Source organism: Phyllopteryx taeniolatus, chromosome 16, assembly GCF_024500385.1.
Source record: "Phyllopteryx taeniolatus isolate TA_2022b chromosome 16, UOR_Ptae_1.2, whole genome shotgun sequence".
NCBI classification, from domain to species: domain Eukaryota; kingdom Metazoa; phylum Chordata; class Actinopteri; order Syngnathiformes; family Syngnathidae; genus Phyllopteryx; species Phyllopteryx taeniolatus.
This window is the reverse complement of record NC_084517.1, coordinates 13,232,661-13,373,549: the sequence shown is the minus strand read 5'-3', so window position 1 is coordinate 13,373,549 and position 140,889 is coordinate 13,232,661. Positions and strand designations below refer to the sequence as shown.

Genomic DNA, 140,889 nt, shown 5'->3' with positions numbered 1-140,889 from the left:
CACGTCTTCATGTTTTTTGGGGGTTTTTTTTCCCCACATGGCAGGTGATGGGTGGGAAGCAAGAGCTCCACACACGTGATGCTGCGATAACCAAACACAAGCCTTCTGCTCTATTCCTTTGCCCTGAAATGAGTTTAGCATCTGACGGACTGTTAAACTAATACACTTGAATGTGTTATTCTGTATTAAACGTCTTGCCAACTGTGTTAAAGTAAAGCCCCGTTTATTGCGGGCATATGTTCCAAACAAAATAGGTGAAAATCTGCGATATAGAAAGTCCATATAAAAAACGTTTTTTGATATACATTTACCCATCCCACACACTTTAAACACAGTTCAATTCATTAAAACACAGTGTTTAAACATATTGTAAATATATTTGAAATAACACAAACTAAATTTGGTAATTTTACTGTTCTGTCAATAAATACAATTCTGAAAAGTGCATAAGCAGCTGTGGCTCTCTTCTGACACATGCAAGGGATTACAGTAAGTAAAAACCATCCATCCATCTATTTTCTGAGCCGCTTCTCCTCACGAGGGTCGGGGGCGTGCTGGAGCCTATCCCAGCTGTCATCGGGCAGGAGGCGGGGTTCACCCTGAACTGGTTGCCAGCCAATCGCAGGGCACATACGAACAAACAACCATTCGCACTCACATTCACACCTACGGGCAATTTAGAGTTGTCAATTAACCTACCACGCATGTTTTTGGGATGTGGGAGGAAACCAGAGTGCCCAGAGAAAACCCACGCAGGCACGGGGAGAACATGCAAACTCCACACAGGCGGGGCCGGGGATTGAACCCCGCTCCTCAGAACTGTGAGGCAGATGCTCTAACCAGTCAATCACCGTGACGCCTAGGTAATAACCCATTTAAAAATCCATCCATCCATCCATTTTCTGAGCCGCTTCTCCTCACTAGGGTCGCGGGCGTGCTGGAGCCTATCCCAGCTGTCATTGGGCAGGAGGCGGGGTACACCCTGAACTGGTTGCCAGCCAATCGCAGGGCACATAGGAACAAACAACCATTCGCACTCACAGTCATGCCTACGGGCAATTTAGAGTCTCCAATTCATGCATGTTTTTTGGGATGTGGGAGGAAACCGGAGTGCCCGGAGAAAACCCACGCAGGCACGGGGAGAACATGCAAACTCCACACAGGCGGGGCCGGGGATTGAACCCGGGTCCTCAGAACTGTGAGGCAGATGCTCTAACCAGTCAATCACCGTGACGCCTAGGTAATAACCCATTTAAAAATAATAATAATAATAATAATAATCGCTTAGAAAATCCACAATAAAATGGTGACGCAAATGATGAACTCCGATTAGCGGTGAACACTGCACTCCTTTACTTGAGTGGCTTCGAGCCATTGTGTACACTGTTGTTTATCAAATTTTCTGCTATGAGTCAGAAATACTGTATTTAATATTGTATATTATTATTATTAATTTGCTGTTCTTTATTCCAAGACAGAGAAACCCTCACTGAATGGCGGCGAGGACGGTACATGGCCGACTGAGAGTCGGTCTCAATCTCAGATCGCACTCAATTCTGATGCAAACGAAGCCAACGATGGGGACCGGCCGGCCTGGGATTCCAAGATCCAGTATGTGTTGGCTCAGGTGGGCTTCAGTGTGGGCTTGGGGAACGTGTGGAGGTTTCCATACCTTTGCCACCAGAATGGAGGAGGTGAGTGTTAATGAACAGATAATGGTTTTATTTTGAAATTATAGTGGTGCCTTGAGCTGTAATGGTGGCAGTGTCAGATAGAATAAGAAAATATTCTTCAAAAAAAAAAAAAAAAGAAGAGGCTTCAAGCTGTTCATTGCCCCTCTCAGTTTAAGGGTGGTCATGTAGGGTTGCCATTAGAATGAAAAAGATGTTAATTCTACTTTTTACAATCCAATGTACCAGCAATGTGATTTTGAATCTGTTATTCATAAGATTACATATATTGGCTATAATTTGACTGATTTGTCACTTGTGTAATTTTGCTTGTATTTTAATTCTTTTTTTTATTTTTTAGATTAAAATGGATTTTCCAGCTCTGCCAATCGTCCATATTTGATAACAGACATACTGTGGTAGCACTAAAAGTAATCTGCACTTATTTTCCTTTCCTTCCTTGCAGGGGCCTTCATGCTGTTGTATGTTTTTCTTCTGGTGGTTGTTGGCGTTCCCCTCTTCTTCATGGAATTGGCCGCTGGCCAGAGCATTCGGCAGGGCAGCATTGGCGTCTGGAAACATATTTCCCCCAAACTGGCCGGTATCGGCTATTCTAGCTGCTTGGTAAGGATTTCTAGGAGCCGTAGATTGTGTTGCTGTGCACGCTGTGTCGCCACCGTGGGCCTCTTTCCAAAGGCTGCGTCGTGCAAAGTATGTTGGGTTTGAAGCGATTGAGGAGTTTGACTTATTCTCCTGCCTTTTTCCCAACTAGCCTCCACACGAGGCCATTTATCCTGTGCGTAAGCAAGTTTATCTCGTAGCCTCTCTGTGTGTAAAACTGAGCAAGGACGATGTGGGGCTGTAACATGAGAGGTGTTGCGTAACAGTTTCTCATGCTGACACTGAGCGTGAACATAAATGTCTTTGTTCATTCAGCATAAATGTTTAGTTTCCAGCAAGTCTATTTTGTCTTTTTTTTTTACACCTAAACTACTCAAATGTCAGTGTTTACCATTTGACTGTGCAAGAACATATGTACAGTGGATATGAAAGGTCTACACACCCCTGTTCAAATGCAAGTTTTTTTACATTAAAAAAATGAGACCAAGATATACAGTATAATTTAGATATACAAACTCATGTTAAATGCGAGTGATCACACACCTGCCACCATTTCTAGTGCTTTTGATTAAACCCAAGTAAAGTGAAGCACTTTGAGCAGCGTATTCCAGACATTTTTTCTTTGCTTTCTAGCAGTAACCTTAAGGTTTTGTACTCATTTGGACTGCTACTTTGAACTGTTCATAATTGTTTCCAACTTGACTAAGGCCCCAGTTCATGTTGAAGTTGTTTATTTTTGCTTCCTCTCTCGAAAAGATTAGGTTTTTTTTCAGTTGAGCTGTACACGTCTACGTCGAATTAATGGTGGAAATTTATTTCAAAATGACTTATCTTGGTCTCCTTTTTTATTTCACAAAAACTTGGCATTTGAACAGGGGTGTGTAGACTTTTTATATCCACCGTAAGTAATAGTTTTGTACATATACTATGTCATCTATGAAGTCGTTTTCTCCTCAGGTTTGTTTTTATGTGGCTCTGTACTACAACGTGATTATTGCATGGAGCCTTTTCTACATGGGCAACTCCTTCCAGTATCCTCTGCCATGGGAGAACTGTCCCATTGATGTGGCCACCAATGACACAGGTAGAGTGTGCCTGTCCAGACAAATAGTCTAATTTCATATTCAGTAAATGCCTTTTTTTCATATTCAGTAAATGCCTTTTCTGCTACAGTGAGAGAATGTGCACAAAGTTCTGCAACATCGTATTTCTGGTTTCGGAAAGCTCTGAACATCTCTAATTCCATTGAGGAGTCAGGAGAGTTTAATTCCATCATGACGGGCTGCTTATTGGCTGCATGGACTATTGTCTCCTTGGCGATGATTAAGGGTATCAAGTCCTCTGCAAAGGTGAACAAGAAGAGCATTCGCAAACCACATTTCCTTTCAATCACGCTTTCTAATCCCTGTATGTAAAACTGGAAATTTAGAGTCCTTTTCTTGGTCCCCTGTGCCAAAAATCATCTGACAAGTTTCCTTTGGCTTTAACTGAGAAACATATCAACTATAATAGCAGACAACGCTAAGCAATCCTTTGCTGCTTCAGCATTATAGAATATTTTTACACCTCTCTGTGAGTATAGAAAACGTGGTCAATCAGCAAGTTCTTTGGAAAATAAATAGCATCTGTGCAAAAAGAAAGTTCGTATTTACCATTTTGACCCTTCTTTAGAACTTCAGTTTAAACATAGTTTGCTGAAATTTCTAAAAATAATAATAACTTCCAATCCCAACAACTTTACTTGAATGACAAGCATGAAGTGAAGTACAAGTTTGAGTCAGTCACACGACGGGACACTTTCGTAGTGAAAATGTTGCAACGTTAACAATAATGAAAAAAAACACAATCCTTGCTCCACCGCTACAAAAAGTTTCACTTAAGTTGCGGAATAATTTTCTGAGAACAAGAATGTAAAAATATAGTCTGATCTTTGCCCATACTCACTGCCAAGTCTTGGACAGAGAAACTCAGTGTGTGGGAGGTGATACGTAAACTAGCTGTTACGTAAGTGTTAAACCACAATTTTCTGTAATTCAGAACATCTTGCTTCCAAGCACATTTTCGGAAATAGGCAGCTCACAAAATATTTTGTTGTTTAATTTGACACTTGGTGGGTGGGCAAGCCTGCCAGAGACCCAACTGTGTGTATACAAGCCATTAAACAGGCAATTTTCTATATGTCCCCTTTAATGTTTGTTCAGGGCAGTCATTTTTACATATAGTTAAAAAAATAGTGGGACAGATGCAGCCATTTACGATGATATTCTTATTTTGTTCCAATTATATTTTACAATATTATGCAGCATTGGCTTTAATTGTTTCTGCCTTACTTTAAATGTTTGTCTTGGTTGTGTGTGTTGTAAACTGTTGCTATCCATATTCCCATCAGTGTTATTACAATGATCTCTCTCTCTCTCACTGTCTCTCTCTCTCACACTCTCACTCTCTCTTTTGCTTCCAGGTGATGTACTTCTCCTCAGTCTTTCCCTATGTGGTGCTCTTCATTTTCCTCATCAGAGGCTTGACGTTGGATGGAGCAAAAGAAGGAATCATGTATATGTTTTATCCCAGAGTAAGCACACGTTTTATAATATGTTTGATTTTTGTTTTTGTTTTTGTTTGAATGCAAAAAGACTCCCTTAGTGCCCTTTAAGTTAAATGAGACTGAGCTTCTCTTGTGTTTTTTTTCAGCTTGAGATTTGGGGGAACATGCAGGTGTGGCGGCAGGCTGCCACTCAAGTGTTTTTTGCCCTGGGACTGGGATACGGTTCTGTCATCGCGTATTCTTCCTACAATCCGGTCCAAAACAACTGTCACAGGGACGCTCTTCTGGTCTCGGGCATCAACTTCATGACGTCTGTCCTGGCCTCGCTTGTTGTTTTTGTCATCCTGGGTTTCCGGGCCAAAAACATTGCAAAGGGCTGCGTGGCTGAGTATGTATCAAAGTCCATAAGTTTGATTGCATCGTTGTGAGAGAAAAAAACGCTACCAAGTTCTGAAGTTTATATATATTTGAAGATAATTGCTAAAAAGGTGCAAAGATAGAATTACAGTTATGTAGTCCTAAATTGTGAAATGTTCAGCGGCATACCTAAAAACAACGTTCAGTGATGCACTTCGGCATCCGACACTTGTTCTCATCAGCGGTTATCCAGCACAATTTCAACGCACAGTTAATTAGCTACCTATGCCTACATTGTGAAAAAGCATTTTCCCTTCAGGTAGTCCGCTGGCGTGGCCACTTTAGAGCGCCTCGTTGTCAGACATGAGAGTGCGTGCACATCACAGTGAGAAAGGCGGAAGTCTGAAAGAAAAAAATAATGGGAGATGGGAGGAAAAAAGTCCAACTCGACAGCCAACGTGTAGACCAGAGCTTCCCTCTGTTGTGGCCGCTTTAGAGTGCCTCATTGTCTGCCGTGAGTACGCATACGAACCAGGGAGGAAGGCAGGGTGTGAAAACTTAGGCAACCAGCTTTTTGTATTTTTAATAGACTAGTTTAATCTTGATTTTAATTTGACAGGTTCCATTGTTTTGTGTGTGTTCACCGTACTCCCATTCATATCCTTGAATATGTCATAAAAATTCAAAGGAATATCTAAAAAAAAACAAAAAAAACCTTCACTGCATTAACAAAAGGGCAGTAGAAGTAACAAGGCATGTGCTAAATGTTCACTAATAACCATAATATCAGAGATTGTACAACTCCATACCATTTCCATCTATATATATTCTTATGTCAGGTGTGTTTATTTGCAGAAATGTTCGCCTTCTAAGCAACGTGTGGATCCAGGAACAGGACCATCATTGGTGGCCAAGTTTCAACATGACCGAGCCAACCTCCGTGTCTGTGTCGGACTACAGAGAGTGGTACAGGCACTATGGTGCCACGCTGCGTCTCAACATCACCGACTGTAATCCGGAGGAGGAGATGAACAAAGTGAGTGTGTCTGGTAGGAAGAGGAAAATGGGTAGTCTTGAAGCCTAATATAGAAGTTGGTATCCACTAGAAAGCGGTAAATATTTTCAGATGTCGTTTGAAGAAGTGCAGCATTGAGACAGCACAGTTAAGTAATCAAACATGCAGTACTGCTAAATACCAGATAAACTCAATGTCTTCCGAATCACAATTGTTCTTTTCTTTAAATTTAAAAAACAATAAGTCAATAGGATTTACAGTAATATGAAGACCTAAGAGTGTCTTTTACAAATCCCAACAAGATCTGATTTTTTAGAGCCATTTAAAGTTTTAGCTTTAGTTTCCATTTAGCTTTACTTTGTACGCTTAGATTTAGTACTAATCTTAATTAGTTCAGCTTTAGTTTGGATTTATTTTATTTGAAGTTAATTTACTTTACTTACAGTTTGGTTTTAGTTTAGTTTGTTAGCCTACTTTTAGTTTAGGTTCAGTTAGTTTGGATGTATTCTTAGTTAATTTTTATTTTGTTATTAAGTATTATTTTCAGATTAAGTCTATATTTAGTTTAAGTTAGATTTGTTAGTTTGTACTTATTTCAGTTTGTTTAATGTAGGTTAGCTTGGTGTAAAGTTATTTAAGTTTAGCAAAATTTCTAATACCTCTGCAAGCTTTTCATGATATGCAGTGCACCTGACCACATATTAACATTTACATGACATATATAACAACATCGAACATTTTACCTTTACAAAAATAATAATGCTCAGTTTTTACATTCTGGTAACCTTATTCAACTACACAACAGGGCCAAAACCCTAGAAACAGCTGTATGACCCTAGAAACAGCTGTATGACGTTCTACAACACTACAAACTACAACTCCAATATTAAACATATTGTTAAAGTAACATCTCTCTGACACTGAGCATTGTTATCTTTGTAAAGAACTAAACTTTTGAATGCAGATGTCCAACTGTTCAATGTTTCAGTTCTTTGTCCACAACTTTCTGTTCTCTAACAAAGACATTCACATTGTTTAGTAAAGGTTGCGGCGGCATGGTGACACGGTGGATGAGTCATAGTTCTGAGGACCGGGGTTCAATACTCGGCCCCGCCTGTGTGGAATTTGCATGTTCTCCCCGTGCCTGCGTGGGTTTTCTGAGGGCACTCTGGTTTCCCAAAAACATGCATGCTAGGTTGATTAACGACTCTAAATTGCCCGTAGGTGTGAATGTGGGTGCGAATGGTTGTTTCTTTGTATGTGCCCTGCGATTGGCTGGCGACCAGTTCAGGGTGTGCCCCGCCTCCTGCCCCATGATAGCTGGGATAGGTTCCAGCATGCCTGTGACCCTAGTGAGGAGAAGCGGCTCAGAAAATGGATGGATGGATGGATAGTAAAGGTTGCAATGGATTTTCGGTTCTTCCTGAAATTTCACCTGAAAGCCGAATATCCCGACCTTTTTGTGAGTTGCATTACTTGTGTATATACAATGTTGTCATGTTGTATCTGTTTGTTTCTGTCGGCGCTCAGGGAGTGGAAGGGACAGGACTGGCTTTCATAGCGTTCACTGAGGTGATGGCTCTCTTCCCAGCCAGCCCCTTCTGGTCCACTCTCTTTTTCCTCATGCTGCTCAACCTGGGCATGAGCACCATGTTTGGGACCATGCAGGGAATACTCACACCTCTCATGGACAATTTTAAGATGCTAGGACGCCACCGCACCTTACTCACTGGTACACCACCCAAATTGAATGCAACATTTGCATATTTTCATAGCTCTCAGTAATTATCTTTTATTATTATTATTGTTTTTTTTTTGGTTTGTTTGTTTTTCTTTCAGTGTGCAGCTGTGCTTTGGGCTTCCTGCTAGGACTTCTGTTCACTCAGCGCTCAGGCAACTACTTTGTGGCCATGTTTGACGACTACTCGGCCACACTGCCCTTAGTCATTGTTGTCATCTTTGAAACCATCAGTGTTTCCTGGGTTTACGGTACTGATCGGTAAGTGATGTATAACTTTTTGTCCTTGTTTTTTGTCATCATACACTGATTGAATGTATCAACAGTACGTCATCATTGTAGAATTGGAGGACAAATTAGGCACCGGCATTTTTGAAAAACGGACCATTTATTTTTAAGAAATGTTTTCAATATAAACAGGTAATAAAACATCATATAATTTGATTCATCCAGCTCAACTATCAGTCGCACACTTTGAGATATTTAATTCTCATACCATATATTTTAATGTGTTTAGCGTGACCCTATTAGAGATATTTAGGCACATGAAAAACATTTATTTCAATAATATTGCTGAATAAATTATATAAAATTAATCGAGGAAAGTACATTTATTATTTGAACACTGATTTAAAGTTGTATTATTAGTTTAAGTAATTACAGTAACAAACATTAGCAAATCAATGCTAATGTTTTTGCTCAAAAATACACGCTAGCTGCATTAGTTGCTATGCTAACTAAGAATAAACTTACCTATATAATTAAAAAACATTAATTTATTCATCTTCTGTTCCGCTTCTCCTCAGCTGGAGCCTATCCCAGCTAACTTCAGGCGAGAGGCGGGGTACACCCTGAACCGGTCGCCAGCCAATCGGAGGGCACATAGAAACAAACAACCATTCGCACTCACATTCACACCTACGGGCAATTTAAAGTCTTCAATTAACCTACCATGCATGTTTTTGGGATGTGGGAGGAAACCGCAGTGCCCGGAGAAAACCCACGCAGGCACGGGGAGAACATGCAAACTCCACACAGGCGGGGCCTGGATTTGAATCCCAGTCCCCAGAACTGTGAGGCAGATGTGCTAACCAGTCTTCCACCGTGCCGCAATTAAAAAACAAAGGAATATAGGGAACAGGTGGATTTGGCGGAAAGGAAGAAAGGAAAAAAGGAGCCAAAAAAAAGTTCCCAGGCAGGACGGCCGGAGCCCGGGTGTCTCGGCTCGCAAGACGTTAGGAACGGGAGCGCTTCCGTCCCCCGGGGTGAGCTCAGGCCCGCAAAAAGGTTAGCTCGGAGCGCTTGCAGTCAGTCTGGGATGCGCCGATGTGTCCTCGTCACCTCGTGGTGAGGTGGGCGTCCTGCCTGGGCCAGTCGTCGGCAAGTTGGTCGGGTGAGACAAAAGCCACCGCAGAGTGCATAGCTCCGGCCTTTTTATGCTGAAGCGAGCCAAAAGGGGGTGGTTTACCTCCTCCCCCGCCTCCTTCCTTTTCCACCACCTTCGGGACCAAAGAGGGAGGTGGACCGCCTCTGAGTGTTAAATTCCCATTTTTGGATTATTTTGTGGTTTAAAACCAGTGGAATAAAATATTAATTATTGGATTTAAGATAATGAGACAATATTCCTGCTTTGCATTGTCCCACTCCCGTCCTCTTTAATACCAGTACCGAATGTTTCAAATGTTATGTGATTGTTATGTGATTGTTGAGACCACTACATTTCTTTTGCTTCAGTTGTCAACAGATTCGACATCAGACATTCAAGTTTGCAGAAATACAGTCACTAGTGGCGTTCATGTAAACTTCTTAAAATATTAACTCCAAGTCCGGTACAGACTGTTTCATGAACCCGCGTCTGTAGTGCCGTTCCGTCGCCTGTGGGTGTCGCTGTTGCCCTGGTCTAACGCCCAGCTTTACTGGCCAAGTGGCGCGGTACCCATCAGGATGGAGACGCCGTTATTGGGCTGGCTGGTGGTGGAAGTTAATTAATTGAGCGTTCTAGTGCGAACTCTGTATCTTTGGTCTCCGTTTTGATGCTCCAGGTGCTGCTGATTCACTTAGCGTCTGTATGTGAAGTTGAGTCTCGCCGCGCCCTGGTTGTCTATCTCGGCGGGACGAGCGAGTCTCGCCGGAGACTTGGGTGCTGGGTGTCATCTTTCCATGGCGTGTACGCTACACAGGCCAACTATAATTTACACAACAAGTGTGTTTCTTTAATTTGTGCATGGATTAATTGACATTTTCCTCCAGGTCTGGATGAGCTGTACTGTATGTTTTTTTGTTTTGTTTTGTTTTTCTCCACTGCAGCTTCCTGGATGATATTGAAGACATGCTCAAATGGCGTCCCCCCGTGGTGTACAAGTATCTTTGGAAATATGTGTGCTTGCTGGCCATGATAGGACTCCTGGCTGCAAGTTTGTTAAGAATGGTCCTTAAAGGGCCCACCTACACCGCCTGGAATGAAAGCACGGTAAGAGAGTGTTTTATTTGATAGCGGACACAGTTTCACCCTTACATGGAAGGGGTCACAGACATTCACACCTTGAAGACCCAGTGTGGATCAAAGTATTACCACATCAGAATCAGATAAATGTATTGTCATTATTTGTGTCTGGTAGAATAAGTTGATTATTGATAGTATGGAAAATTGGAATGGTTTAATGAAGCGATGCCCATTGTGTTTGCGGAGTAATACCAAGGTTCCCCTGAGGAAGTTAGGCAAGCACCCCTTTATTGAGCAAGGAAACATCCATCCATCCATTTTCTATGGTGCTTGTCCTCATCAAGGTCGTGGGCAGTCGGAGCCTATCCCTGCTGACTTTGGGTGAGAGGAGAGTTACACCTTAGACTGGTTGCCAGTCAAGTGCTGGGCACATATAGACAACCATTCCAACTCACTGGCGATCAGTTCAGGGTGTAGTCCGCCTTTCACCCAAAGTTAGCTGGAGTAGGCTCCAGCACTCCCGCAACCCGTGCGAGGATAAGCGGGTCAGAAAATGGATGGATGGATGGATTTTATTCCCTCGTTGTAGTTGTCATATTTCTATGTATGTAAGTTTCTTGGGTATGTGATATTACTTTAATGGCCACTTTCCTTTTTTAGTTCTTTCTTTCTATTCTATTCTAAAAAGAAAATCTGCACTTTGCACCCTTTATAGATGTTTTGATACAATTGCATACACCTGCATAATCCAATATACAAAATAATTGCAAAAATGATTGTTACTGCCGGCACGGTGGTCCGACTGGTTAGCACATATGCCCCACAGTTCTGGGGACCCGGGCTGATATCCCGGCCCCGCCTGTGTGGAGTTTGCATGTTCTCCCCGAGCCTGAGTGGGTTTTCTCTGGGGACCCCGATTTCCTCCCACATCCCAAAAACATGCCTGGTAGGTTGATTGAAGACTCTAAATTGCCCGTAGGTGTGAATGTGAGTGCGAATGGTTGTTTGTTTCTATGTGCCCTGCGATTGGCTGGCGATCGGGTCAGGGTGTACCCCGCCTCCCGCCCGAAGATAGCTGGGATAGGCTCCAGCAGCCCGCGACCCTGGTGAGGATGAGCGGTAAAGAAAATGGATGGATGGATGATTGTTACTGAAACTTAAAAAAAATAAGTAAGGAAGGACTATCAAGAATTTCCAGAAATCAAAATGGTGAATTTTCCTATAAACCTTCATTATACAACTTTCATTTTTGACTGACAACAGCTGTATGTTACACATACTGTATAAGGATATTGCTTATGTCTCCTCTGCACAGGCCTCTGAGATGACTTTGGAGTATCCCGGTTGGGCTCTGGTAATGATCGTCTTACTCATAGTCTTTGCCAGCCTGCCGGTACCCGTCAGTTACGTCCATTCAACACTGCAGCACCTCAGGCTGCTTAACAGCGACTCCATGGAGGGCGCGGGCAAAGAGGTCAACCGCGACTTGTACACCAAGTGCAGCTCTGTCGAACAGCTGGATTTCAACTCCCAACAAGCTACCACCGAGGAAGAAGGCGTCCGTCCCAGGACGACCTTCCTTCCGGTGGGCAGCGAACACTACCGCCTCTTGCCCCAGAAAGAGGACCTCGACGAAGAGGACCAGGACACGGGGGTGTGAGGGTGTGGTTGCCCATCAGGGTGGAGGTTGTTTGCAAAGTGTTTCAAGTGTAGGTCCTCGGAGTGTGAATAAGCAACACCGTGCGGGAGAAATGGGACAATGGAGGACAGCATTAGTCAAAATAGTTGTTTAGCTCAGGAAGCTACATTATTAGCAAGCCAAAGCTAGTTTCTTCAATAAATACAGGGAACCCCTTGTATTTGCAGCAGGACAAGGACCGAACCCTGCTGCAAATAGTGAAAATCAGCAAGTAAAGGCTGACCCCCTAAAAAGGTTTGTAATTGCCTATAGATGCCATTAAATGGCAGCAAAGGACTACTTTTTTAAATGAAGCGCCTCAAAGCAATGCTGTTATTGCTTTGGCCTTAACACAAAAACAGAGGATACAATAGGTGAGTTTTTCAGCAAATAATGGCGGATAAGTTCACCCCCCCCCCCCCCCCCCCAAAAAAAAAAAACTGCAAATTTACAAATGCTGAACTGCGAATATCAGGGAGTTCACTTCACAACACTTTCAGGCTTAGCCACCAAAGGACACAGTGTGTTTCAAATGAGCATTAAGTGTCAGAGAAGCCAGTCAAAAGGACAGCTGTTACGTAGATGAGTGTTTCCCAACCTTTACTGAGCCAAGGCACATATTTTGCATGGGAAAAACCTCACGGTTCACCTCCAAACAAAGCATGTCACAAAAAGTATGAAGACTGATGTAACGATTGCGTCTCAATTAAATCATAAGTTTACTTAGTGTTAAATCTGGGCCTTTTTAGTTGTATGAATGGCAACTGTTGGCTAAACATGTTAATTGTACCATCTGTCATCCAGTGGAAGAGCAGTTACCGTAATGGTTCTGCCTGTCACGATAAGTCACGGGCATAGATAGAAGAACAAAGAAATTGTCATTCTTGGTCCAATTAAGTTGAATTGGATCATTTCCTGTGGCACACCTGATGATTTCTCACGGCACAAAAATGTGCCGCAGTGCAGTAGTTGAGAATGACTGTTACATTCATAAATACATTATTAGGCCGGGGAGCGGGGGGACATTATGACGACTTCTTTTGGCTTGCATGAGCATTTCCTCCATGTTTGCATGCGAGTGTGTTTGTGAGGATAAGAGACGTATAGTAAGTGACACTTTCAAGAAAGTTAATGACTATTTGATGGATCCTCGTGTGTAAGTTTTCGTTAACGTTTTAAGTTTGGTAGGATTCAGTTCTGGATAATGTCAGTGAAGATCCTCACAAAGAATATGCATGTGACAATTTATAGATGTATTAACTGTACTGCAAACAGGAAAATATTTGTCAGCATATTTGTTGCATTTTCACTATTATGTTGATTCTGCCTATTGTATAGATTTGATTAAACATCAACAAATCTTAATGGCAGAAACTTGACCTAACTTACTGGTCTACTGGAATCGAAGTGATCATGTGTAATCGATTTACTGTGTATTTGTGACAACTTTTTTAGTTTTACAAATGGCGATCTGTACTTCAGACTTTACCTTGGTAAGTAACTTGGGTTACTTTATTCGACCTCCATGACTGGCGACACAATGATGGACTGATCGATTGAGATCATGGGTCCTTAAAAAGCGGAGGTGGGGGGGGGGGAACAGAAACACGAGCGACATGGAGGAACGTGAATTCGGGAGCATTAACGATGACAACAGAAAACATAACACACCTTCTTCTTTTCGTTGTTGTCGGCCACAAGAATGATTGGTGGCGAATGCGTTTTGTTTTGTGCCAGCTTAAAAACCACCATTCTCGAATCTGGACAAACATATACAGGTATTATCATTAGTTAATTTAGCATTTTATTGTTTTGTTTTTCTCATTCAGGACCTGTTGGCAGTACAGTCCTGATTATCCTGTCAGAATTCAGCTTGCGGCAAACCTGTGCCCAGTGTTTTTGTATTGTAGAGTAACATTAAAAAAAAAAAAACTGTAAACAGTAAAAACTCATTAAAACTCATTTTTACTTTTGTGCTTACACTTCCAAGTCTGTACTTTTTTTTTTTTTACTTCTACTTTAAAGAAGTAAAAGAGTTGAATCAGTAGTTCTGCTTTTACTCGTCTTTATTTTCCACAAGTGTGTGGACCGCTACTGAAGTAATGTGCGTACTTTTGCCACATCTAAATAAACCCAATAACATCATTGTGCCTCCTCACCTCTCAGTGAGAGCGTGCGCGCGCGCGTGCTTGCGTGCGTGCGCTCGCGCGCTTGTACTGTGCGCGTTCACGCGGGAGAGGAGCACACGGGCCGGCTGAGCAGCAAGAAGGATGGAGGTCCGACCTGACAGGTTCAAGGCGGTCGCGGCCAAAACTCTGGGCAGAATTAACAGGTATTTTTCTTTTCTTTTTCTTTTTTTGCAAATCACTACTTTGGACTTCAACACGCCTGCATGTTTTCCCGAGAGAGAGAGATCGTTTCGTGCAGTCCATATATTATTTTTAAGGGTGGAAAAGTTTGTTTCTTATCAACTTTAGCCCAGAAAAGGGAACAGTGGTTAAGTTTAAGGCGCATACTTGTTTTTTGGTTTGTTTGTTTTTTTTGCGAGGGGGGAAGGTGCACATAACGTGAAAAAGTCCGAAGTGACTCAGTGTAGTAGTAATATGACGTACGAGTGAGAGTGAAAGTGGGTGAAAACGCTGAGAAATCATTGTGCAGAACTTCTTTGGTTGTGTTTGTGCAAAAAAAAAATATATATATATATATATATATATGCACAATTTACTGTTGTCAGGAAATAGTCATGCAAAACCACTTTTTGTAGTGTTGGGTTGTTAAATAAATTTTCCTCCCTCGGTTTTATGTATTTATATTTGCTGCCTTCTGTCTATCTATCTATCTCTGAGACGTCCTTGGTCAAAAATATTTTTTTCTTTGATCAGTGAAAAAGCCATAATACAAAACACTGAATGTTATGAAAGTTACACATAAAATTGGTTAAAACAAAAATTGTATTTCATATTCATAGCAAACATTGCTGCCAATATTTTTGTAAATAAAAGATTAAAATCTCAGATAATCATCCCATATTCATAAATACATTGTTTCACATGAAATTGTGTTACTAAAATAATAATGCAGACAGGTGTGTGGACAATATTTTAGTACACAACAGAAATATAAGTCACGAATATAGATAACATTAAAAATTGCTCCACGACACATATTGAAAGATGTAATATTTTCATGACATTGCAATGCAGACTGTTGTATGGGTAATATTTGAATATAAAAAAAATAGAGATTAAAATCAGTGATCGGGGCTCGTGCAATAACCTTTGCTTTAAGCTTCCGTTCTCTTCGGATTTGAGGTAGCGAGCAAACGTATAAATCCCGTCCTGAAATAGCCTGTTTTTCAGTCCAGATGTCGAGCCACGCAAATCCCTAAACTCTCCCCTCCCACTCCCTCCATCCTAGCCCATGTCACTTCCTCCGGCCGCTCCCTCCGCATCCATCCATCCATCCATCCTGCCGTCCATCCTTCATCCATCTATCCATCGAGACGACTTTCACTCTATCATGCTTGCAGATTAACAGACAGGCACATTTAAGGCATTCCTTTTGGTCCAAACGGCCGACATGCAAAGCAAATATTTGTATGTATGTATGCACTCTCTGACACACATCTGTGTGTGTGTGTTGTGAGGAGGGCCTCCCCCTGACTACCTATGCATGCACGAGTTGGACCAATCCCACTAGCTCACAGACAAAAGCGTGATCCCTCCATGATGAAAGCAGCCAGAAGTTCATTTATTATTTAAAGATTTTCTCCATCAGAATGCATCTCCTGTTTCTATATTAAACTCCACTAGGTAAGCACAAACAGAAGTGCTGTAAGGTCAAATGCACTCTTTCCGCTTCTAGTTCACCCTTTCGACATTAATAACACCATCACCGGTGCGTGGAGCCAACTAGAATTTACTTTGAAATAAACTACAACAATCGTTGTGGCTGCATCCAAATTTCTGAAGTTTCCAGCAGCGCCCTGTGGACTGGCTCCACAAGCAGAAGTTAGTTGCGGCTACACACAAGGCAACGCAGAAAGTAGAAGGTAATCCATTTTTAATCCATTTTACATCCGCCAGAGTGCTACATTTTCATTTATGATGCACAGTGGCTCGGTGCCATCGTGGCTTTGATAAAATATTCAAATTATGGTGGGATGCGCAAATGATAGTTTTTGATCATTTTTGCTGCTCTTTAAGCTTGACAATACTTTCATCTAATCACGTTTCTTTAATGTCTATACAATAAACTATTTTTAAGCAATAAAACTTTGTTAAATTAGTAGACATGCAGTGCAATGTCTGTCTATCTATCTATCAATCGATCTATCACACTTACACGAAAACATTTACACAAAAGGCCTATTTTTCCCTACTTTGCATTGGTAATCCATCCACCTCACAAGTGTTGTATATCAAGATGCTGATTACACAGCATGATTGTTGCACAGGTGTGCCTTAGGCTGCCCACAATAGAAGGCCAGTCTAAAATGTGCAGTTTTATCAGACAGCACATTGCCACAGATGTCGCAGGTTTCGAGGGAGTGAAAAGTTGGCATGTTGATTGCATCTCTCCAAAGACATTTCAGAGAATTTGAATGTACCGTACATCCAACCGCAGACCAAATGTAACCACACCAGCATCTTCAACTTCAAGATCGACTGAGACCAGCCACCTGAACAGCGGCTGCAACATCGATTTGCATAACGCATTTTGCATTTTCGTCACAAACTGTTCCGTGGAAACTCATCTGCATGCTCCTCATCCTCACCGGGGTCTGGTCTTGACTGCAGTTGGTGGTCGGAACTGACTTGAGTGGAAAAATCCTTGCTTTGAGTGGCGTCTGGCGCTTTGTAGAGGTGTTATATCCATGGATCAATTCCAGTTTTGCCTGTTTACAGCGGATGGCAGACCGTGTGTATGGCGTTGTGTGCGGTTTGCTGATGTCAACGTTGTCGATCGAGGGCCCGTGGCGGCGGTGGGGTCATGGTATGGGCAGGCGTATGTTATGGTCAGCGAACACAGGTGCAATTTGTTGATGGCATTTTCAATGCACAGAGATGCCATGCCGAGATCCAGAGGCCCATTGTTGAGCCGTTCATCCTTGACTGTCTCCTCATGTTGGATCTGTTTGCAAAACATCCCACCTCTTACGTGGCCCGCATACTCAACGAACATGTCACCCATTAAGCCTGTTTGTGATGCTCTGGATTGGCGTATACGATGACGTGGTCCACTTGCTGCCAGTACTCGGCAAGTTTGCAGAGCCTTTGGCGAGGTGTGGACCAACATTACACAGGCCGCAAAAAGACCTGGTCAACACCCTCACCCCCAGATGCCACAAATAATGTAAAACTGCACATTTTATAATGACCTTTTATTGTGAGAAGCCTAAGGCACACCTGAGCAATAACCATGCTGTCTAATAAGCATTTTAATATGCCACACCCGTGAGGTTGATGGATTGTCTAGGCAAAGGAGAGTATAATATGAATAATATTTGACAGAAATCGTCCTTTTGTATACATAGGAAGTCTTAAATCTTTGAGTTCAGCTCTAACCATCGGATCATCATCCATCCATCCATCATTGTTGCTATCACTTTCTATCCATCAATATCTATCCCTCAAGTTTTGGATTGACACATTAGAGAAGTATTCATTTAACAATAGCTTTATTATTGTGGTTGTAGTTTGCAGTGATGTAGAACCTCACTGCATCATTCTGTTTATGAGCTATTTGTAATATGTTGGGTTCTTATTTAGCTCAGTGACCAGGGCAAAATAATGAATTTGTTTGCGATTTCCTGACCTTCTGTCCGTACTTAAGGCTGTTATGGGAGGCATTATCAAATTCTAGCGGTTCATATACGTAATGTCCATCCTGTATGTGGAGATTAAAAACACTGTGACACGCAACAGAAGTGGGAAGCAAGTGCACACGAAGATTAGAAGTCGTTCAATGCGAGAGCTTTATTCAAATGTGGTGTTTATGATGATTATGTCACATTATTTAGGTACATCACTGTGGCATAATGAATAAATTGTTAAAATAGTCTGTCCCTAACTGCATGAATCAAAACATTATTGGCCTTATTATCTTCTAGCTTAAAATCTGTACATATTTTTTCGTTGTATTAGATTGTGCAGGTGTACCTAATGACATGCCTTGTGGGTGCTTAATTAAGGATTAAGATTTAGATTTGTAATATCAGACTATCCAGATAATAGAGTGTATGAAAGAATACATGTCACAGTTGCATGTCACGTATGTGTGCTGATGGGCTAGAGAGGGGTGGGGGGAGTGGTGTGACAGGATGAGGAAGGGGAGGGTGTCTCCCAGGGTGACACATTCCCGCCGAGACCCAATCTGTTCACTTCAGGGAGAGCGCGTGGCTCACGGGAGGAGCACCAGAGATACCACAGAAATTGCAAAATGCAGAAATTTTGCTCGAACAATTATTCGACCCGCCCAAACGAACGAAACGAAATCGTGTTTGACGCATGATCTTACATTGAGAACAACAAACAATCCATTGTGGCACATGGCAACTAGCGAGGAAGGCGTCTGCTGTTATATAATATATTTGCTGTCAGCCTCCCTGGCTGTCTCTCTCCCTCCATCATCCTCTTATGAGAGGATTACAGAGAACACTCAGTGAATTCATGATTTAATATACAGGAGAACAAAGGTCGTAGGTCACTGGCCAACATGTGAGTCATGGTCGATGTTGTAAACTTATCTTTAGGTATACAAACGCAACAATATGGAACAATTTTACATTAAAATTGCAGGCTTCTCAATCATTTTGATGGTATTCTGACAATAGTAGCATGGAGAATAGTCTTTTTTAATTTTTATTTTTTAATTGTCATTGCAACCTTGGATGGAATTTAGTAGTGGTCGATGATATTTGTGGACCAGCCAGGACCAAACTTTGTGCACAGTGTTTCTACAGTTTGTAAAATGATCAGTCAATCTTTATTTTACTTCAAGATGTTATAATGTAGGCGGCACGGTGGAGACTGGTTAGAGCGTCAGCCTCACAGTTCTGAGGACCCGGGTTCAATCCCCGGCCCCGCCTGTGTGGAGTTTGCATGTTCTCCCCGTGCCTGCGTGGGTTTTCTCCGGGCACTCCGGTTTCCTCCCACATCCCAAAAACATGCATTAATTGGAGACTCTAAATTGCCCGTAGGCATGAATGTGAGTGCGAATGGTTTGTTTGTATGTGCCCTGCGATTGGCTGGCAACCAGTTCAGGGTGTACCCCGCCTCCTGCCCGATGACAGCTGGGATAGGCTCCAGCACGCCCGCGACCCTAGTGAGGAGAAGCGGCTCAGAAAATGGATGGATGTTATAATGTAAGACTTTTACTAGTCTTTAACCCATTTGTTATCTTCTGACCTTGTCTTTGTTGATTAACAAATGCACATTTGCTGTATGTTTACCACATTGGCTTCAAAGTACATAAGGGTACATTACAGTATTTTTCTCAACATCTGCTGCTTTTTTTACAACAGCATTTTGCCATTTATAGTAAGGAAAGTACTCGTTGTTCCTTGTCTAACCAGAAGGGGCCTCAGTAGAGTGCAGACCTTTACCAAGGCGAAACAATTACACCAGAAAATTTTTCGTTCCGTGGGGATTGCGCTCTCCTTGCTTTGTCCGCTAATGTCATGGTGTATGTAAGAAAAAGAAAAAAAAGTTGGGTGATCTGTCGTAAATTTGAGCGGTCAGAGTTTGATGTTTCCAATACAGAATCTCGTGTGGGTGGCAATAAAGTGCATTACAATGCAAGTGTGCTGTCTTCCTATATAATCGAGAGTTTTCAATAGACTGCAACTGAACACCTGACTGAGATGATATGATCTATCTAACCATCTATCTAACCATTCGACCTATCATATCTATCTTTGGGGGAAAAAACAATACATGGGTGATGGTTAGAAGGTAATGGTTCTGCAAACTCAGGTGAAAATATTTTCTGATGTTTTAACAGTGGTAAGATGTCGTGACCTGGGTTCGGGTGACCTACATTTACAGCCTAAATTGTAATCCCATAAAAGTCTGTTCTCTTCATTTTGTAGCCTTTCTCTTGGCTGCTTTGCTTCCAGTATTGAATGTTAGATTATTTATTTTTTTTGTCCAATCAGATTTCATCCTCTATGTGCTGCCATGTCAATTTCAGAATTGGTAGTGTGGGCCCATGTAAATTAAACTCTATTAGCCATGGGACTGTTTCTTTAACAAATCACATTTAAAAATTCATCCACACAGGGCCAACGTGCTGGCGCTCGATGAAATCAGCATTTTCACGTCCTCTGATTGGATGGTCAGAGCAAATATTGTTACAGCCAACTTAACTAGCAAAACATGTCTGTAGCGATCCATACATGTCAACACATTTAATAATCAGCATCCATCGTGAATATGATATATATTTCATTATTATTATTATTATTTTTTTTTTAAGTTTTAAAATTTTGGTCAAGTCATTGAATAAATATTGATTCTGAACTGCTCCAGATGATGTACATGGCATAGTAGTGTGCTGTTACCGGACAGGTGTCAAAATCGTGGCCCGGGGGCCAGATCCGGCCCGCCACATCATTTTATGTGGCCCGCAAAAGCAAATCATGTCGACGGACTTCATGTTCCTTGTGAAAATACGAAACTGCAAATTGTCTTCACTTGTAATAACTTTGGGGTATTGCAAGCATTTTTTTGTAACCAATTCCCCTTTTAAAAGAAATGTAATAATAGTTGAACACTTTTTGGGCTTCTGATTTCAAAACAAGTTATCCATCAATTTGTTGCGTATATGTAATTATATGAGGTGATAATTCATTTATATGGGTTCACAGTCATAACAGCCCTCTGAGGGAAGCTAAAACTACAATGTGGCCCGCGACAAAAATGAGTTTGACACCCCCGTGTTACTGTATACAGCATTTTTTAACTTGTAATGCTTTCTAAAATTGCAACGTGATAGTGGTGGTATTGACAGTTGGATTAAGTCAGATAAGTCCCCATTGAAGGCCCAGGTATCAAATGCATGGCCCAGTGTATTTTAGTCTCTCACATGAAGGCATCTTCAGAAGTTGAATCCAAGTTTAAAAGTGAGCGTGCATTGGAGAGCAGAGTCCCTCCAGGGCTCTTACTGTAATTATGATATTCAAAAGGGCCCGAGGTCAGGGGCCTCCTACCTTGCTCATTAGTTGTTACCAGCTGAGAGCTGGTAATAGCAGCTCCTGTCTCTTTGCTAACGTAAGGATATGGGCTAGAATGGTTGTCTTGATACTGCTTTTGTAAACTTGATCTTAAAATCTTAGGAACATACTTGTGTCTTTTGGCCTTGGAACAAAGTACATGAAGTGCAATGTTTAGTCCTACAGCGTCCATTAGTGTAATACACACTTTCATGTGCAACTGTTCCGACGTTGTGGCAACTGCACAAATGTGACAAATCCTCCCATTCACACTTCTATACAGTAAACAAGTAAGTAAGCTGTTTTGGGACATTTGAAGACCACACTTCACCACGATAATCCTTAAGTGTGAAGCTAGCAGCTGTAATTAAGAGTCGTTTTGGCTGTGGGCTAGCATCGTTAGCTGGTAGCATATGTGTGAGTGTCAGGCTGCAATCTGTCTCCACCTCTAATGAGGATGCTTCCGCTGCGCTGCAGTCGGATTTCAGGAGGCCAGTCGGCACGTTGTTTGCACAGGAGAAGGCAGCAGGGTGATTCATCACTTGTTAATAATAATATACACTATTAACACCTTCTTGTAACAGTACTGCATGAGCTGCTCCATGTTTTTTTTTCCTCCTCTGTCTTTTGTGTGGGTCTGATTGTTTGCATGTATAAAAAGGATTATGTAGTAATAATTTTAATTCTATTTTAAAACCACAATAATTATTTAAATATAATTGATCTATAAAATTATATATATATATATATATGTTATTATCTTGCAAAGTAGTACAGTTTATATTAAATTATACATGTACAGTAAATTGAATAAATGATTGTGTGATCTAATGTGTAATTATGTACATAACAGAGAAAACATTAAATGAAAATGGTAATTATTTATACATAAATACATATTTTGGAAAGCTAAAAAAATCTGCAAAAAACTTTTTACATTTGTAGATGATGAGGAACATAATTGTTTGTGTGTGTATTTTGGAGGGGGTGGTGCATCGTCCAAGGAGGAAGCTATTATATTTTGATATGGAATTACTGTTTTCCAAAATGATCTTTTTAGTGAATATACCAGGAGTTTTAACAACAGGCATAGCAGTGTAAAGTATTTGCTGCTATTTGTTTTTCAGACCTTGGCAGAGGTTTGCAAAAACCTTTGTACCATTCTATGTATGATACTATCTTTATATATTACCCACTCACAAAATATGTTGATTTGGAGTGAAATTCACAAGGCGTTAATGCTCAAGTGACAATTGAACCCACAACACCTGGTTTACAAGGCCAATGCCGTAAGCATTGAGTTTAAAAAAAATAAAAAAGGGATTCAAATTGCTATAGTGGAGTCGTACATTGATTTTGTAATTGGAAAGCAATTGCTTATGCCAAAATATGAATAAATGATTAAATTGAGGCAATAATTCAGCAATATGACGTCATAGGGAAACCACGCCCTGCACTACTTTGTTACTCCATATTCATTTCCGGAAGTAAATCATTTTTATAATCCTAATCTCAATGTTGTGACAGATTAAGGGAAAGAGAGAGCGAGTAGGAGGGAGGATGCAGATGTAGATAATCTCTTACAAATTCCAAAATGCTGCTTTTACAAAGTATAATTTTGTTTGCACTCGTTTTCGTTTGTTAATTTACTGTATATAGTATAATATATAAAAGGTGATGCTGAGCCTGGAGTAAGGGAGCTGGAGGGGAGGGAACGAACTGTGGATGTGAGTTAGAAATACGTGGACAGACAGTCATGCAGGCAGATAGATGCATAGTGACACATTACAGTATTAAAAGCTATGGTGAATAATTTATCTCATCCCAAAACTCATCAATAATGAACCAGTCAGAATGTGACGTGCCCCATGTTGTGTGTGTGTGTGAGTGAGAATAACGCGGTAGTGCTGAGCGCACGAGAGAAATGATTCTTTTTTTCTTTTACCATTTAATCAAATCTCTGATACATGAACACATCCTTGTGATGATTGCACTTGTTTCTATACATCATTGTCACTGACTAAGTGGATCGAGCTCAATGGAAAGAGTGCATGTGGCACACAAGTGTGCTCAATGTGGATGCACTCATACACAAAAACACGCAGTCATGATAAAACCGATAGTATATGCTGCGTGTGTGTGTTGTCAGACACAGATGTCTATTGGCTGTTGACTTGAGTGGGAAAAACATTGATGACACCGGCCTAGCACAGTGGCTTTCTGTGGGGGTTTCTTCTTGAGACCACAATCACTTTAGTCATGTGATTCTTGAGAGACACTAAAGACTGAAAAAGAATTGTGTTGTGTGTTGCAACTGCGAGGAAGAAGTCCAACATTTCCAAATCACCCAACGTTAACAAAATCACAATCTTTTCTGGGTTCTTCCTGAAAAAGGTTCATGGAAGTCGGATTCACCATAATCTTGCTATGCACACAAACTGCAGTAAGAACTCAATTTGCTTGGGAGAGGTACTACTTAAGATCCACAGTGGAACCTAAACACTGGAAGACAAACTATTCCCAGATGCTGGTCGACTTGCAAGGTTTTTCCAAAAGGAAATGATACAAATGGAAATAATCTAATCCAGTGTCTATTGGCTTCATAAAACCTTCATTAACTTTGATCACACTTATTTAAGTAACATTTTAACATTCTTAACTCTCATACAAGTGTAAAAATAAGTTAACCTGTATTGTCTAAAACACTCAGCATTAACTTCAATGATGAATGTCGGAGGAGTAATGCCCAGGTGATGTGCTGCATAATCTTTTTATTTAAAACAACTTTTTTTAATTGTCGGACAAGTGTAAAAAGAAAAACCCACTTAACCATAGTAAAACACTCTACCTTAACATTGATTACCTTAACTTTGATAAAAAGTGACGATGCATATGGTGACGGTGGGGATTTACCGATTTGAACGTGAAGCTTCTTAATTCACGCTTCATCTTTGACGCTCCAATGCAGTTTCTTCACTCAACGAAAATAGAGCCCTATCGCTCAACAATTCAGTACTACATTGTTCTCAGTCTTGTCACGTTTTCAGTAATTATCTTCAAGTGTATTTGTAATATATTTAGAAACAAATCTCTGAATTCCCGTCACAGGGTCTTTAACATATCTTTTTGAGCCTCGTCCTTTTGTAATAAGTGTTTAAAAAAAAAAAAGCAAATATTTGAGAATGGTCTCCTGTCCTGCCAGGTTGATTGACAAGCAGCAGCCCAATGGAGAAACCATCGAGCTGTCCGCGGAGGGCCGTCCTGAGCTGGTGCAGGAGAAGGAGCTGCCCGTGGTGGACTGTACCTGCTTTGGTTTGCCCAGGCGCTACATCATTGCCATCCTGTCTGGCCTGGGCTTCTGCATCTCCTTTGGCATCCGCTGCAATCTGGGTGTGGCCATTGTAAGCATGGTCAACGACCACACTGTCTACAAAGGCAACAAGGAAGTGCTGGTGGTAAGTGTGCAGTCAGGCTGGATCTTATTTATTTGAAGTTTGTGTGGTTCAAAATGAGCTCAGATGACATGCAACTACTAAATGTATACTTTCACTTCACTATCTGTATGGAGAACTGCGTCAGAAAGAAAAATATAATATGCCTTTACAAAGATAATGATCTCCATAAACGTAGTGTTAAGTGAATACCAGTTTTTCATCATGGAAAAACTGCAAGCCACTACCAAGTTTTATCAAGTGTAATGTGGCAGCACGGTAGAGTATGGTTAGCACATTTGCCTCACAGTTCGGAGGTTTGGGGTTCGAATCACGGCTTTCACGGCTTTAATGTTCTCCCCTGTGCTCACATGCGTTTTCTCCATTTATTCCAGCTTCCTCACACATTCCACAAACATGCATATTGCGTTCACTGAAGACTTTAAATTATTCATTGGTGTGAATGCGAATGGTTGCTTGTCTAAATATGCCCTGCGATTGTCTGGCGACCATTCCAGGGTGTACTCCGCCACTCATCCAAATTCAGACGGGATAGGCTCCAGCTCACCCGCAACCCTAATGAGGAGAAATGCTATAAAAATGGATGGATGGATGGATGGATACTTGAATTACATCTAAGTTTATCTACGAATGAATTTTTTTTATGCTTTTGCATTGAAATATTCAATGTTGCACTGGTGTGAAATCCCGATGGCACTTTTTTCAGACTCAGTACAAGTACTTTGAGTAATCATTGATACCGAGTACTGAGACTTGATAATGCCATTACGGCTCACAATTGTGCATTTTATTGTTATTACATTATTATTTTTTTATAACAACAGACTGAATTTGGAATCAAATGCCATGGAAAATAGTAACAACCAAATATTTAAGAATACAATTATTGTTCAATTTATGTCAAGAAAGGATTTGTTTAAAAATATATGTATGGTGAAAAGTGAGGGAAAACTGCAATTTTGGTACAGATTTCCTGTCAAAAAATGACATGAACATGAATTTTGCAAGAAACGGGAAGTAGACACTATTTACTTCAGTGAGACACAAAACAATTACGTGGTGGCAGGATTTGGCACCTGGGCCTTGAGTTTGATACCTGTACCTTAAGGGTGAGTAGTATTAGAGTATTTTCAATCGTACTGAGTACTATACAGACATACAATATCAGCACTGATACTGGTCTCGGTATTGGTGCATCCCTATTGTAAATAAAATAGTTACATATTTGAACTAGGGAGAACAAGTGTTGTCTCTCGTTGTTTGCGAGTGTCCAACGTCATCTTGACTTCTCCTCAGGCTGCACAATTCACTTGGGACCCAGAAACAGTGGGCATGATCCATGGCTCCTTCTTCTGGGGCTACATCGTCACACAGATCCCTGGAGGTTTTATATGTCAGAAATTTGCAGCCAACAGGTGATCTATCTCATGTTAAGCATTTGAACTACTGTACTAAGGACTGGTTGAAATGAAACAGTTTATTGTGGTGACTATGAAATGAAAAGTCGGGTCTCAGTTGTGCAACCAATAGTTTTGTGTAATGTTTTATTAATCGATCATATTCATTATTATTGAATAAACAATTAACGTAGATTAAACTGTGTATTTTTTAGTTAACATGAAAGGAAATCAGATGGAATTGTGTGAAACATTGTCCAGTTCTGTGAACTGTTTTCATTCTCTTTATAATAGAGACATTATGGTGTGTCGTACTTAAAGTGCAAAAGATACGTGTAAATATAAGCGCCGCCGTAGCCTTGAGTCAGCATGTCAATGTTGTGCTTTTTTTTTTTTTTTGTCTCATTCTGTTCAACTGCTGTTATTGTTCACAGTACCTTCTGAGGCAGCTTTGTTTTGTCCTTGTGTGTTCAAGAGTGTTTGGCTTTGCCATCGTGGCCACGTCCACCCTCAACATGCTGATCCCATCTGCCGCTCGCTGCCATTACAGCTGCGTCATACTGGTCAGAATATGTCAAGGCCTTGTTGAGGTACCCCGTGTGTCTGTGGAGGATTCTGTGTTTTTGTGCAGATTGCATGAAACGTTGAGTCTCGTCACTGCAGGGTGTGTCGTACCCGGCCTGCCATGGCATTTGGGCAAAGTGGGCTCCTCCGCTGGAGAGAAGTCGATTAGCCACCACAGCCTTTTGTGGTAAGTTTGACCTTCTAGCACCTAGATTCTACCTGATGGCCCCAGGAATTTAGTATATTAATACATATGAGTTCTGTTTTGATGGCCGTTTGATTAAAGAATAACACACCTGTTTAGTGGCGCTGTTAGGTTTTAAAGGGGGAGGAATTTTCAAGTTGATTTCTAGAAACTTTCTGATATATGAACGCATCGACCTGGATGTAAAAAAAAAAAAAAAAAGGAAGTTCATTTTAGAAAAGTGGATCGTACAATACATTTAAATGGTGAACAGAAATGTTATCAACTTGATGACGAAATAAATACATTCACGTTAATGCACACCTAGGTGTGGCGAGAAAAAAAACTGCTTATTTCACCAAAATTCCAGGGCTGTTCTCTAATTTTGTTGCTGTAAATTCCCATAAAACAGTACCTGTTAATTTCCATTATGGAATTTCGAAGCAACTTCTGCAACTTTGAAACAATTGAAGTCCATGAGGCAACTCCCATATACAGGCGTATCTTTAACATTAGGGGTGTTAATGTCGAGTATGTGCGGAAATAATATGTAGAGTTAAATAAACAACAGAATTCATGCTCCACTTTTTTTCTACCACGTTGAATATACTTCAAGTATGAAAGAGTGAAAGGATGGTGGCAAGTATAAGTGAATTACCTTAACATAGCTTGACAGGAGTTATTCATTAAACATGCATTACATTTAATGACAATGTTTGTCTTTAATAATCACGAGCTATGCACAATCATGTAACTTAGTTAATTTTCTTCCAGTACCAATGCATTTTTAACTACAGAAGTGGAGTCGAAAGAAAAATGACTGAATTGTCCACCATAATAACATGTACTCTACTGTATTTACTAGTGTTGTGGCTTAAAAATATATATATATTTAATCTAAGTAACTTGTTTCAATTGTAGGATCCTATGCAGGGGCTGTGGTGGCCATGCCTTTAGCAGGGATACTGGTGCAATACACTGGGTGGTCTTCTGTTTTCTACGTCTATGGTGAGCATCCCCATAGCCATGTGCACTGTAGTTACAACCAACCTGTACTACATGAAAGTATGTAAACAGAATGTCTTAAGAATTCTATGCTAACGGCTATCGAACAGGACCTGGCTGAGATTATTAATCTATGTCAATTTATTCCTTAACTACTGAACTCCCCCAGGCAGTTTTGGGATATTCTGGTACTTATTCTGGATATTGGTGTCCTACGAGAGTCCAGCTGCCCATCCCACTATCACACCAGAGGAGAGGAAGTACATTGAAGATGCGATCGGCGAGTCAGCGACGTTTCTCAACCCTCTCCAGGTACGTCTTTTATCAGTGTTACATTTGCAGACACATTGGTACACAAGTACAGTATGTGTAGGCAGCCATATGTGTTGAAAACATGTGTACACACACATACACGCGCAATCTCACGGCAAGTGCCATGGGTGGATCCTGATCACGTTATATTTTACTGGTGACAGAAATTCAAGACGCCGTGGAGGCAGTTCTTCACCTCTATGCCTGTCTACGCCATCATTGTGGCCAACTTCTGCAGGAGCTGGACCTTCTACCTGCTGCTCATCAGTCAGCCGGCCTATTTCGAAGAAGTCTTTGGCTTTGAGATCAGCAAGGTGCGTGGCACGACAGAACATGTGACTCGCAGTCTCGCTCACAGTCAAGAGTTTCTGGGTTTGAATCTCAGCTTCTGCCTTTCTGTGTAGAGTTAGCATGCTTGGGTTTTCTCTGGGTACTATGCCTTCCTTCCACTTTTGCAAAACATGGATGGTCAGTTAAAAGGCGACTACAAATTGCCCATAGGTGTGAATGGGAGTCTGAATGTGTACAGTTTACAGTATGTATGTGTAGTGTACTGTATGTGCCTTATGATTGACTAGCTGGCGACGGATGGATGATGATGATTTATGATCACTATCGCTTACAGATTGTGGATGAAAGTTGAGATATAGTCCTACTTTTCCTTTACCAGGTGGGCATGGTGTCAGCTTTGCCCCATTTAGTGATGACCATCATCGTTCCTGTGGGAGGCCAGTTGGCGGACTACCTTCGAATCCACAACCTGATGACCACCACCAATGTCAGGAAGCTCATGAACTGTGGAGGTGAGTTTCACACATTTAAAATACAATTTCATAAAAATAAAGGGGTTTCCACACTGCATACTGCCCCTACTTATCAAGGTTTATTGTTTCTGGCCACACTTAATAACACAGTTTGTGTAGTATAATATCAAAACACTGCCAGCCACAAATTTGGGGAGGCTACACCTGCAAACTGTAGCACAATAACACATTTTTACAAAGATAATGATGATTGTGATGATTGCCATGAATTTTTGTGGTTGCAGTTTGTAGTGTTGTAGAAGGCCACTGCATTGTACTCAGAGAGATGAGTCTAATGTATTGACTCTGTCAATCTCATGTAAATGAATCAAGGTTAAGGTACCTGATTTGATATAATGTGGGTGGCAAAATACTAGCGGTAGATCGTAGTGGGATGCACCACTTCATATGACACCTACATTAATAATGTTGTATGGATATTTCTTTTTACATAAATGTTACCGAATAGCCATATTTCTACACACCATTTTCACATCAAGTTACAAAGCACTTTACCTGAATTCTGGAAATTTTCACTTTTCAATGCAACATAAGCATGTTAAAATATTATTTCTCTGAACAATATTCTATTTGTTGGGGCATCATTTTTGATACAGCGCTTGTATTGGATCATATTCATGCAACTGTACCTAATAAAGTGTCTGGCGGGTGTACACAAACACTATTCCAAAAGCAAATTAGGATGGAATAAACCACAGGGTGGATAGTTTTTAATATTTTTTCCAGCTTGTGTTTTAAATGTTAATGTTTTCAGGTTTTGGCATGGAGGCCACCCTGCTACTAGTGGTGGGATATTCTCACACAAAAGGTGTCGCCATCTCCTTCCTGGTCCTTGCCGTTGGCTTTAGCGGCTTCGCTATCTCAGGTACGAGAAATTACTATATGCTCAGTGTAAATGGTCGTATCCGTAAATGTTTTTCGTACATTTGTTTGTTGCACTCAGGTTTTAATGTCAATCACTTGGATATTGCGCCTCGATACGCCAGCATACTGATGGGCATCTCAAACGGAGTGGGAACCTTGTCTGGAATGGTGTGTCCTCTTATAGTGGGAGCCATGACCAAACATAAGGTAAATAATACTGCATTGCTCAGTCGCAAACGGCACGGTTGTATTGTGACTTTCACCATCATTTCAGACGCGTGAGGAGTGGCAGTACGTTTTCCTTATAGCATCCCTGGTTCACTATGGAGGAGTCATTTTCTATGGTAAGGCTTCACAATGATTTCATTCTCGTGCCACAACAGGATTGTACATTTCACTGTGAAGTCACACGTACTTCGGGGTGGCAAAAGCCCAAGCAATCTCTGATGGCACCAATTGTAAACAAATCCTTCTATGTCATGTATGACCAAATAAGAGTGATTGAAAAAATAACGTTTAAATTGCTCTTCTCAATCTCTACCACTCTGGTTTGAGTATGTGAAATGTCAGTCAAAAAGTGAGGTAAACTGCTTGAAAAGGAGACCCAGTGCCGCCGTAATTTGTATTTAAGGTAAATTAATTCAAAATAGACGGGGTGGAAATTCAGACCGAGCTAACATGTTCATTTAGGGAACCACTAATTAATTCAATAGATAGCAATACACAAAATGCCTTAATGTAGGTCATGGTAGATGTAGCCTAAAGGCTAGCATACTACCATAATCTGTAAATGAGCCTAGCCTAAAATTGAGTGGTTCTTTTGGTGACTGATGCTGTTTGATTTACAATCTATTAGGCTACGGTAGCTGGTCTATTTCTCTATTCTTCTTTACTCTTCTGCTAGAAGGCAAAAGCAATGTCAGGAAAATCCTACTAGAACATCTGAGATTTCTTTGGGGTTAATCATGAGTTTGAATGTGATTGGTTAATTCTGAACACAGCCAATCCCAGTTATAAGAGGGTGTGCACACTTGTGGAGCGTCATTATTTTAATTTTTTTTTTTTTTACTTGCTATAAAAGATTTTTTTTCAATTAAGTTATACAGGTTAGGTCCCAATAATGATGGATTTTTTTAAAAATCATTTATCTTGATCTCATTTTTTCTATCACGAAAACCTTGTATTTGAACAAGGGTGTGTAGACTTTTCTATCCCCTGTACCTGTGGAAAAAATGCCCCACAAACCCGATGGTGGAGGTTTGGTTGTTGCTACTTTGCTACCAGGCAGTCTTGTGTTGTGATTTTCGCAGTACCTTGGCAACTGTCATCCATCCATCCATTTTCTGAGCCGCTTCTCCTCACAAGGGTCGCGGGCGTGCTGGAGCCTATCGCAGCTATCATCGGGCAGGAGGCGGGGTACACCCTGAACTGGTTGCCAGCCAATCGCAGGGCACATACAAACAAACAACCATTCGCACTCACAGTCACACCTACGGGCAATTTAGAGTCTCCAATTTATGCATGTTTTTGGGATGTGGGAGGAAACCGGAGTGCCCGGAGAAAACCCACGCAGGCACGGGGAGAACATGCAAACTCCACACAGGCAGGGCCGGGATTTGAACCCCGGTCCTCAGAACTGTGAGGCTGACGCTCTAACCAGTCGCTCACCGTGCCGCCACCTATCATTTACAAATATTCTGAAACATCCCAAAAGACATACCCTTTTTCTTCCTTTTAGGACTCTTTGCATCGGGAGAAAAGCAGCCGTGGGCCGACATCGAGGACACCAGCCAGGAGAAGTGCGGCATCATCGATGAGGACGAGCTGGCCAACGAGACGGAGGATCTCTACCGCACCGGCGGCGGCGGCCAATACGGGGCCATGAGCCAACAGCTGGTCGGTTCAAACGGCGGAGGGTCCGGAGGAGGCGGGGCCGGATGGGTGAAGGACTGGGATAAATCTGAGGAGTACGTGCAGCCACCTGGATACAACTCATACAAGTGCAGCGGAGTAGAGGAGATGAAGCTGACGTAGAAGAGTGACTGAACTGATACAAGTGTGCACAAAACAAGAAGAAAAAAAACAGGAAGGAAAGAACTTGCTCTGTGCTTCTGTACAATTACAAAAGTGTGTTGATTATTGTGTGTGTGTGTGTGTGTGCGTGCGTGTGTGTGTGTGTGTGTGTGTGTGTGCGTGTGTGTGTGTGTGCGTGTGTGCGTGTATGTATGTGTGGATTTATGTGTTTGGAAGGGTGAGTGGCAACACGCGTGCATGTCAGTGTTAGATTTTACAATGTACAACACATACAGTATTTTTATGCTCAGCTCATCCCTGATGCACGGTTCGCTGTGATTGGTCCATTTCCATCATGTGGAGGAAGTGCAGCAAGCGTCTCCCTTATGTTGTATTTAAAATCTAATGTTTAAGCTGCAGTAATTTTTTTTTTCCAGGAAATGCATGTCTGCGGTTTTAGATAAGAATAATGTACATGATGAAGAGTGATTAATTCCATGCACACACATACACAAGCACAAGCACAAACACACAGTGTTTTATCAGTCACATCCTTGCAAATATTCTCAACATTGTTTCCATGCTTGATACCATGCAACTTTGAAACATCTAAAACAAAGACGAAAAAAGGTGCTTAATAGTTGCATAGTGGCAGGCTTAACATGGGTGCAAATTTGACACATGCTCGAGATGCATGTGGTGTCTAGATAAAGCTCACCTGTGTCTGATCTAACACGGTCATGCCTATCTCGGTTCATGGGTCACAAGGTACATATGATGAGTAATCATCTGACACTCAGGACTCTTCATTTGGTGTGGAGAGTTAACTGTTTTGCCATCGAACTGCTGCAAAATAGTCAAAATATGGTGTGTTGTGTTTGTCTTTTTTCTGTCACTTCCTGCTTTCTCTTGTCTCATTCAGTGCAGTTTTTTTTCCTAGTTCCTAAAAGGCAGCCATATGAAATCAGTGGGTCAGTAGTAGTGTTGAGTATGTTGTTCTGTCGGTTGGGTCCAGGTGCTTAAACGTTGTGCAGTGAGCATGTAATAATGAGCACAACAGTGCACTCCCCCCTAATCCCTCTACTCCTTTAACACACTTATACACAAGGTGGTTGTCTCATGCTGTGAGCGCACTCAAACCCACCATGCAGTGGGCATAGAGAGCATTAGCACACAATTTGGCACCCATGTCTTGCTCTCAACACCCACTTGACGCAACAACATTATGTATTGTATTATAAGAGAGTGACTTTTCTTCTTTTTTTAACTTCAAAACAACTGTTTCTGCCCTTTAAAAGCAATCTTGATGCAATGGCAGCTGGGTAATGGAGTCACGGGGAAGGGGATTTACCAAGGGTTTATTTTATTTTACAGGTGAAATGCTGCAAAAATATGAATGATGATTCCTCTGAACATTTTCAGTTGTCAGTGTTGTATCAGTGGATTTTAAATCAACTTTTCTTGTTTCAGTTCATGGCTACTCCAATGTTGTTTTCCTCCCTCTCAATGAAATGTGTTGAAACGTGATGGGGATTAGTGTATAAACAATTAAATCCTAAATATTTGAAGAAAAAATTAAAAAATGTGGAAAATACTCAGTGTACAAAGGATGTATAATGTGAAATATCCTTGTGTATAATAAAAGATAAGCAGCAATTTCACATGTGCCACTGTGTCAGCAGTCTGTTTTATTTCAATTTTTCTTTTCTTATGAGTCAATCTTTTTTTTAAATAGGTATAGGGAAGTGTTAGTTTCCTCTGTTTCAATCTTTCTCTCAGGACAGATGGAAACTGGATTATCGCTGTGATTTTAGGCAATGATTAGATAAGAGAGCAGATGCACTCAGTGGGAGAGGGCGGCAGCAGCATGAACGTCACAATGCGGGATGGCGAACCAGCGTCTGTGTGTGTGTGTGTGTGCGTGTGTGTGTGCGTGTGTGTGTGCGTGTGCGTGTGTGTGTGCGTGTGTGTGTGTGTGTCATTTTTTTATGGGGCGGAGGGGTGGGGTGGTGGGGGCTACCTGTTCTTCACTATCATCACAAGAGGGCAGTAGACAACACTAGTTCGTTTTTTTTTTATCAATTCCTTAAGTAAAATTACAATTTTAAAAAAGTGCAGACTGAAATATACTTATGAACAAAAGTTTTAAAAAAGTTATGTTGTTACTGTCAATTATGTAAAATACCCATTTTGATAACTTGGCACAACGGATAAAAAAGAAACATCTATGCACACAAAGCAGTTTTTCAGTGTGATGTTGTCAGGGGGGAAAAAATCATACAGTAGTTCTTTTAAACTATATTGAGCTCGAAACAAAAGTTGATTTTATCGCTCTCTATTCATCTTTTTACGTCAATTTTATTTTATTTAGCCTTTACTTATCCAGGTAAAGCAATTGAGAACAGATTCTTATTTGCAATGCCGACCTGGCTGCAAACAGCAGAGTAAAACAAAATTAAAAAAATTTAAAACAAAGTAACAAAATGAGTAGTCTATTTTTACAAATTAGATATGCATCTGTTTTGGGAGTAAAAGTAAAAAGTCGTCAGAGAGAGAAATACTGAAGTACAGATATCTTCAAAATCTACTTAAATGTGATAACGAAGTACTTCGTTACTTCCCACCACAACTAACATATACTAAATACTACAAATACATACAAATACTATTGACAAATATAAGTACTGTACGTACAGTTTTGGTATATTCAGGTGACTGTCGATCGGATCCCCAGAGACCACGCCCAACTGTGATTAGTCCTATGTATGATTGGATGTTCTGTTTGTCAAGGGCGGAACCAAAATTTTATTTTCCACTATGATTGGATATCATTCAAGTCTGTTTTAGAGTACTCTTCCCATTGGTCGTTTAGTGTGGGGATTAACGCAATAAATTTGACTCGTTGCAACGGATTCACAATGGAGGTTTAATGAGAGTGGCGTTTATTTATTTACGACTTTGATGTAGATAACTAGCAGTTAGTCGTTATAAATCTCGGCTTCGCGTTTTGATGCTCAACTTTTGTAGGCGAGAAGAAGGTTCGAGGGCTTATCCCAAAGTCTTTTTCTACGTGCGGAAATAGTCTTCAGGGCTAACGCTATGTAGCAAGCTAATAGCATCCATTTACGCGTCAACTCTGAACTTGTGAACTTGCACGCTATTGTAAATCATATACGAAGGTAAGGCTATTTATTTAATTATTTTTTTTATTTTATTTTAACATACCACGGGCTTTAGTCCCATTTGGCAACAACGGCAGTGACGTAAGTTTTGAGACGATATGCGTTGGACGAGTGTTCAAGTTAAATCTGGGTCGCCATGTCACGGCGCTGTATCAGATGTTACGAGCTCGTCTGCCACAGCAAGCGGTCGTATAGCGTGCGTGCGTGCGTGCGTGCGTGTGTGCGTGTGTGTGTGTGTTTGCTGTCAACTGTTTTGCTTTCGCGTCAGTTTGCAGGCATGACCGAGTACAAGCTGGTGGTGGTCGGTGCGGGAGGCGTAGGGAAGAGCGCTCTCACCATCCAGCTCATCCAGAATCACTTTGTGGATGAATATGATCCAACCATCGAGGTGGGACTCACGTTTGCTGTGAATGTGTCAAGTGTGTACCTTCTATTTTTGGGCCGTTACATGTGAGATCACTCTTGACATCTCTCCCTGCACTGCTGCATGAGTGTCATTTGGTTCGTGTGTGGTGTGCAACACAAAAATATACAGTGTATGCAGCAGTCTAAATTGAATTTCCTCCTAAGGGATTATTATCAGTATAATAAATAAATCTAAAAAAATAATCAAAAAAATTCCCGTCACCTCTCCAATTTTCTTCAACTTCTGAGATGTGGCTGGAAATGGAAAGACCAGAACACAAAACATTTTTATTTTAAACCTCTTAATCAGAATCATCTTTATTTGCCAAGTATGTCCAAAACTTACAGTGAGGCGGCACGACGACTGGTTAGCACATCTGCCTCGCAGTTCAGAGGACCTGGGTTAAAATCCTGCCTTTGCCAGTGTGGAGTTTGCATGTTCTCCCTGTGCCTGCGTGGGTTTTCTCCCGGTACTCCGGTTTCCTCCCACATCCCAAAAACATGCATGGTAGGTTAATTGAATAGTCTAAATTGCCCATCGGTGTGAATGTGAGTGCAAGTGGTTGTTTGTTGATATGACCAGTTCAGGTTGTACCCCGCCTCTCGGCCGCTGTCAACTGGGATAGGCTGCAGTACGCCGCGACCCTAGTGAGATTAACCTGTATGGAAAAAATGAATGAATGAATAATTACAGTCATTAGGGTAACTATCTCTCAATGTTAAACATCTATAGTTTTTTAAAACTTACACCACTTGGGGAGCTGATTTTGGTTTCATTTTAAAACTCTATGAAAGGCGATAGATTTTATGCATGGATTGATGATTGGTTGGTTGAATTTTTCTGTCATAATAATTTCTCCAAAACTTTTACAGCACCCATCACAATATTTACATTGTGTGTGTGTGTGTGTGTGTGTGTGTGTGTGTATATATATATATATATATATATATATATATATATATATATATATATATATATAGTCTACAAGTTTGAACAGCATGTAAATTATACTATTAAAAACACAATTAAGTTGCATTTGGATGCTACTTTTTTGTCCCCTTGCTGCACTGCCATTCACATGATGCCGTTTCAACTGAGAAAAAAAACTTTGATGTTCTGCAAATATAGCCAGAAGCTGAGCTGCAATGTTTGTTTATAGACTAGGTGTGTGGCCAGAGCATGTGGCAGGTATACAGTATTTCTTATCGTTTACCTTATATGTTCTGTGTGGGGAACCCTAGTAGTCGCTGTATCGTATTGCATAATTGACAATGCATTTGATTATTATTTAATATACTCGGTGTGAATTCTAGAATTCTACGCCTATTTATTTAAACACAAAGCTATTAATCTGTTGTATGAATAACAACAGGTGATACACAGGTTCAGTCTACCTTCTGTCACTATTTCATAGATCATTTTACACTTGAGACTATCTGAGCCCCAGGATGCACGTGTCATGGAAACAATGATTCCCAACCCGAGAACAATGAGTCCCTGCATCTTATCATCACGGGATACAGATATCGTCATCCTCCGCCATATCACGCACAGTTCTTGCTTCACATTCCTGCTACATTGCAGATTTTTATTACAGTTGTTAATCAATTTGTTATTCTGTTTGTACAATATTTTTGTGTTATCCATTGCTCTTGCTCTCTCTCTCTGTATATTATGTGTTTAGGCCTGTCACCATAAATTTTTTTAGGAAGATATGTTTTCCCAAAAACTATCATGGCAAACGATAGTATCATTGATGATTTTATGCCACTGATATGATATTAGAGCGTTATAATTCAAGTACATCCTTTTAAAGAACAATTCACTTTTAATTCTAAGAATAATGAACATTGACATTGGAATGTAGAACAAATATCTTAGATAAAAAATATGAATAAAACAGACTCGGGCTCTTGTGTGATTAGGGAGATTTCATTAATTCCATTAACCGTGCAGCTACCGGCTCGCCGTCGCAAAACTTTGCGTCATGTACGTGAGCACCCGCATTTCAAAAGCATGCGTATGCCGCCCCCCCCCCCCCCCCCCCCCCACACACACACACACACACACACGGCCAATCAGACGGAGGGTCCCAGCCCCTCACTATCTCTGATTGTTTTAGAGACTACGATGAGTTTCATGTTTCTGCTTTCAAGTGGCAGAAATTATTTATTTTTATTCTTCCCCTGTATGCACCCTCTTTTTTGTGTTTTGTTGTTTTTTGCCGCACCATTCACAAATTAGTGCGCACATACAACCAAATAGTCCTGTCTTTTAAAAAAATAAATAAAAAAATCATATGCTGAATTTCCAGCACCACAATGAAGTACTAAGCCCAAGCCCTGCGTACTAAAACACAGATTGATCGTACTTTATGGGTCCCTGCTCATTTTCTCAGACGCACATCAAACAAGATCTCTGCTATGTAATTGTTCTGCCTGTCACGATATGCCACAGGCATAGATAGATGAACAAAGGTACATTATTTGTAGTACCAAAATGAATAATTGGATAATTTCTCACAGCACACTAATGTGCTGGTGTACAGTGGTTGAGAATCACTTCTGTAAGTTAGGGAATCACAATGGCTGAAGCGTGCACCCTCGCATCCTTCTGTGCTGCAGGACTCGTACAGGAAGCAGGTGGTGATCGACGGAGAGACGTGTCTGTTGGACATCCTGGACACTGCGGGTCAGGAGGAGTACAGCGCCATGAGGGACCAATACATGAGGACCGGGGAGGGCTTCCTCTGCGTGTACGCCATCAACAACACCAAGTCCTTCGAGGATGTTCACCTGTACAGGTAAGATGCTTTTCAAATGATATTGGACTGTTTTGGGATCATAGTTTGAGATCTATGAACAGTATTAATATAGGCAATCATAAAAAAATTAATTGGGGGAGGGTCAAGTACTCTGTTTTTCGCTATTCGTGGGAGTAGTTGCTCTTAAAACTGTAAAAATAAAACTACTGATGCATGGTATGATGTCAGCTACGTCATGTATGCAAGTGTGTAAAAGAAACGAGTGTTTGAAAGTTCCTCTGGCAGATTTGCTCAGAACTCTTTTTGAACTAGCGTTTGATATTATGGGTGTGTTGTTTTTTGGACCTAAACCAAAGACACGAAAATAGAACAAAACCTTCACACCTTTGGAGCGTTGCAGTCTTGTGATCCTTGAAATGAAACTAATATAGTGTATCTGAACTGACATGGATGAGGCTTAGATTTTTTTGGCTTATATTTGTGCTTGTGATGCCTTTATTTAATTATTAAACATCCTGGGAAATCTTACAAAAGGTTCTGACAGTATCACGTGCTGTTCGATGCTTGTGACTTTACGTACCTCAATGTGGGTCATCTGACCACACATGCAGAAATAAGAGTTGACTACCTCCTCCTGTATGTTTCTTAGCCTAGATGGCTCAAAAATATGGTCCGAGGAAAAGCCTGTTCAATTGTGGTGGGGATGTGACTTTGAGATAGTCAGAATAATCCAATGATCCTAAATGACCTAAAAAGGGGGGGGGGGGGGGGGATCTTGATGGTGTGGAATTTAAGAAGTACAGTTACTAGATCTATGCAGACTTGATGTAACTCCCGCCGACATAATTTCCTTGACACCAGCAATGAAAACGGAGTGCAGAACCTTCACAGAGATTCTACAACAATTTTTTTTTACAGCGCTTGTCCTCTTTTGGGTCGCGGGTTAGCTGACATTGGACAAGAGGCAGGGGACACCCTGGACTGGTCGCCAACCTGTCACAGAGGACATAGTCTCCTCCAAAAGTATTGGAACGGCAAGGTCAATTCAGGGCAGGGCTGAACAGCAAATGCAGTTTTCACAGGTGAAACCCCAAGCCAAAAACAAACACTATCTAATGTTTAAGCAATCAATCTAAAAGACAACCCCTGAGCAACTAGAAACACCCATCCATGTTCCAATACTTTTGCTCACTTGAAAAGTGGGTGGCTTCAAACAAAGTGTGCTCTGTCCTGAGTGGTTTAACACATCTTCATTTAATACCATGAAATAAAAGCTGGAATTCTGAACTTTTGTCTCATCATGTTTTGATATGAAACCCAAATGTCTTCAGTATACAACAAAAACAAAGGAATTGACCTTGCCGTTCCAATACTTTTGGAGGGGACTCTGTCCTCTGCGACAGGTTGGCGACCAGTCCAGGGTGTCCCCCGCCTTTCACGTTCACACCTGAACAATTAGGAGCAGGGGTGTCAAACATACGACCCATGGGCCAAACGAGGATACAAATTTGACCCACAGGATGGATTTGTGAAAATTATATAAAAGATATTAACTGCTTTTTTTTTTTTTTGGATAAAAGTAACTATTTCTTATTCTAATGATCAATAATTTATACATCCTAATGATAATGGGCAATCCTGCTCCAGTTTGTTGTGACTACATTTTTCCAAAATTAACAAATTGCCAAAATCAATAAGTAATAAATAACAAACAAAATCCATCCATCCATCTATTTTCTACCACTTATTCGAGGTCGGGTCGCGAGGGCAGCAGTTTAGCAGGGACGCCCAGACTTCCCTCTCCCCAGCCACTTCATCCAGTTCTTCCCAGGGAATCCCGAGGCGTTTCCAGGCCAGCCGAGAGACGTAGTCTCTCCAGCGTGTCCTGGGTCGTCCCCGGGGTCTCCTCCCAGTGGGACGTCCCCAAAACACCTCACCAGGGAGGTGTCCGGGAGGCATCCGAATCAGATGTCCCAACCACCTCACCCACACATGTAGACTGGTTGGGCGAACTCCCATGCACCCTCGAGGACCCTGCCGAGGGTGTAGAGCTGGTCCACTGTTCCATGGCCAGGACGAAAACTACACTGCTCCTCCTGAATCTGAGATTTGACTTCCCGACGGACCCTTCTCTGCAGCACCCCTGAATAGACCTTACCTGGGAGGCTGAGGAGTGTGATTTTCCCCCCCCCCCGTAGTTGGAACACACCCTCCGGTCCCCCTTCTTAAAAAGGGGGACCACCGCCTCAGTGTGCCAATCCAGAGGCACTGTCCCCGATCACCACGCGATGTTGCAGACGTGTGTCAACCAGGACAGTCCCACAACATCCAGAGCCTTTAGGAACTCCGGGCGAATCTCATTCACCCCCGGGGCCTTGCCACCGAGGAGCTTTTTAACCACCTCGGTGACCTCAACCCCAGAGGTAGGAGAGCCCGCCTCAAAGAACCCAAACTCTGCTTCCTAATGGGAAGGCGTGTTGGTGGAGTTGAGAAGGTCTTCAAAGTATTCTCCCCACCGACTCACAACGTCCCGAGTCGAGGTCAGCAGCGCCCCATCCCCACTATACACAGTATTGGTGGTGCACTGCTTTCCCTTCCTGAGACGCCGGATGGTGGACCAGAATTTCCTCAATTTCCTTCTCCATGGCCTCACCGAACTCCTCCCATACCCGAGTTTTTGCTTCAGTGACCACCAAAGCTGCATTCCGCTTGGCCAGCCGGTACCCATCAGCTGCCTCAGGAGTGCCACAGGCCAAAAAGGCCCAATAGACTCTTTCTTCAGCTTGACTGCATTCCTCACCGTTGGTGTCCACCAACGGGTTCGGGGATTGCCGCCACGACGGGGACAGACTACCTTACGGCCACATCTCCAGTCGGCCACCTTGGCAATAGAGGCGCGGAGCATGGTCCACTCAGACTCAATGTCCCCCCGCATCCCCCTAGACGTGGGTGAAATTCTGCCAGAGGTGGCAGTTGAAACTTCTGCTGACAGGGGATTCTCCCAGACCCTCACAATACATTTGGGACTACCACGTCGGACCGGCATCTTCCCCCACGTCGGAGCCAACTCACCAACAGGTGGTGATCAGTTGACAGCTCCGCCCCTCTCTTCACCCAAGTGTCCAAGACATGCGGCCGCAAGTCCGATGACACGACCACAAAGTCGATCATCGAACTGCGACCTAGCGTGTCCTGGTGCCAAGTGCACATGTGGACACCCTTATGCTTGAACATGGTGTTTATGGACAATCCATGATGAGCACAAAAGTCCAATAACCGAACACTGCTCGGGTTCTGATCAGGGGGGCCGTTCCTCGCAATCACGCCCTTCCAGGTCTCACTGTCTTTGCCCACGTGCGCATTGAAGTACCCCACCAGAATGATGGAGTCCCCAGAGGGACCGCTCTCCAGCACCCCTTCCAAGGACTCCAAAAAAGGGGGGGGGGGGGGTACTCTGAACTGCTGTTTGGTGCATAGGCACAAACAATAGTCAGGACCCCTCCCCCCCACCTGAAGGCGGAGGGAGGCTACCCTCTCGTCCACCGGGCTGAACCCCAACGTACAGGCTCAGAGTCGGGGGGGCAATAAGTATACCCACACCTGCTCGGCGCCTCTCACCGTGGGCAACTCCAGAGTGGAAGAGAGTCCAACCCCTCTCAAGAGGACTGGTACCAGAGCCCAAGCTGTGTGTGGAGGCGAGCCCGACTATATCTAGTTGGAACTTCTCAACCTAACACACCAGCTCGGCTCCTTCCCTGCCAGAGAGGTGACATTCCACGTCCCTAGAGCCAGCTTCTGTAGCCGGGGATCGGATCGCCAAGGTCCCCGCCTTCGGCCACCGCCCAGCTCACACTTCACCCGACCCGTATGTCCCCTCCCAAAGGTGGTGAGCCCATGGGAAGGGGGACCCACGTTACCCTTTCGGGCTTTGCCCGGCCGGGCCCCATCGGTGCAGGCCCAGCCGCCAGGTGCTCGCCTTCGAGCCCCACCTCCAGGTCTGGCTCCAGAGGGGGGCCCCGGTGACCCGCGTCCATGCAAGAGAAAACGTCTTCCTGTATTGTTTGTCATCATAGGAGTTTTTGGAGCTGTGTTTTGTCAGGTCCCTCCCCTAGGACCTGTTTGCCATGGGTGACCCTGCCAGGGGCATAAAACCCCAGACAACTTGGCTCCTAGGATCATTGAGAAACACAAACTCCTCCACCACGATAAGGTGACAGCTCAAGGAGGGGAACAAACAAAATGAACTGAGTAATCAATAAAATTGATAAAATTTACAGTAAACAGAATCAATAAAATGAAAAAAAATAATAATAAATGATGCAGTTCTTCTCCTGGGATGTCCCACTTGAGTTTGATGTCGTCTTCAATTAACCTAACTCAAATATTTTTGGAATGTTCAAGGAAACCAGAGTACCTGGAGGGAGCCCAAGGGAGGTCATGTAAACTCCACATAGGGAGGCCGCAACAGAATTTCAAACCCAGAACATCACAACTATGAGGCAGACATGCTAACCACCTGAGAGAAATCCCTCCATCCAAAATACGATCTATAAAAACGATTGACAAAAGTGATTTGTTCCCCTAGTTTATCAAGGAAATTGCCTCATCTTGTAATGTCAGCGGGCTCGGCCTCTAATCTCTTCCTCGTGTGTTCTTCCCCCCTCCCCCCACCAGAGAGCAGATCAACCGGGTGAAGGACAGTGACGGCGTTCCCATGGTGCTGGTGGGCAACAAGAGTGACTTGAGCTCACGCTCAGTGGAGACGCGACAGGCACAGGAACTGGCCCGAAGTTATGGCGTGCCCTTTGTCGAGACCTCGGCCAAAACCAGACAGGTGCGCAGTCGTGACGCCGTTGAATGTGTTTGGTGTCTTTTGTAACATGTTTTTCAAATCAAAGTGAGCTTTATTGTCAATTCTTCACATATACAAGGAATCAAAATCATGTTTCTCACTATCTCACAGTTGAGGACATGACATAACACTAAGATAAACAGTAAAAACACAGGTACAACAAGTACATACACATCTTAAAACTAAACAAGTTGCAAAGTAAATGAGACATTTAATGATACTAATATAACAATAAAAGGTGTTCAGTGTAATTGTAAACAAAAGATGGCAGCAAAAAAAAGAAAAAAAAGTTTTATTTAGTAGTGCAAAGACAATCATGATGTGGTTCAGATGGTTCAGAGTCCATAGTGTTTTCTTTGGGGGGGCTTTTGCGCACATCTACATTAAACGTCACCCCCGTTTGCATTTGCCTTCCTGGTAGGGTGTGGAGGAAGCGTTCTACTCGCTCGTAAGGGAGATCAGAAGATACAAGGAGACCAACCGCAGCAACAAGAAGAGCAAGAAGAACACTCAGAGACGTTGCATGATACTATAGCGATACACACTCCTCCTGTAAAGCTCTTGTCTCTCGCACACACGCACACACACTAGCCCCTCCTATATGTCAGGTAGACCACAAGATAGTCAACATATTTGTCCATTTAATGCTGTGACTGTCCAGATCAAACTATGGTTGGTTAGGTTTTTAACAGCAGCATTAATTAATATATATATTTTTTTTTAGAAAATAAACTTTTCTCTTAGTGATTTGTTGCTAATATGTGCTGCAGTGTCACTGCACTTTGCACTAATGACTCATTTGGGTCAAATTGTGATAGGCTGAAGCCTTGTGTTGTCTGCTGACATTTCAATGATTTTTGACATATAGTAAAGCTATTTCCTACTGACTTAATCTCTTGTTTGTTGAAATTGGTGCTTTGCTATGTTGCATTAAGTTTGGTGATGTATATAGAAAGAAAAAGCATAACACACTTAAGTCATCACACGAACAGTCTGGTATCCCAAATACTCACAGGTTTCAGGAGTCAGTGGGGGTTTCTGGTATGTACATGTGACTGCACAGGATGGCTTTTCTGGAGGCAACGCACGACCAAAAAATGCTACGTAAAATGATTTTTCTTCGGTGTCCTGACATGTAAATAATTGGCATTTTAGTGGGGAATTAGCACCCCTTTGTTGAGCCGCCCTCTGTAGAAGAGATGGTGGGGGGGACACCAAAGGGGTCTCACACAGTTTACCATTCAAGCTAGGACCACCTCTACTTGTACGAGCTGTAGGTTTTTGTGTGAATGAGCACAGTTGGGTTGAACAGAAGAGTCAAGGGAACATAAATGTTTATTTATTTTTTAAAAACTGCTTTGCAGTGTCAACCACCTTCCATGACTTTTCTTTTCTGCTTTTCAAGTCTTGACTATTGACACACAAGCGGTGTCTGTAGCTGTATTTCTAAGTAGAGCATCTTGAAAGTGAAAGTTGCCACATTATTATGTCAGCTGTCTCAGATCCTGTTTAGTAAGAAACATGAAATCATGCTCATATGACAAAGATTAGATGCAACAAATTAAATTGAATTCAAATTCAACCCTTAAATAACTTACTGACTGAAATACAATTTATTTTAGTTTAGAATGATCTATTGAGAACTCTGTCGGACAGACTCTCTAAGCAAAGCGATCACAAAATGTGGAGCAGGAACCCAAACAGTAACCTTGTACACTACTTAGTTGTAGTATTAATCCTGGTTTAATCCTTTTGACTGAGATCCACTGACAGTGTTGTCACCTGCTCTTAAGTGGTAACTACTTGCGGATAAAGTTGTGTAAATCAAACTGATCTCTTCATTAAGAGGCCATTGACATGTAGTCAATGAAGTGCAGTCATTTGGCAGAATTTTTTATTTTTTTTTAAAGAACAAACCGCCCTCTAGTGGAGATGTAAAATTCTACAACGTCAACCCTGTAATAGTTTTGACTTGTTAAAGCGACTCCTCCATGTTTCTTTATGGTGATTGTGATTACTGACAGACCCAAATTAAAATGTATTATGTTCAACATCAAGATTTTTATGAAATATTCTCAAACCAGCTTTAAATGCTATAGCTACTTTTCTTGGCTACGCCCAAGCGTTTTTTTGTTTTTTTAATTGAGTGTACTGGTTATGTAAAAATGTTATTTACAATAAAGTATTAGATTTAAAAAAAAAAAAAATAGATTAAACTGCAAACTCCCCTTTTAACATGTTTTTGAGAATGTGAGGGGAAGCCATTATACCCTAAAAGGGGGAAAAGAAAAGAAAAAAACATGCAATCACTGAGAATATGCAAACTCCACACAGGAAGACTGGAGATTTGAATCAGGACCTCAGAACTGTTATGCAGATGTGCTAACCATTAATCTACCATACTGCCCTAATATTAAATATACTTACCAATGAGTTTATGGTTTATTGCACAAATCGAGCAGGGATAAATAAATATATGTGCTGTAAAAGGTCATCATTTTACTTCCTATTTATTGGAAATGCAGTCAAAAAAAACTTTTTTTTTTCCCCCCCCAAGAAAAGACATTCAGACTCATACAGTAAGTTAGTTTAGCTTATACACGTGACATGCAATAAATAACAAATGCTCTCTATTGTCTGATCTAATGTACGTCTTGTTGTACAGTATATTATTGTACAAAGTGTAACAGCAGCAGTGTAAAATCATATCTCTTCCTTTGAAAACCACAAAGGCTAGCAGTGTAAAGAGTGGGCTATTGACTGGTAATACAAAAATAGAACAAAGTAGCATTTATAGTACTTTAAACAGACTGCAAACGCAACAGTACTTTTTTTTTTTTTTTTGTGCATCCCTCTTCCTTCATATGAGCAGCAGTCGTTACTTCACTTTGTTTTATTTCTGTTGAGACAGAAATAAACTTGGATCTGGTCTGGCAATGTCCTTACCAAACACATTTTTAAGAGGGGCTTATGGAATGAGACACCTATAAGAACATATGGTATCTGAGCACTGGAAAGCACTCAGGACATTTTAGTAAAAAGTAGCTGCATGGAAGAAGTGAGCTGGTTTGACCTGTGTCTCACTCGCTGATTCTCCGGAATTCCTATCAAAAGAAACCTCAATAACAACAATCATAAGTAGCTGCATGGAAGAAGTGAGTTGGTTTGACCGCTGTCTCACGATTTGTTTCTCTCAAATTCCTAATAAAATAACCTCAATAATAATAATCACCACTTGTTTGTTAATTTCAAAGCGATAATGTCTTTTCAGCAGGAAAGGAGTGTATCTTTGTAAACATGTTACGTACACGACATTTTACATGTTCCAAAATGAGTCGCAAGTCTGATTATTGTTGTTGAATGGATGTGCCTTCGTCTACCAGCCCTTAAAGAAACCCTCTGCCTCAGCGGCCTCTTTAAAAGTCACTGTCATCGAATTGATGGTCACCTCGGTCATGATCACCTTCCCGGGGTGCTCTGATTGAGCGGTTGTCGTGGTTGTCGTGGTAACCTTCTGATTGTGGACCGGCGCATCACCTTCACCCGCTATCGCTGACGTCGTATCATTTCTCAAGCAAACACCAGGAGTCTCGGGCCTTGACTTCATCTCCTCCTCGCCCGCATCACCGTCTGACCTGTTGCCCGCGGTAACCGCATCCGCTGCTCTGTCGTCAAGCACTGAGGCGCCGTCCTTTGAATTGTCACATGCAACGGTTGAGGCGCCTCCGTCTGGCGGATCTGACCACATTTTGGTGGCGTTCTCCTCCTCCACGTCCATCTCGAAGTCTTGCCGCTCCAGGACGGCAGGCGAGCTGCACTCAGAATGACCTTGAAGGCAGAAGGTTCAGTCGATTAGACCAGTGGTTCTCAAAAGTTACACCAAGTACCACATACAAAAATACTTAGTTCTCCAAGGACCACCATCATGCTGAACAGCTGTAACTGGTCCAGAATGCTACTATTAGAGTTCTTACTATAACCTGGAAACTGTACCACATCACGCCATTCTTAAAATCTCTCAGATTTTAAAATCTTACTTCTGGTTTTTAAAGCTGTGAACGTCTCGAGCCTAAATATAGTCACTGTCAAGTGGAAACCTCCTAGTGTATGTCCAAATTTGAACAATTTATATATTAAATATATATTTACAAATTGATACTATCGGCCAGTCAACATGTGGGTCTAAAGTGTTAAAAATGGCTTGCTCTTGTTTTCGTTCTTGTTTATAAGCATTGCAGTGAACCTCCATTTATTGCGAAGAATACAGTCCGGAGCCACCCACAATAAATTTGCCATGGATAGAAACGCAACATTTCTTTATGTAGTTTAATCGCTTCCACACGCTATAAACACATTTAAACTCATTGAAACACACTCAAACTTAATAAAAGTTTTTAAACGCGTTGCAAATGTATTTGAATGCAACAAAACTTTATGAAAGCAGAAAAAGGATAGAAATACTGTACAGATTGTGCTGTAGTGTCTGTAGGTGTGGATGCATTTGAGAGGCGGGGCCTGCTGGGGTGGCGTGTGAGGGTCTGAACGTGAGCTGTGGCTGACAGCAGCTTCTGCGCTCTGGTTAGTTAGCGTTTTATTGTTCTCCTGAAATGCAATATAAACTGCTCTAAAAATGTATTAGCAACTGTGGCTCTCCTTTCCCACATTCAACGACACTGAGGTTAGTAATTATTCTGTTAATCCCGCATATTCACGGATCGGTATTCGTAAATTCACCTATTCGTGGGTTTTTACGGGTATCTTTTCTTCGATATACACTGAAAATGTCCCTATTGTGGGACTAATAATGGTGATCTTAAATTTTAAATAAAAACTTGGTGCTAAAGGACTATGTTGAAGTGAAGTGAGGAGCTTCAATTAGACAATAGTGCTTTGCTTACATCTTTTGCCATCTTGGTGCCGAGGAACTATGCTGAAGTGAGTTGAGGAGTTTAATTTTCACAAAACTACTGCTTTGCTGCCATCTTATGGCATCTGTAGGCAATTACAAACCTTTCCCAATTGCTCACAGATCTAATTGATGCCACTCCCTAAAAAGGTTTGCACTGTACTGCAATTTCCAAAGATGACACAAGATGGTTGCAAAGTACTACTTTTGTCGAAAGGAAGCTCCTCAGCTCACTTTAGCACTAAGTTGCCACCAGATGGCATCAAAGCGATACCGTTGAAAAAACTCGAATTTGCGAATGCCGACTTCTTTGTCTCTTCGTGTGACGAGGAATTTGCCTTGGGCATGAATGCGGATATAAAAAAATAACTTTTCTTGCCTTGCCTATAGAGAAGTTTAAGATCACAAAGAGGTCAAAGCTCACACTTCCAGGTCACGGATAAACAGACAACAAACCATATAAACTGTCTGCCCGTCGCTCCTCCGAGGTGCTTCCGGACTCATGTTTCTCTTCTTCGCTGGAGTCTTCCCAGTCCTCCACTTTCTTCCCGCGGGGTCCGACAGCTCCGTTTGAGCGGTCGCGCGCCCTGCGCTTGGTTGCCAGCTGCTTGCTCCTCCTCCTCGCAGGGCGACAGTACGCGCCTCCCCGCTCGCTATGGTCCACATCCGTGCTCATGGCGCGGGTGAGCGACAGGCGCAGACGGGGCGGAGGTTTCTCCGGGGGCTTGTGGGCGCTCCGGAGGTCCATGGCGAAAATGTTCTAGAAGGACACACATAAGGAGATTGATTATATGACATTATGCCTTTATGAGGCGGGACAGCACATGGGTCTGGCCCGCTTCCTTTTAGACCAGTTTTCACTGGATAGCCACAAAATTCGGTATACCTGCACCAGTGCTGAGGTGTCAGGACCTAAACACTATCAAAAGCACTAACCAACATTTACAACCTAAAGTCAAAGATGAATTCCATGAAGTTGTATGAATTTATTACCAGCAGTCTATTCTGTTCATTACATAGCATTTCTCTTGGCTGCACTGCTTCCAACATGTGGATGTTAGATTGTTTTGTTCCATCAGAGTTCAGCCTCTACGTGCTGCCATTTCAGTCTAATCTAATTCCACAGCCTTCATAATCTGTAGTGTTGGCCAATGTCATTTAAATTATATTAGCAATGTCTTTAACCAATCAGATATTAAATTCGTCTCACAGGGCCCCACTATAACGTCGTTTTTTTTTCTTCTTCTGATTGGTTGGTCAGAGCAACCCAAGATCGACGAGCAAAAACAGTCTCTTGATCTGTACACATTAATACATTTAATAATCAGCATCTCTAGTGAGTATGTATTTGAAATAAATATTTTATTATTGCCATGTCGTTAGATAAATATTGATTTGGAACTGGTCCAGACGATGTACACGGCACCGTTTGCATGCTGTTATATATTTTTTCTTGTTTAGTATTGACCGTTTCTATAAATAACAGACAAAGAGTTGGATTAAGCCGAAGTAGTAGTAGTAAGTAGTTTGGAATTTGGATTTGAAATACAGTATATCATTTGTGACACCAGTTTGGGAACTTTTCTGACACACCTCCGACCCCTAAATGTAAATGCAAGCCAGCCATGGCTTGAAATAGTGTAAGAAAATATGGAGATGCATATATTACTTTACCCGCAGGACGAGGCTTCTGGGTCTGAGACCTTTCTTGCGATAGGCCAGAGCTCTGATCTTCTGTTGACTGGGAACACCACCGAAGCACAAGCAAAGACAAAGAGATGGGCGAGAGAACAAATCAACAAAAATATTAAATCCCTCTGCCTTTCACAAAACCGACTCCACTCACTTCTCCTCGTAGGCCAGGACAAGGCGAGGGTCCAAAATGTTGTCCTCTGGCTCCCAAGTGCTGTACCTGCCAACGCCCACACAAGCACACGTTAACGTTCGTCATGCCCGCCCAACCTCATATGGAAGCGCAGGTCAGTCATCAAGCTGGATGTGAGCGTATATTAAAGGGATGATGTCACAGGATGATGACTCAGTGATTACTCACTTTGGGGGCCATCCCTGCCACTTTAGCAGGTACTCCACATTACCCTGCAGACAAGAGAGTCAGAGAGTGAAAATGGCACTTAGAGGAGATGCCACAAAGTTGGACAAGGAAACATGCATGGGTTTTTTTTAGCTTCCTTTCATCTCCACCGCACACTGAAAGAGGCCTCAACAGTTTATTGCCACTCCCAGTTGATGTTTACTGTCAAACTAAACATAAGACAAAGACAATTACACATTGAGCATTTAAAAACATCAACATAACTTTGCCTTACCTAAACTGCTAACTACCATCTAACTAACAATGCAAAACACCGTAGTTGGGCTAGCAAATAGCATCGGTGCCACATTGTTATAACCCTTTAAGCAATGACTATTTGAACATCAAACTATGGAGAAACACATGAAGACAGACAATCCAACAATACCGAGAGCATATATTCTTTTGTGTGTGTGTGTGTGTGTGTGTGTGTGTGTGTGTGTGTGTGTTAAATCCGTCAGTATTTATACTGCCCCAAGCTGGCCAATGCAAACACACCAGAAGGACCAGCACAATGTCCAATGAATTGAAGCAAAAAGCGTGGGAAAAAAAAGGTTCACATTCTATTTAATTATGTCATTACTGTACCTTTTTGTAAATTACAACATTATAAATTGTTTTTTTTTCCTCATTAAAAAGTATTTCACTTTTTTTTTTACTATTTTGTTTGGAGGGGGTGGGGGGGGGGGCAGGAACCGATGAATGACATTTCCATTCATTTCATTGGGGAAAGATGATTTGGGAAACGTGTGTTTTGCATTACGAGCGAGGTCACCAAATGATTTCATCTTGTTTCTCAAGGCACCACTGGAGTTGAAAGTGCAAATATTTAACACTAATTCAAGCTCTGATCCTTTCATAGGTAAGCCGGTAGGTAAGATCATTATTTCCCATTACTATTCACAAATAAATGACCATCAATACTATCATTCTTAAAGTATACCTATAATGGTATGTGTACATACAGCAACTGCTTATCTTATTGCATCATTATGTTTGGATATGATACAGTATTTAAATCTTTTCCAAAAACACCTCATCTAAACACCCTATGGAAATTTCCAGAAAGTTTCTGGAAAATGACCTGCAAACAACTTGCACTTCGCCATGAGTTGTAAAGCTATTTAGTAACCGAGGAGTAACACACAATTTCACCAGTCTTCCTTCACGTTGCCATTGTTGTAGTTTTCTGAGCATGACATTCTTCAGGCTTCTAATTGGTTTAAATGGATTAAGAGTTCTGGGAAATGGAGTTTCATGCAGAAAGTTTGGATAGAGGTGTTTGCATGCTTGTGTGAATTTTCTCCAGGTACTCCGGTTTCCTCCCGCATTCCAAGAATATGCAAAATTGAAGACTCCAAATTATCCATCGGTGCAAATGTGAATGTGAATGGTTGTTTTGTCTGTGCCCTGCGATTGGCTGGTGACCAGTCTAGGGTGTACTCTGGTTCAAAGGTCAGCGGGAGAGAAAATGGATGGATGGACATTTTAGGTAAAAAGCCATGTGATGTTTTTGAGGTTATGTACATAATGTGCACATTAGCTTAATCGAGTCAACATCTGAGATCCACAGCAAAGCAGCTGCCAACGCTCGGTCGACAATAGGAGTCCATTCCTGTCCGTTAAAGCACGATTTACACCAGAAGTGGAGAACTATCCTGTATGCATTTGATCCCAGCTGACGTCTGCCAATCGCAGGACACATAAAGACAAACAACCACTCACACTTCTTTAATTAAACTAACATGCATGCTTTTGGAATGTGGAAGATAAGATTCGAACCGGGGACGTTTTGACCGTGACGCAGCCGCGCCATCCACTATCCCGCCGTGATCGACACTGATACAAAGTTTAATTGTACCTTTTTCTGAGTTGTGTGACTAGGATACCCTCAAAAGTACAACGTGTACGAGTGTGCGTGTGACGATGTCTGTCACTTTAAAGTGTGTGTGTATGGGGGGGGGCGGGGGTATTATTCTTGTCAAATGGTGTTCTTCTGAGGAATGACGTCAGTAGACGGCCCCTTTTCTCTCTCTGGAGCCGCGCGTGACGTGACGGTGCACGGTCCCACGAAGCGACTCTTCTAGAACCCCCAGACCGCGCGGGGCTCGGATAGGTGGGGTCCACGGGAACATGTAAACAACGTGCTGTTGCGCAACCTTGACGTCACTACTCCAACAATTGCTGCGTACTGCGATTAGGACGCAACTTTATGTAAACAACAAGTCAGGGTTTTTTTGGGGGGTTTGTTTTTTTTTTTTTTTTTTAATAAAGGCGTATTAATTCCTTGAAAGATGCGCTGCGTGGGAACAAAACCAAAATAATGTGACCGCCTTTGGTCAGCCACCTTGCACACTGTACACACCCCCCTTCTCGCTGTGTACTACATCTGCGTGGGCTCCTGCACAAAAACACGCTGCAGCATCCCTGCACGGCACAACTTCCACAAATGCAAATAAAGAGCGCGTATGTACTCCAGAAAATGAAAGTCAAGGAGTTGGGAAAATGTGTGGCCTAGTTTTGACGTTTCAACACCTTTTTTTCACGGGAGCACAGCACGCTCCACTGTGGCGGAAAAGCACACGGAAAATAAGTTATGTAAGTTGAGTGGAGTGCATTAAAAGAGTCGGAGCTCACCTTTCGGACTCTTTTCTTCGTGATGGACTCCACTGCGAACACTTGGTCTCCGATGGATGACAGCTCCATCCCCGCTCCGAACGAACAGCCTCCGTCCAGGCAAAATTGGAAGAAGAAGGAGCGAAGAGGAAGGCGTTCAAAAGGAAAAGATGTTCGTCCGGGCCAGCAAAACGCCTCCGAGGCTTCTCGTTGTTCGCTTCACCGCCGCGCAAAGTGTTCTCCTGGCTCACTTTTCAAATCTGCGACACATCAACACGGGACGACGCGTTGCTTTAAGTCGCGCGCGCGCCCCCGACGCCGTTACGTAGGGCCGAGCCCCCAAGTGCGTGGCCGCGCACGCAAAAGAGAGAGAGGGAGGGAGGGAGAGAGAGAGAGAGAGAGAGAAAGAGAGACTACAAGGTCACTGTGGAAATTAATTTACCATAGAATTTTTTTTTTCAACTGCATATTACAGAGTGTTTATAGAAAATACCTTGATTTACTAGTAAACTGAGGTCACTGAGCTCATACTCTATTAAATCAATCTTCCCGGTATCAAAATTAATTCAAATGCCATTAATCCGCTCTACCCCCCCCCCCCCGAAAAGCACCCACATTCTTTTGTTACATGGTTTTAATAATGAGAATTAGCACTGCAATTATAACCAAAACAGTACAAAACATCATGAAATATCATTAAAGAGAATGTAAAGAAATAAACTGGTTTTAGAAAGTGTAACATAGCCAGATATCACGCACACTGCAGTATTGATGTGTTGATGTGTGCCTTTAAGGGGCGTGGCCGAGTGACGTCAGGAACTGGATTGCCACAGGGTTATTTTGGTGTGAGTGTCTACACTATGCTCCTTGTGAGTTTTCTCATTTTTTATTTGTGTGTTTGACTTACAGGTGCAGCAATTAATCCATTAATCGACAACCAATCGATTACTAATCGACAACTATATTGATAATGGATTAATCGTTTAGAGACATTGTTTAACATGAAATTGTCTAAATCATCAGCATTTCAGGCACTCAACAGTAATGTTCAAATTTTTGTAGTCCTTTATGAAAGCAGACTGATTATCTTTTGTGTTTAATCAAAATAAGACATAATAAATATATTTTTATATTTGGAAAAATATGTCATGTTTGAGACTACAGCAGGATGGCATGTGACCAGGGAGCCAATCACAAGCGTTGGTTTTCGAAGGAGGAAGTGAGATGAAAAAAAATCTGAGGTTCTGTAGTTATGTTATTTTTCATCCATCCATCCATTTTCTGAGCCGCTTCTCCTCACTGGGGTCGCGGGCGTGCTGGAGCCTATCCCAGCTATCATCCGGCAGGAGGCGGGGTACACCCTGAACTGGTTGCCAGCCAATTGCAGGGCACATACAAACAAACAACCATTCGCACTCACATTCACACCTACGGGCAATTTAGAGTCTCCAATTAATGCATGTTTTTGGGATGTGGGAGGAAACCGGAGTGCCGGTAGAAAACCCACGTAGGCACGGGGAGAACATGCAAACTCCACACAGGGGGGACCGGGGATTGAACCCGGGTCCTCAGAACTGTGAGGCTGACGGTCTAACCAGTCGTCCACCGTGCCGCCTGTTATTTTTTTTCAAACATAACTCAAACTATTTACACATTTTCTCACAGTAATGGGTTAGAATTACATACATTTTGTAGTTACATTTTGTAATCCTGTTCTGCGTAACCCCCTAAAATGGGACATTCGTAAGTCAAGGTACCAATGTAGTTCAGAATGGGCTTATATCTCTCGTAGATCAGGTCCCATTTTGTCATTCTTGCACTGGCTCACTGTTGATTTCAAAATTCAGTACAAAATTCTAACAGTTACAGAGTTATTTGGGCTCCTCCATACTTGGTAGATTTGTTCTCATTTTATTGTCCTGTTAGGTCACTGCAGTCTGCTGACTCCCTTTTATGTACTGTCCATCTCAAAGGATTAAGACCTAAAAGTGAAAGCCTTTGAAGCCCCTTGTCCCTAAATTGTGGAATGCGCTTCCATTTCAGCTAAGACCTGCATCTTTTCTGAAGAAAAACACATTTGTTTAGGCAGGCATTCTAATAAGACTTAATTGTTGATGGATTCATAATTGTTAAAAAAAATTTATTATATTAACTGTATGATGTTTGTGACTTTGCATTTTATTTTGTATTTTAACCATGTGGCGCATTTGGTGAGTCCTCTGCGAGAAGTGCTATACAAATGAAGTGTACTTACATGCTCCTCTTTCATTACAAATTGTAGAATATCTTCTTCTTCTTCTTTTCCTTTCGGCTTGTCCCGTTAGGGGTCGCCACAGCGCGTCATCCTTTTCCATGAGAGCCTATCTCCTGCATCCTCCTCTCGAACACCAACTGCCATCATGTCTTCCCTCACGACATCCATCAACCTTCTCTTTGGTCTTCCTCTAGCTCTCTTGCCTGGCAGCTCCATCCTCATCATCCTTCTACCAATATACTCACTCTCTCTCCTCTGGACGTGTCCAAACCATTGAAGTCTGCTCTCTCTAACTTTGTCTCCAAAACATCGAACCTTGGCTGTCCCTCTGATGAGCTCATTTCTAATTTTATCCAACCTGGTCACTCCGAGAGCGAACCTCAACATCTTCATTTCCGCCACCTCCAGCTCTGCTTCCTGTTTTCTCTTCAGTGCCACTGTCTCTAATCCATACATCATGGCTGGCCTCACCACTGTTTTATAAACTTTGCCCTTCATCCTAGCAGAGACTCTTCTGTCACATAACACACCTGACAGCTTCCTCCACCCGTTCCAACCTGCTTGGACCCGTTTCTTCACTTCCTGACCACACTCACCATTGCTCTGGACGGTTGACCCCAAGTATTTAAAGTCCTCTACCCTTGCCATCTCTTCTCCCTGTAGCCTCATTCTTCCCCCACCACCCCTCTCATTCATGCACATATATTCTGTTTTACTTCGGCTAATCTTCATTCCTCTTCTTTCCAGTGCATGCCTCCATCTTTCTAACTGTTCCTCCAGCTGCTCCCTGCTTTCACTGCAGATCACAATGTCATCTGCAAACATCATGGTCCACGGGGATTCCAGTCTAACCTCATCTGTCAGCCTATCCATCACCACTGCAAAAAGGAAGGGGCTCAGGGCTGATCCCTGATGCAGTCCCACGTCCACCTTAAATTCTTCTGTCACACCGACAGCACACCTCACCGCTGTTCTGCTGCCCTCGTACATGTCCTGTATTATTCTAACATACTTCTCTGTCACTCCAGACTTCCGCATGCAGTACCACAGTTCCTCTCTGGGTACTCTGTCATAGGCTTTCTCTAGATCTACAAAGACACAATGTAGCTCCTTCTGACCTTCTCTGTACTTTTCCATCAACATCCTCAAGGCAAATAATGCATCTGTGGTACTCTTTCTAGGCATGAAACCATACTGTTGCTCGCAAATACTCACTTCTGTCCTGAGTCTAGCCTCCACTACTCTTTCCCATAACTTCATTGTGTGGCTCATCAACTTTATTCCTCTATAGTTGCCACAGCTCTGCACATCACCTTTGTTCTTAAAAATGGGCACCAGTACACTTTTCCTCCATTCCTCAGGCATCTTCTCACGCACTAGAATTCTATTGAACAAGCTGGTCAAAAACTCCACAGCCACCTCTCCTAGATGCTTCCATACCTCCACAGGAATGTCATCAGGACCAACTGTCTTTCCATTTTTCATTCTCTTGAATGCCTTTCTAACTTCCCCCTTATTAATCATTGCCACTTCCTGGTCCACCACACTTGCCTCTTCTACTCTCCCTTCTCTATCATTTTCCTCATTCATCAACTCCTCGAAGTATTCTTTCCATCTACCTAGCACACTGCTGGCACCAGTCAACATATTTCCATCTCTATCCTTAATCACCCTAACCTGCTGCACATCCTTCCCATCTATATCCCTCTGTCTGGCCAGCCTGTATAGATCCTTTTCTCCTTCTTTAGTGTCCAACCTGCCATACATGTCATCATATGCCTCTTGTTTTGCCTTTGCCACCTCTACCTTTGCCCTGTGTCGCATCTCAATGTATTCCTTTCGCCTCTCCTCGGTCCTCTCAGTGTCCCACTTCTTCTTAGCTAACCGTTTTCCTTGTATGATTTCCTGTACTGTGAGGTTCCACCACCAAGTCTCCTTCTCTCCTTTCCTGCCAGAAGATACACCAAGTACTCGCCTGCCTGCTTCTCTGATCACCTTGGCTGCAGTGGTCCAGTCTTCTGGAAGCTCTTCCCGTCCACCGAGAGCCTGTATCACCTCTTCCCGAAAAGCTGCACAACACTCGTCCTGTCTCAGCTTCCACCACATGGTTCTCTTCTCTGCCTTTGTCTTCCTCATTTTCCTCCCCACCACCAGAGTCATCTTACACACCACCATCCTATGCTGTCTAGCCACACTCTCCCCTACCACTACCTTACAGTTGGTAACCTCCTTCAGATTACATCGTCTGCACAAGATGTAATCCACCTGTGTGCTTCTACCTCCGCTCTTGTAGGTCACCCTATGTTCGTGCCTCTTCTGGAAAAAAGTGTTCACTACAGCCATTTGCATCCTTGTTGCAAAGTCTACCACCATCTGTCCCTCCAAGTTCCTTTCCTGGATACCGTACTTACCCATCACTTCTTCATCACCCTTATTACCTTCACCAACATGTCCATTACAATCTGCACCAATTACGACTCTCTCTCTGTCTGGGATGCTCAGAACTACATCATCTAGCTCCTTCCAGAATTTCTCTTTCACCTCTAGGTCACATCCTACCTGTGGGGCATAGCCACTAATCACATTACACATAACACCCTCAATTTCAAATTTCAGCCTCATCACTCGATCTGATACTCTTTTCACCTCCAAGACATTCTTAGCCAACTCTTCTTTTAAAATAACCCCGACTCCATTTCTCTTCCCATCTACACCATGGTAAAATAATTTAAACCCTCCCCCTAAACTTCTAGCCTTACTGCCTTACCACCTGGTCTCCTGGACACACAATATATCAACCTTTCTCCTAATCATCATGTCAACCAACTCCCGAGATTTTCCTGTCATAGTCCCAACATTCAAAGTCCCCACATTCAGTTCTAGGCTCTGTGTTTTCCTCTTCTCTTTCTGCCGAAGAACCCGCTTTCCACCTCTTCTTCTTCTTCTTCTTTGACTTCGACTTCGAAAAATTGTAGAATATATGAATCGCAAATATTGTTTCAGCCAGTTAAATTGAACCTGTTTCCTGCATCAAACTGGTTGACATTCCTCTTGCTCTAATTACAAAATGAACACCTTCCTATAAGAAATAATTATAAGAATTAGTTACAGCCTGAAACCGTCATCATGATCCAAACTGAATTAACTGTACCGTAAATTTTTTTAAAGTAGCATTTTAACATTCCCAAAAACACAAAACACAACCAAAATAAAAGTGCTCACCCTTTGAAGATGCTGGACAGACTTAATTGTGAGAGAACAGAAAGGTCCTACTGTCAGTGCCATCTTGTAAGAACACCATAAAAACAAATCTTTAGCTTTGTGGTTTATGTAGTGTTATAGTTACATAGTTGTAGTAATTGATACTCAACATGATTGATCAGGATGGATTTTTTAAAATTATTTTTAGCACCGATAAAAAGTGCTGTTTGTTTGCTAGCTTCTCATTCCATGCTATTTATGAGCCGTTTACTAGCCGTCATTTGGCATTGGTGTAGTCTACCTTTTGCCCAAGTCAGCTGTTGTGACCCTAAACAGGATTAGTGGTATAGAAAATGGGGTGAATGGCCTACTTCTGTGCAAAGGCAACAAAATCATCTTTCAGTCAATACATTAATCATCAAGTTTTTTGTCTACTCTACAGAACTACTGTTTACATGAGAACATCCTCTAATTAGGCTTTCCAGCATCAATCAAGACGTAAACGTTTGTGGCCCTAAGCTGTCAACCGGCCTGAGCATGAAAACATGGAGGGAGTCACACTCCTCCTAGTTTTGTTGCCATGAAAGATCACAATCTGCAATTGAAAGGAAAGCCTCGCTGCACTCACTCTTGTGAAAACGTTCACCCCTCTGGCCATGTTTGATCCAAATATAGAACTAAAGTGCTAGATAATCTTACTTCTTCGTACAACATTGCGAAACAACATGTCTACAAGAAAATAGGCTGCCGTTAAACACTGCTCATTTTGATGTTAAACGACAGATTCTTCAGTTCAGTGTGGACCAACTTGAACTTTATACTTGAACCCCCCCCGCCAGGAGTAGCCTGACATGATGAATGAACGGACGGTTGCTAAAGACCCCGCTAGATACACGGCCTGTTCCCCGTTAGGGAGCTGGATCATTTACAGTAAAAGTAAGGCCGTACACACACAGGGTCTACAGTCATGGTCTGCATGCACCTGGAATGCTTGCATCACTTACGGGCACTGGTCGCCATGGCAACTGTTTCTACAGCAACGACTGAAAAGCTGGGTGATGATGATGATGAGCCAGCAGGAAGAGTTGATAAAAAGCTCGCGGGGATGAACAGTGATCCATGTTTACTCCAACCGTTGACCTCGAAGTGCAGCAACATAGATCCCAAAATACAAGTGACCTTGCACAGAGATCCGGAAAAACTGCTGCATCAGAACCGTAACAGAAGAACCGGAATTTATTCTTCTTTGCCTCTTATACAGAACCCAATGAAGTCAAGATATTGCCGCAAATGTATGCACTCATATTGCAATCAGATAATTAGATGCGTGACGACATCAACGTCTATTGTGACGTGTAAAATATTTGTCGGACAGCTACTATTGCTTTCAACGCAGCGGGGCAGGAGAAATGAGTTTAACTTCACACCTCTGTCTGACCTTTTTCAGCATTCCCTCACACCAGTGATTCCCAACAATTGTGCCACGGCACATTATCCAATTTTCACTATTGGTCCAAAAATAATTATTTACAACCCCAATTCCAATGAAGTTGTGACGTTGTGTTAAACATAAATAAAAACAGAATACAATGATTTTAAAATCATGTTCAACATATATTTAATTGAATACACTACAAAGACAAGCTATTTAATGTTAGAACGGATAAACTTTATTGTTTTTAGCAAATAATCATTAACTTAGAATTCTATGGCTGCAACAAGTTCCAAAAAAGCTGGGACAGGGTCATGTTTACTACTGTTACATCACTTTTTCTTTTAACAACATTCAATAAACGTTTGGGAACTGAGGACACTAAGTGTTGAAGCTTTGTAGGTGGAATTCTTTCCCATTCTTGCTTGATGTACAGCTTCAGCTGTTCAACAGTCCGGGGTCTCCGTTGTCGTATTTTACGCTTCATAATGTTCCACACATTTTCAATGGGAGACAGGTCTGGACTGCAGGCAGGCCACTCTAGTACCCGCACCCTTTTACTACGAAGCCACGCTGTTGTAACACGTGCAGAATGTGGTTTGGCATTGTCTTGCTGAAATAAGCAGGGGCGTCCATTAAAAAGACGTTGCTTGGATGGCAACATATGTTTCTCCAAAACCTGTATGTACCTTTCAGCATTAATGGTGCCTTCACAGATGTGTAAGTTACTCATGCCATTGGCACTAACACAGCCGTATACCATCATGGCTTTTGAACTTTGCGTCCATAACAGTCCGGATGGTTATTTTCCTCTTTGGCCCAGAGGACACGACGTCCACAATTTCCAAAAACAATTTGAAATGTGGACTTGTCGGACCACAGAACACTTTTCCACTTTGCATCAAACCATCTTCGCTGAGCTCGGACCCAGAGAAGCCGGCGGCGTTTCTGGGTGTTGTTGATAAATGGCTTTTGCTTTGCATAGTAGAGTTTCAAGTTGCACTTACGGATGTAGCGCCAAACTGTATTTACTGACATTGGTTTTCTGAAGTGTTTCCGAGCCCATGTGGTAATATCCTTGACAAATTGATGTCGGTTTTTGATGCAGTGCCGCCTAAGGGATCGAAGGTCACGGGCATTCAATGTCGGTTTTCGGCCTTGTCGCTTACATGCAGTGATTTCTCCAGATTCTCTGAACCTTTTGATGATATTATGGACCGTAGATGATGAAATCCCTAAATTCCTTGCAATTGTACGTTGAGGAACATTGTCCTTAAACTGTTCAACTATTTTCTCACGCACTTGTTCACAAAGAGGTGAACCTCGCCCCATCTTGTGAATGACTGAGCAATTAAGGGAAGCTCCTTTTATACCCAATCATGGCACCCACCTGTTCCCAATTAGCCTGTTCACCTGTGGGATATTCCAAACAGGTGTTTGATGAGCATTCCTCAACTTTGTCAGTCTTTTTTGCCACCTGTCCAGCTTTTTTGGAACTTGTTGCAGCCATAAAATTATAAGTTAATGATTATTTGCTAAAAACAATCAAGTTGATCAGTTTGAACATTAAATATCTTGTCTTTGTAGTGTATTCAATTAAATATAGGTTGAACATGGTTTGCAAATCATTGTATTCTGTTTTTATTTATGTTTAACACAACGTCCCAACTTCATTGGAATTGGGGTTGTATTTTCTACAAATAATCTCTGCTTATCCATCAATGCCAGCAACGTAGAGTGACAAGCAGAATAATGAAATGTTTTTCCTGTAGATAGCAGAAGGTACAAGTAACTTGTGTATCCACCGGTTGCCATTCATACAACTGAATAATAACTTTGTGTTCAACTATACAGGCCCAGATTTCACACTGCAAGTACATTTGTAAGTAAATTGAGATCAGATCTTCATTACAGTATTTCAGTATATAAACTTCTTGTGAAATTTTTGTTTGGTCGTGCGACATGAGATTTTTTTAAATGTCAAATACTTACCATGTCTCAATAAGGACAGATATTGTAGACCAGGGGTGTCCAAACTATGGCCCGGGTGCCATTTGCAGCCCACCATCTGTGTTTTAGCGGCTCGCAGCATATACTAAAAATAACACTTGACATGGCCTGCAAGAGTGGGCGGGAGCAGCATTAAAAAAATATGGGTGTCAGAAAAGTGCGTCACTTATATCCCCCATGGGTGCAATACCCATGACAACTAATACAACTACTACTATGACAACTACTACTGCTAATACTACTACTACTAATAATAATAATGATGATAGTAATAAATTGGTTTTCTATAAGAGATTTTCTAGTTATACAGACCCAAGTGAACTATTTGCAACTAAAACTGTGACAACATTTCTCTTCATGATGGTGAATAAAGATTGTTCTGTTTCAGAACCAAAAATGTTTTGCCCCACTCTCTGCTCTGTATGAAGGTCCAAATTGTGAACATATCACATTAATGATCCTGAAGTAACTGCTTTTAAAAAAATAAAAAAAATAAAAAAGAAAAAGAAAGTCAGCTTACTGCAGATTGCTCTTGTTTTGGTTCTGAATGTGGAGATGTGATTTGGCTGTTGCTCAGTGCAGGGGTGGATCTATTCTGGTAGGTAACAGGGCTGCGGACCACCCCAAAATAGTTAATAATCTTAAACGATTTGCCTTATCAAAAGAAAACTGTGATTTAGCATATTTTCAAAATAACAACAAAATATATCAACAAAACATATAATTGCTTGATGGATTGGTTTTAATGTGTTTAATACATAAAATTAAAGTTGAAGAATTTAAAAGTGGCCTTTACATCCTAGTGTAGACAGACAGATAGATGGACAGACAGACAGGCAGACAGATGGTGACATCAGCAACAACCTCCAGAGGGCAGGAGTGAAGATATCACATTCTGCAATGAATGCAGAAGCAGGGGCACCGCCAGAGATTTGTGGTCCCATGCAAAAAATAGCACTTTGGGCCCTACCACATAAATGCTGCAAATTGAAAATACTATTTTACAGGACTCCTGTCAGTCACGGGCCTCTGGAATTGTCATCATTTTTCTCCCCCTTACAGCACCCCTGCTCAGAGGTCTACAGAAACATTCTCAGAATCAGAATCATCTTTATTTGCCAAGTATGTCCAAAAAACACACAAGGAATTTGTCTCCGGTAGTTGGAGCCGCTCTAGTACGACAACAGACAGTCAATTGACAGAGAACACTTTTGAGACATAAAGACATTGAGAAAAACAGTCACTGAGCAATAAAGGGTTGCTTGTTATCTGGTAATGCCGGTACAAATTTTATTTTATTTTTTTTTGGGACAATTGTGCAAAAAGATCCAGAGTCATCTAGCACTTAGAGCAGTTTGAATGACTAATATAGCAATAGTCCGGTGCAATGACCATTGTGCAAAGAGCAATGGTCCTTCTGTCTGCCAATTTAAAGACAAATCATGCTACCAAAACAATAAAGGTTCAAAAGTTCATCAGAGTAAAGAAGTCAAAGGTTTTAGACCAGCCAAATCAATCTCTAGACATAAAACCGAAAAAACATGCAGTTTACTTGCTAAAGAGAAGACTGCAGGGAGTAACTAACGTAAATGAGCGGTAGTAGCTCATCTGTAAGGACTTGGGCTATGGAACGGAGGGTCACGGTTTAGACATAAAATGTAAAATAGCAACTAGCTGTTGGAGAGATGCTGGAGATGTGCCCTTGAGCAAGGCACCACCCCCCATGCCACCTCAAAAGCTTTAAGAGTTACAGGCACTGTTTGCATGACCCTTCCACGCTGCCAACTTTCTTTGAAAGCCTGCCATGTTTGAGCTGGCTGTGCAACGCAAGTACTGTATAAAACAGCGTGTGAGTTGAACCCTAACCTGGAGTAATTATAATGAGTACAATAAGCATCACAAAAGAAGAATGCAAAGGTTTGGTGATGTCAATGAGTCATGCCTTTATTGCAAACAAAGGATTTACAACTAAACATGATTCACTTTAGTCTATTTTAAGTCTGTTCTAATACTTCTGTCAACTTAAAAATGTGGTGTGGGTCAATGATGCTGTACTCACTTGACTTGGGTGGAGCAGCATGGGTTCTGTTCCCCCTCAGTGATGGTGTACTGCGAATGTAAGTGTGAAGGATTGTCTGTCTGAATTTGTGACCAGTACAGGGTGTGGTCTGCCTTTCGCCCAGTCGACCGGGAGAGGTTCTAGCTCTCCGTGACGCTCCGCACGATAAGCACCTTGGGATTTTTAGTAAGGCTTGCCCTCAGGTTATAATGGTGAAATGAATAATCACTAGTGGTGTAAAGACCAAAAAACACAGTTAGGTATTTACCTTGGTTTTAAGTTCACAGTTCGGTTTACATTGGGTTCAGTAAGGGAACAAAATGCAAAACAAACGGCTTTTGTATGAAAGAGAACAAAATTAATGACATTTAGCATGGAACATCAGTCGCGTACATATTTTTTCGGGACGTGCAACATCAATCTTCTCCTTAGGAAATGAATGATGGAGACAAGTGGAAAACTAACGGTTTAAACAGTCTGAATTATTATGCCGTCCGCTAGCCAGCTGTACTGCACTGGGTTTGTTTATGGACTAGGCGTGTGGCTAGAGCACGAGGCAGTTACATTTCTTGTCCCTTACCTAATACACTACTCACAAAAAGTGTGAGATATTCGGCTTTCACATGAAATTTCAGTAAAAAAAAAAAAAAGCACTATAAAATGCACTATAAAGTTCTCTCTATGTATTTTTTGCTCAAGAAAATGAAACTGGCAGTCATCTCCAAAAAAAATAACTAGTTGCCTTGAGAATGCTCTTTTTACATCACCAAAAACGCAACCATTTCTTGGTCTGACATCATCAACAGAACTGGAGACCATTTCACCGCATAGCCAGTGTGGACAAAGGAATGTACTATACTATAAAGGGGCAGTATTTACGTATTTTTTATACATCGTTGCTGTTGGGTGGAAATATACAAAGAAAAAAATCTTGAAAATATTCCAAAAAACGGAAATAAAATCTTGCTCGAGTTTCCAAACACTGCTTTGTTCAAGTTGGCATTGTACCTGCTATCATATACCTTTGCACACTCACATCAACACCACATCACCCCAAAATGATGTTCAATTGATAATTTAACATGCTAACAAACAAAACAAAAAAATCGCTTATTTATTACGGTGTCATTAATAAAAATGGTACGAACACAGCGCGAGCTAGCAGTGCCCGTGACGCCAACGACCGTACAAAAAGCCTTTAACTGCACAAAAGCAAACGCCTGTGTTACGTCATGTTACCTAACTATTTTTCAAAGGTCTTAGAGCCAACATACCTCCATATGGCTCATGCGGATACCCTCTACAACAAAGCATTACAGCTAAAGCCAAGTCAAATGTATCTCATCTCACCATCCAGAGATGGTTATGCCAATTATGCCACACTGCTTTGCAGAACAAGGAAGTAGGCGGAGTTTTACAACATTTCCCAAAATTTTAAGCATTTACAGATTTGTTCTCAAGCTATTTTCACTTGAAATTGGTTGATATTGCGTAAAAATAACAGACGAATATTGTCGATTTATAAAGCAAGAGCACGTGCAAGTATAAGGCTATGTGCTAGTCGTTCAGCAGGCTAATGTGTCAATCACGCAGGTTCAAGACCTAAATGTGGTTGGGCCAAAATCTGGCGGAAAAGCACTTCTGAGTCTGTTTTTTTCTGCAGACATCGTTTTTAAGTCCATAACTATGGAATAAGTGCCAATGTTTGTAGTATTAGATACTGTAGGTCCTTTAATTTGACCTTGTTTAAATTTATGAATGCCCGTCTAACTGTTCAATTATTTCAGCACTACTTTTTGCACAACTGCTTTTCTCCACCAAGGAGTTGAACGGCAAAATTTAAAACAGGCATTTGATCCATAAATAAGCCAATGTACATTTCCTTGTTCAATTAGAATTGGCATTTAAAGAGTCCTCTTCATGCTGTTCACATTTTGACATGTTGAGACCAAGACAACACCCAACAATTGACTCATAGAATGTCATCCAAAAAGTTGCAACTGAGATACAAACTGGGTCACAGAAAGACATAGAAGCGGAAGATATACTGGAAATGTTGTGAATGTTGCCGCTCATTTCCTTTAGAAAACAGCAAGTTGTGCAAAAAGTACTGAAACGTTGGATTCCACAAATTACGACCGATCTCGGAAACTAAGCAGGTTCAGTCCTGGTTAGTACTTGGAAGGGAGACTTCCTAGGAATACCAGGTGCTGAGGTTAGACAGAAGGCCAATCACCTGCTCCCTTAAAAAACACTACAGAAAACGCAATTGTGGCTTAATGTGCTTCATTGCATTGAGAGCTATAACTAACTATATAGTACATATTCAATCCAGAATCTGAATAACCTAACTTTTTGGGAGTATATTGTACGTTCTGTGTTGGAAACCTAATAATCACCTGATTACATAATTGGAACCTTATTAGGGCTTATTATGAACAGAAACCTTTGCAAGTTTTTTTTTTTCTTTTTTCTTCATTTAAGAGCAACTACAGTGAAGTGCTCTTCTTTAAGCGTTGAATGAAGTTTATGGTACGGTATAGAGACTTTTATGGGGACGGGGTGACGTTATCACGCTTCTGTAGCGTTCCTCCTGCAGGGAACGTTTACAAGGTAGCGGCGTGACACTTCCCGTAAGAAGGAATTTATTACTGCTATTGAGGAAAAAATAAAAACACTCGCGTATCACATGACTTGTTATCTGCCCGGATACCGACACTGTGTGTGTGCGTGTGCAGAAAAACAACACTGCAGGACTATTAGCGCCCACTCGTGATGAGTCACGCGTGACTCACCGAACGTGCCAGTAAGATCAGCGCTGCTTCCTTGGAAGATCAGCAAAATAAAGCACATCAGTTTCCATGTTTCTCGTTAAATTACCCCTATGAGTACGAGCGGGACCGAACGGCATCGCGTGTGGGAATACGGAAGAGGGGGTCCTGCAGCTCGCTGCACAAGCTTCGTGTGACACGACCACTGAGTCACCCTTGACTCCACTGACATCGCAATGCCTGGTGTGCTTTGTCATTTCTACGTTCAAATGGCAGCACGATGCACGTCATACGAGAAGCCGCACTCATGTCGCTACTTTCACTCAGTGAATCCGAGATCATTTGCCAAATGAGATGCAAAGCATTGTACAACTGTTTTTTGCAATACATATAAACATGGAATGAACTTTATGAAATATCTATCTATATCTATAGTGTACATATATATATAAAACAGAAATATGAGGCCAAAAAATAACGCTTTCATCTCCCACTCAGACCAAAATAACCTCCACTCACCAAAAAAACCTGACTTACACAAAAAACATTCACTCACCAGCAACCTCTCTCATGCAGAAAATACCTCTCACTCATAGTAAAAAAAAAACACACACACAGCAGAAAATCTCACACACATCAAAAAGTTTTCTTATTCACCCCAAAACCTCCTACTAAAACAAAAAAACTCACATAGAGAGATTTAAAAAAATGTTTTACAAGGGTGTCCCTGAATTATGAGGTGGTGTATAGACCAAAAAGTAACATTGACCTCTTACTGTACATGCACTCAAAAATAACTCTCACAAAAATCTCACTCACAACTCTAAAACGTTCTTTTATTCACCCAAAACAGTCTTCCTAAAACAAACAAAACTCACAGAGAGAGAAAACATCTTTTGTCTGTGTAAGACCTTTTATTTTGTCAGAGTGGGAGTAAAAAATGTCTTCTAAATTTGACACACCACAGAAGAGTGTTGTTAACAACCATGTCCAATTTGAATGGTAAAAAAAGAAAAAAGCCAAGTACATAAAAATGAAGCTTAAATATTATGCTAAATCAAGCAAGCCGTTGTCTCCGCTGTCAAATGGTGTGGGCATGTCTGCTGAATGCAAGAAACCACACCCCTTCAAAAAAATGAATGCTACTTTGTTTAGCAACTTCTTATGCCTACACATCCCTACATGATTGAGCCGTGAAAATATATCCACTGAAAGCCTCCAGTGGTGGTCATTGCAGGGCTTTCCACACTGCGACAATAGGTGCTAGCCCCGAGCCAGCTTGCGAGCTAACAGGCTTCCGGGGCTCCTCTAGGACGGCAAACGGGTAGCAGCCTCGTGCACATCATCAACTTCTCACTTGGGAATTTAAATGACAGCAAGCTGTTTTGCAAATTGTGGCGTCCAGATGCATTATTTACTGTGTAGGCATAGCTAGCTAGCTAACTGCATGGTAGAAATTATATAGTGGGGGAGAGGTGACTCATGCTATGTCCCTGGTCAGCTCAAGTCCTTATACAGTGAGGGAGGGGAGACTCATACCGGACGCCCACGTGCATCACTAGGTTCCGTTTTTGCCACGCCCAAAAGCATTTGTAAAACTGAAATGGTTGAAAACAATTTAACGCTATATGACTGCGTGGTTCTCCGTTTTTTCACGTTTTCAGTAATTATCTTCAAACATGTACAATGTACAAAGAAACAAATCTATGAATTCACTTTACAGCGTCTTGAAGGTTTAATCAGTATCGTATTTTATCAGGGGATAAAAAGTCATTTGCCAAGTACTCTAAGTCCACCTGCTTAGCTGTGAGCTTGTGGTTGAAGAAAAATGAGTCAGGATGAAACCAAACTTGAGCTGAATCATTTCCAGAGAAAAGTGCAAAGAAATAAAACCAAAACCAAACTAAGTCTCAGAAAAGATGTCTGTAACAATGGAATGTAGAAAAACATTCATATTTATTATCAGTCATTCATAATAAAATGGAATAGAATTTGAATTAAAAAAACAGACATAAAAGAAAAGATTGCAGCTGAAACTGCTCTCAGTCAAGATGCACGCAGAATGACGAATAAAAAGAAACGCAATGAATGGATGTTTCATTCCAGCCAAGGGCAGCTGCTACCTCTTCTGAATCTTACAGCTCCAGCGGCTACATGCAGAAGTGTTTCATCCTCTAAAAGGACTCCTTCTCGGACCTCACTTTAATATGGGCAGCGTGCTAAATGTTGAAAATGTTACGTTTAGTTGCTGCCTTTCGGGCATCAGATGATCATTACAACTGTTATCATTTCATCCAAATCCCTTAACTTCACTTGACTTTGTCCTCTTGGCACAATTCCCAAACGCAAAGTCACAAGAGGGTTTTTAGGAGATTTTGTATTGTGTGTAAAAGATGCCAACAGTCGAGTCACAGAGTGCAAAACCTCCGCATGCTGCTGTCACCGCTGAGGACAAGTGACCCGTGTGTGGCCTGGCATGTGGCAGATTCCGCAGGAACGAGGTTTCTTGGCAGCGGGTGGTTTGTCCCCCGTTATCTTCCTTCGCTTCTTTTCGCCGTTTCTGTTGCTATTAAACCCGCCGCCTCTGAATGCACCTGACGGAGAGGAAAAGGAAAAGAGGTCAAAACACTGAAGATTCTTTGTGTGCTGCCTTTAATTCTCAGCAGGAAGATGTGTGTCGTGACAGCTTTTCTTTATGGTTAAGTAAGGATGTGTATCACATAAAATAGATGGTGAGCTGACTGCTGCCTCAAGGTAAAAATTCATTGTATGCAAGCAAGTAAGTAAATGTAAAAGAAACACAATGCCCCCTCCAAGATCATGTATGATGCTGGTGGACTTGACAATGTTGTTCACAATTTTTTTTTAATGAAGAAAAATACATTTGCATTGCCTAAAAACATAATGAAACATAACTATATAAATAAATGTGTTTTAAAAAGTGTAATTATACTGTAGTATTCGTATGTTCGATGTTTGCCTTTAATGGGTGTGGTCAAGTGACTGAAGCCATCTGCGTGTGAGCGTCTGGGTGTAAGTTGTGGCCTACAGCAGCACCTTGCAAGACTGTTTGTCCCATTCAATAAACAGATGAAAGTCCATCAGCGACTGTGGCTCTCCTTGCCTACAACCCCAATTCCAATGAAGTTGGGACGTTGTGTTAAACATAAATAAAAACAGAATACAATGATTTGCAAATCTTAGAATTTTATGGCTGCAACACATTCCAAAGAAGCTGGGACAGGTGGCAAAAAAGACTGAGAAAGTTGAGGAATGCTCATCAAACACCTGTTTGGAGCATCCCACAGGTGAACAGGCTAATTGGGAACAGGTGGGTGCCATGATGGGGTATAAACCACATCATCTGCAAAAAGCAGAGATGCAATACTGAGGCCACCAAACCGGACCCCCTCTATGCCTCGGCTGCGCCTAGAAATTCTGTCCATAAAAGTTATGAACAGAATTGGTGACAAAGGGCAGCCTTGGCGGAGTCCAATCCTCACCGGAAACGAGTCCGACTTACTGGGGAATATGCGGACCAAACTCTGACTCCGGTTGTACAGGGACCGAAAAGCCCGTATCAGGGGGTTCGGTACCCCATACTCCCGAAGCACCCCCCACAGGACCTCCCGAGGGACACGGTCGAACGCCTTCTCCAAGTCCACAAAACACATGTAGACTGTTTGGGCGAACTCCCGTGCACCCTCGAGGACCCTGCCAAGGGTGTAGAACTGGTCCACTGTTCCACGGCCAGGACGAAAACAACACTGCTCCACCTGAATCTGAGATTCGACTTCCCGACGGACCCTCCTCTCCAGCACCCCTGAATATACCTTACCAGGGAGGCTGAGGAGTGTGATCCCCCTGTAGTTGGAACACACTCTCCGGTCCCCCTTCTTAAAAAGGGGGACCACCACCCCAGTCTGCCAATCCAGAGGCACTGTCCCCGATGTCCACGCGATTTTGCAGAGTCGTGTCAACCAGGACAGCCCTACAACATCCAGAGCCTTGAGGAACTCCGGGCGAATCTCATCCACCCCCGGGGCCTTGCCACCGAGGAGCTTTTTGACCACCTCGGTGACCTCAACAATAGAGATAGGAGAGGAATGTTCCTCAGCGTACAATTGCAAGGAATTTAGGGATTTCATCATCTACAGTCCATATCATCATCAAAAGGTTCAGAGACTCTGGGGAAATCACTGTATGTAAGCGGCAAGTCCGACAGTTCTGGACTGCAGGCAGGCCAGTCTAGTACGCGCACACTTTTACTACGAAACATAACATAACATAAAAACATAAAAAGCCAAAGAAAATGAAAAATCAATAAAGTCACTCCATAAGCATCTGCCTGGCGTTTTCAAAGAGTGGAACGTTTCTCTTTTAGTTTTATAGTGAACCCCCATCTATCGTAGATACGCTCCAGACTTTCTTGCGATAAGTGAAAATCTGCAATAGAGAGAGACCATATTTAAAAAAAAACTTTTTTATATGTAGTTTTACCGCTCCCACATACTTTAAGCACATTTTAACTTACTAAAACACAATTTTTAAACGCATTGTAAAGAATCGTATTTGAACACAAAAAAATAACATAACACTCTAGTGTCTGTGTACATGCATGTGCCTTTGAGAGGCAGGGCCTGGTGAGGTGGGGTGTGATGTCCACAAGTTTGCGTGTTAAGTGTCTGGGCGGCAGCTGTGGTCAACAGCTGATGAGTGTTGACTTTATATGTTTTATTATTCTTCCGGCATGCAATAAATGGCTGAAAAGTGCATCGGCAACTGTGGCTCTCCTTTCCCACATGCATGGGCATTACATTAAGTACAGTATATTGCAAACGGCCATAAAAATGGGTAAAAGGTTGGGATAAGAGTTCCAGTGCATTCCATATATAAAGGGGCTGGGAGCACTTTCACATAAAAATCTTTTGAAATAGACCCCAAACAAAACGTGTGCCTTGCCTTGTGGTGAGACGTTTTCGTCATCCCACTGGAAGAAGTTACACTGTTGGTCTCTCGGTTTCCCGCACGTGTGAAACAGCCGTCCCTTGTTCGGTCCGTCCTTCTGCACAATGCGTGTCACTGTGGCCTCGTTACAGTTACACATCGTACCTTCTGTGCCTCCCTGAGGCCCACTGCCACCTCCTCCGGCGGTGTTCCTAAACCCAAGAGATTGCCGGGGAAGCTGGGAGATTCTCGGTGGCGCGGCTGGTGGTGGTGGTGGAGGCCAATGACTCTGCAGCGCCCCCTGCTGGATCGGCTGATCCGCCCACAGAAAAAAATTACAAGCCCCTGAATTGCATTTGTAGAATTGCCGTCCTTGGTTGGGCCCTTCTTTGCGCACAGTCAGCAGGATTGCATCCTGACCACAGTTACACACAATGACATCACTGTTGTTGTGTGCACTGATACTATTGCCCCCTGGTGGTGGACGAGGTTGTGGGTTCCAAGAGGGAGCAGAGGGTGGAGCAGACAGCCTTGGGTTTGAATTTGATGCTCGTGGTTGTGCTGGTCTGCGGGCATTTTGATGGGGGTCCTCTCTTCCTGCCACTCCTCCTCGTCCTGCTCCTCTGAGATATTTAAGGTCTAGCACCTCTCGGAGAGTCTCGTCACATCCACCGATGCAGCCGACAAACTCTAAAGGTAAAATGGCGGGAAGGCTGCCCCGACGGAACTTGAACTTTAACCTGCAGGACACAACAGGAAGCAAATGTCAGTGAAGATTAATACTTGCCACAAGTTACATCCACATTTAATGAAATTCCCACTGCAAACTACAACCACAATAATACACGTAAAATCTTTTTTTTTTCTTTCTTATTTTTTAAATCTTTGTAAAGCATATTGCGCAGGTGCATCTAATGTCAAAGTTGATTGGAGTACATACAGCGTCTACCTGCTATACCACTTTTCTAATGGGCTTTTACAGTGTACAGGCAGGTCTCTATTTTGAGTTGCGTCTTGGGTGTAGTACCAAGCTTTGCCACAAGATGCCGTTTAGCAGAGGTCTACTGGAAAAGATGCAGCATAACAGAAGAGGCAAAACAAGAAGAAGATGCAGAGGTCTCCAACTGAAATCCAGTAATAGTTGTTGTAATTACCGTGACATCTATGCTAATTAATCACATTTACGTTGTACATTTGCATGAAGCTAGCAGACTTCTGTCAGATGAAATTATATGGTTTGTTTGAGCATTTTAGCATTGAAATATACTTGTGCTTGAATTTTTTATTCTCTATAGTTTAACCAGTCAGTTTTTTAACCTTCAACCGGGAGTGACAAATAAAGAGTTCGATGCAAAAATGCTATGCCTCTTATTCGGGGAACGGTGCGAGCAACAGCGCAAGACCTGGCACTAAAGAATACTTAAAAAAGTGGGTTTTAATAAGTTTACATGTGTGGGAGAGGTAACACCATTTTATTTTATTTTTTTATCATCACATATTTTCCCCTTTTGCGGGTGGGTTTGGAACATATCCCCCACGATAAACGGTTCACTTTACCAGCAAAAGCAGAAAGAACTGAGCTTGCTTGGTTTAAACAGCAATAGTACTATTACTGTCACATAAATGTGAATTTAAAAAAATCAGTTTTTATACACAAGTGTTGTGGTTCAGCTTTTAGGTCTGTACATCCGAAGAGTTGCTGTGGCAACAGATACCGGTGTGAAGCACTATGGCTTGCTGCTTGCCAAATGCACCCTATATTTGGACTGCACTGGCATGTGGTCACAGGGTTAATACCCACTGATGCAAGGACTTTTGTCAGGTTTCCTCACAATTTACCTCACACTTACAACGAACAACTAAAACGAGCCTTGCTTTTACAAAGAGAATAATGTTCAGTTTTCATTGAGGGGGTATTAATTGAACAGTATGTTTCTTATTGTTGTGTTGCAGTGGTGTAGAAATGTGCTGAATCATCCTGGCAGGTGTTTTTTTTCCATGTGATAAAATACAAGCTAACCAAAATAAATAATAATATAATAAACATATAAACCAATCTCTCTCTAACAGTGTCAGTCATAATTATATTTGTAAAGACAGACATTTTGATACAGCAGTTAGTGGATATCAAATCCATGTATAGCAAGCGAGTCTATAATTGCCATGTCGCGTAATGAGTTTTTACAGAGAGCCTGCATTGTTCTGAGAGTCAAATATTTGCATAAAAGAACATTGTATGTATAAATAAATAAATAAAAATAAACCAAGTAGCCATGTCAACTGAAAATGTATTTTTCTGAGGTAAGAAGATGTGCATCATTACCCACAATTCAGCGCTTATTGGTTCTCAGCCATCTAAATGACTTTCACATAGCTGTTCTTCACAGCTATAAATACTTTCACCTTCAGACATGGTCGCAATTGACGCAATAGACTAAGAATTATTTCTCAGCTCTAAGCCAGATGTACCAGTGTTTCATACACCTTGCAGTGTTAAAAAGCTTCAAAAAACAGCAGTCCAAACACCTTTCCCGCAATAATGCAGCACTGGAAGTCACGGCATTGAGCAAGAGCTCAGCTAATTATAAATTGTCTGATTGCTCTGATGACATACCTACTGATCGCAGCCTCATGCCTGTCACTTTGGCTAAGATACAGCATTTTTCAGAATGCAACTACAATTTATAGGGTTTGAAAACAAAGTATAACTCTTGGCACATTCACCAGTTTTAAGTACTCACATGTGAACGGGCCGCGGCTGGCAGGTGGAACAAATGCTGTCATCTCGGCTGACCTCCAGCACCGTGTCAGGAAACCATACGGCTGTTTTGCAGGCTGGGAAACCCACACAGGACAGGAACTTACTACGAGGGTGGGAATGAAAACATAAGTGATCTAAAAACCATAGATTCACTAGATTAAATATGAACATTTTAATCGAAGTGGAGCAAAGATTTGTTATACTCACAGTGGACAGAGACAACCACATTATTATTTTGTATTTGATAGGGCATTTGCTTCCTCATGAAATCCTTATATTTATCATCTCACCCGTTTCCCTCCTTCTTCTTCCTCAGCACCATGTCACGTCCACAGTGCGGACACTTCCTGACAGGGAGTGGGATCTCCATGTCTTGCTGCTCAGTTTCATGGATCTCCTGAGCAGCACCCAAATACAGCGACAGAGCTTCATCTAACCTAAGGCAATACAGAAACTTACCTCTTAGGTTACAAGCAACAGTTTACAGTGACTAATTAACCTTAGTCGTGGTACAGTGGGAGGAAAAAATATGTGAATTTTATACACTTTGGAATTCCTTGAATTTCTGGATAAATTGGTCAGAAAATGTGGTCTGATCTTCATCTAAATCAAAAGAATAAATAAACAGTCTGCTTAAAGTAATACCACACAAACCATTATGTTTTAATATTTTTATTGAAAATAACAAACATTCACAGGACAGGGAGGAAAAAGTAAGTGAACCTCGAAGCTATGGACTCTAATCAGAGTCCAATCAATGAGAAGAGGTTGGAGGTGTTGCTTAAAGTTGCTCTGGCAACTAGAATACACACACCAGTTTAGAATTGTCTCTTTTCAAGAAGCATTGCCTAATGTGTACCATGCATTTCTCAAACGAGCTCTCAGCAAAACTAAGATTAAGAAGAGTTGAAAAAAAGAAGGGAAAGGTTACTAAAGTATATCTAAAAGTCTTGATGTTAATCAGGCGATGGTTAGACAAATTGGCTATAAATGGAGATAGTTCTGCATGTTCTCTTCTAACGAGTAGCCGTCCTGTAAAGATGACTGCGAGAGTACAGCGCAGAATGCTCAATGAGGTAAAAAATAATCCTACAGTGTCAGCTGAAGACTTACAGAAATCACTGCCACATGCCAACATATCTGTTGACAAATCTACCATACGTAAAATATTAAACAAGAAAGGTGTTCATGGGACAACACTAAGGAGGAAGCCGTTGCTCCCTAAAAAAAAAACCAATGCTGCACATTTGAAGTTTGTTAAAGAACATTTGGATGTTCCACAGCACTACTGTCAAAATTAGTCTGTGAAATGGAAATGGACTGCACTTATATAGCGCTTTATCTACACCATCACAGTGCCCAAAGCGGTTTACAAAGCCTCACATTCACCCACTCACACACACCAATGTGAATGGATGAAACCAAAGTTGAACTGTTGGGAGGAATATACAATGCCATGTGTGGAGGAAAAAAGGCAAAGCACACCAACATCAAAACCTTATCCCTCCTGTGAAGCATGTTGGAGGGAGCATCATGGTATGCGTGTGCTTTGTTACCTCAGGGTAACAAACAGCCTGAACAGCAATGGAAAAATGTATTCACATTCAAATTTATCAAGATAATTTGCAGAAGAATGTGAGGCCATCTGTCCAAAAGTTGAAGCTCAGAAGAGGATGGGCGTTGCAACAGGACAATGATCCAAAACAAAGAAGCAAATAAACAACAGAATGACTTCAGATGAAGAAAATACGGATTCTGGACCGGCCCGGTCAAGGGCCTGACCTCGACCCTTGAATTCTTCGATCACAGAGACTAATCAGCACCTTTACGGATACCCGTCTGGCAATCCTCTCTCATTTTGAGGAAATATCCCTTGACAGACTCACAAAACTCATCAGTGTGGCAAAATAGACAACATGCTTGATCGAGCCCCTTCCTGGTAAACTCAAACAGCTGATTTAATCTTAGGACCATCCATCCATCCATTTTCTTTTACCGCTTATCCTCACGGGAGTCTATCCCAGCTATCTCCGGGCTGGAGGCGGGGTACACCCTGAACTGGTCGCCAGATAATCGCAGGGCACATAGAAACAAACAACCATTCACACTCACATTCACACCTACGGGCAATTTAGAGTCTTCTTCCCATTGGGGGGGGGGGGGTTAGATTAGGGGATGTCATCAATCATTGCCAACTGTGGGCCTGTGAAGCCCTTTGAGACTCTTTTGTGATTCAGGGCTATACAAATAAACTTGACTTGAGTTAACCTTATTGAGATACTGTGGCATGATTTTAAGAGAGCTACTCACACCAGACATCCCAGGAATATTGCCAAACTGCAACAGATTTATAAAGAGAAATGGTCCAAAATTTAGCCTGATCATTTAGCCTACACGTCTGATCTTCAACTATAGGAAATGTTTGGTTAAGGTTATTGCTGCCAAAGGAGGTTCAACCACTTATTGAATACAAGTGTTCAATTACTTTTTCCTCCCTGTCGTGTGAATGTTTAAATGTTTTTCTCTATAAAAAAATATGAAAACATACAATTGGTTGTGTGGTATTAGTTTAATCAGACTCTGCTTGTTGTTGTGATTTGGATGAAGATCAGACAACATTTTATGGCCAATTTATGCAGAAATTCATAATACTATTGGGTGTGACTAACTTCTTTGCCTTCGTGACCGACTCAATGAAGACAGCCTTGTATTTTTGGATGTGGTGATGCAACACACTCCTTCGGTCCTTCCTTCCCTCTGATACCAGCTTGAGGTCTGCCTCCAATTCAGCGCGCAGGTGGGGTTTCGACATCTCATAGCCCATGGCGTTGTAACCTAAGCAGAGAGACGGCAAGAATTGTAGTAGTTTAAAAACTTAATACAAGAGTATGTGAGTGTGAGTTTGTCTAGATACCTTCTACCAGTCCCATGCCAAGCTCCCCAGGGAGAAACCGCTGGTCAGCTGTCAAGCCCACGTACATGCGACTTTTTATGGTTTCGATGTGTTCTGCATGTGTTGCATCTGTGCCTGTTGAACACAATTACACCATTTGGGAAGATGTGTTTAAAATACTTTTATCGGGGATCAAAGTATTTTTTTTAATTTTTTGTTTTACAAATGACAATTTGAAACAGTTCTCGGAGAATGAATATCTTGTAATCCCTCGCATTATCACGGTTCCTCTATGACGGCCCCTCTATATTGCTATATTTTTTGTGTTGAAATACGCTTACAATGTGTTTAAAAAGTGTGTTCAAATAAGTTTTAATATGATTACAGCAGGTGGCACGGTGGACCGACTGGTTAGCACATCTGCCTTAAAGTTCTGAGGACTCAGGTTCAAATTCAGCCTCGCATGTATGGAGTTTGCATGTTCTCTCTGCGCCGCCATGGGTTTTCTTTGGGTACTCCGGGTTCCTCGCACATTCAAAAAACCAGCCATGGTAGGTTAATTGAAGACTAAATTTCCCGTAGGTGTGAATGTGAGTGTGAATGGTTGTTTGTTTAGCTGTGCCCTGCGATTGGCTGGTGACCAGTTCAGGCTGCACCCCGCCTCTCGCCCGAAGATAGCTGGGATAGGCTCCAGCACGCCCGCAACCCTAGTGAGGATAAGCGGTACGGAAAATGAATCAATGAATGATTACAGCATGTGGTAGGGGTATTTTAATGGTTAAACTAAGGGTTTTAGTTGTTTTGTTTTTTTTATCCCATCATTATCACAAATTTCATTTATCTGTGTTTCTTACCGATTTTAACCTAGCGTCGGTGAGACTGCAACACAACTCTCGGAATGATCTGTATTAATATTTTATATTCTTTATTTGTTAGTGTTTGGGGCCACAAACACATTAAAAGCACAGCCTCCAAATGTGTGTTTCTGATGTACCAATGCCATGCTTCTCCATCAGTGATATGAGGTCGGCTTCAGTGAGGAGCTGTGGAGGACTCGTCTGACCGTCCACCATCTCTATAGCAGAGGGCTGGAACTGGGAGCCTTGTTCATACACTGGAATAAGCTAGCACAAACAGAGTACCTTTAATAGTTAGCTTCCATACGTTGATCTTTGATGGTTCCACCCCGCCCAAAAGCAACCCACCCAACACACACACACACACACAAAACACTCCTCTTACCTTAGCGCTCCACCTGTCATAAGGATAAACATCAAGGTAATTTTTTGCAATGATCATGAGTCCCGAAGTGGAAAACTTCTCTTGAGCAATGTCTATATCCACAATAGTCTCGTGCCCCAAAGCATCCTGGGATACACAAGCCAGGAAGTGACGGACAATGAACTCATACAAACGTCCTTCATTTCCCTGAAATAGAAAAACGACAATGGTATTAAAACAGCATCGTTTTGTGTAAAGGAAACAGGCTGTGCCTACCTGCAGTGTGTTTGTGTATTTAGTGGGGTGTATAGGGGGATGGGCTTGGTCAGACTTTTTGCCCTGTCGTGGTTTGGGACCCCCAGGCTGGTCAAGCACTCGCTGGGCGAATGCCCCCCAGTCAGGACTCTGCATCTGTTGCTCCACCAAGGGGCTGAGAGTAAGGGACACTGGGAAAATGTTTGTTTCCGTGCGAGGGTAGCTGATAAACCTTCACAGAAACAGAATGTGATATTTCCGTTAAATACACCCAGAAAATTCACAATACAGTGGAACCTCGGGTTATGAATTTAATTTGTTCCATGACCACTCGCCCATGCCAAGACTGTTTGCAATTTAAATATAGTACATAGAGGTAGTTTTTCTACAAATATTTTGTGCGGAACCTGAAATGTTCGTAAAAAAAAGGATTGTTCGTAACATGAGGTTCACTGTATTCAGAGAAAGGTTTAACTAGGAAAGTAAACGGCTTCCATGCTGTCGGCACAAAAGGAACACAGTATGCGTTTAAAAAAATGCTACCTCACACTCACCCTTGTGTGTAAAGTTTTTCTGCAATTTTCATTGTCTCTTTAGCACTTATTCGCAGCTTTCGAGATGCCAGTTTTTCCAATTCCTGATGCGGGAAAAGAGAAAAAAATGTCATCGGGATGGTGAAGCTGAATGAGGAACAAGCAAGTGTGCGGATGCTTGACTTTACCACAGTGTCCAAAGGCAGCGGCCTCCATTTGCTCTTGGGCTTACTGGTTACTGAGGTGACGGTTGCTATGGGATCCTTGAATTAAAAAAAATTTATGGTTTATAATATTTACATGGGCGGCACGGTGGCCGACTGGTTAGAGCGTCAGCCTCACAGTTCTGAGGACCAGGGTTCAATCCCCGGCCCCACCTGTGTGGAGTTTGCATGTTCTGCCCGTGCCTGTGTGGGTTTTCTCCGGGCTCTCCGGTTTCCTCCCACATCCCAAAAACATCCATTAATTGGAGACTCTAATTTGCCCGTAGGTGTGACTGTGAGTGCAAATGGTTGTTTGTTTGTATGTGCCCTGCGATTGGCTGGCAACCAGTTCAGGGTGTACCCCGCCTCCTGCCCGATGATAGCTGCGAGTCTCCAGCATGCCCGCAACCCTAGTGAGGAGAAGCGGCTCAGAAAATGGATGGATGGATAATATTTACATGTATTCTTACAGGTGACTTAACAACAGGTTTACTTGTGTATTTGGAGTAAGCAGTAGTGTAGTACTGCACAGTATCATCATCACCACCACCATCAAGTCCGGTAACAAAAACATGTCTCAGTAAGACACAGTATGTCTACACCACTGCAACTGCGACAGACCGGTAATATGGTTAAATCAATAATCTTTAATAATAGAAATCAAATTTAAACATCAGTATCTTTGACAAGGCAGAATCTTGGCATAGCTGATGTATTGGGCTTCATTAGCGTGTGCACGTGTACCTAAAGTTGTGACCAATGTGTTGCGCTTCAAACAAATTTCTTTCAAATTTAGTTTTTTTTTTTAAGCTACAGTAAAAGTGGAGGGTGGACATAGGCAATTACATGCAAATTTGCACACAGGCAGACAGAGAGTGGGTGGCAATCATGGTGCCTTGGTGGTTAGATACAGGCCTGCAATAATCACCTCAACACAAAAATGTATATGTATTGACTAAACAACAGATTACTTTTCTATAATCTCTGACTTCACAAATTAGTTGTGCAAAGTAAAAATTAAATTCTAAACTTTAATAGGGTTTTACAAATGTAAGTATAAATGAGTCAATAACTTAATTTATGGCATCACAGTTGGATTTTTTTCTGTAGTTAATGGGAGCAGATTTCAGCATGCAAAATTAGCTAAAGGAGTGCCCCACATAATTTTGTATATGTATATTAACACTCGTGATTTTATGGCAGGTTAATATAACAACACTGTTAAGTACAATTTTATTGTATGTCTGAGTGTGTGATTTACCATGGGCTACAATGAGGGTAGAGAGAGGTGTGGAGCGGCTCATGAGTGTCGGGTGAGTTGACTGTGACAGGTGTGACTACTTTATCTCATTGCTCTGTCGTTTTACTTGTGCAGAAGTGTTGGTTTGTGTGTCCGTCAAGGAATTCGGTTAGCAGTTTGGTATTGTGAGGACTTTTTCGTTATGCCATTTTCTTGTGGGCATTTTGACTTTTCGTTGTGAAGCAGATAATTAAATAAAATGAATGCCTGCTGACAATACGTCTGTGTGTCTGACAGTACTTGGCAAACTGACAAAGGTAGTGAGACGGCTACGTTGGGACTCTCACAAAATGAAAACAAGTGCTCTTTGGGTGTTCTATCCTGTGTCTGACCCTAGTTAGTATGCTGTGTAACAGGCAGCTTTGATGATTATGTTCAACTCAGCTCTAAGTAATTTGGTAAACAGCACATGCACAGTAAGTGTTCTTCTCAAACAGACATAAATTCAGATGGCACCTCTGTTGTTTAGCAATGCTGGATGCTGAGATTAGACACGCTTAAACCTGAAATCCACAACTTTTTTTGTTGTTGAAAAAAGGCATTTTCACCCAAGCCACTACTAGAGGAAGTGGCACAATGTTGATTAAGCCTGTCAGCTGCTCTAACATTTTGCTGTATTTTTCAGTATTTGATCTTTCATATTTAGTGTCTTCCGTATACATTCACGCGCTGCCCCAGTTGGTGGTGCACCGCAAAGGACGTAGCAGGAAATGATGCCACGGAAATTAGGTAGTTTGCCGAGAAATGGGCAGAGCGCAGTTGTAAAAAGCTCACTAAACATATTGAGTGTTTCTGTAGCATACAATAATCATACAATTACTGTGTAAATAAAAACAATAATAAAAATTGCAACAAACGAACAACACCTACCTCTTTTCGAGGAACCGCTGACTGCCCAACAGCTGTGTGGGCTGTCAGCCAGCAATCCTCTCGTCCTTACTTATCTGTTTTTATTGATACTTATCTCATTTCTTTTAATGTGTGGGTAAGTTAACTTGCTAGTGACCCGGCAAAGTGGTTTACAGGAACTTTTATTGATTGTACATGATTATAACTGAAGCATTGTAACGCTGCTGCCATTCCAAATGTCATGACATGGAGGAACGCTCTTTCAAAATTGCACTATGTCAGACTACTGCAATAAAATCTTGTATTCCGATACCACCGCATCCCATTTTTTATAATTATTGGGCTTTATCTTGTCAACTCAAACACGACCAGATACACTCGTTACCACAGTCACGACAACAACAATCGATCACGTCGTGTGTATTATAAGAACTAAATGGGGAAAAACGTGAGTTGGTGGTCAACCGGTGCTCGGGAGAGGACTTTGATTCAAGGATTGTTTAATGTATGTTCACATACTTTTAATACGATACGGCTTGTAAGCAGGCAACAAAACATTATGTAGCCTAGCAAGCTCGTGCTAGCGCTAACGGTTGTACCGGCGTTCTGTCGAATCATGCTGTAAAGTTCAGGTGTGTGTGAAGTAATATAATTACAACCCCAATTCCAATGAAGTTGGGACGCTGTCCATCCATCCATCCATCCATCCATCCATTGTCTTCCACTTATCCGAGGTCGGGTCGCGGGGGCAGCAGCCTCAGCAGAGAAGCCCAGACTTCCCTCTCCCCAGCCACTTCCTTTAGCTCTTCCGAGGGGATCCCGAGGCGTTCCCAGGCAAGCCGAGAGACGTAGTCTCTCCAGCGTGTCCTGGGTCGTCCCCGGGGTCTCCTCCCGGTGGGACGTGCCCGGAAAATCTCACCAGGGAGGCGTCCAGGAGGCATCCTAAACAGATGCCCGAGCCACCTCATCTGCCTCCTCTCAATGCGGAGGAGCAGCGGCTCTACTCTGAGCCCCTCCCGGATGACCGAGCTTCTCACCCTATCTCTAAGGGAGAGAGAGGAAACCCATTTCGGCCGCTTGTATCCGGGATCTTGTTCTTTCGGTCACGACCCTCAGCTCGTGACCATATGTGAGGGTAGGAACGTAGATTGACCGGTAAATCGAGAGCTTCGCCTTTCGGCTTAGCTCCTTCTTTACCACAACGGAACGATACGGAAGTCCGCATCACTGCAGACGCTGCACCGATCCGCCTGTCGATCTCCCGTTCCATTCTTCCCTCACACGTGAACAAGACCCCAAAATACTTGAACTCCTCCACTTGGGGCAGGATCTCATCCCCGACCCGGAGGGGCCACTCCACATTTTCTTTTAACAACATTCAATAAATAATAAACAGAATACAATGATTTGCAAATCATGTTCGACCTATATTTAATTGAATGCACTACAAAGACGAGATATTTAATGTTCAAACTGATAAACTGTTATTTTTACCAAATAATCATTAACTTAGAATTTTATGGCTGCAACACGTTCCAAAAAAGCTGGGACAGAGTCATGTTTACCACTGTGTTACATCACCTTTTAACAATATTCAATAAACGTTTGAGAACTGAGGACACTAATTATTGAAGCTTTGTCGATGGAATTATTTTCCATTCTTGCTTGCTGTACAGCTTCAGCTGTTCAACAGTCCGGGGTCTCCGTTGTCGTATTTTACGCTTCATAATGTGCCACACATTTTCAATGGGAGACAGGTCTGGAGTGCAGGCAGGCCAGTCTAGTACCCGCACTGTTTTACTACGAAGCCACGCTGTTGTAACACGTGCAGAATATGGTTTGGCATTGTCTTGCTGAAATGAGCAGGGGCATCCATGAAAAAGACGTTGCTTGGATGGCAGCATATGTTTCTCCAAAACCTCTATGTACCTTTCAGCATTAATGGTGCCTTCACAGATGTGTAAGTTACCCATGCCATTGACACTAACACAGCCCCATACCATCACAGATGCTGGCTTTTGAACTTTGCGCCTATAACAGTCCGGATGGTCTTTTCCTCTTTGGCCCAGAGGACACGACATCCACAATTTCCAAAAACAATTTGAAATATGGACTCGTCGGACCACAGAACACTTTTCCACTTTGCATCAGTCCAACTCATCTGTAGCGCCGAACTGTATTTACTGACATTGGTTTTCTGAAGTGTTCCTGAGCCCATGTGGTGATATTCTTTATACATTGATGTCGGATTTCGATGCAGTGCCGCCTGAGGGATTGAAGGTCATGGGCATTCAATGTTGGTTTTCGGCCTTGCCGCTTACATGCAGTGATTTCTCCAGATTCTCTGAATCTTTTGATGATATTATGGACCATAGATGATGAAATCCCTAAATTCCTTGCAATTGTACGTTGAGGAACATTGTCCTTAAACTGTTCGACTATTTTCTCACGCACTTGTTCACAAAGATGTGAACCTCGCCCCATCTTTGCTTGTGAATGACTGAGCAATTCAGGGAAACTCCTTTTATACCCAATCATGGCACCCACCTGTTCCTAATTAGCATGTTCACCTGTGGGATGTTCCAAACAGGTGTTTGATGAGCATTTCTCAACTTTCTCAGTCTTTTTTGCCACCTGTCCCAGCTTTTTTGGAATGTGTTGCAGCCATAAAATTCAAAGTTTATGATTATTTGCTAAAAACAATCAACTTTATCTGTTTGAACATTAAATATCTTGTCTTTGTTGTGTATTCAATTAAATATAGGTTGAACATGATTTGCAAATCATTGTATTCTATTTTTAATTATGTTTAACACAACGTCCCAACTTCATTGGAATTGAGGTTGTACAATAAAGTAATTTAATTCCAGTAAGTTAGCACCCATTATTTCTGTCATGTTGTAATGTTGGTTTGACCTAATTGATTAGAATACATGACCTGACTGGAGCAGTGATTTCCAACCTTTATGGAGCCAGGGCACATATTTTACAATTGAAAAATCTCACGGCACACCAACAAACAAAAATGTCACAAAAAGTGGATACATTAATTACTGTATTTGTAATTAATGTACTTCCTGCCATCTAATAGAAGAGCATTTATTTGTTCTGTCTGTTACTATGCCTCACTGGCATAAATAGATGAACAAAGATATATGTATTGTAAATATATTTTTTAGAGCAATTAAGTAAATGAACAAGTCATTTAAATAGACACATTGCTCCATCTTGTGATCGGATCGGTGATCGTTTTTTTAAACTAGCTGATCGGTGAAATCCTGATCGTGTAAAGCCTACTAAACACCATCAGTGCAAAAGTGCAAACAACCATTTACCTTGCTAGCTGTCTCAATGTTGGCATAGAGGTATTTTATTGTTTCACTCACCCAACTGACTGAAAGTTGACTTGACTGAAGCGACGCGCGGTGTAGGCTGAGGTTCGGAACGCGTCAGATGCTACATATCGTGAAAGCCTCCTTTGCACAATATAATCTTATTCCAAGTGTTGCAATGGGGCGTCTGGTCATTAATTTTAACAAAGTTAAGACACGCTATTGGTAGCCGCCGCTGTGGGCACAAGCACGTCTTTGTGCATGTTCTTCTTCCTTGGTTTTTGCTACTTCTTCTTCAGGGCCGGCGGACTGGGAACCAACATTTTTAAATTTGAACGATTCCGGGAGAATCGGAACGTTAGTCCCGGTTCCAATCGGTTCTCGATTCTCGATACCCAACCCTAACTTTGATAGATCGTACAACACATTGCAATTTCAACGTTGTGTCCCACCCTTAATAAACAGGCATTTAGAGTACTGTACCTCCATGCAGATCTGGTAGAGCACGAGACAAGCTGTGTGGTTGAAGAGACGGTGTCTTTTCCATCCAAATTCTACAGTGTCCTCCTCCACCTCATGTAGCACTGAAAGACGGAAGCAGATGAGACCAAATTTAAATTAAGTTTAAATTATCAGCAAATAAACCTCCAAACCCATATTGGATCTGTGTGTCCATGCACCCCTGATCTTGTAGAAAGTCTCAGGAATGAAAGCCTGGATGGCTTTGAAACGCTCCACCACGAAGCCCAGAGTGGGAAACTGGCAGCTGCCGTAAGAAATTAGCTGATTGGCCAGAGACAATGGGAAGATCTTCTGTAGGCGAAGGGTCTGGAAGCGGGTGAAGGATGCACCTGCATGTGTTCAGAGAGAAAAGTATTTATAACGTCTATAGGCTTCTGAAATCTTATATCATCTGAGGCATCACATTATTTTGAAAGGATCTTGCTCCTGTATTCTACAGTGCGATACTGCATGTGCCTCCTCACCTATCCGTAGGTCAAGCTCCTGGCGGACATCAACAGCATCACTGATGTTAGCGTCTGGCTCTGATAGTGTTTCACAAGCTCTCCGAATGGAGTTGGGGGTGATTTCAGAAAACTTCGCTCGAAACACTTGCAAATTAGGCTTCACTAAAAACACAGTATTTATCCAAACTTATCAAAGATATGTACATATGGACAACTGCACCTGAAGATGATTGATATTCTATGGTGTGTCCTGCTATTGAAACATCAAGCAGCTAAACAACCAAAAATTGCTTGGTCATTCTTTGCATTGTTAAGCTCTATTTTAACCTTACCGGCTTTACAGACATTGATTATTTCAAAAGCAATGTTCTCTCCCTCTCTGTCACAGTCAGTCCAGATAATTAAGGCCTGGCACTGTCTCACCTCCTTTTCCAACGTATGCTGCATAGGAAGGACAGCAAGGTGAGAGGGACTTAGTTTATAACAACCATTATTCACAAACAATATCAAATTGACACAGAACATAAAAAGAAGGAAAGAGTGGAAGGTTCCATAATTTGTTTCAATACAAAGAATTAGCTTCCTTTTTTGTAATTCCTTGCAAAGACATACCTTAATTTTTATCATGCCATCTGGACAATACTTCTCTACTTCAGCATCAAACAACAGCACCGGATTGCAGCTGAGCCTTTGGGCAGAAAATGTAAATATAAAAAAATCAACAGATGCGTGTTAGCCTCATACAGGTACTTTTCAAAATGGTAGACGTGTCCTTTTCAAACTTACCAGTTTTGATAAGGGGCTTTGAATTCAAGAGCCAGTAAATGCCCTGAGACTGATGTCATTGTTACCGTCACATTCTAGAGGCAGATGTGGACATAAGGAAAGAAGCAATTAGAGGAAACAAAATAAAAGAAACAGATGCAAAAGAATGTGTATTTCATTGTGTCCACATACCTGACCAAAGAGATGATATTCATACTCATAGATCTTATTAAACTTTGACTGTCCTTCCCTCTTAAAAAAAAAAAAAAATAGAAGGGCATTAGAGCCCTGCAAGAAGAGTAAAAATAAAAACATTCTCAAACAAGAGTGAGGGTGGATAAAGGCATAAAAAGACAGATGAGGATGGTTAATTTTTTTTGTCATTATGTTTAACAAGTTGGAGTCGCTAGGTTACAACTAGTATACAGTTTAACACTTTATGTTACATGGTATGAACTAACGCATGCACATGACACAACCGCTAGCTCCTCTCTTTCCAATTCAAACAGAGGACAGTGGTGTCAGCTAACTCCTACCTAACAACATAAACTGTGGAAGGGAACACACTATTATCATTTGTTGGTATTGGGTAGTAGAAGTAAATAAATGTTCAACCTATCCTTGTTTAAGCCAGGTACCCACTTGACTATATCCCTGGAAGGCAGCATTATTGCTCTGTGCATATAGTGTGCTCAGTGCCCAGTTGGAGAGATGTGGGATGGATTGAGGGGAACAAACCATTTTTGAGGCAAGTGTGTGCAGTATTTTTTTTGTTAAAATATTACATTTCAACCCAGTACTGCATGGTTACACACTTTTCTAGCTTGTTTATAAAGGACATACAGTAAAAAGAAGAAAAAAAACTGACTTTAGGGGCGCTTGGATTCAGTTTAGGGGAGCTTCAGCACCCCCAAAAATGGGCTTAAAACGCCTATGAACTACGTAATAATAATTTAATTATCTAGAAATAAAATTACAAGATACTTACCCTGATGGACCTGCCATTGGACATGATTTCGGAGATACCTTTGGCTGCATCATTCTTCTCGGCTACGCAGAGGACCCGCTTGATTTGACCCCTCCGCATCATGTCTAATGTTGCCAATGAGTCCTGCGCTGCAGAACAACACCTCAGCTGGATACCTGGCCTCCGTTGTCCCAGTCGAAGCAGCTGTTTTGCGAGGAGCTTCACTACTTGCATGCCTGGCCGCTACTCACATAAAGCAGCTTGTTCTCCACGGAGTCCCGCTACTGTCCTTCCACAGTGTTAGCATGTTAGCTAAAAAATGCTAGGTCGAGCGAGTAGACTTCAAATCCCTTTGGAGAACGAAACTTGTCACTGTGTAAAACTTCACCACTCCTGCGTCGATAAAGTAAATGTCCTCGGAACCCAAATACATCTCCCGACAAAAAAAAAAAAAACTTTCTTCGTAGTGTCTTCAGCTGTTAGCAGAGAAAGTTTATATTGTTTACAAACCCCGCGCCCGCCTGTCAAATTCTGCCGTATTCTACCGTGGTGTCGTAAGGTCGGTATATTGTCGTAAATGTATGACCGAACGAATTTAATGACGTCCATCCGGGAAAAAGAAAGATTGTGTCTGTGATTTTTGTGTTTTCAATAATATTGGTTTCAAAAGAAAATACGCAATATGGTCACCAGTAAATGGGGTTTGACTATTTATTCTATTAAATTGTTCCTTCACACCAATCCCCACCGGAGCTGTCAGATTCAGAATCATCTTATTTGCCAAGTATGTCCAAAAACACACAAGGAATTTGTCTCCGGTAATTGGAGCCCCTCAAGTACGACAACAGACACTCAACTGACAGAGAACACTTTTGAGACATAGAGACATTGAGAAAAACAGTCACTGAGCAATAAAGGGTTACTAGTTATCTGGTAATGCCGGTACATTTTTTTGTTTGTTTGTTTTTGTTTTTGTTTTTTTCGTCGTCATTACAAGAACTGGATTTAAATAAAGGGGAAACAATTACATGTCTTAAAATTTAAATTGAGCTTCACCGCTACTTATGTTTCGCTGTGGAAATCTTGCATCGGATTGGTGGAAGAGTCACCTGACTCGACTCCAGCAGCTGGGTAAACATGGCGTCAGTCTCACGGTGTGATGATTATGTCGCTCCTGCCTGCTAGCGGTGTGATTTCTGGGCGCATCTGTGGATCAAACAAGGCAACGTGATGGTAATGAAGACATGAAGAGAAGACGGAGAGAAGAGCTGCTTTTCATTGTCTCGTTCAATGCATGAAAGATTTGATGCTGGCCGGATGCTGGAATTGACGCTATATAATTGCTTTTGTTAGCAGGACGCCGACCTGCGTGCGTGTGGTGTACTGTATTAAAATCGAGCATCTTATGGTGTGGACTGGATCACCCGATGCCACAATTCAACACTGGCATCAAATTTCCACATATTCTGTAATTATTGGTGGACGTTGAGAATACAATGATCATTGTGACTTCACTTTATCTGCCTTTCAGCTCTGCTCCCTGCCAGCGTGTTCATAATTGATAGATGAGCTGCACAGTGTGGTCTCTAATGCCTTGCTCCGCAAAAGCACTATGATAGGTTCACCTGACGTGGTGGCTTTCACAAAAGAGGCTGATGATGGTCAGATCACTCCTGACCCATGGGCCATTCCAGAGGAGTTCTCCATTCCCCTCCATCCTCCGGCTGACTCCAATCCTTGGGCCAAAACCTCCTACGCCAAGTTCACCAAAGACTTCATCCTCATTTCAGAGTTCTCTGAGCAGGTGGGCCCTCAGCCTCTCCTCACCATTCCCGATGACCCCAAAGTCTGTGGCACTTTTGATCTCAACTACTTCTCCCTGCGCATCATGTCAGTTGACTACCAGGCCTCCTTTGTTGGGCATCCGCCTGGCAGCGGATACCCTCGGCTCAGTTTTGTGGAGGACTCAAGGGTTGTACTGGGTGACTCTAAAGAGGGCGCGTTTGCCTACGTCCATCACCTTACACTGTATGACCTGGAGGCAAGGGGCTTTGTGCGGCCATTCTGTATGGCATACGTTTCAGTAGATGAAAGGAAGATCATGTTGCAGTTTCAGGAGCTGTCTGTCCGCTTCTCAAAGGCCTCGGAGTGCTTGAAGGCTGGGAACCGGAGAGCTTTTGCCAAAGAACTTCAGCGGAAGCTTCGAGACCTAGAGTAAGTCCCTTCTTGAAGCAGTGAACCAGTGTTCTCTTACATAGATAGGAAACATGTACACAGACACCTTATGCTTTATAATTACACAGGACTTTATTTTACTTCATAATGACACATCCCAAGACTGAATGAGCTAACACTTTCAAGTTGGAATGGGTCAAATCAGTTGAGAAATGTAGAAGGGTGCATTAAATTTGTAAAACGTCTCATTGATTTCAAATGGATTTATTTCTATGTAAATGTGAAATGGTGGGAAAAGTAGGAATTTTGGAAATCTGGGGAAATCATACAGAAGATGTCCTGAGTTTTGTGATTATTTTGAAGTTGGAACAGTTTCAAGAGCTGGGGTACACCCTGGACTGGTTGCCAGCCAATCACGGGGCACATTTAGACAAACGAGCATTCACATTAACACCTATTGACAATTTAGAGTTTCAGTAAACCTAACAAGCATGTTTTGGCAATTTGGGAGTAAGCCGGAGTACCTGGAGAAAATCCAGCAAGCACAGGGCGAACATGTACTCCAAAATTCAAACAGAAAGGCTGGAGCTGAGACTTAAACCCCAAACCTTAGAACTGTGACGCATAACTACTAGTCTCGCTTCCCAGTCACAATACTAATACCATACTATATACTGAATCAATAATAGTCCTGTTTTAGATGGGTGTCAAGTAATAAACGTTTGTCTGTGGTGACTGTGCTAGTTATGACTGAAAATGGAGCTCTGTCACTGTTTGACCATGTTATGCTTGTCGCCCTCAAGCATGCCACCCACCCGTCGGCTGAAAATGTTTGTTTATCCAGACTTTGCTATGTGAATTCCCTCATATTTACCATTTAATTAATAAAGACAGGAGTTACTGAGCAAAATATAGGCGTTGATTGACAACCAAGTTTTTTTTCCCCCTCTTAGGTACACTCACTCTGTTCTGCAGAGGGAAGAGGGCCTGCGGAGAGAGGCGGGACCACAGTGCATGTACTCCGCTCATGCTGTGGAAAAGGCAAATGAGCTCGCCAATGTGGAGAAGAGCATATACGAACACAGAGACCTTCTAAGACAGATCAGCTCATACCCCCATCGTCCCCGCCGGGACCCTCAAGCTGTTGCATGTCAGAAGTGTATGAGAGAGTGTGAAGAGCTCTTTGGCAAGTATTCCAAGCTAGCTAACCCCTTGAGTTGCACCGATGGAGGGGACAAGGAAGGGAATGATGTTCAGGGACGTAACGGTCATGGAAGCGAAAGGGAGGTGGGTGAAGAAGAATATGAGCATGTTAAACGCAGGCCGTCCTACACGCCACAGTTGATCAAAGCCAAGTCTGCAAAGTGTTTCGACAAGCGCCTTAAGACCCTCCAAGAGCTGTGTGACAACAGGTTCTACGAGGCCACTGTGGAGCTCCTGAAGGAGACGGAAAGTAGTTTCCGTGGTGACCTGTGCTACCTGCACACCCGACGCTTGGACCTAGCCCTGCGGAAGAAGCTGAGAGTTATTAACTTCCTGTTTGAAGAGGAACTCTGTGAAGACGACTATGATGATCTTGATGGAAAGGCAACATTAAGACCATTTTGTGCTGTGAACCACGCTGTAGATGACTCCAGACTTATGAATCCAGTACCTATCGTACTTGGACCAGAACATCCAAAGCCTTTTGACGCTGCCTCTGAGACTAGCCATACTCGAGACCTCAAGCTTGAAGACAACAATCTCAAGAGCTCTTATTTTGACCAGAAATTGGATGCCCAGAAGTGCTCAGAGAAACCTAATGGAAACTGTAGCAACCAAGCAAGTCCAAAGCCAGACGTTCTGGATCATGAGTCTAACTTGACCCCAGACTGCATCCACAACACTGATCTGAATGGTAAGAGCAACAGTGAATGGGTGGAGGACGCTATTGATGAAGACAGGAAACCCAAGACTTTGCTAGAAGAATCTACCAGAGACGTAGGATGCGAGAAGGGCTCTAAGTTGGTTCCAATGGATGCTGCATGCTGTATGACTCATGAAGGTTTTCTCGATAATCCACCTGATGTGGCGCCCCATCTCGCTGTCCACCTGCAGAATGCTCAAATCCTGGTGGTCAACCAGGAGCCCCAGGCCCTACTTCCACTCCATGATGACTATGCTGTGGGATGCCCATTCTCAGAGAACCACACAGCTGGACTCCTAGGAGATGCAGTTTCCCATACCTCGGCCGAGGATGGGTCTGATTGTACTATGAGTACATCTACTGGTTCTGATTGGACTGCCTCCCCTCTCAGCAATGAGGGGAAGCTGACCCTGCGTCAGAAGAAGAAGGCCGGACAAGGGGCCTTGAGGTTCGTGCGACAGTATCCTTTTGCTATGCAGGCTCTCTGGTGTTTGCTGAGTGGCAGGACGCTGGTGGTGCTTGGGGCCGATGAGGCGAGAGTTCGTCGGCTGGTTTCAGCACTGGCCCTATTTGTACCAGCTCCAGGGAAGTGTGGAGAGCGAGTACAAGCTTGGCTGTGCTGCCCTTTCACCCTTACTGACCTGTACAGGTGGAAACTTATTGGATTGCAAAGGTAAGCACTCAAGGAAAAATTAAATAAATATAATGCCTTGCCAAAGGCTTCTTGGTTGATCTGTTAATCATTAAAGATGAGTTATGGATACTCAATCTTTATGTTGTTGGCCATTTCTCCATTTGTTGACTCAAACAACGTTGCCATCATGGTTATATTTACTGAATCTGTGGATGTGTGTCTAAGGTCCGCCACACAGCGAACGAAGTGTGGTGGGTTCAGCAACTAGTTTTAGTGGTCGACTGCCAGTGACTGGTTTTGCTGTGATTCAAAATTTGAAGGAAAAAAAAAAAAGCATTTCCATGTTCTAAGCATAAGCGAAACCCAGCAAGCCGCCATGGCATTGCCAAGCTCTGGGACGATCGATTGTTACCAGCAGCCTCTCAAAATATGGACACTTTCTCCCCTTTATTATCGCCCGTTTCCTCTCTTTGTGGCGATCTGCTTATTCCTTGACAATTGTGCCATGTTTTGGTGGTTCAATAAAAAAATAATGCAGTACAGTATATTCTGTGTGGACTGTGGCGCCTCAAAAACTATACAGTTTTTCCGTAGCAGTATGTTGGTAGATGTACTGCACAATCGCTTGGTATGCGGTGAAGTCGCCAACTGTAGTTTTTGATGGTCCACTTCAGTTTTGTTTGGCTGCGTAGCTCGATTTGTGGTGGGCCTAAGAATCTAATTTTTATGAGCTTTTACTTTTATAAAACAATACACTACACACCATCCTCATTATGTTTTATTGAACAAAAACCAAGAGACAAAACGGATGTGCCAATTTTTATTTAAAAAAAATTTCCACCCAATCCATGTTGAAATATTTTGTACTCACCAATGTTGTTGGGGGGGAAAAAAAAGTCTCTTCACAAGGCGCAATATAAACATGAAGTCGTTTTAGCCAATCAGGAGCCATTCTGTGAATACTCGGTCAAGTGACGTTAGTCTTGAATATGACAACTTAGTATAAAGTTAGCAAAACTATACTAAAACATAATTAAGAAACACATAAAATAATAAATACATTTAAATAATAAATACAGTACAATTACGGCTTAAATATGAAAAAGCAAAATCTTAACAGTGAATACTGGCGCATCAAACAGATGAAAAGCTGGGTGGAAAAAACCTGTTTTTAAAAAAAAAAAAAAAAAATGATGAAAGGCCAAAAGTTATTGAAAATTTCACATTTTTGAAAAAACTCATTGGCTTTCCTGTAATCAGCAACACTATTTGCTGGCAACTTGCAACTATTTATCTATATTATATATACAGTATTTGTCTCTCAGAGTGGCGTCTCCTGTGGGTTCCAGCATGCTGTACTCACTGTCCCGCTACAGCCGCTATATCTCCATTCTGGATGCCGACCAGAAGACATTGCGCTCTCCACCTTATCGTGGCGAACTGCTCGCCAACATGGCTGATCACCGCACCTACGTCCGCCGTGGCTCCACATACTTCCTTCACGTGCAGAGTATACTGTGCCGTTTGGTGGCCAAGGCCTTTCTGTTCACCTTCACCCACCATCTCCATCTGCCAGTCAACATAACCGAGGGCCCGGATGGCGTGGAGGCCCGACGCCGCTGCTTCCTCCAGGAGCAATTGGGGCTGGGAGAGGACGACAGCCAGATAGTGCTCTACCTCAGCCAGCTGATCACTCAACACTACCTGCACACTTCTGTCGGCCACAGTGCAGCAGCAGCGCCTTTTAATTTTAACTACACCACCAGCGTTTTATACAAAATCTGATCTTTTACAGAGAGACCCCACTCTTTTGGTTTTTAATGGACTAAAGATGGTCTTGATCTTGAAGATGATCATTTTAATTTAAGATCAAACTGCACTGGTTTTATTGTATTATCTCTGCATATCTGCCTTGTTCTCTGGTCAAATGTGTGTGTAGGAAAAAGGCAACTTGTGAATGTCAGTAAGTGGTTCAGTTGTGAAAGCATGTTGACTCAAACATGCACACATACTGTAATCCTGACGTGACAGAGAAATGGTGAATATTTGCATATTACTGGGTTTATGTTGTGGGATCAGTCCCTGCTCAACCACACGTGTACAGTATCTTTATATTTTTTTAATTACAGTAAATTAACACTTGACACTGCTGTTCATGTACAGAAATAGCTTATTTGTTCTCAGACAAACTTGCATTGTGATGATATTCTGTCCATGAAACTTCATGAGCACCATGCAAATTTGTTCCGCCTTTGTCAACTAACGCATTCTCGCTGATGATTTTTCAACCACACTCTCTGTTTGTTTGAATCATGTAGTGGGCATGAGTTCTTTTACCCACATTCCTGTAGTAAAATTGTATTGTCCTTGTTTTTCCAAATGGACATGCAAAAGTGGACTTTTAACAGTCAATTTTACTCTTGAGAACATGAAGTAAAGAGGCTGTTTCAGCCTTGTTAAATTTTATCCAGTTGTCCTCCCATGATAGTGCATGACCTAAGAAATATGTTGTCAAACAAATACTTTCTGTTGAGGGGTGCACAACAGCAACAAAAAAAACCTGCTGATGCGATCAGCTGTTGTGGATGTTCGTGGGATTTGACTCAGTCAGGAAAACTTTAAAGCTATTTAACCTTAATGTATTGAATTTCACTGTTGTCTTAAAGGTGTGAGATTGTTGTGGTGTCAGCATGAGACTGTCTTGTACCACAGTGAATTATTATATTGGTAATGTTTCTGCTTTATCATGGGTGAAATAATTGTTACAGACAGGATGCTTGAGTTTGGTTTGGGTGAAGAAGGATGTTAGATATATATGATTTACTGTTGCCTGATCAGTGCTCTTTGTTGGATGTAATCACAAAACTCAACTTTTTTTCAGTTCATTTTTTTCAGTAAGCCCTGTAACAGTTCCATAAACCTTGGAAATCTGAAATTGGGCTGTGAAACAAATCTACAGAAGAGTCATCCATATGTAGCACATTTTTCTGTTGCTAATTTTGTGGTGTTGCTGTACTTCTGTAACCACCACAACACATGTAACTGCATGGGGCAAATAGTTATGGTGGAACTGTGGATGCTGTCCTTTCTACTGCAAGCAATGGAAATTGATCGAGGCTTTTTTTTTTTTTTTTCATTCACCTGACTACAATTTTAATTTGGGGAAAATGCAGCAACCTTAGATTTCATTTGACTTTTTTTTTTTTTAACCCCGCTTGTTCCATGTGACCTATTAAATAATTTCTGATCTTAGTGGTTTTAGTAATTTTCCCCTGTAATGCAAAAAAAGTGAATGTAATCTGACCACACTGTGCTTAACGTGATCACTCAGTGTCCTTAAGTTACAGGTGCATCATTTCTGCACATTTTGTATCACTTCATGAGGGGGGCGGTGTCTTTTTTCCACCTTTTAAATATATCGCATATCAATGCTTTTAGGTCATTTTTTTCCATTAAAATATTTATATCCAGTACCGTTTTTGCACTGTTTGGTGCACACAGGAGTTAAATGAATCGATGATCCTGACGTTCACTGTGAACAACTCATGCAACCGAGAGATCATTAAATATGAAGTGCTCCAAGAGACTTGTTTGTGTGACTTGTTTCCACAATGAATGTGCTAGCTTTTGAGGTGGTATGGCTAAAAAAAAATCAATTGGGAAAACAGCTCATTCTTCTGCAGGAGCTGGAGAAACAGTGAAAAGTGAAGTGTGGCATGTTCAGACTCAATTCAAGAAAGCTTGGACGATTTGATGTATTTGGACAATGCAACTCCCCACTTAATTCTGTAATCAAACATACCAAGTCTAGTCACTGAGCAGCAACAGTAACTTCATTTAGAATAAATTGCACTATTAGTATGATACTTGGTCTAAATGTATCTTAATTCTTGTTCTAGAAGCTTAATTAATGCACAATTTAATCAAACTGTTCTAAGCTCCTCTTCGTGGCTTTATAAGTGAATGGCTACTCTAAGAAACTGCAAGTATTGAATGTGAACAGATGTGACAAGAAGTTAATCAGAATTGTTTTATTCAAATTATTACAAGAGGTTTAAAAAAAAAAACTTCTCACCCAGCCCTCTTTGAATGAAATAAAACATCACAACAAAAGAGCTTGAAGAAAACGTCCTCCTCAGAGGTATTGAAGATAAGGGGTTTAGACAGTAGAACACACAGAAAAACAACTGTAATGAATACAGGAAGGCCACTCTCAGTGTACTTCAGAGCCCTAAGACAATTGCTGGGAATAATGTTGATCAAAGTAAGGAACAGTTTCTGTAGCAGGTGACTGAGATGTGCGAGAGCAATAATGGAGGCCAGGCAAGTCTTGATGTTCTACACCTAACCAGAACATCCTCTGCATCCACAGTGGGTGCATTCAATGATCCTTCCCTACAAAGAGACAATAAGTCACAAATGGTACATTGGGTAAGAAAGGTCTTACCACACATCATACTGTAAATACAATCAAACAGTAACAACCCACTGAAAATGTTTATTGATTTAAAATTAAGTACATGCAGATGGGTCTCTGAATTGTATCAAATATAATCCTATCCTTGTCTCTGTCTGGTTTGGTACTAAAAATGTGTTTATAAATGCAATGAATATTTTAAAGTGAAATGGCAGAATAATCATAAAAATTATTATACTAATGTATTGGAATCAGTGGCCCGTTCCGGCGGGACGCGAGGCCGGATACTCATTGAGACTTACAACTTCCAGCTTGCTCTTTGGAACTCTGCAAATACAGTTAGTCCCAAAGTTGGTATCTCGTGTTTGGATGCAACGCAGGCAGCACAAGTTCTCATAGCCCTGCTTCTTCCACTTGGCAATCAGGTTCTTGTCAGCATAGCCTTCCTTTATGCAATACTCATACAGCTCTGCCAGGACACGCACAAAGAAAAACAAACATTCGGTTGGCATCTAGTAGACTATAACACTTTGATATATTATGTTCTGTGCAAAGTAAACATGGTTACAATTGACAGGATAACGTTTCAAATGAATCATGATTGGTAAAAGTTTGAATTGGGTCAAGTGGAAAAGATGTTACATCAAGAGATAAATAATACTGATTAAATATGGTCCTCCTTTACCTCTGCTAATGGCTTTTCTTTTGAAGAAGAGGTCGTAGATGTATCGACTACGCTGATGATGCAGTCTGAAAATTGGCCAAAGAGCTTCCACTTTTCTCTTACCCTCATGAGGTTCAGTTTCAGCTGGGAAGAAGCAGACCATAGAAAGGGGATCTCAATGTCCGACATATCGAACGGTGGAAAACAACAGGCAACACGTTAGCGCCATATCTAAAGTAAAATGTTTCAAACCCTGCATTAAATTACAATCGTAATAAATAAAGCTCTTCGTGACCATTGGTTAAAAAGACAGTAATGCCCTAACCGCGTAAGGGCTAAATTATCTTGTTTCGGCTTACCTTCCCTCATTTTCTGATCCAGCTCATCCAAAGTAGGCTCAATAAGTTCCCAGCCGTCTGGAGGTGGCTTACGACTTCTCTTGACTTTCGGCATTTTGCTACACTCAAGTCCCGAAACGAACAAAAGCACCTAATGTTTTCCTACTTGGGTATCGAAAACGTCTGAGGCCCTTGAATTAGCAGTCATCGGGGTCCATTGGGAACTCGTCTCACATTTGACGTCATAACACAGTATTTATTTTTATGTCTTTTAAATCATATTCCAGACTAACTTGGCATTAATTTATTACCAAACGTGAATTTAGGTCAGTTTGCAGACATTTTCTGAGCCAAAATTGATGCAAATAGCCTGCAGTCGTTTTCTTGATATTGCATCACTTTCGGCCACAAGTTGAATGCCGTTATGAAAACAGAAATGCCTTTTTTTTTTTTTTTTTTTTTAATAACACGTAACATACAGATAATAAAGTCAGCCCATGAGGAAAAATTTATAATATGTGGTTTGTACGCGGAGAGGTGTTTGAAATAGCCCGACCATTTCTTTCCATTTTGAGGATATTTGAACAGGCAAATCGTTGGCCACTTCTGTATTTTGTTGCTCTGTGATTTTAGAAGCCAGCTGTCACTTCGGCCTTAAATGTCTTTTGTTTTTTATATATGTATATTGTTAGTCTGATATCGATATACAGTATTTATTACTCAAAATGCCTAAAGGAGGTAAGACGATTGTGTAAAATGTCAACTGTTCAGTGAATTTGCATATTTCTACAGAGTATTAGCAAGCGTTAGCCACTTTAAAGCAGGTAACGATTCTTGCCTTTAAGAACATGCAGAGTGGCATCAATTTACGCTTGTGTTCGCTTTGATGGCATTATAACATTACACCGATGTAATGTGTAGAGACGTGTATGCTTTAGATGTGTGTCCAATCTATGTTCTTCTCCACTGTGCGTAGTAAACAGGGTAAATCTGTTCACGTCTGTCATCTTCACTGTAGGTAGGAAAGGTGGCCACAAGGGTCGCATGCGGACCTACACAAGTCCAGAGGAGATCGACGCCCAGATGAAGGCTGAGAAGGAGAGAAAGACAGTAAGTCGTGTATCTTATACAAGAAAATGCCATAGACCTCTTCCAGGATCCATACATACCATTTCTCTTGCATGCTTAGCGACATTTGAGTTGCTTATCCACTGACTTAATGAGCCTCTGAAAACAAAGGGAAATGTTTGTAACTGCTAAGTTCTCCTCATGTTTTTCGGTCACAACCGTAAAATTGACAGGATTTGATACCTGCCAGGAATTGTGTGCGCGTGCCTGTTTTAAATGAGAATGATTTTGTTACTGTTGTTAGTGTTTTTTGTTTGTGTGCGAGTTCTTGGATACTGGTGTTGATACAGTATAGTAATTTTTTTTCACTATAATTGAGAGATATTATTACAGAATGTGCCATTAAAAAGGGGGTAGAGCAAACCTCAAATTATTTAAATCATAGAAATATTGCAAATAATGAGTTAGACAAATCATATAATTTGAAGAGTTTTTCATCTGTGTATACTGGTTCAGAAGCTGTAATGCTAAACCAATGGTACCAACGCTAGCCTGTACAGTCTTAATAGCCAAAAGCTAGTAAAGTTGCAGAAGGGAGCAAGCTGTCATCACTGATTGATTTTGCAGGTAACAAGTGTTTACGCCTTGATGGAGGTCTGCACTTTCTGTGCTCATGTAAAATGCAGTTACGATGATGCACAGACATATTTACAATAGCTGACTAACGTGGCTATTTTAATATTTACTTATGGGATAAATGCATGATTTCCTATATTCTTTGTTTCAGGATGAGGATGAAGGTGCAGCTCAGAATGACATTACAGAAAAGTTACAAGCATCAGGATCAGATGATAGTGACGATGACAATTCACAGGTACAAGCCTATCACAGTAATTTTAATTTTTTTTATTTTTTTATTTAAAATGCACTCTGAGCTGTTGTGATGTGTTTACAGAGGAAGAGAATAGGTGTGGAGGGCTTGATAGAAATCGAGAACCCCAACAGAATTGCTCAGAAGTCCAAGAAGGTGACCCACATCGAGTTGGATGAGCCCAAGCAATTGTCGAGGAGAGAAAGGTGTGTGTTTCCGTACAAATCAGTTCAAATTTTTTGCCCCCATCATGTCACTTTAGTTTAAACATTAGGCATGTTATACTCGGCCACTGATTTTGTATACTGAAAGTCTTCGGTAATGTTTCTAGTAACCAGTTATTCGGAAAACTCACCGTTTGTAGTCTGGGTATCTTTTGCTACACCATTCCTGGAACTTTCTGGCACACCTAATGCATTTTTTGTGTGTGTGTTTAAATTCCCTAATGCTGTAATCCTACATACTTTGATTAAAAGGAACTTAACATTTTACCATGTATTTAATTTGTACATTGATTGGTTTTAGAGCTGGTGGGGCAGTTAAAGACCATTTTAGCAATTTAATTATTAAAACTTTGTATTTTGGTGATGTTTTCACATGCTTTTTTAATCTATACTTATGAGAAGAATAAGTATCCGTGGCAAGTTAATAATGTCCGATGTACTGTATAACAACTTGGGGCAGGAGTTGAAAATACGCCAGAGCTATGAACTTAAACATATTTCAGAGTATTCAGCTATGTTCAACTGAATTGTCCCTTTTCGATAAATTAAAAGTACAAATGTCTGACATTTTGTACTGGAAATATCAACAACCTACAGTATTGGAACCATACTGTAAGGACCAAAGTGTCGTTATATTGCACTATCACAAGTTTGGCCAAAAAAACGGTTCCTACGGCACCGTTTGTGCTGTAGGAATTGATAATTTTTCAGTTCAAGACTATCATGACTGTATTGTATCTAAATACTGAATAATTTATTTATTTGCAACATCCAGTTTAATACCAATGTTTTTATGTTTGTCTTTTTCCAACTCTGTGCATACAGAGAAGAAATTGAGAAGCAGAAAGCAAAGGAGCGCTACATGAAGATGCATTTAGCAGGGAAGACTGACCAAGCCAAAGCTGACCTCGCCCGCCTTGCCATCATCAAGAAACAGAGAGAGGAAGCGGCGAGAAAGAAAGAGGAAGAGAAAAAAGGTATGTTGCTTGAATGGGGAGAAAATATACAGTGATGTCTTGAGATACGAGTGACCCGACTGAGTTTTTCGAGATATAGCCGCATTTTTTTTTTTTGCTTGCTTTGACTTGCTAGCAAAATTTTGAGATTTGGGCGCTGTATAGTGGCAGTGAACTTAACTCAAGAAAAAGCAGCAGTTTAAGTTCTTCAAAAAAGAGGCTTCGAGCTGTTTAATGTAACCCCCCCCTCCCCAATTAAAGTTTACTGTCAAACTAAACATGAAACAGAGAAAATTACACATTTAAAACAACCAACAACAACAGCCTTAGATAACTATGTTTACCGTCATGCTGGCAAACAAAGCTGAAGTCACAGACGGGCTAACAAATATTATCTGTGTCGCTCTGTTATATACACTTTTAAGCAATCACTAATGAACAACAGCAACACATGTAGGCAGACAATATAATAATACTCACAGGTACATATTCTTTATCCTTTCATAAAATGATTACTATAACTGCAAGCTTACTGAGGACCGTCTCCATGTACAGTATATCCGTTTGTCTCCCCTGGGTGGCCAAGATGCGCACATCAGGAAGAGCACCACAATGTCTGTTGAATTGAAACAAAAAAAATGTTGAAAAAAGCTTTTACTTCTTTACATTCTATTTAGCGGCACGGTGGACGACTTGTTAGAGCGTCTACCTCGGGGTTCAATCCCCGGCCCCGCCTGTGTGGAGTTTGCATGTTCTCCCCGTACCTGCATGGGTTTTCTCCGGGCACTCCGGTTTCCTCCCACATCCCCAAAACATGCATGGTTGGTTAATTGACAACTCTAAATTGCCCGTAAATTGTGAATGTGAGTGCGACTGGTTGTTTGTTTGTATGTATGTGCCCTGCGATTGGCTGGCAACCAGTTCAGGGTGTACCCCGCCTCCTGCCCGATGATAGCTGGGATAGGCTCCAGCACACCCGCGACCCTAGTGAGGAGAAGCGGCTCAGAAAATGTATGGATAGATGGACATTCTATTTAACTATGTCATTACTGTATGTGTTTGGAAAGCACAATATTCTTGAGTGCTATTTTTCTCCCCAATTTTTTGGGGGTGTTTTTGGAAGGCTGGAATGGATTAATAGCATTTCAGTTAATTTCAAATGGGGAAAGATGATTTGAGATATGAACATGGTCACGCAACAAATTTGGTATCTCATGCACCAGTGTATATATAATTGAGAAATTGTAAATGTGATACGGAACTCATTTCCATATCCTTATCCATACCTTTTTTCCCTTGCAGCAAGAGAAGCAAAAGAAGCAGCAGCAGCAGCGGCTAAAGGGTTAAACTCCCTCTCACTAAAATGATGCAGAGTATTTATCAGAAACATTTTACCACCTTTATGAACTGACGCAATATGAATTAAGACTATTAAAAAAAAGTGATATGAAGAGTATTTACCCTACTGGTGGTGCATTTTGGCATGGATAACGGCCGGCCGGATTGGTAAAGCTGCAGCTGGTTTACATACTATTGGAATGAAGTTATGAGCTTTTACATGATATGAATCAAACTGATCATTTTACAATGTCCACTTTTGCTTATTGAGAATTGGCGTTATGTTTCTTTCTGATTTTACACTGTACATAACTGAGTTGTGAAAATATTTCAGATTAATATGATAATGTTCAAACATTAATTTCTTCATTTGGAGTCACCTGGTATGAATGTGATTAGTCAATACAGCAGTTGGTTCTTTTGTTGTTGTTGTTTGTTTGTTTTTTTTCCAGAAACTGTAGCTTCTCCTAAGACTATGCTTGACGGTTGGCATGGCAAAAAATCCTGTTCCTATTACAATATACCTAGCTCGAACAAACTGCCAGGTCAAGGTAGCTTACAACTTTTTACTTTTACTACCTATATTTTTCAAAATAGACTTGTTGCTTTTAAAAACATACAATGTCAAGATGACTTAAAGGAAAGAAAATCAGCTGCAGTTAAGCTCTTAATTGATTGAGATCTTGGGAATTTAAACTAATTAAGAACAGCAGCAACAGATTGGGAGAAGGAAGCTATTCCCCAACCATGGCCTTATGTAGGACAGTTGTTTGATGAAAAGCAAAATTTTTTTTCTGTTGTACCAAGTTATCAAACGGGTATCTTTTTATGAGCAGGTTGTTAAGAATCAATCTTTCAGTTGATGCCATTGGACAATCCAAAGTCACACAGGTAAAGATTTATCACCCTCCAAAGCATCCGCTGAATCGCGCTTTTGTTGATGCTGGATTTCAGTGCAGCCCACCGGATAGACTTTCCCAGGCTTTGCGCAAATGCCTGCTCTAAGAGTTCGGTCTTTTCATCAGTGCTAATTGCAGGCCTTCCACTGTGTGGTTATGAGCAGACACGGTTTGAGAAGCTTGCCTTGGATAGTACAAATTGTACTACGTGTTGGAGCAGTGTCGTGATGGCCATGAAACTTCACAAGCTGCCATTGAACTCCAGTCTGGGACCAAACGATTCTTGTCACCTGGCAATTTTGCAATACTGCACTAATGTCAATTGGCCAGCCATGGGCAACAGAATGATTTGCTTATTTAAAAAAAAAACAAAAAACTGCAAAGCCTAAGATGTCAATGCAAATGGCCTCATGCCTCTCAGAATCAGAGTCATCTTTATTTCCCAAGTATGTCCAAAAAAAACACAAGGAATTTGTTTCCGGTAGTTGGAGCCGCTCTAGTACGACAACAGACGATCAATTGACAGTTGACAGAGAACCAACCCTTTTGAGACATAAAGACATGAAAGAGAAAAACAGTCACTGAGCAATATAGGGTTGCTAGTTATCTGGTATGCCGGTACAATTAATTTTATTTTATTTTTGACAATTGTGCAAAAAGATGCAGAGTCCTGTAGCACTTAGAGCGGTTTGAATGACTAATATAGCAATAGTCCATTGCAATGACCATTGTGCAAAGGGCGCTGAGACATGATGACACCTAAAAAAAAATTAAAAAAAAAAGGAAGTTTATCGTGTCTTTTGGGACATCCTGTACATAATAGACATATTTTTTGGGAACTTAAGAAGTTGAAGTAAGTTGCATCAAGCACTTCTCTGTCATGCATATAACACAATCAAATGAAAAGCACTAGGTGGTAGCTGAGGGTACCTTCTTTGTGTCGCGTTAGAATGTTTTCTAATGCGCCGTCCCACAGTTTCAGGTATCGGATCTCATTACATACGTAAAGCGGTATAGTCGTAGTAGTAGCGCGGTAGAAGTAGGTCACATGTTTGACCACACGCCCGGCGAAGGGTGGCGCGCAAGTGCACAAGCTGCACGTACAATAACAAACGAAGAAGAATGACACATTTGATTAGTCTAAACTTTGGCGGACTTTTATCCTTCGTCACCGTGTTTTTTCCCCTCTTGTTCCCCGTGGGTGCCTCGTGATAAGTTTTGTATTTGACAGCGACATTCACGTTCCGTCTTTCGTTGGGTAAGTTCAGCGTTGACTACACATTTTGGTTGCAGCCAGGACGAAAGATTAATTAAGATTAATGGTTGTAGTTAAAATTTAAATAACATAATCAGCCCCAGGTTTTGCATTTTGAACGTCTCTGTTTGACTATGCAATGTGAACTTTTGAATGTGTAGCAATGTCTGTATTGACTTGACATTTAAACTTGAGGACTAGAGTACTTTTCTTGAAATAGGTTGACGTGCTTAGGAAACCGTGTTGGTTAAGGTTTAATGCACAGTATATTTAAAAAATAAAACGTTAAAGCTATTTGTTTTGTATGGATACTTTTTAAGCTATTCTTGCTGTGCAGCCGATTTTCTTGGTCAGGTGAACACAGCAAATGGTCTTAATTTTCTTTCTTACAGGAATTTGACTGACTTGTCTCTTGTTTCTGAAAGTGTAAGCAACATCTGGTGATTTAAAAACTGTATGAGGACAAGTTACCCATGCCACCAGACTGCGTTAAGATTTGTTTAAACTGTCGTGTATTTGCTTTGCTTATGCAGTGATCCAAAGTTTACCTTGTGGAGCCTCGAGTGTTGCAATAGGCACTTTTCAACTGAAGCTTTTGATCATTAATGCACCCCCGCCCCCTTTTGCACATTGGCCATTGACATAAACCCTCAGGTGAACTAAGAACAAAACATTAAACGCACTTATGCTCATCAGTCCGCTGGAGCCTTGCCTAGCTGAGTTTGAGCCCTGCACTGGTCGCCAGTCAATCGGAGGGCTCATATAGAGACCAAGCCATTCACACCTATGGACAAGTTAGACTAAATTTGAGAGTCTTCAATAAACCTACGTGCCTATGTGGGTTTTCTCCAGGTTCTCCAGTTTCCTCCCACAAATAAAACATAAGGTTGATTTCCAGTGGGCTTCATTGGCCAAAGGGCAGACACAAGATATGGATTTAGTTCTGGGTGCAACACTGTTACTGCCCCATTCTCCTCGGGGATGGGATAAATGCACAGAACAAATGTCACTGTATATTGTACATGTGACAAATAAAATACTTAAATATTACGACTGTTTCCACCCCAGCTCTCAATCACTGGAAAAAGGACGTGTGGCCTGATGAGTTCATATTGACTAAGTTCCACACATGAAGTAATGTAACCATCACACTAAGTTCCTGATAAGATCTGGGCTTGAATCTATTGGTCATGTCAAATTTAGTGGATTGTAATTCTTCCCTGGTTAGCATTGTCATATTGCATGATGACATCACATCTTCTTCTTCTCGAACGATTGGGTAAAAAAATGGAATGATTATGTTGTTTAGATCAGCACTGTGCAAGAACAACAGCAAGCATGTCTTTAACAAATGCCGATAATGTCACCAAGGACGCATGGGACTCGCACAACAAGATGATGTTGGAGCCTCTGGCTGTCAATGATGCTGAGGTCAGTGTTTATGTAAATATGTTTGACTACTATCGTGGTATTTTAATATTAACCTCTTTGAAATTATTGCTGTGTCCGAAATCGTTCACTCACTCACTACTCCCTACTCCCCATGTACGGTTGCACTATACAGTGGACTATAAAGTGAGCTGATTCATAACAGCATCCAGACACTATACGGCGCTCTGTTAATGACGCCACAGCTGTCGCACAGTAACAAAGTAGGCCGTTGCCCTGGGTTAAAAAAAAAAAAATTGCTGCACATTATTAAAAGTTGGTTTTATAAAAAATACATGTCCTTTTGTTTTCTTTGTTAAAAATTAAATTGACATTTATACAAAAAGTTCACTCCCGCCGTCTGTGACACATCTAGTCCTGCCATTCTTCTACTTCTATGAAGACTCAATGCATTATGGTATATCACGACTTGGTGAGTGACAATCTGTTGGTAACTACTTTTTGCTATGCTTTGTGGGAAATTGAGTGTACTAAAGGGCACTGAATTTGATCACTAAGCATTTGGACAGCACTACAAAATGGCGTAACCATTATATAGTGCTCTATATAGTGGTTAGTGAGTGATTTCCGAAACAGCCACTATATTTGTCTAATTGACAGTAATTGGGGCTGTTTATATTTTTCTGCACCTTTTTATGTGGGTGTACTCTATATATAATATGGATGTATTTACATTCACTGTAAACAACGTGATGAATGCCTGCACAATGTAATGATATCCAATACAAGAGCTGTATTAAATAAAATAAAATCTGCCTCAAAGCTTGGTTTTGATTTTCCACTATTAGAGAGGTGCAAAATATTAGAAACACTTTATTACGATGCTGTGTGTTTCTTAGTCACTTCCACTGGAATAATAAACTTTAATACAGTACTTCTGTGAGTTTGTCAATCAAATCATATCTTTTGTGTGTGGATCTCAGACTGTGGAAGTGAACCTAATCCGAATAATCGAAATTGTTACCATATGTTATGGCTGTGTAATCCATAAAATATTCACAGACTTGATATTAAATATTATCCATACTTTTGCAACTGCAGCAATAATAACATCCTTCTGTATGAAGTTTGTGTGTCAGGTTGTTTTGTATGTGTTTCAGGTGTTCTCTATAATTAAAAAGGAAAAGCACAGGCAGACGTATGGGCTGGAACTGATTGCTTCAGAGAACTTCACCAGCAGAGCTGTTCTAGAGGCTTTGGGATCTTGTATGAACAACAAGTACTCTGAAGGATATCCTGGTCAGAGGTATGAGAATAAACATGTTTGTGAAATGATTTATGAACTAGAGTAGGATTGCATGCAATAAGGAGAGCAGTGAGATTGAGTTTTCCTTTCAATTATGAATGAGTTTGATATTCTTAATGGTCTCAATTTAGGTATTATGGTGGAACTGAGCATGTGGACGAGCTGGAGCGACTCTGCCAGAAGAGGGCGCTAGAGGCATATGGGCTGGATTTTGACAAATGGGGTGTGAACGTGCAGCCATATTCAGGTAACAAATATGGTTTCATATCTCAAATTAAGGGCAACACAGTGGGCTAGTTGTTAACACGTCTGCCTCACAGTCTCAAAATTGGTGTTTGAATCCGGGTTTGCATATTTGTTCTTCCCGTGCTTGTGTGGGTTGTTCTCTATTTGCTCAGTCTTCCTCCCACATTTTTAAAACATGCTTAATTGAAGACTCTAAATTGTGCATAAGTGTCTAATTTGTATACATGTGCCCTGCTATTGGATGGCGACCAGTCCAGGGTTACCCAGCCTCTCGCCCAAACCCAGCTTGGAAAGGCTCCAGCTAACTAATGACCCTAATGTGAGGATAAGTGGTACAGAAAATGGATGGAGGGCTCTCAAATTGAGTAAGAAGAAATGTAAATGCTTCTCCATGAAGGTTCTCCTGCCAACTTTGCTGTTTACACCGCCATCGTGGAACCGCATGGTAGAATCATGGGCCTGGACCTTCCTGATGGAGGTCACCTGACACATGGCTTCATGACTGAAAAGAAAAAAATCTCTGCAACGTCCATCTTCTTTGAGTCCATGCCGTACAAGGTGATCACACACATTGGCTTGAATACAACTGAATATTCAGTTAGATAAGCAAGATTTCAAGTTGGTACTGTTGATCTAGTAAGAAAAAAAAAAGCGCCTTATTCCATGAACATTTAGGTCCATAAGTATTTGGACAATTACACACAGTGTTTGGTTTTACTTTAATGCACCAGAATTAAGAAGTGATTTGGAATGTAGATGTTTACCCTTGATTTCATACCGGTAGGTTTCACAAAAATTTGGCATTCATCATTTTGTAATTAGAGCCATTTTATGCAAAGTATCAGCATTTTCTGGGTTTTTCACAAATTTGGATAATTGAGTCGCAAGAGGTCATTGGCTGTATAGAGGAACTGTTGTATTTCATTGAAAACAACTCACAGTATACTTTCATTAATAAAACGATCACTCAAGTACCATTCGCCTAGTTGTAAATTATAATGAAGTGTTGGTTAGTTCAGTGTATCATTATTATTTGCCTGTATATGTCAGATGTACTGTAGTTGTGGCTGGTGAGAAGTTAATCAGACGGCGTTCTGTTTCAGGTTAATCCCGAAACTGGTTACATCGACTATGACCGACTGCAAGAAAACGCTCGCCTTTTCCACCCCAAACTCATCATTGCAGGTTGTCTATGCACTCGCATGTATTGTATTGTTTGCTTTGTTAATATTGTTGTGCTTTGAAGCCTATGTCATGTTTTAAGTCGAAGGATATTTACATTGAGTTTAAGTCTGATTCTCAATTCTGTGTTGACTGGAAATTTACCCATTATATTGTTTTGGTGCTGGGTTAACAATTTTGTTCTGTTGAGGAAACCTTTCGCAAATGAACACACAAATGAGAAATCAAACCGCTGTTTCGTTTCCTTTCTTTCACAGGAACGAGCTGCTATTCCCGTAACATCGATTATGCCCGCATGAGGCTGATCGCTAACGAGAATGGTGCGTATCTGATGGGAGACATGGCACACATCAGTGGACTGGTGGCTGCCGGAGTTGTGCCTTCACCCTTTGACTACTGTGACATTGTTTCCACGACGACACACAAGACGCTGCGCGGCTGCAGAGCTGGACTGATATTCTTCAGAAAAGGTGAACACTCTTGTCATCAAATCTTTGGAGTATTCAAGCGTTCTGTTTTATTCTCATCTGCACTTCTCCAGGTGTGCGCAGCATAGACGCCAAGGGGAAAGAGACTCTGTACAATCTCGAGTCTCTAATCAATCAGGCCGTCTTTCCAGGGCTGCAGGGTGGACCTCACAACCATGCCATCGCAGGTCCGCCACATCATTAGATTTAAAACATTGTTCTCTGTTTAATGTCAGTACCTGTTCAATCTGTGTTGAATTGGTTATTTCCATTTTCAAATTGGCAATCAAAAAATGTAAAAAGTGACTGATTTCGTTTTGGTTCCCCCCTTGCCCCCCTCTTTTTGTAAATCCAACACAAAAAATTAAAAAATGACATCTTTTTCACATTTCAATTTTAGGCTTATATCAAAAATACAAAATGGAAAAAATGGGCCACAGGACTGAGTATGGGCGGCACGGTGGACGACTGGTTAGAGCGTCAGCCTCACAGTTCTGAGGACCTGGGTTCAATCCCCGGCCCCGCCTGTGTGGAGTTTGCATGTTCTCCCCGTGCCTGCGTGGGTTTTCTCCGGGCACTCCGGTTTCCTCCCACATCCCAAAAACATGCATTCATTGGAGACTCTAAATTGCCCGTAGGCATGACTGTGAGTGTGAATGGTTGTTTGTTTCTCTGTGCCCTGCGATTGGCTGGCAACCAGTTCAGGGTGTACCCCGCCTCCTGCCCGATGACAGCTGGGATAGGCTCCAGCACGCCCGCGACCCTAGTGAGGAAAAGCGGCTCGGAAAATGGATGGATGGATGGAAGGACTGAGTATGATTTTAATATTTATTTGGTGTTGTTTATATGGCCTGAAAGTTTGATAACAAGCGTTACTAAAGCTACATTAGCTTGTTAGCTGCCACAATCTGTCAGGACCACAACCACAAGCCATCAAATGAGCCATCAGTCATATTACTGTATATCAAGGACAAACATGTTTGAAGCGTTACTGTAATCAGCTTCATGCGTTACGACTTACACGGAAGAAATGCTTCTACTCCTGTTTGTCTGTCCGTTTACATTGTTCTCAACTCATTCATGTCCACACGGAGCACCAAATATGGACTGGTAGACTTGGGGCAAATCACATCAAATCCACCGTTATTTAAATTTTTCTTTCAACCATTATGCAATGATACATAGGGAGCTATGAGTACACACTACAGTATGTCTCAGTTGAATAATTGTGCTGGCTAACAAGCGAAGTATCTTTAGTAATGCTCATTTCCAAACTTGTAAACACGACCAATTAAATATTAAACTTCATCTCAGTCATGTGGACCGCTTTTCAATTTTGTATTTTTGATATGAGCCTAACATTATAAAGTATTATACATATTTTAGTTTAATTAGATTGAAATAAAACAAAATAATCAGTCCTGTTTTCATTTTCTGATTACCAATTGAAAACTGAAAAAATGAATGATACATAGAATCTGCTCATTTCACTGCATTTCACATTTATTTTGGTTATATGTCTCCAGGTGTTGCTGTAGCTCTCAAACAAGCCATGACACCAGAGTTCAAAGCTTACCAGATGCAGGTTCTTGTGAACTGCAAAGGTCTGGCCACTGCTCTCATTGAGCATGGCTACAAGATTGTCACTGGTAGGTGTCTTTGTGCCCGACTGGCATAAATAGTGGGAAGTTCAAACAGAAAACAACAGAACAGAATAAATGGTATATGACTGCTATAATGTTAAATTGGAGTTGGGTTCTATCTATACTATGTGGAGTGGCAAGGCGGAAGGTATGCCACAAGTAGCAAATATGGCAGGATGGCACAGGAACACGGTCAGGAGGACACTACCCATGCCCAGGCAACCAGGGTGGTGTTCCAGCACCACCAAAGCGCCTCGACCAGCCCCCAGGAGGAGGACGCAGGAACATTCCACTGCACCCCCAGCCAAACACCACCTACACCCATCGATTCCTTCAACTGCCAACCTCTCATCTACCCTCGGTACATCAAGAGGCCCCCACCTGCCAACGAGGCCTGCTGCAGGGAGACAGCCACCACCGCTGCAGGAGGGCAATAGCCCGCAACTAGTGACTGGGGTGGAAGAATGGGATCGGCATGGGGGAGCAGTAAATGGGAAATTCTTAATGCCCGTTAGTGTTATCAGTAGGCTAGAAGGCTTTAAATTTGATCAAGTGTTGAACGTCATGATTATATTTGCATTTTAAGGTGGTTCTGACAATCATCTTATCCTGTTGGACCTGCGCAGCAAAGGAACAGATGGAGGACGAGCTGAGAAGGTTCTGGAAGCCTGTGCTATTGCTTGTAATAAGAACACCTGTCCAGGTATGGTTTGTTGTGTACTTGAGTGTTGATGCTGCAGATCTTACTGCAAAATTTGCACATCCATATACTGTGTGTGTGTGTGTGTGTATATATATATATAGACACAACCCCAATTCCAATGAAGTTGGTACGTTGTGTTAAACATAAATAAAAACAGAATACATCCATCCATCCATCCATTTTCTGAGCCGCTTCTCCTCACTAGGGTCGGGGGCGTGCTGGAGTCTATCCCAGCTGTCATCGGGCAGGAGGCGGGGTACACCCTGAACTGGTTGCCAGCCAATCGCAGGGCACATAGAAACAAACAACCATTTGCACTCACAGTCAATGATTTGCAAATCATGTTTGACCTATATTTCATTGAATACACTACAAACACAAGATATTTAATGTTCAAACTGATGAACTTTATTATTTTTATCAAATAATCATTAACTTAGAATTTTATGGCTGCAACGTCATGTTTACCACTGTTACATCACCTTTTCTTTTAACATCATTCAATAAACGTTTGGGAACTGAGGACACTAATTGTTGAAGCTTTGTAGGTGGAATTCTTTCCCATTCTTGCTTGGTGTACAGCTTCAGCTGTTCAACAGTCCAGGGTCTCCGTTGTCGTATTTTACGCTTCATAATGCGCCACACATTTTCAATGGGAGACAGGTCTGGACTGCAGGCAGGCCAGTCTAGTACCCGTAATCTTTTACTACGAAGCCACGCTGTTGTAATACATGCAGAATGTGGTTTGGCATTGTCTTGGTGAAATAAGCAGGGGTGTCCATGTAAAAGACGTTGCTTAGATGGCAGCATATGTTTTTCCAAAACCTGTATGTACCTTTCAGCATTAATGGTACCTTCACAGATGTGTAAGTTACCCATGCCATTGGCACTAACACAGCCCCCATACCATCACAGATGCTGGCTTTTGAACTTTTCATCCATAACAGTACGGATGGTTCTTTTCCTCTTTGGCCCGTAGGACACGACGTCCACAATTTCCAAAAACAATTTGAACTGTGGACTCGACGGACCACAGAACACTTTTCCACTTTGCATCAGTCCATCTTAGATGAGCTCGGGCCCAGAGAAGCCGGCGGCGTTTCTGGGTGTTGTTGATAAATGGCTTTTGGTTTGCATAGTAGAGTTTCAAGTTGCACTTACGGATGTAGCGCTGAACTGTATTTACTGACATTGGTTTTCTGAAGTGTTCCTGAGCCCACGTGGTGGTATCCTTTATACAATGATGTCGGTTTTTGATGCAGTGCCAGCTGAGGGATCGAAGTTCACGGGCATTCAATGTTGGTTTTCGGCCTTGCCGCTTACATGCAGTGATTTTCCCCCTTTTTTTTAATCCAACACAAAAAATGCGTATGTGTACACGTGTAAAAAATGTAAGGGGTGTGAATACTTTCCGTCCCCTGTGTGTGTGTGTGTGTCTATATATTATAGTTTGATCTTTTCATGCAGGGGACAAAAGTGCTTTGCGGCCCAGTGGACTGAGATTTGGCTCCCCGGCGCTAACCTCGAGAGGCTTGATGGAAAATGACTTCAGGAAGGTTGCAGACTTCCTTCACAGAGGTTAAGGATGTGCAACTCCATCACTGAGGCTGTTATAATCGTATATTGACATATGCTAATGATAATACATTCACAAGACCTATAAAGCTACTGCCTTACTAATACAACTCACTCCAATTGAGATGAAATATAATTTAAACATAATTTGATGATGTGCTATTTGGTACTGTACAAACAGCTTGGGTTTAATTTTTATGTTATCTCTCTTTAGATTGGTGTAACGTATACTAAAGTACCAGGCAAAAGTCTGGATATTTGCTCATAGAATACATTGACTGCTCTGATGTACTTTAATTTATATAAATTTAAAATGTAGTCAAATTTGTAGTTCTTTGGTACATGTAGCAATCCTTCTGCCAAGATGTGTTCTATTTACGCTCACAATAGTGTAAGATTTGGATGAGACTTGCAAGACTGAACCTGGAAAAAAATTATGTATCAGTGCCTATTCGATTGTTTTCACTTCCCATTTTTGTTATTTCCTTACCTAAATTACTTGTTTTTTGTAACTATATAAACCTCCTGGCTCTTCATAAAGGTCAAATTAAGCCCAAGATTGATTTAAAAAGAAAAAAAATGTCTGGAGTAGAATTTCAACATAAAAAGCTCCCTACCTTTTAATTTCTTTACACTCCAGGCATTGAGCTGACCTTGGAGGTGCAGAGAAGTCTGGATCCCAAGGCCACGCTGAAGGAGTTCATCCAGGCGTTGTCCAAGGAAGAAAAGTTCCAGGAGCGTGTGACCGAAATCAGGACAGAGGTTGAAGCTTTCGCTGGTCATTTTGCCATGCCTGGCCTCCCTGAGCTCTAGATGATGACTCATACACTGATGGTTGTTGTTGGACAGATTATTATGGAAACTATTGCATGCAATTTTGGAGATGTTAATTTATATGTGTATATTTGATACGGTTATACACACCTTACGCCATCAGCTCAAGACACATTTTTGTTCAAGCAGGCATTCAATATTTTTTTTGTGATTTCGTCCACTGCTGCTTTCGATGTTTCATTAAAACCTCAAAATCAAATTCATCCTTTCTAAAAAGGTTTCCATACCTTATGAGTTGTGCAGTTTGCTGCCCCAAGTATGACTATCCTTTTCTGTGATTAAGCATCATGTACAGTATTCAACACCAGGGACATATGCTTTTGTTTTTTGAATGCAACTTCTTTGTCAATGCGTACATTCTTTGAGTGTGCCTCAGGTGGATATATCTGCTGTGATCAATCTGTACAAATAGAAGCCGCATGTAGCTGCCCGGAATGAGCCGGAGGAATTCTGTAAAGAGCTTTGTATTTAAATTGTGTCCTGCATTAAAAGACTCAATGCATTAAACACCCCTATGCCCTTTGGTAATGCACTACATACACTGATCTCTGGGGGGCAGTGGGATTTGGTGGGTGGGTGGGAGAGGTGGGGTCCTGATCCCCCACGGTGCAAGGGCAGCAAGTCGAGGTCACTTTTGAAGGTTATTGTGCATGTGAGTGTCTCAATTCACTTGCATGTGTCTGCAGATACTCACCTCTGGGATTTATTTGCTTGGTGTGGGGCCCCTCACTCATTGCAATAAATACAGTAACTCATAAGTATGCAAGCTTCCTGGGTATCCCTTCACTTGCACTCCCACCACACTTCAGTTGTACAGCGGGGACCACAACCTCTGTCCTGCATGCTTCCCCTTCAGTCTTTATGCTGTCCTTCCTTTATAGCATGCAGCACTACTGTATAATGTGTCATTGTCCTAGGGATATAATGATTTACTTTCCTTATCTTTCTTACAGCTAATGTCCTGTTTTTGTCTTCTTATAATATTTAGTTATCTTTTCACTATCTCTCCCTTTAAAATAGTTCCCTCTGACTGAATGTTCAGTAAAAATACAAAGAACCACAGTGGCAGCTTAAAAAGTCCATTGTGGCACAATAAAACTGTTCTGGCATGAAAGGATACAGATCCTCCTGTCTGCTTTACTTACTGTAACAGCTGAACAAAACAAAACCAAAACGAAATTTTGTCCTGCACTTCGCACCCTGGGGCTCGCAGTGCTGAGTCTTTTAGTTTTTTTAATTATTATTATTAGCACTTTTAGGTTTGCCTTGAGTTGGTGTGCAGTAATGGATCAGGTGTTAGGATCTGCCTACTGACTTTGATGGGCAAGGTTGACAGATCAAATAATACAATGAGGCACTGCAACACCCATGTAATAAAAGGTTTTAATATATATATATAGGTTAATAACACGTTAATATGGTTAATCACACTGTAATTAATAAACAATTTAAGTAATGTATAGGGTATAAACAATTTTTAATTGAACATACATCAAACGGCGTTTACAGGGGTCAGTATATTATTCTCCTATATTGAAAACGGGAATACAATACTGACTCGGTGACGTCCATTTTAGATGTTCAATTTTGCAAAGTCAAAATAATTTGAAACTACTGTAAAAGTAATCAAATACACCAGTATATGCTCAGAAAATTTCAAATGCATAAAATATGACTGAAGAGATTTATCATCGATGTCAATAACCGCAAGTATGTAAGTGGAAGTTACGAAATACCGCTGTTCAAGTTCCTCCACAGTGTAGTCAAATTAAAAGTGAGGGAGTCGTTCTGCGGATTGTTTATGCAACGGGCCAAACCACACCTTTGAAAATGTTCTTGAAAATGATTAAATACAGCTCTACTCGGACCAAAACAACATTTTGGGGTGAGTTGTCAAACCAAACGATGTCTTTAATTATATATTTGCTAGTCCAACGCGAGAATATTTAGCTGTATTTGGGTTGAGTTTCTGTTCGCGGAGTTGTCGAAGTGAATCAGTGTTGGTGTGTGGGGATAAATATCTCGGTACAGTGTCATACGTACACTACCAATTATAGCATTCCGCATTAAAAGCATAACATTTTTATGGCTTTAGCACCCCCTGGTGCCACCCGGGTTGGGTGTGGCCGGTAACGAGACAATGACAGAAATAAAGAAAAGGGCAAATGGAGAAACGAAATAACGTCAAAAACAGTTGGTCCAGTCGCGGTTCGAGGAGACTTTTCCTAAGGGACTTGTTTCGGGTTAAAGGTTTTGTCAGAGATGCGTATTCAACGCGGTTCTAGCAAGCTAACCCAAGCAAAGCAGTAACAGTAGCCTAATAAAACAGGTTATAGATTGGGTGGCGGAATTTTTATTTTTTTATAATTCAAAATGAGAGAGGAAAATATCACATTACATATTTCTGCTCCATAAAGACCAGTAACAATGAGGACTTTGAATTTAATTCGACACTACCATCTGGCTGATTGTGTTGAGAGCGAGAAGAAAAAGAAGAAGAAAGAGAGGGAGAGGCGGCGGGGCAGGGTGCTTGGGAGACTGAGGGGGACATAGAGCAGGGCCAAGAGGCTCATAATTTTGAACAAAAAATGCCTGATAAAACTGCCCGAGTGAGTGTTACTTTTTTTTTATTTTAAATGAATTTATTTAACAGGGAAGATACAGTGGGTACGGAACGTTTTCAGACCCCCTTAAATTTTTCACTCTTTGTTATATTGCAGGCATTTGTTAGAATCATTTAAGTTTATTTTCCCCTCATTAATGTACACACAGCACGCCATATTGACAGGAAAAAAACATAATTGTTAAAATTTTTGCTGATTTATTAAAAAAGAAAAACTGAAATATCACACAGCCAGAAGTATTCAGACCCTTTGCTGTGACACTCATATATTTAACTCGGGTGCTGGCCATGTCTTCTGATCGTCCTTAAGATGGTTCTACACCTTCATTGGAGTCCAGCTGTGTTTGATTATACAGATTGGACTTGATTAGGAAAGCCACACACCTGTCTATATAAGACCTTACAGCTCACAGTGCATGTCAGAACAAATGAGAATCATGAGGTCAAAGGAACTGCCTGAAGAGCTCAGGGACAGAATTGTGGCAAGGCACAGATCTGGCCAAGGTTACAAAAAGATTTCTGCTGCAGTTAAGGTTCCTCAGAGCACAGTGGCCTCCATAATCCTGAAATGGAAGACATTTGGGACGATCAGAACCCTTCCTAGAGCTTGGGAGATAAAAACATGGAGAAGAGCCTTGGTGAGAGAGGTAAAGAAGAACCCAAAGATCACTGTGGCTGAGCTCCAGAGATGCAGTCGGGAGAAAGTTCTAGAAAGTCAACCATCACTGCACCCCTCCACCAGTCGGGGCTTCATGGCAGAGCGGCCCGACGGAAGCCTCTCCTCAGTGGAAGACACATGAAAGCCCGCATGGAGTTTGCTAAAAAATACCTGATGGACTCCAAGATGGTGAGAAATAAGATTCTCTGGTCTGATGAGACCAAGATAGAACTTTTTGGCCTTAATTCTAAGTGGTATGTGTGGAGAAAACCAGGCACTGCTCATCACCTGTCCAATACAGTCCGAACAGTGAAGCATGGTGGTGGCAGCATCATGCTATGAGTGTGTTTTTCAGCTGCAGGGACAGGGAGACTGGTTGCAATCGAAAAAAAATGAATGCGGCCAGGTACAGGGATATCCTGGACAAAAACCTTCTCCAGAGTGCTCAGAACCTCAGACTGGGCCGAAGGTTCACCTTCAAAAAAGACAATGACGCTAAGGACACAGCTAAAATACAGAAGGAGTGGCTTCAGAACAACACAATTACTTTTTTTGATTGGCCCAGACAGAGCCCTGACTTAAACCCAATTGAGCATCTCTGGAAAGACCTGAAAATGGCTGCCCACCAGTGTTCACCATCCAACTTGAAAGAACTGGAGAGGATCTTCAAGGAGGAATGAGAGCTGATCCCCAAATCCAGGTGTGAAAAACTTGTCGCATTATTCCCAAAAAGACTCATGGCTGTATTGGCTCAAAAGGGTGCTTCTACTAAATACTGACCAAAGGGTCTGAATACTAATATTATTATTTGTTTGTCAGTATGGGGTGCTGTGTGTTCCTTAATGTAGAAAAAAAATTGACTGAAATGATTTTAGTAAATGGCTGCAATATAGGCGGCACGGTGGCCGACTGGTTAGAGCGTCAGCCTCACAGTTCTGAGGTGTGGGGTTCAATCCCCGTCCCCGCCTGTGTGGAGTTTGCATGTTCTCCCCGTGCCTGCGTGGGTTTTCTCCGGGCACTCCGGTTTCCTCCCACATCCCAAAAACATGCATGAATTGGAGACTCTAAATTGCCTGTAGGCATGACTGTGAGTGTGAATGGTTGTTTGTTCCTATGTGCCCTGCGATTGGCTGGCAACCAGTTCAGGGTGTACCCCGCCTCCTGCCCGATGACAGCTGGGATAGGCTCCAGCACGCCCGCGACCCTAGTGAGGAGAAGCGGCTCAGAAAATGGATGGATGGATGGATGGGCTGCAATATAAAAAAGTGAAAACATTTAAGGGGGTCTGAATACTTTCCATACCCACTGTACATTGCCTTTAAAAATGGGGGAAATCTGATGCACATAAGATGTCTAGCTTCAGCTAATCTGCACTCTTAGTAAGTAGTCAGGCTTTAGAAAACAATGAAAGAATGTTGTCACGTGTGGGGAGTAGCTGGACCCAAGAGCAGGCGGAGGCAGATGTAAAATGATGAACAGTTTATTAAGCGCTGACAAGCAAGAGCGAAGAAGAAGCAAAAGTTGAGTTTTAAGACAGCTTTAGAATATGATGGACAAGTACCTAGAGAAAGACAAAACCATCCCCAAAGGATACTTAACGCAAAGGTAGGCAAAGACAATGTGGGTTATTAGAGAGTCATGGGAACACAGGGATTCTGAAAAATGAACAAAGAAGGAGAGAAATTTGTGGACATCTGAGCTTTAGACAAACTCGTCGTTGCAGGCAGCATCTTCATTCAATATGGATTTCACCGGACAATACCACACACAAAGAAACAAAAAACAGACTAGATTTGCAAAAATAAGAAGTTCAGAAGAATATTTCAGAATGTCAGAGTTAAGCAAGGAGCAGATGTGACTTCAGACCACCATTTTCTGTCTGCTAAACAGAAAAATTAAAAAGGACAGACAGAGTTTACAGGAACCAGGAGAAAATCCAGTGTCATTCTGCTAAGGGAGGGAACAAGAATGAAAAACGGTTTAGGTGCAACTTTCCAACAGATGTGAAGTCCTGCAGGAATTAGTAGATCATCATTAAAAACCAGTCGAATCTCATCACAACATGTCAAGAAGTTTTCAGATACAAAAAAAAAAAATATTGACAATGGGAATGGATATCAGCGGATGTGCTACAAAAGATACATGTAACGAATGAGAAGAAAGCATCAGTGCAAAACTGCAGCACAAGAAAATTAATATGAAAAAAATCTCCAATCCACTGAATCCATAATAGGTGAACCGCAATATAGCAAGGGAACACTGTATAGCAGGCCAGAAAGACCAGTGGGACAAAGATAGCAAAACCATAAGAAAAGAAAGCCTCCGCCCACCAGAGCCCTCCTGGCTTTCCAACCTGCACAAAGAGATCTTCCTATCAGACGGATTGGACCGAGCAGAGAGGAGATCAGGAGAGCTGTGCTGAAGCTAAAACATGGCAGGGCAGCGGGCCCATATAACATTCCTCCAGAAGTTTTAAAGGCAGACATTGACATCACTGTGGAACTGCTCTAGCATCTCTTCTGTAAGATCTGGGAAGGTGAACAACTGCCATTAGATTGTCAAATTAAGTCAAAAATAAAGTAATTTTTCTGTGCAATGATTACTCTGCCTCAAGTGTGTGGTGCTTTTAAAAGTGGTTGTTTTACTCACCTGAATGTTTTAAGAGAGGCAGTGTGGCTGTCTTTGCCTGGTCACCCGCCCACCCCCACCCCTTCATTTGATAGAGCCTCTCGATCAGGGTGATTTGGTCACATTTTTATGAACTTCTTTTGGAAATAAGGCTGGAATTTTTGTAACTCTATCTCGGGTTGTGTGTGTATTTTGCCTGGCCACTGAGTCCAGACCAGACAGGGTAAAAAAAAAAATATTTAAAAACGTGTTGAACTAAATACTTATTTCAAAATAAAGTATGATGATGTCATTGTGGCCAAACACTGATGTTATATTTATGTATTGTTTTCGGTTCATTTCTTAGTGTCAATATGGTGTCATTGTCTGTATCATTTGACCTTAAAGCCCTCAGCTATCTCATTATCGAATTATGTAGAACTCTCATTGTACCGGATGTAGATCGGACATGACGTCATCATGTTGTGCTGGAAGTGGGCTGCGGAAGTGACGTTTCCGGAGGTGGACCGGAAGGTGTTTTGTTGCCGGGGATCCAAACCGGAAATCAGAAGTGACATTAGCAAATGTGACGTCATCGGTTGTTGTTACCGGAAGTGGAGACGGTGTGACCGGAAATCACAAAGGATATCACTGTGTTTCAACTTGTCCAGACATTTTTCAGTCAACATGTTCAGAATTGTTCTCAACATGTTTAGAACAAGTCCCTCTTCCCCCCCCTGAAGATTCATGTCAGAAAAAATAATAATATTCCTGGGTGAAGTTCTTTTTTCTCACAACATCAGAGAGGGGTCCGCTTATGTCAATAAACATATCTTCTTAGAAGCCACCGTAAATATAATCGCCTCAACTCCACTAAAGACATGTCTAGAAATGTCCTGTTCTAAACATGTTGAGAACAACAGATAGATAGATAGATACTCTATAATAGGATCCTTGACAACAATCATGTTCAAAAGGATAGGAACAACTCTTAAAGACTGATGAAGTGTTTAGTGAGAGTGAGGGCAGGACAAAGTGTTCAACTATTTCTCTGTTTCAGGGTGTTGGTCGGTAGGTAAGGTAATTTATTTAAAAAATAAATCCCCTTTCAGTATATTTAATAGCATATCTTTCACTATTCATTGATTATCGTCCCTCTCAGTGGTTTATTATTCACAGTCGGACAAAAAATGCCACCACTTGGATGGGACTAAGCCCTCGAATGTGAAGATTTCTTAGAAATACTGCAGTTAATCATTTGTTTCAACTAGCAACCAACTTAAACTGAGCTAAGTAAAAGTCATTACATTTGCAATTAGCTCCTCAGTTTTAAAAATCACTTTACATGTAAGGTACATGGCGGCACGGTGGCCGACTGGTTAGAGCGTCAGCCTCACAGTTCTGAGGAGCGGGGTTCAATCCCTGGTCCCGCCTGTGTGGAGTTTGCATGTTCTCCCCGTGCCTGCGTGGGTTTTCTCCGGGCACTCCGGTTTCCTCCCACATCCCAAAAACATGCATTAATTGGGGACTCTAAATTGCCCGTAGGTGTGAATGTCAGTGCGAATGTTGTTTGTTTGTATGTGCCCTGCGATTGGCTGGCAACCAGTTCGGGGTGTACCCCGCCTCCTGCCCGATGATAGCTGGGATGGGCTCCAGCACGCCCGCGACCCTAGTGAGGAGAAGCGGCTCAGAAAATGGATGGATGGATGTAAGGTACATAATTTTCCATCAAAGTGTTTTATTTGATTATCCTATTCAGTTCATCACTGTTTAAGAACAACAACAACAACCATCGTTTTAACAAACGCCCAATATGGCACCAAGAAGACTTGGGACTCGCACCACAAGATGATGTTAGAGCCTCTGGCCATCAACGACTCTGAGGTCAGTAAACTAAATTGTGTAGTAGTGTCGATTTCGGTGGAACGGTGACGGGGTCTGAGATTTGCCTTTTCCCTATTCTTGCATGGGTTTTGTTTGTTTTGTCTGATCCAATTTCCTAAACCAAATACATATCCAGTTGCTGTAGCTTCATCGACCAAGATAATGACATAAAATTTGGGTTTGGTCCTTTGGCGCAAAATGGCTGCCGCCTACTGCACCTCATTGATGGGTTAACCCATTGGATTTAACCCGAATCAAGTACCATTAGCTCAATTTTTGCAAATGCAGCAAGAATAACCTGTTCTAATCTATACTGTGGTATTTGTTTGTGTACCAGGTTGTTATTTTGTCTCCTTTATAATCTGAGTTTTGTCACATTTGTGTTTCAGGTGTTCTCCATCATAAAAAAGGAGAAGCAAAGGCAGACATATGGGCTGGAGCTGATTGCTTCAGAGAACTTCATCAGTAAAGCTGTTCTAGAAGCTCTGGGATCTTGCCTCAACAACAAGTACTCCAAGGGAAATCCTGGCCATAGGTAAAAATAAAAAAAAAATTCTAAAGTGGTTGATGAAATTATGGCCAAAGATGGGATCAGATCAGGTGTAGTGAAATGAAACCTCTGATACTCTGAATGTCAGGCACTTTGGTGGATCCGAGCATGTTGACGAGCTGGAGAGTCTCTGTCAAAAGCGAGCACTGGCGGCCTATTGTCTGGACTCTCAAAAATGGGGCGTGAATGTGCGATCATATTCAGGTAACTAATGTCATTTAACTTGTCAAATTGAATTAAAGATGTTTTCTTTCACCTCATTCTTCATCTCGCCTTGTGAAATGTCAATTCATGGATGTCAATGCTTCTCCATTAAGGTTCACCTGCCAACTTTGCTGTCTACACTGCTATTGTGGGTCCCTATGGTAGAATCATGGGCTTGGACCTTCCCGATGGAGGTCACCTGACACATGGTTTCATGACGGAAAAGAAAAAATTCTCTGCAACATCCATATTCTTTGAGTCCATGCCGTACAAGGTTGATCACAAACATTGGTTCACATGCACCTCAATAATTAGTTAAATAAGTAAGAATATTATATTCTATATTATATTATATATTGAGTACTCCAGTACTTTTTGGGGAGAATTACCCAACAAAAACACCTCATTGATTATCCAGGTCAGCAGAAAGGGAGGCTTTCCCAGGTCAGACAAGCGTTGAGACCTCGGACACGCTGCAGGGCAGCATGTTCTGCGTCTGTCCCAAGGTCCCCTCCAGGCATACACAGGAGATGACAGAGTAACCTCACCTGGCTACAGTGTTTCCCCATCATATTGTGGTTCATCGTTCGCCTCGCTTTATCCAGGATGTTTTAAGCAATAATTTTTTTAATGGGGTTTTACAGTATACTTAATTGTAAAGCCCGTAAATGTGGGAAAGGAGAGCCACAGTTGCAGATACAGTTTTCAGTCCTTTATTGAACCCCAGGAGAACAGTAGAACATATATACTCAATGAGAACACTCACGACGCAGGAGCTTCTGTTGGCCACAGCTCACGACCAGACACTAACACGCAGGCTCACCGACATCACGCCTCACCCAACCAGGCCGCGCCTTTTAAAGCCTCAGCCATCCAAGAGTTCCTCTTCTCATCATATCTCGTAATGTGAGCCTAGACACCCAGCGGAGGATAACAACTTCAGCCAGAACTTTGTTCTTTCAGTCACTATGCACAGTTTGTGACCTGAGGTGACCAGTCAGTCAACCGTTAATCTCTCCCTTCACCACGAAAGTCCAATAAATATGAATGCAATATGGATACAATATATCGACCACATCATTGCAGGCACGTACCTTACGCTCCCAACTTCCCTTATTCAGGAACAACACCTCGGAATTCTTGAATTCCTCCAACCGAGGCAGGACTTCACTCCTGGCTTTGAGGGCGCAATAATTTTTTTCTGACTGACAAACATGGCCTCAGATTTCGAGGCCTGACAACCAGCTGATACACTCAGCTATGAGCTGTCCCAACAAACGCTAAAGCCTCGATGATGGGCCATTAGGACCATATCTTTCACAAATATCTTCAGGGCATCAAACTGGACAGCCTCTATATGCCTTGGCTGCATCTAGGTATTTCATAAAATAAAATGAATACACCCAGTGACAAAGCACACCCTTGGTGGAATCCAATTTGGAACACCGTCTAATGCCTTTTACAATTTCATAAAACACTTGTGCACTGATTGGGCAAAGTACCATACACTCTCAAGGACCTTACAAAAGATGTAGAGCTTGTACAGAGTTTCACAACTGGAACAATAATCAAATTCCACCTCCCAGATCTATGGCTAGACTAACAGACTCTCCTCTCCAGTACTCAGGAATAGGCTTTCCTAGGTAGCCAGAGGAGTGTGATCCCCCTGGATTTGGAACATACACACCGGTCCTCCTTCTTAAAATAGGGCACGACCAACCCACTCTGCCAATACAGAGGTACTGCCCTTGCCTTCCCCGGAAGAAAGGCAGGTTAACCTATTAGCATTCTCTTAGTATACATTTTCCTCAAGTGCGTGTTGGTCAGTTCAGTCTAATATTATTATTATTTCTCTGTACACATCAGATGAAACTGTCATTGGTGGTGTGTAGGTGTTGAGAAAAAGTGTTCTGGTTTCAGGTGAATCCTAAAACTGGTTACATCGATTATGACAGACTTCAAGAAAATGCACAGCTTTTCCACCCCAAACTCATCATTGCAGGTCATCTATCATGCATTCACATATATTGTCCTCACTTGTTTGCTTTAACATTTTTGTGTTTTTAAGTTAATATCAGAAGGAAATTGAAAGATCACATTTAATTTAAGTCTGTAATATTTTACCCATACCCATACGCATACCCATACCTGTGGAATTAACTGGGATTCTTTAGGGAAACCTTTTGCATTTGAACACAAATGAAAATTCAGAAGTATTTCCTTTCCTTTCTTTCACAGGAACGAGCTGCTATTCCCGTAACATTGACTATGCCCGCATGAGGCAGATCGCTAGAGAGAATGGCGCGTATCTGATGGGAGACATGGCGCACATCAGTGGACTGGTGGCTGCCGGAGTCGTGCCTTCACCCTTTGACTACTGTGACATTGTTTCCACAACGACACACAAGACACTGCGCGGCTGCAGAGCCGGACTGATATTCTTCAGGAAAGGTCAACTCTTCGTCATCAAGCCTTCGCAGTTATCAAGCATTCTGTTCAATCTTGGCTTCTATTCTGCAGGTGTGCGCAGTGTTGACGCCAAGGGGAAGGAGACTACAATGTACAATCTCGAGTCTTTAATCAATCAAGCCGTCTTTCCAGGGCTGCAGGGCGGCCCACACAACCATGCCATCGCAGGTTATTCATGTCATTAGACTTATGTCAATAGCTACTCATTTGACTGCATTCTACCTGTACTCACATGTAATGGTTGTATGTCCCCAGGTGTTGCTGTGGCTCTCAGACAAGCCATGACACCAGAGTTTAAAGCTTACCAGATGCAGGTTCTTGTCAATTGTCAAGCTCTTTCCACTGCCCTCATTGAATACGGCTACAAGATTGTTACTGGTAATTGGCATTGGACATTAAGAAGTTCTTCACGTCTATTGTGTTGTCAATGAAGCATTTAAATGAACTATCTTCTGTATTTTTGATCATCTGCAGAGGTGGCAAAAGTACTTACCTTTGTACTTTTTGTATTTAAGCAGAAGTACAGATACTAGTCTGGTAAAAGTAGAAGCACTTAACTCCTGTACTTAAGTAACTGTAAAAACTTACATATTCTTTAATGTACTCAAGTAAAACGTAAGAATACATTTCTACTCTCAATTATACAATACACATTTTGATAACTTGGCACAACAAAAACACTCCCCTGCGCACAAAATAGTTTCCCTCTTTTATTAACTTACTGTATATAGTCCTCGTTCTGAGAAGAAGAAAAAATCATGTTATGTGTCACGTTCTTTAATAGCTGTGTAGTGTTGACACAACTTTTATGATATCAAAATAACATGTTGTGAACTGAATACCAAAAATGCTAAATTAGTCAATGATAATAACTGAAAAAAGTACCCTTGTGTATATATACAGTATGTTTTTTGAGAAAAGACAGTGAGTGTTTGAACACCAGAAGTTGGTGGTTTGTAGGCAGGCACAAGACAAAACCCATTCGCACAAAACATTCTTGGAGCCGACAACATCAAAGAAGTCTCTTAACTAAGACCGAGAATGGGGAATATCTTTTGCCTTTGAATCTGTTGCTGTGGGTGTTAATGCTTCCCGGTTCACGTTCCTCCATGGTACTGCTCTCACTATTTTGACCACAAGATCTCAATCAATGAAGATCTTACTATGGTTGACTTTACATCTCTTCCTTTACGTCTTTTTTATACATTGTGTCGCCATCAGCGGTGGTTGAAAAAAATCCCAAACCTATTACAAAGTAAGGAGGAGAAAGTACAGATGTCTGTTTTCAAGTGTAGGGAGTAAAAATTAAAAAAATCATCAGAAAAATATATAAGTAAATGTAATTAAGTACAAATCGAAGTATTTGTACTTCGTGACTTCCCACCACTGGTCATCTTTATGATTTAACTGTCACGTTCTGCGTTCTGCTACTCCGTCTTCATGTTAAGGTGGTTCTGACAATCATCTTATCCTGTTGGACCTGCGCAGCAAAGGAACAGATGCAGTACGAGCCGAGAAAGTTCTGGAAGCCTGTGATATTTCTTGTAATAAGCACGCCTGTCCAGGTATTGTTAATTACATAAGTGTTGATGCATGCTGCTTTGTTTTAATGCTAGTGTACTGAGTGTGCAATTCTTCTAACAAACTTGCTTCGATAGATAACTATGATCACACCAGCAGTTTGGGCCAGAAATACAATATTTGGAAAACTACAGACTTGTATGACTTTTCTGTCACACATCACGACAGCTGATTTAAAATAATCAAGATGCATAAACAGAAAATTGCATCTTATTTCTACAATAAAAATCGAAAAGCAGACAATAGTTCTGTTCTTCACATCTTGAGTTTTATTCAAAATCCTTGGGCTGGGTGTAAAAATATGATTTAATCAACCATCATCCATCCATCCATCCATTTTTTGAGCCGGTTCTCCACACAATGGTCGCGGGAGTGCTGGAGCCTATCCCAGCTATCATCGGGCAGGAGGCGGGGTACACCCTGAACTGGTTGCCAGCCAATCGCAGGGTACATATAAACAAACAACCATTCACACTCACATTCACACCTGCGGGCAATTTTAGAGTCTTCAATTAATCTACTATGCATGTTTTGGGGATGTGGGAGGAAACTGCAGTGCCCGGAGAAATCCCACGTAGGCACAGAGAGAACATGCAAACTCCACACAGGCGGGGCTGTGGATTGAACCCCGGTCCTCAGAACTGTGAGGCAGACGCTCTAACCAGTCGTCCACCGTGCCGGAAAGAAAAAAAAAAAAAAAACATGGTCATTGTCCCTTTTCTTCGGGATCTAACTCTACCTTGTTGTGCAGGGGAAACAACTGTAATGAGCCCCAGTGGACTCAGACTCGGCTCTCCGGCACTCACATCCAGAGGCTTGCAGGAAGATGACTTCAGGAAGGTGGCAGACTTCATTCATAGAGGTATTATTTTCACAACAAACAGCCTATCACAAGATGGTCATTTTGAATTCCCTTACATGAAGAGCCTATAGCATGTATACTCTGTGTGTGTATATATATTTGAATATGCTTTGTTTAATGTAGTCATACATATATATATATGTGTGTGTGTGTGTGTGTATTGTATGTATATATATACATACAGAGTATATGTGCAAAAGAGAAAACATTTATTTATTTATTTAGGCCATGAATGACTAATGTGGTTCTTGAAGGAAACCTGGTGCCAGTTGGCACCAGGTTGGTGACCCCTAGTTTGTACAGTTCACGAGTGTGTCTGGATCCGGATTTCAATCTTTTCTTTCCTACCCTCTAGGCATTGGGCTTACCCTGGAGGTGGAGAGAAGTTTGGATCCGAAGGCCACTCTGAAGGAATTCATCCAGGCGTTGGCCCAGGACGAGAAGTTCCAGCAGCGTGTAACTGAGCTCAGGACAGAGGTGGAGGCTTTCGCCGGTAATTTTCCTATGCCTGGTCTCACTGAACTGTAGATGATGATGACTCAGACACTGATGGCTGTTTTGGGGTTGATAATTATGGAAAATAGTGCATGCAATTTTGGAGGGGTGAAGTTGTGTGTATAATAGAAATGGTTAGACTGTGAAGACACTTAACAGTCACACCTTCAATATCTTTATTGCGTTGTGGTCCACTACAGCTTTCAATGTTTCATCCGCATTTAAGCTTTAATTTTCATTGAATTACTGTATCAAATCTATCACTTAGAAGTTGCCTTACAGTCATTTGTGAAAACTGTAGTGCCATGTATCAATCTATCCTTTTCATTATTAAGCATGATTATAATTAGAGTACAGTGGAACCTCGATTTAACGGACTATTGGGGGGAGGGGTCGTTAAAGCAGATTGTCCTTTAAATTGAACCACTTTTTTCGTGGCCTATATAAAATAACCTAGTACAGTACAAAATTATTGTAAATAGGTGTAGAAAAAAAAAAAGTTTATCCAAACTTACCTTACTGGTGCATGTGAGGGGTGATTTTGAGTTATTTTGAGTTCCAACCGGACACTATTTTCTGTCCGTTAAATCTGCAGTCTGTTAAATCATCCATCCATCCATCCATCCATTTTCTGAGCCGCTTCTCCTCACGATGGTCGCGGGCGTGCTGGAGCCTATCCCAGATGTCATCGGGCAGGAGGCGGGGTACACCCTGAACTGGTTGCCAGCCAATCGCAGGGCACATACAAACAAACAACCATCCGCACTCACATTCACACCTACGGGCAATTTAGAGTCTCCAATTAATGCATGTTTTTGGGATGAGGGAGGAATCCGGAGTGCCCGGAGAAAACCCACGCAGGCACGGGGAGAACATGCAAACTCCACACAGGCGGGGCCGGGGATTGAACCCGGGTCCTCAGAACTGTGAGGCTGACGCTCTAACCAGTCGGCCACCGTGCCGCCTCTGTTAAATCAGGGTCCATTAAATCGAAGTTCCACTGTAGATCTAAACGATTGTTCACCCTTCATTGACTTTGGTGAATGCAGCTTTGGCCAGGAGGGGTTGATGCCATGAGGCATCATGTCATTATTCACTGGGTGTTTTGACCCTGAACCCTCACACCCTCCGGATGGTGAGTCAGCAGTGGAACATCTTAACTCCTCTATCCTGCTCGCTCCATAACCAGCAAGAGACTATTTCCGCTGCCTTCCTCATCTTACGAGCTGGTGCCTTTCACTCCATTCCTCTCATCTCAAGGGCCGTGAGCATTGTCCACATTGATTGAATAGCGAATCCTCACCAGCCAAATTCGACTGAGAATAGCCATACCTGCCATCCTTTCTCCCTGCAATCACTTAGCAGGTCCTCGTACTTGGCTTCTTCCCTTCAAAGGCCTGTTAACAGCCCTGGGACAGTAGGTTTGATGTGAAAGATTGTCTTTGCCTCTTCAGACAACAGTACCACATCTGGCTTTAGGGTTATCTGGAAAACCTGGGGGAACTGCAGTCTTCCTCCCAGGTCATCATATATTCAGAATACAAGTACACATGAATTCTGTATTTTATGTACATCTTATATACAAATAAAATTGTTACCATTTTGGGAAAAGACTGCTTCTGTGTATTAATTTAACTCCAGCCTGGAGCAGCTGGTGGTGGATGTCAAACTTACAAGAGGGCCTTAAATGAGTCTCCCTCAAATTAGGTAGGATTTTCATTCTGGGATTATACAAATGTAATGTGATTACTTGGCCCCAAATAAACAACACTGGATTGAATGGATGAAATATGAGTCTTCTAATATTTCCACACCACAGTCTTGTAAACAACCGTGCCAAATTTGGATTTAAAAAAATCGCCAATTATATAAAATGAGGCTTCAGAATCATGCAAAATCAAGCATTGGTCTCTGCCCTGAAATGGTGTTGGTGTGTTTGCTAAATGCACTGAAACCATACCTACTCAACTCTTCAAATCATCCATCCATCCATTTTCTGAGCCGCTTCTCCTCACCAGGGTCGTGGGTGTGCTGGAGCCTATCCCAGCTATCTTTGGGCGAACGGCGGGGTACACCCTGAACTGGTCGCCAGCCAATTGCAGGGCACATATAAGCAAACAACCAATCGCAGTCACTTTCACACCTATGGGCAAATTAGAGTCCTCAATTAACCTAGTATGCATGTTTTTGGGATGTGGGAGGAAACCAGAGTAACCGGCACAGGGAGAACATGCAAACTGGATTTGATTTAGCTGTGGGGTGTGGAGGGGCTGCCCCCCTTTTCTCAGGAGCCTAGCCTCTTACTTCACACACTCAGAACATTTTTATTACTCACACTGTACATTCAGTATTTCGCACATTGGGCACATTCACTCCTCATTCAGGGTCATCGACGACGATCAGGCTTATTTAATCGTGGCAGCCAAAATCACAGTCACGATAAAAATTTGATTTATTGTAGCCCTACTAGAAAGCAAAGCGCTAAGGTCTTTAGCTGTGCAGTCAGTGAATGGGGTGTTGATCATGCCCAACAGCCTCTCAAAATATCCACACTCTTTCTTTATTCTGCACATTTCCTCTTCTTTGTGCTCATCCGCTTCTTCCATGAAAACCATGCCATGTTTTTGTGGTTCAATAAAAATAATATTAATAGAGCACAGTATATTGTATGTGAGGCCTCAAAATCCGATACAGGGTCTCAGTTCTTCCGTTGCAGCATGTCCGTAGACGAGAGGTACTTAATTGCTTGTGTGAGGCGAAGAGTTGCCAGCTGTTATTTTTTTTCGATGGTCCACTCCAGTCGCTTTGGCCCGCATCGCTCGTACAATCAAGGAGCTCAACTTTTTGGCCATTGTCAAGGAAAAAGCAGATCAAGTTTTTATATCGTACGGCACTTCGAGCAGGCTTTAAATTTTTGTGTGTGCTTTTCTTCACTGCAGCTGGATCTTGCATTTGAATTTACGCTAAATATTCATTGAAATCTCCAAATCTACTGTATTGTATCTTTGACTCACTGAAGAGACTCCTTTTCATGATTAAGCACCATATAGTCGTCAGAAATCACAATTGTATGACCGATAAAGCGTTGTTGCCAATGGAATAACAGAGTTTTACATTTGCAAGAATAATTTTGCTTATGTATGAACTGATTCTAACCTGAAGCCGCTGGTGTTGAATTTAATGTAAAACTTACAAGAGCCTCTAAATTGGGGTAGGATTTTTGTCTCCGGTAATTGGTGCCGCTGTAGTACGACAACAGACAGTCAATTGGCAGAGAACACTTTTGAGACATAAAGACATTGACAAAAAACAGTCACTGAGCAATAAAGGGTTGCTAGTTATCTGGTAATGCCGGTACATTTGTCTTTTTTTCGACAATTGTGCAAAAAGATGCAGATTCCTCAAGCACTTAGAGCAGTTCGAATGACTAATATTGCAATAGTCCGGTGCAATGACCATTGTGCAAAGGGCGCCGAGACTTCAAGGAGTGTATGCAGTTTAAAGTGACTAGTAGCGCGATAATCTGGTACAATGTTGATTGTCCAAATGTTGCAGATACTCCTCAGTCAGTGTTCAAATGGAGCAGATGCTACTCTGGCATGAGTGGCCAGTATTGGTCAACAACAGATATGCAAATAGTGCAGCGTGGCGAGACTACTACAGTGAGTGCACGAGTAATATATAATTGTCCCACAGAAATGTGACAACAAACTCAAGACAAAAAAATTACCAGCATGTTGCATTGGAATTGTAGGTTAGGTGTTTAAGACGTTGATTGCAAGAGGGAAGAAGCTGTTGGAATGTCTGCTCGTTCTAGTTTGCATTGATCGGTAGCGCCTACCTAATTTAAACGTGCATGAGCAATCTCACATACATGTATACTTACAGATCCATAAGGAGTGTGTGCCTAAACATTCTCCACATGAAAGCGCTTTGAGAAAATAATTGCCATGTGGCGCTATAAACGCTGAACTACATACCAAAGCTGACTTTGGGCAAGAGGTGGGGTACACCGTAGGGCACATACAAGCAAGCATTCACACTCAAATTCACAATTAAGATTCGTCAGTCGTCCTACCATGCATGTTTTTCGAATGTGGGACGAAGGCAGAGTACCCACAGAAAACCGACACAAGCAAAGGGTGAACATGCAAATCCCATGTGAAAGACCAGATCCAAGATTCTAACATACGTGGTAGGTTGATTGAAGACTCTAAATTTCCCGTAGATGTGAATGTGAGTGCGAATGGTTGTTTGTTTCTATGTGCCCTGCGATTGGCTGGCGCCCGGTTCAGGGTGTACCCTGCCTCCCGTCCGAAGATAGCTGGGAAAGGCTCCAGCAGCCCGCGACCCTAGTGAAGAGAAGCAGTAAAGAAAATGGATGGATGGATGGATGGATGGATGGATGGATGGAAGATCCAGTGTTTTGTCACCATCAAGAAACAAGAAACAATGTTCCACCATAAATGTAAATGTTTTCTTCAGAAAATCTGCCACAGGACAGCTCTTGTTAATAACTTTGAAATGTGTTTGTTTACCTTTAGGCAAAATGGGGCATTTAATAAATTTTGAACATGCTTTGTTTAATGTACTCGAATTTTCTCATTTATAACCCTGCCAAATTATCCTTCTGCAATAATCATGAAATAATCTGGGATGGATGGAGTTTAGCTCCCTACCTTTCTATTAAAATGCTCTCCAGTCCGGTAGGTGGCGGTAATGCTCTTGGAAGCTGGTTGCCAATCCAAAAAAGGCAGCGGAAAAGCCACTCACAGGAAACGGAAGTGACGTTTATTTGGTCAAAGGTCAATCTGCGCGCCTCTGGGTAGGCTGGAAACTGTATCGTGACAAAAACACTCTTTTAAACCAATCCCGGATTGAAGTGTTCCAGTATATAAAATACAGCAGTGTTTTACGGTTTCCTTGGGGAATTTACCCAGCGTCTTAAGTGCTAACCTGGCGTTTGGTTGGCGGCTGGAGGGGGCGGGGGGGGAAGAAATGACCGGCTAATTAGCGCGACAGTACGCAGCTAACAGAGGCGTTTTGTTTCATAGCGGGAATCGACGAACTCATCGCATTCAAGCATGCAGGATTTACTGGCTAGCGCGGACCACATCAAGTTCGACCTGGAGATTGCCGTGGAGCAACAGCTGGGGGCTCAGCCTCTGCCGTTCCCCGGAATGGACAGTAAGTGCTCGCATGCTAACTGCTCGCTATGTGACAACAGCACAAGTGCTATCCAGACCACTGAAGGCTGATGCTTGTGTTTTCCTCAATGCTTTGCCCCCCAACCACCCTCTTAGAATCCGGGTCTGCTGTATGTGAGTTCTTCATGAGAGCTGCGTGCATGAAAGGTAAAAACAAAGCAAGATGCTTCATGCAGTCAACAGCGACCACAAATAATGTAACAGCGCTCTATTTGCGCCCCGTGGGCAGAATACACTAGTTGCCTGTGTAAGAATTAATTTATCATCATTATTATTATCATTTAAAACATTTTTTTTTTTTTACTCTGCATCGCTAGGTGGGATGTGTCCTTTCCGTCACATCAGTGGAGAGAAGACGGTCGTGTGCAAGCACTGGCTCAGAGGACTTTGCAAAAAAGGAGATCAGTGCGAGTTCCTCCACGAGTATGACATGACGAAGATGCCTGAATGCTATTTCTACTCCAAGTTTGGTGTGTTCACATGACCTGGGCATTGTTTCACAGAAGAGCCCTGTGATTGTTTTTTTTTAAAATAAATATACTTTGTGTGTGTCACCTCCCTTAGGTGAGTGTAGCAACAAGGAATGTCCATTCCTGCACATCGATCCTGAGTCCAAGATCAAGGACTGTCCCTGGTATGACCGAGGATTCTGCAAACATGGTACGCTCTTAAGCCAGCCCACACACACCGAGCGATGCCACTGAACAATTCAGTCATTTAGGTTCTGCAACTAATTTTCATGAGTTGCCGGCCGTCTACAACTTGTTTGGCTGTGATTCCAAATATCGAATCGCAAGTGAGTGGTGTCGCAACAGCACGGATGTACAGCCAATGAAAGTGCCACAGTCTATCACATAAGCTTTAAAAATGACCTTTGCAAGTTCCGCCAAAAGAGAAACTATATTGTGTGCATTTAATTTTTATCCTATATTATCAAAACAGCTATTGTATACAGACTTTATACACCGATCTGATTGGTATCGGTCGATAATTAGCATTTTATGCCGATCTGCTTTCATGTCATAATTAGCCGATATGATCAATGACGTCATCGGTCGGCTCCGCACAAGACATTTAACTCTGCGTCGCTGTTGCGTATGAATCCAAAAGTACTGTAACTATCTGACGGCCAATAAAGTTTTTTTCAATCTTGTCGGTTAAAAAACATGTCATCGGTTGGGACTATTTTGCAGTGTCTCAGACAAACGCGTACAGTGGGTACGGAAATTTTTCAGACCTCCTTAAATGTTTCACTCTTTTTTTATATTACAGCCATTTGTTAAAATCATTTAAGTTAATTTTTCCCTCATTAATGTACACACAGCACCCCGTATTGACAGAAAAAAACGTAATTGTTGAAATTTTTGCTGATTTATTAAAAAAGAAAAACTGAAATATCACACAGCCATAAGTATTCAGACCCTTTGCTGTGACACATATTTAACTGGTGCTGGCCATTTCTTCTGATCATCCTTAAAATGGTTCTACACCTTCATTGGAGTCCAGCTGTGTTTGATTATACTTGATTAGGATAGCCACACACCTGTCTATATAAGACCTTACAGCTCACAGTGCATGTCAGAGCAAATGAGAATCATGATGTCAAAGGAACTGCCTGAAGAGCTCAGAGACAGAATTGTGGCAAGGCACAGATTTGGCCATGGTTACAGAAAGATTTCTGCTGCACTTAAGGTTCCTAAGGAACCAGGCACTGCTCATCACCTGTCAAATACAGTCCCAACAGTGAAGCATGGTGGTGGCAGCATCATGCTGTGGGTGTGTTTTTAAGCTGCAGGGACAGGGAGAAAAAAAGATGAATGCGGCCAAGTACATGGATATCCTGGACGAAACCCTTCTCCAGAGTGCTCAGAACCTCAGACTGGGCCAAAGGTTCACTTTAAAAAAAGACAATGACACAAAGCACACAGCTAAAATACCGAAGGAGTGGCTTCAGAACAACTCCGTAACTGTTTTTGAATGGCCCAGCCAGAGCCCTGACTTAAACCCAATTGAGCATCTCTGGAAAGACCAGAAAATGCCTGCCCACCAACGTTCACCATCCAACCTGACAGAACTGGAGAGGATCTGCAAGGGGGAATGGCAGATGATCCCCAAATCCAGGTGTGAAAAACTTATTGCGTCATTACCAAAAAGACTCATGGCTGTATTAGCTAAAAAGGGTGCTTCTACTAAATACTGAGCAAAGGGTCTGAATACTTATGGCTGTGTGATAGTTCAGTTTTTCTTTTTTAATAAATCTGCAAAAATTTCAACAATTCCGTTTTTGTCTATCAATATGGGGTGTTGTGTGTACATTAATGTGGGGAAAATTTAACTAAAATGATTTTAGCAAACGGCTGCAATATAAAAAAGTGAAACATTTAAGGGGGTCTGAATGCCCTGCAATTGGCTGGCAACCAGTTCAGGGTGTACCCCGCCGCCTGCCCGATGATAGCTGGGATAGGCTCCAGCACGCCCGCGACCCTAGTGAGGAGAAGCAGCTCAGAAAATGGATGGATGAATACTTTACGTACCCGCTGTAAGTTATTTGCAGTCTGTGCACAACTGAAGTACGTTGTGGGGAACGTCATCTAAATGCCTCAACACAAATTTGATCAGGGACCTGAAGAATGTACACAAGGAGGAACATGCCGCGTTCAAGCAACCCAGCGTGGGTGGGGGGGGGGGGGGGGGGAGCCAAACGGACGCAAACTCTGGACAACACCCGTCCATATAGCCGGGACAGTGAGAAAGTTAGATTAAGCATGTCATGAACAGTATTTATTAAAGTAATCTTATTGCAATAAAGTAATTTAATTACGGTAAGTTAGGGCCCATTATTTCTGTAATGTTGATCTGACCTAAACCTATGTCAGTGGCCAATCCTTGAATGCCCCCCTAGAGGTCATTTATGTTTTAACTTATGTCTAATATGCTAGAGAATCATTTTGAGTTGGGATGGGCTCCAGCACGCCCGCGGCTCTAGTGAGGATAAGCAGTACACAAAATGGTTGGCTGGATGGATAGATACAGTACTCAGTATACATTACACACGTACATACAAGAAATGAACAAATCATGTAAATGGACACATGGCTCCATCTTGTGATCGGATCGGTGGTCGTTTTTTTTAAACTCTGTGATTGGCCCCAAAAATCCTGATCGTATAAAGCCTAATTGTATGTATATTGACATGTATACCGGTGTATATAATATATATATGCACTTTTGTACACAAATTCATTTGGGTCTGTAGTTCTTAACTTAACTTCATTTTGGGTCTGTAGTTCTTAACTTAAGGAGTTGAATCAGTACTTATACTTTTACCAGAGTTATTTTTTTTTATACCGATTATAGTGTGTGACGACTGCCACCATCGGTATCACAGCTTAAAGGAATGCCGCAATGCCAGGACTTGACACCATTGCACATCAGCATGGCTTTGGGTTGGTGAATGGTTGTCTCCCAAACTGAGGGGTGTGGGTTTGATCCTGAGCCCCTATGATCATGTCAAACTGTCTCTGAGCAAGATGCTGAACCACCAGTTAGTCTGTTAGTGAATGAGGAGACAGTGCTAAAGCTCTTTTGAGTACGTTAGGTAGAAAAATGCTATGCAAGTCAAAGGTCATTGAGCATTTTGTCATTTATCATTGTGAGATGGCGCACAGTCCATCTCAGTTCACCCCGTCACTTGGAGATACAGTAAACCCCCCTCCACCGTGGGGGTTACGTTCCAGACTCCCCCACAATAAGTGAAAATCTGCGATAGATAAATATTTTATGTTTTATAATTTTTTTGTTTTACTTGAAATTGTTTTAGGGTCTTCAAACACACTTAAAACAATACACACATTTAAACACCAAATATATTGAGAGAACAAGAGCAACTGATAAAAAAAAATTGTGAAAATATCAAAATGAATAACGCATACAGTACAAAAAGAACATTTGTTTGCATCCCGGAGAGACTACCTGTACTGTCAATTTCCGTAACTGGTTTTTAACAAAAAAAAGGGGGGGGGTATTGGGCAATAATGAAAAATTGCAAAATAGCGGGACCACGAAGCTTGAAACGCAATATAGCGGGGGTTTATTGTGGGTCTCTCTGACCATTCAATATTTATGTCATTGTAGCCTCATCATACCCAATATCAATTGTCGAGTCACAAGTTGGTGTCATGCCTAGACCCTAGAAAATGATTGGATGTGCAGACCAAAAGCGTAATCTCGTGCATCTTCCTGTTTCAGGTCCTGACTGCAGACACAGACACACAAGAAGGGTGATTTGTGTGAACTACCTGGTGGGTTTCTGTCCAGAAGGAAAGTCTTGCAAATTTATGCAGTAGGTATCTATTTTGCATTCAATATTAAAATATCTCAATTTCATGCAAAACAAAAGCAGTTTTGCACCTCTGTTTATCCTGAAATTTCAGTTTTTTGGGGGGTTGTTTTGTTCTTGTTAGTCCTCGTTTTGAATTGCCAATGGGAGCTCCTGAGCAGCCTCCTCTGCCACTACAAAACCAAAATCAGATAAAGGTGAGACTCATGCTCTAACACACACACCCTATGATGGTCATCACGTTTGTGTCGGCCTTAGTACTCTGACAAAGAATCATTTGTCCTTGCTTTGACTACTGCAGACGGGCCCTATCATGGGCCGCTCGTCATTCTCAGCCATCCACCTGAGCAACGCCAGCCCGGGCCCGCGGTCGCACAACAACTCTTCCATGCCTGTCACTCAACAGAATCATGTCATTCCCATCAGAGGGCCTCGGCCACTGGACCAGGTTACCTGCTACAAGGTGACTCAGCTCGTGTGCTTCTCACTGTGGTTATGTATCGCAAAATTAGCCATTTTGAGCACTTTATAAAATATGAGTCCAGATTGAGGTGGGGTCATTGGCTTTTATAGCAAAACAAATTCCTCATGTTAACACATTTTTTCTGTGTACGCAGTGCGGAGAAAAGGGCCACTACGCCAACAAGTGTAATAAGGGCCATCTTGCCTTCTTGATTGGACAGTGACCTTAAAGTTGGTGTAATGAGACAACAGGGAAGATGGTGGACACTTTACAGGTTGACCTCCCAACTGAAATCCCTAGAACAACCTGTGATTTGTTTTTTTTCTAGTCAGTCGACTCATACACAGGCACAAAGAGATTTACATCAATTTGTATTCTTGCCTTTTATACAGTGTGGGGGGAAAAAATGGCAAGATGCCATTGTCGTGTGGGTTACTTGGAATTCTCACAGACAAAAATAGTGTCTATTTGTTCTATTAGTTGTGCTTATGTTAGCCTTTTTGTACTAAAGATTTGCAGTTATTTCATAAATGCGTCAAACCCCAGAAATCACTCCTCACAAGAAACAGTAGCTACACCGATAAGTACTGTCTTCATAACCTCATAAATGATGATGTGTGACACATTCTCAGTGTGTAAATAAATGTGCCATTCTAAAATGGGTTGTATTTGAAATCCTGAACAAGAATATCCAATGTATTTTTCTTTTTTTTTGGGGGGGGGGGGCACAAAACAAAAGCCACAATTACTCTTAATATTGTTTATTGGTCACATTGAACAACGGGCTGAGAAAGCAAAGAATAGGAAGAGCTGAACGGTCCATCGCAGAAGGTCTGATGGGGCTTGTTAGTGGTACTTCCTCCAGCGATCGTGTTCTACAAGGAAAGAGAGCAACGCTCACATTAAACCAGGCTTTCCCGAAAATGGGTTTACAAACCAGTTAAATTGGGTTGCTGTGGACAGTAAAATGCTGTACAGGGGCTAGATCATGAAGAGCATGCAATGAACTTGTTTGCACAGCTGCTTAAGAATGTCACATGACAGACATGTTCAGTGTGTTTTAGATATTGACTATAGTTTTGACATTACGACTGTGTTACCAGAGGTAGACGACAGTCATTCCCAACCACTAATGTACTGCGAAGAATGGATTCAATCCCAAAACTATATACTGCAAACGTATCTTTGTTCATCTATGCCAGCGACATATGAGACTGGTATAACAATTCAATGCTCTTAAACTATATTGCAGAAGGTACAATTAACCTGTGTATCAAATCTGTTGCCATACAACAGAATAGCGGCTTTGTCTTCAACTAAACAGGAGGCCTAGACTTTACGAGTGAATTGAGATAAAATTAAGTTTTCGATTCAAACAATTCAGTAAATGTTGGGTGAAAATGTTCAAATGTAGTTTGGAAACACTGGACTAAGACATGTTTCAACTTGAGTACAAATTTGGGTTACGTCGCTGCCATACCGAACTGAATCTTGTAAACAGGCCCCCCCTCTAAACCATTTTACTGATCAAGCAGACAGAATTTGTTGATTCATAGCTGTAATTTAATTTATTTAATATTTTGTGTTCTATAGTGTTAGTCTATACTTTTCTAAGTTGGAAGCAATATCGCAAAAGGTAAACAGAAAGCCGAGTCTTTCTTACTGATGTGGTCGTATTCCCACAAGTAGCTGATAGCCACATAACCAACGAGCAGCATAGCAACACCTCCAATGCCACCCCTCTTCACGTTAATGTACTTGTTGTAGTATCTGTCATGGCCTAAAGGAGGTGAAATGACAAAAGGGAATAAAATGAGACGCCAAAAGTTCAATTGAACTGTGGTTTTTAGTCAAAGCAGGTATCCTTACCTCTGCGGACAGCAGAGATGACGCCGTTAGGGGTGAAGTCTCGTGCACCGAACCAGCTTCCCAACTCACCCAGTTTCACATCCATCAGACGCTTCTCAGCTATGGGAACTATTAGAATGAGGAGACCATTATAAAACCTGTTCAAATCAACCTGAAGCATGGTGTGCACTCATTTCAGTTATATGGAAGCAACGTGCTCAACCTGCATTAACACACTGAGGACAAATCAACATCACAATGAACGCTGCTAAAACTAGCAAGTGTCTGAACAAAACAAACAAATAGCTGTGTTTATACCCCCTTTTTCCAAACTACATGTTATCATTATGACATACATAATGTATCTATAAAAACTATTTCCAATCAGTTTAACGAGCCGTTTCCAATTTGATGAATTAAAAATTCCATTATGGAGGGATATGAAATGGCACAACAGCAAAAGAATATAAATGTATGTTATTTTTTTACGTTACTTTTAGATTTTCGAATGGAAAGTTGGAGTTTGACATACCACGTAAAATGGTAGCTCAAATAAAAATACCTTTATAAGACTGTACAATACTGTCACTGTTTTTTATACGATTTAAACTACGAGTAAACGGGAGTCTTTAAGACATGGCTTTGCAAGTTAGCCAAGACAGCAATGCATTGATTAAATAAATTGATTGGCCAGATAACAGAAATATTTTGAGCCAAATCGTATATCAGACTGTTTTTGTTTTAATAGGTACAAAAAAAATGTATATATATTTTTTAACATAATTAGCAATGACACGCAAAGTCCTTGACGTGACTCCACTGCGGCCTTTGGGCTAACATACACATAAAAAAAAAAAAAAGACTCGTTCACGGTAAGTTGACTTGATAAAACACGTCAAATGTGCACAAATGTCGCGTTGTCTCATCAATACAGCCCACAAAACTGACCCGATTGTGAATATTTGAGCAGAGGACACGCTACATACCTGGTCTGTCCGCCATCTTGACTGGTGGAGTTTGGCTGCTGAGAATGATGGGAACAGGTCGAAGTGTATTATGGGAGCTAATGTAGTTTTGTAGTCTTTCCGCTAGAGGACAGCAACATAGATGAAATCAAGCTTTGGCCAGCACAAGCACAAAACAGCAAATGTGAAATATAAACAGTTTAGGTGCATTTAATTTAACAAACAGTTTTCAAATAATTGTTAAGACTTGTAATATTCCCCTGTTGCAAAAATATATTGTTAGAATACAATTGACACTAACTAAAGGATAGGCTTTCAGTTGTAGTTTCAGCAGTGGTGAGCCAAGAGGGCCAGCAAGCCCTTCTCTGCCTCTCTGCTGGCCTAAACACCATCAGAACCACTGGCCTACATTTACAACCTGAATTGTAATATTTGATCCATGAAACTATTAATTAATGTCTGACTGTTCTCATCATTTCATAGTATTTCTCTTGGCTGCACTGCTTCCAGTATTTGTTTGTGGATGTTTGATTTTTTTTATTATTTATTTATTTATTTGTCCAATCTCATTTCAGCCTCTATGTGCTGCCATGTCAATTTAATCTGCCC

At 41.7% G+C, this 140,889-nt stretch overlaps 11 protein-coding genes across 24 annotated transcripts in view; 7 read left to right on the top strand and 4 right to left on the bottom strand.

The window, feature by feature from the left end:
- Positions 1-14,049, top strand: part of slc6a16a (solute carrier family 6 member 16a) — a 22,935-nt gene extending 8,886 nt beyond the window's left edge. Inside the window, exons 2-12 of the mRNA XM_061750578.1 lie at positions 1,475-1,694; positions 2,137-2,294; positions 3,249-3,375; positions 3,465-3,640; positions 4,753-4,863; positions 4,983-5,224; positions 6,049-6,229; positions 7,739-7,940; positions 8,048-8,207; positions 10,254-10,416; positions 11,705-14,049. Of these exons, the coding sequence (XP_061606562.1) occupies positions 1,475-1,694; positions 2,137-2,294; positions 3,249-3,375; positions 3,465-3,640; positions 4,753-4,863; positions 4,983-5,224; positions 6,049-6,229; positions 7,739-7,940; positions 8,048-8,207; positions 10,254-10,416; positions 11,705-12,049 (2,085 nt within the window). The 3' untranslated portion in view covers positions 12,050-14,049. The remainder of the gene's footprint in view (positions 1-1,474; positions 1,695-2,136; positions 2,295-3,248; positions 3,376-3,464; positions 3,641-4,752; positions 4,864-4,982; positions 5,225-6,048; positions 6,230-7,738; positions 7,941-8,047; positions 8,208-10,253; positions 10,417-11,704) is intronic.
- Positions 14,050-14,167: 118 nt separating this feature from the next.
- On the top strand, positions 14,168-33,563 carry slc17a7a (solute carrier family 17 member 7a). The gene is made up of 13 exons (XM_061750579.1): positions 14,168-14,399; positions 24,484-24,736; positions 26,030-26,148; positions 26,606-26,720; positions 26,794-26,881; positions 27,800-27,886; positions 28,053-28,195; positions 28,360-28,509; positions 28,866-28,998; positions 29,774-29,884; positions 29,963-30,090; positions 30,158-30,227; positions 31,622-33,563. The coding sequence occupies exons 1-13, from the start codon at positions 14,338-14,340 to the stop codon at positions 31,915-31,917; spliced, it is 1,755 nt and encodes a 584-aa protein (XP_061606563.1). The 5' UTR covers positions 14,168-14,337; the 3' UTR covers positions 31,918-33,563.
- Positions 33,564-34,773: 1,210 nt separating this feature from the next.
- Positions 34,774-43,987, top strand: zgc:55558 (GTPase KRas). 4 transcript variants are annotated; one of them, XM_061748833.1, is made up of 5 exons: positions 34,774-35,075; positions 35,347-35,466; positions 38,109-38,287; positions 42,923-43,082; positions 43,522-43,987. In XM_061748833.1, the coding sequence occupies exons 2-5, from the start codon at positions 35,356-35,358 to the stop codon at positions 43,633-43,635; spliced, it is 564 nt and encodes a 187-aa protein (XP_061604817.1). In that variant the 5' UTR covers positions 34,774-35,075; positions 35,347-35,355; the 3' UTR covers positions 43,636-43,987. The 4 variants fall into 4 exon arrangements, with proteins under 4 accessions (XP_061604817.1, XP_061604818.1, XP_061604816.1 ...); XM_061748834.1 differs by having other exon boundaries at positions 34,775-35,075; positions 35,347-35,497; XM_061748832.1 differs by lacking the exon at positions 34,774-35,075 and having other exon boundaries at positions 35,100-35,466.
- A 1,607-nt stretch (positions 43,988-45,594) lies between these two features.
- Positions 45,595-53,024, bottom strand: cbx7a (chromobox homolog 7a). The gene is made up of 6 exons (XM_061748831.1): positions 52,736-53,024; positions 50,060-50,103; positions 49,853-49,918; positions 49,681-49,747; positions 48,463-48,766; positions 45,595-46,928 (listed from the first exon to the last, which is right to left on the bottom strand). The coding sequence occupies exons 1-6, from the start codon at positions 52,802-52,804 to the stop codon at positions 46,477-46,479; spliced, it is 1,002 nt and encodes a 333-aa protein (XP_061604815.1). The 5' UTR covers positions 52,805-53,024; the 3' UTR covers positions 45,595-46,476.
- Positions 53,025-68,378: 15,354 nt separating this feature from the next.
- top3a (DNA topoisomerase III alpha) lies at positions 68,379-87,992 on the bottom strand. Its single transcript, XM_061749478.1, has 19 exons — positions 87,457-87,992; positions 86,661-86,720; positions 86,490-86,563; positions 86,316-86,391; positions 86,036-86,144; positions 85,722-85,865; positions 85,416-85,586; positions 85,219-85,319; positions 79,240-79,314; positions 79,073-79,155; positions 78,540-78,750; positions 78,285-78,470; positions 78,037-78,166; positions 77,064-77,177; positions 76,819-76,984; positions 74,440-74,586; positions 74,130-74,252; positions 71,404-72,128; positions 68,379-69,035 (listed from the first exon to the last, which is right to left on the bottom strand). The coding sequence occupies exons 1-19, from the start codon at positions 87,667-87,669 to the stop codon at positions 68,881-68,883; spliced, it is 3,063 nt and encodes a 1,020-aa protein (XP_061605462.1). The 5' UTR covers positions 87,670-87,992; the 3' UTR covers positions 68,379-68,880.
- Positions 87,993-88,509: 517 nt separating this feature from the next.
- Positions 88,510-95,734, top strand: smcr8a (Smith-Magenis syndrome chromosome region, candidate 8a). Of its 3 annotated transcripts, none has more exons than XM_061748765.1 (3): positions 88,510-89,649; positions 90,564-92,189; positions 93,462-93,880. In XM_061748765.1, the coding sequence occupies exons 1-3, from the start codon at positions 89,048-89,050 to the stop codon at positions 93,733-93,735; spliced, it is 2,502 nt and encodes an 833-aa protein (XP_061604749.1). In that variant the 5' UTR covers positions 88,510-89,047; the 3' UTR covers positions 93,736-93,880. The 3 variants fall into 3 exon arrangements, with proteins under 3 accessions (XP_061604749.1, XP_061604748.1, XP_061604747.1); XM_061748764.1 differs by having other exon boundaries at positions 88,511-89,649; positions 93,500-95,734; XM_061748763.1 differs by having other exon boundaries at positions 88,513-89,649; positions 93,476-95,734.
- A 432-nt stretch (positions 95,735-96,166) lies between these two features.
- bud31 (BUD31 homolog) lies at positions 96,167-97,957 on the bottom strand. The gene is made up of 4 exons (XM_061748771.1): positions 97,591-97,957; positions 97,253-97,375; positions 96,870-97,036; positions 96,167-96,545 (listed from the first exon to the last, which is right to left on the bottom strand). The coding sequence occupies exons 1-4, from the start codon at positions 97,682-97,684 to the stop codon at positions 96,495-96,497; spliced, it is 435 nt and encodes a 144-aa protein (XP_061604755.1). The 5' UTR covers positions 97,685-97,957; the 3' UTR covers positions 96,167-96,494.
- A 195-nt stretch (positions 97,958-98,152) lies between these two features.
- Positions 98,153-102,447, top strand: pdap1b (pdgfa associated protein 1b). Its single transcript, XM_061748770.1, has 6 exons — positions 98,153-98,307; positions 98,588-98,679; positions 99,425-99,511; positions 99,593-99,714; positions 100,558-100,709; positions 101,991-102,447. Exons 1-6 carry the CDS (start codon positions 98,295-98,297, stop codon positions 102,053-102,055), a joined length of 531 nt encoding a protein of 176 aa, XP_061604754.1. The 5' UTR covers positions 98,153-98,294; the 3' UTR covers positions 102,056-102,447.
- A 1,345-nt stretch (positions 102,448-103,792) lies between these two features.
- On the top strand, positions 103,793-114,036 carry LOC133465721 (serine hydroxymethyltransferase, cytosolic-like). Of its 4 annotated transcripts, none has more exons than XM_061748767.1 (12): positions 103,793-104,183; positions 105,552-105,611; positions 106,730-106,875; positions 107,007-107,122; positions 107,519-107,679; positions 108,225-108,306; positions 108,561-108,773; positions 108,845-108,958; positions 110,297-110,419; positions 111,000-111,116; positions 112,584-112,694; positions 113,332-114,036. In XM_061748767.1, the coding sequence occupies exons 2-12, from the start codon at positions 105,576-105,578 to the stop codon at positions 113,502-113,504; spliced, it is 1,392 nt and encodes a 463-aa protein (XP_061604751.1). In that variant the 5' UTR covers positions 103,793-104,183; positions 105,552-105,575; the 3' UTR covers positions 113,505-114,036. The 4 variants fall into 4 exon arrangements, with proteins under 4 accessions (XP_061604751.1, XP_061604750.1, XP_061604752.1 ...); XM_061748766.1 differs by having other exon boundaries at positions 105,490-105,611; XM_061748768.1 differs by lacking the exon at positions 105,552-105,611 and having other exon boundaries at positions 103,799-104,183; positions 106,751-106,875.
- A 1,217-nt stretch (positions 114,037-115,253) lies between these two features.
- Positions 115,254-138,157, top strand: cpsf4 (cleavage and polyadenylation specific factor 4). 6 transcript variants are annotated; one of them, XM_061749003.1, is made up of 20 exons: positions 115,254-115,410; positions 121,173-121,297; positions 121,687-121,832; positions 121,936-122,051; positions 122,165-122,325; positions 123,972-124,053; positions 124,290-124,502; positions 124,572-124,688; positions 124,776-124,898; positions 125,969-126,085; positions 126,853-126,963; positions 127,319-127,440; positions 132,513-132,645; positions 132,762-132,812; positions 132,983-133,135; positions 133,230-133,325; positions 136,914-137,007; positions 137,129-137,201; positions 137,306-137,467; positions 137,622-138,157. In XM_061749003.1, exons 1-20 carry the CDS (start codon positions 115,356-115,358, stop codon positions 137,688-137,690), a joined length of 2,319 nt encoding a protein of 772 aa, XP_061604987.1. In that variant the 5' UTR covers positions 115,254-115,355; the 3' UTR covers positions 137,691-138,157. The 6 variants fall into 6 exon arrangements, 5 of the variants coding, with proteins under 5 accessions (XP_061604987.1, XP_061604988.1, XP_061604990.1 ...); XM_061749005.1 differs by lacking the exons at positions 115,254-115,410; positions 121,173-121,297; positions 121,687-121,832; positions 121,936-122,051; positions 122,165-122,325 and adding an exon at positions 122,338-123,819; XR_009784765.1 differs by lacking the exons at positions 132,983-133,135; positions 133,230-133,325; positions 136,914-137,007; ... (1 more) ...; positions 137,306-137,467; positions 137,622-138,157 and having other exon boundaries at positions 127,319-127,456; positions 132,762-132,814.
- Positions 138,158-138,212: 55 nt separating this feature from the next.
- Positions 138,213-140,383, bottom strand: atp5mf (ATP synthase membrane subunit f). Its single transcript, XM_061749008.1, has 4 exons — positions 140,302-140,383; positions 139,337-139,444; positions 139,131-139,247; positions 138,213-138,342 (listed from the first exon to the last, which is right to left on the bottom strand). Exons 1-4 carry the CDS (start codon positions 140,315-140,317, stop codon positions 138,314-138,316), a joined length of 270 nt encoding a protein of 89 aa, XP_061604992.1. The 5' UTR covers positions 140,318-140,383; the 3' UTR covers positions 138,213-138,313.
- Positions 140,384-140,889: the final 506 nt, after the last annotated feature.

Excerpts from the sequence above, each read along its gene's own strand:
- slc17a7a (XM_061750579.1), top strand. The coding sequence starts at position 14,338 with ATGGAGGTCCGACCTGACAGGTTCAAGGCGGTCGCGGCCAAAACTCTG. Across the intron at positions 28,196-28,359 it reads CGTTTCTCAACCCTCTCCAG|AAATTCAAGACGCCGTGGAG; the intron begins GTACGTCTTTTA and ends TACTGGTGACAG. Across the intron at positions 29,885-29,962 it reads TAGCGGCTTCGCTATCTCAG|GTTTTAATGTCAATCACTTG; the intron begins GTACGAGAAATT and ends TGTTGCACTCAG.
- zgc:55558 (XM_061748832.1), top strand. The coding sequence starts at position 35,215 with ATGTCACGGCGCTGTATCAGATGTTACGAGCTCGTCTGCCACAGCAAG. Across the intron at positions 35,467-38,108 it reads AATATGATCCAACCATCGAG|GACTCGTACAGGAAGCAGGT; the intron begins GTGGGACTCACG and ends TCTGTGCTGCAG. Across the intron at positions 43,083-43,521 it reads CCTCGGCCAAAACCAGACAG|GGTGTGGAGGAAGCGTTCTA; the intron begins GTGCGCAGTCGT and ends CCTTCCTGGTAG.
- cbx7a (XM_061748831.1), bottom strand. The coding sequence starts at position 52,804 with ATGGAGCTGTCATCCATCGGAGACCAAGTGTTCGCAGTGGAGTCCATC. Across the intron at positions 49,919-50,059 it reads TGGCAGGGATGGCCCCCAAA|GTACAGCACTTGGGAGCCAG; the intron begins GTGAGTAATCAC and ends GGGCGTTGGCAG. Across the intron at positions 49,748-49,852 it reads GTCCTGGCCTACGAGGAGAA|TCAACAGAAGATCAGAGCTC; the intron begins GTGAGTGGAGTC and ends TGGTGTTCCCAG.
- top3a (XM_061749478.1), bottom strand. The coding sequence starts at position 87,669 with ATGCAAGTAGTGAAGCTCCTCGCAAAACAGCTGCTTCGACTGGGACAA. Across the intron at positions 86,392-86,489 it reads AAAGCCCCTTATCAAAACTG|GCTCAGCTGCAATCCGGTGC; the intron begins GTAAGTTTGAAA and ends TTCTGCCCAAAG. Across the intron at positions 79,315-85,218 it reads TCTACCAGATCTGCATGGAG|GATCCCATAGCAACCGTCAC; the intron begins GTACAGTACTCT and ends TTTTAATTCAAG.
- smcr8a (XM_061748763.1), top strand. The coding sequence starts at position 89,048 with ATGATAGGTTCACCTGACGTGGTGGCTTTCACAAAAGAGGCTGATGAT. Across the intron at positions 89,650-90,563 it reads CGGAAGCTTCGAGACCTAGA|GTACACTCACTCTGTTCTGC; the intron begins GTAAGTCCCTTC and ends TCCCCCTCTTAG. Across the intron at positions 92,190-93,475 it reads AAACTTATTGGATTGCAAAG|AGTGGCGTCTCCTGTGGGTT; the intron begins GTAAGCACTCAA and ends TTTGTCTCTCAG.
- bud31 (XM_061748771.1), bottom strand. The coding sequence starts at position 97,684 with ATGCCGAAAGTCAAGAGAAGTCGTAAGCCACCTCCAGACGGCTGGGAA. Across the intron at positions 97,037-97,252 it reads AAGAAAAGCCATTAGCAGAG|AGCTGTATGAGTATTGCATA; the intron begins GTAAAGGAGGAC and ends GTGTCCTGGCAG. Across the intron at positions 96,546-96,869 it reads CAAAGAGCAAGCTGGAAGTT|GGAAGGATCATTGAATGCAC; the intron begins GTAAGTCTCAAT and ends GTCTCTTTGTAG.
- pdap1b (XM_061748770.1), top strand. Across the intron at positions 99,512-99,592 it reads GTGACGATGACAATTCACAG|AGGAAGAGAATAGGTGTGGA; the intron begins GTACAAGCCTAT and ends ATGTGTTTACAG. Across the intron at positions 100,710-101,990 it reads GAAAGAGGAAGAGAAAAAAG|CAAGAGAAGCAAAAGAAGCA; the intron begins GTATGTTGCTTG and ends TTTCCCTTGCAG.
- LOC133465721 (XM_061748766.1), top strand. The coding sequence starts at position 105,519 with ATGTCTTTAACAAATGCCGATAATGTCACCAAGGACGCATGGGACTCG. Across the intron at positions 107,680-108,224 it reads TTGAGTCCATGCCGTACAAG|GTTAATCCCGAAACTGGTTA; the intron begins GTGATCACACAC and ends GTTCTGTTTCAG. Across the intron at positions 110,420-110,999 it reads TGGCTACAAGATTGTCACTG|GTGGTTCTGACAATCATCTT; the intron begins GTAGGTGTCTTT and ends TTGCATTTTAAG.
- cpsf4 (XM_061749003.1), top strand. The coding sequence starts at position 115,356 with ATGTTCTTGAAAATGATTAAATACAGCTCTACTCGGACCAAAACAACA. Across the intron at positions 121,833-121,935 it reads AAGGGAAATCCTGGCCATAG|GCACTTTGGTGGATCCGAGC; the intron begins GTAAAAATAAAA and ends TCTGAATGTCAG. Across the intron at positions 132,813-132,982 it reads GAGAGCTGCGTGCATGAAAG|GTGGGATGTGTCCTTTCCGT; the intron begins GTAAAAACAAAG and ends CTGCATCGCTAG.
- atp5mf (XM_061749008.1), bottom strand. Across the intron at positions 139,248-139,336 it reads CATCTCTGCTGTCCGCAGAG|GCCATGACAGATACTACAAC; the intron begins GTAAGGATACCT and ends CACCTCCTTTAG. Across the intron at positions 138,343-139,130 it reads GTGGGAATACGACCACATCA|AACACGATCGCTGGAGGAAG; the intron begins GTAAGAAAGACT and ends CTTTCCTTGTAG.